The 105,072-nt window shown below is 39.3% G+C and overlaps 1 protein-coding gene across 1 annotated transcript; it reads left to right on the forward strand.

The window, feature by feature from the left end:
* The first annotated feature begins 31,215 nt into the window (after positions 1 to 31,215).
* Positions 31,216 to 97,903, forward strand: SOX17 (SRY-box transcription factor 17). The gene is made up of 3 exons (XM_081951721.1): positions 31,216 to 31,329; positions 95,275 to 95,851; positions 96,745 to 97,903. Exons 2-3 carry the CDS (start codon positions 95,554 to 95,556, stop codon positions 97,599 to 97,601), a joined length of 1,155 nt encoding a protein of 384 aa, XP_081807847.1. The 5' UTR covers positions 31,216 to 31,329; positions 95,275 to 95,553; the 3' UTR covers positions 97,602 to 97,903.
* Positions 97,904 to 105,072: the final 7,169 nt, after the last annotated feature.

Raw genomic sequence — 105,072 nt, forward strand, 5'->3', positions numbered from 1 at the left:
GAAATATTTTTTTATATATATAATTTACAAAATTATTGCAAAAAAATGAGGAAAAGGTGACTCATAAAAAAAAACCTGTGAAACTGAGCATCCAATTACTGTATGTTTTTCTCTTTCTCATGTTCACTTTACTGAGGAAACTATATCTAATCTCCGCAAAGCCACCATGTGCTGTGAAACATTCTGATGCTCTAGGATACTGTATAGTTTTTGCTGCTGCAATTTAATACAGCTATTCATCTCAAGCAGTTTAGACAGTGAAGACTGGTGTTTTTTTTCAAGTCAACCAAACACAATACTATACAATTTACAGGATGCAAATATCCCCAGGCACCTTGTACAATAACTTTTAAAAACAAAACAAAAAGCTCCCCACCCCCTCTAAAATAATACACATTGTAAAAACTGTACAGTAAACAAAGATAAAAACATTCAGATCTTAATAAGCTACAGTGATATTACAGAATGACAATCGTTTTTGAAGATAGCCTTCTCTAGAAGAGAAATGGATGGAGATTTCAGGTATTTCAACAGAGGACCTAATTTTGCAATCTTACACTGAGCAATTTAATTCCATAGTGCAGCAGAATTTTACAATCTCTAGGCTTCAAAAATTACTTACACAAGGCAGGTAGATGTTAGGAACAATGACAAATAGACCAGGCAATACTATGAGCATAAATACCACTGGCCTCGATACTTGCTTACAAAGCACCCTTTCTTACCCCTTTAAAAAAGTTCTCCGGGTATATGTAAATGTTCATTTTTAATTTCATGCACAATCCTTTTCTACAACAGAATAATGCTTAGTATTACTAAACTAAATATGTTTAGTATCCATTTGGACAAAGCAAGGACTACACGAGGATCCAGATTGATGGGGTCAATATGCTGACTCTGCAAACTGCTTAGAGAGAGCTGTAAAGCACCGTAAAGCGGTATATAAGTCAAAATGCTATTGCTATGGCTATATTACCCCTACAAGGTATTTTATTTCAGAAGACTTTATAAATGACACTGTAGATCAAATTACTTTTTCTTAATCATCATTGATTTTATTTTTTGTTGCAGTGTATCAGGAATGGAGCTGCAACTATAAAGCACGGAAAGTAACAGGGGGAAGAAAAACATTAATTGCCTTTCTTCCAAGGACCACCTAATCATCACCTCCCACACTCACAAATAAGCTTATTTGGAGCAGAATCTGAAATTACTTACCTGAACCTCTGAAACAATTATAAATTCAGTGCTCTAAGTGTCAATGTTGGTACCAGCTAAAACTAAAAGCCATAATCTTTTATTGCAGTGGCACCCAATCTTTTGGGCACCAGAGACCGGTTCCATGGAGAGAAGTTTCTCTGTGGACTGGAAGGTTTTACATGCTGCCTGCATTCGCTTGTTTGTGCGATGTTTCTGGCATGCTGTGGATCAGTGTCAGTCCCTAGACCAGAGGTTGGGGACCTCTGTTTCATTGTAAAGAGTTCCTTCTTTTCTTTTTTCTTTGGTGTGAAAAATCTGCAAGCTACACAGTATAGTGTATGTCAGGTTTTGTGTGATTCTTATGGTTTACATACTTTTAGTTAGTTAGTTATTAAATTTATATGCTGCCCGTCACACAGTTACATGTCTCTCGGTGGCTAACAACATAATAAAACAGTATTTAAAAAATTAAACAGTAAGCATAACATGAAATTAAGAATTAGCTAAGTTAGTGTTGTAGTCCACCGGTGTTCTGCAGAGCTGGCAGCAGAGTCGGACAGTGAGGAGGTTGGGGAGGAACATGGGCCAGTCCTGGAGTCTGGGGAAGGTTCGGATGAAGGCTATGCGTCAGAGGCAGAGGGTGGGGGCAGGACCATCTGGGAGTTATGTGCTGCCTCCGGAGCCTCCGGAGTCGGACATCAGCGAAGCAAAAGAACAGGGGGAGCCTGTTCCCAGTGTGCGTATGCGCAGAACTGCCAGAAGGCAAAAACAGTTAAGACCAAAGGAGTAAGGCTTGGAGGTGATTGGCCTGTTCCATAGGACATAAAGGAGGAGCAAAGGCATGTGAGCTGTAGCAGACTACTGCTAAAGGACTGTAGCAGACTACTGTTGGACTCTTTACAAACTATTTGTGACTCGTTACAGGCTGTGAATGAACATAATTCACACCCTTTGAAATAAAAAGAAAGGTTTTGGGACTAAGCATGTGCTTTTTACTCTATCAGGAAGCCTAGGTCAGAACAGTTAGCAGTAGCATACAATGGGGTGGGATCTTCTATTCAGTAGCCACTTTGTGGTGGGTATTAGATGCAGATGGGATTGTCACAATAGTCTGTTCAGTCATTTTCCTGAATGGAGAGCATGAAGCTAGATTTAAAAATGGGCAAGTCATGCTTATTTTGCCCATAACATCCAGTTCATCTTATCTGTGGCTTTCTTTGAGCTGCTACATTAACTCTGCACCAGTGGTGGGTTCCTACCGGTTTGGCCCAGTTCAATCGAACCGGTAGTGGTTTGGCGACCTGGGTCACTGGAACCGGCAGTGACCCAGGCCTGCCTCGCCCCCAAACTGGTTCCCTGGGCGGCGTCACTGGTGCCGCCATCTTGTTTTTCGGTTCTGCGCATGCTCAAAACAATTTTAATTGCACTGCACGTGGGCGTGCGCAAAGCGTGCACACAAGCGAACCGGCAGTAGTGCTTGCCGGAACCCACCCCTGCTCTGCACTTACCACTTTGTTCATACTGTATGAAGTAGATTGTGAATTGTCCTGTAAGCTGCCTTGAGTCACAATGCGGAAGTAGGCAGCAATATAAATTTTCTAAATAAAATAGATACATTTCCAAATAAGTTATGCTCATGTTCTGTATAGGCCTCTTTAAGATCTCTGGTTGAGAAAGGAGGAAGAGGCAGCATGTGGTTTTGTTGCTCTTTGTCTTTTACTCAGTTTTAAGCCCTCATATGGACAAGCAAAAACATAAACAGAGCTCATATTTAAGGGGGGAAATATTTGTTTCAATGTATAAGTATGAAGTGGCAGATAGAATTAACAGAACATTTCTCGTTGATTATGCAGGAATGCATGAGTCACTTGGCTACTCTTTGATCTTAATTCTAACAATTCGCACTTCTATTTATTTATCCAATTTAGGTGCTGCCTGACTTCAGCTGACTTACAGTATATGTGCTCCTATTATGCATAACATTGTGGGTAGATGGAGAAACATATCGGCTCAGAATTTCTCAAATTCCAAAAACTTCATTGTTTTGGACAAGAAAAGCAGAGAACATTTGTGGCAATGCACAATTGTTGGGATGGAGCTCATGTGTCATCAGAAATAAGGAAAAATATGCTTTTCAGCCTATTGATCATCATGTGTCCATGAAGACAATTATGTGGAAAAGAAATCAGGATTGCTCCACAGTCACATTTGCAACTGCTCATATAAAGATCTATATAAAGCATTTTATTTTAGCACTGTGCTGCATCAAAAAGGAGAGTATTTTGGTCCTTTAAAAAAGCTACTTTGGAATAGATTGTTTAAATCTGAACCATATCTAGCCAGACTAAAAATCTCAAAAACTACTACTGTTGGTCAGTGAAAAGATGATGTTCATTTTTAGCTTTATGATAGTGAACACAAGTTGATGTAGACATAATAGATGGGGTAGGGGGAGAGATCAAAACTGGATCTGTTATTAAAATCTCTTTAAAAAGCTCTTCCTGGTCCAATTCAGAACTAAATTGGTCTTCGATGAGCCTTAATCTTGTGTGGCTCTGTTTACAACATAGTTGCAGCAAAAGAAAAAGAAAAAAAAGCAAAAGTTGCATTTCATTTACTTTAGGGACCTCTGTCTTTTGCTCTCTCTTTCAGTCTCTGGCAGCATGTCAATTTCTATCTGTTGACGACAAAGCTCCTTCAATTGAAAACAATTTGTGGAAATTAATAAACATCTTTATTGAGAAAGGTCAGTGGCAAATCAGAACAATTAATCTCCCAGTTTTCAAGGACATATTAAAGATCAGCTCATGGAATTCACAAAGCTGCTCATCAACAATGATTTTGTGGATTGTTTCTGAAATCTATAGAGATTCTCACTCATCCAGGTCATGGTTGTCCCAAAGGTGCTGTTTCTGAAGTCTTTTGCCATTTTCAACTGCACCAGAACACATGGAATTGGCATGCAATTTTAGCAGTAGTCAGTTTCTGTTTGCTGATTGGACAGCTCTTTCCATTGAAAGCCCAGAATTCCTAGTCAACATGGTTAACACATTCCAATGGTTGAAAAACTTGAGAGCAACACTAAACCAAAGACAACATTGGAGCAGTGGACATTTAATGTCTTCATATAAAGACTTCTTATATTTTGACTGGGGCATGTAAATAAATGTAATATGGAAAGTGAGGAGAATAATGCAGAAGGCAACAAGACACTGGGTCAAAGTCCTTTCTCATTACTCAATGGGACAGAAGATGTTTTGGTTTCATTCCAGGAAAAGAAAGTTAACAAATGGATGATGCTTGGCCTGAATTAGTAAGAAATCTGGTATATAGTTCTTTAATCACATTTATAGCACAACTAGAATTTTGAAGCACTATATGGAATATAATTTGTGAGAAGTTGTAGGTGTAAGATATATCAGGGACATGATGAGAGCTGAAGGGTATATATTCACAGAAAAATATGGGAAGCAAAGGCATGAGACCAGCCTCAACGTGTACGTACGTACGTATATATTTATAGGATAAGAAGATATTCAAGAATCAGGCATGGATATTGTGTTCTTTTACCAGAGTTGTGTCTCATATCAGTTGCTTCACTTTTTGCAAGCTCATCCTAGCCCTATTACGATCCACACTGCTCTCATTAGGGTACAGTATTGCCTATCTTGATCAGAATTAGTAAGCTTCTTTTCCCATGATTTGGCCCTCGTTGTAACTTGAATCTGGTGAGAATGCACTTCAATAATATACAGTAGATACTTCTTAGCCAACGGGGATGGTATACCTACAGCTAAAACAAGAGCATAAAATAGAATTACCTGTAAATTAAATTACTTGTAAATTAAAAACCAGGCAGATAGTATATTTGGATGGCAAAGGATCAAGCTTAGTCAAGGAGAAAGAATTTTCTCTTCAGAAAAAGAGTAGTGTGTATTGAGGGATATGGCTCCAAAGGAAATTACTGTATGGCACCTATGCCTATTTCATCTTACATGATACAACTGTGAACAAAGAAATAGTTTTGCCCGCCTTAAAGACAAAGATAAAGTTCATTACATTGAACAAGAGTAGGGAATGTTACACAAGCAATTCTGAAACTTTTTATAGCAGTGTCCTGGGGCCAAATCTTGTAATAGTTCTATGGACAAGCAAGACTTTTAAAGGATACTCCATTCCATCTTCCATTTTCTCCTCCTTTTTCTGATAGCTGACAATGTTTTTTGACAATGCACTTGCTCAGTCTAAAATCAACTGTGGTTGGGTTGGATTGGTTCTGACTGGAGCAAATGTTTCTTAATTCCCATTATTGTAGTTATTTTGAAAACAATAGTATTCTCGAATAAGTTATGTATCATTAGCTACATTTTGATTATACAGTCAGCTTCTTATCTGTATTTTATTGTGCAAAAATTTCAAAATTTTATTATTGCTCCATGCTTCTGGAAATATCTAGAAATACAGTGTACAATTTTAAACACATATTCTGATCTCTGAGATAATAGAATAGCACACTGAAGCACACTGAAATAGGATGACCTGATTAGAATTATCAATATTTTCATTTTAAGTTTAAAAGCACTCCCAAAAATTTAAGCAATCATAGATACAAATATAATTATTATTCAACCATCCCCCTCTCCCAGACATACATACTTTCACATTGGAGAATTGGCTTGTGATGGAGATGGAAGAATTCAGGTGAACAGGATTATCTGATGGTTATTGCTTACCTTCCCTCTCTTGAGGGAATTAGTAATGACAGTAAATGCTGGAGTCTTTACTGAAGTTATAATTGTTGCAAAAAGAAAGAGTAAAGGTCAGAATTATTAGAAGTGTTCAAATAATGTTACATTATTTAAGATGAATGTGATTTCTCTAGAGGTTTTCATACTGATGATTAACCAAAGGTATGTGGAGGATGGAAATACCATTAATTAGAATCTATAACAGGTATCTGATTAAAATTATCTGATAATTTTCAATGATTAATTCCTTTACAGTGAAGATCGTGGAACGACACACAGTTAGGGATGAATGTTAACAATTAAAATATTAAGGTTACTGTAGCATCAGATTGAGATGTTTTTATGGGATTTTGTAGGATTCATACTGAAAATTTTAATTTACCCTATGTTCATGTGGATGTGTTTATAGTACCTGCGTAAATCCTCATTTAGAACCAGAATATTATGATGGCAATTGATTTATTACATTGTGTCGTAATAGTACTAGTATACTATGCTGGCATTAATCCCAAAAGATACATTGTGTTAACCAAGCACCAGATTATTTGTTCATTAGTTTTACAAGGATATTTATATCTCAATTTTCCAGTATTGAAACAATACACAGGATAGCTTCCAGCATATGAAAATAATGAAGAAAAGGTCAGCATTTTAAAAAAGTGGTATAAAAGTTGCCTGGAATAGAAGATTGGTATCCAGAAATAAATCCTGACAAGCAATCTCTTCTAAACATTCTTCAGATAAAGACTTAAGCTTCCTTCCAGCTTGGACAATTATAGAATTAGAAGTTCAACTTACCTGCATGGCATAATATTTGGAATTATGTGCTATATACACTTATCTAGATATAGAATTCAACTAAACCTTCCTCTGTGTGAGTGTATGTGTGTATATTTTATGTGTTGTGATTTTTTTGCCTTCTGCCCAGAGATCTTTCTGAAAGAGCAAAATGGAACTTCCCAAAGTGATGGATGAATAAATAAGAAAGCTTGGAATTTAGCTGTAGCACACAGACTGGGAAGGTAGCAGCTCAAGAAGATTATCATAGGAGAAAATATTTTATTTCTTTTTTAAAAATAGTAATATAGTGTCCAATTACAAAGGTTATAGGTTGTTGACAATCATGACATTTATAATATCAGCATCAAAACACCCCCAAGCGTCCCCCCCCCATAATATCACATCCATTATTTAGAAGTAGAAAACATATAACCAGAATTACCATTTTCTGTTAAATTTATTTCACAATCCTTATAGAGCTCAGGGAATAACAAGAAACTCCCATTTGGCTAATAAAAAAGCAAAGGATTCTAGCTAAGCTTGGAGGAAGAGAGACAGAATGACTCAAAAAGGGATGTTCCATCATTTTTAATCTTTTAAAATTAATCTTCCCATGACAGGCTTTTTAAAGTAAATTCTGCAGCTAAAACATGGCATTGTTAAATAATTAATCCATTCAGAATCCAGGAGGCATTCTAGCAGCTACCCAGAGTTATGAAGGAATTGGGCAGTCAATAAAATTCATTAATGAAAATGTATTAACTGTTGATGAGTTTTGGGGCCTTCCATAATGACCATCTAAAAAACCATAAGAGGACTTTGGTAGGGTTTTGTTCTCTGAGCTTGCTGCTAAGCTCCCAGATGCTTTGCTACCAAACTAGATAACATTTTCAGTGGGGTTTTGAGTGACATGTCTTGCACATCATTTTTCTTCTGTTTATCATAGGTCTTGTGTGGTGGTGTAGTCAGTTGGTTGTGTGACTGGTTGTTCACATGGTGAGGGGGGTGATCAGATCCACCATTGATTGGCCATTTGGGTGATCTGGTTTCTTATAGGTTTGTTCTGCCTCGGGCATTGTAGGCTTCCTCGGGGCATGCAGTTAACTCCACGCTTAGGAATCTCTTTCAGATCAAGTTTATGATCAGGCATTCTTAATAGCAAAACTTACAGTTCAATGTTAAGATACTCCTGACTTCCCATAATCTGTCCCATAACATGGTGTAAAAAGATGATGATTTCACTCCCATGCTGAGCGGAGATATAAAACACTACCATTGTCAGGCCTGTAGCTATGCTCCTTTTAGGATCTTTAGCCTGCCACACTTTCTATTATTTCATTATGCTGTTTCATTAGTGTAGTAGTTGGGAGGGGGTAATAGAAAGGAGTAGATTTGTTGAATGTGTTGTCATTCCTTTATAGAAGCCAAGGTCGTCTTTTGTCTCCGCACCTCTGCACCTGACCGGAACCAGCTGGGTGGAAAGATTGGACCATGTGATAGATTTATGGGTGTGGGGAAAAGATCATGAACTTTCAACTGGGTGGAATCCCAGGAGGTTTTCAGATTTGGGATTCCACAGATGTGCCAACATGTCTGTTTTATTAAATTGGAACTTTAAGGATAGCTCTGCCTTGGACTCTGATTTAATTCTGCATGATATTTGGAACGCTGACAATATCCCAAATCTCTTTTTAAAATAAATCACCAGCACCCCGGAGAGGGGCTGGGGAGGGGGGGTGTGCTGATTTCCAAACGCTGAACATATCAGTGTAAAATATCAGTGAACAATTAAGAGAAAAGAAGATAATGATGAATTGCTTCTCTGAAGTTTTTCCAAAGTGCAAAAGAATTTGAGTGGGAGGAAATTTTCATCTTTATAGCATCTGGGAAGATGCACGCACAGCCAAAGGGGAATGGCTAGAGGGGACTCCCAGACCAACTTCTTCAGCCAAAGTCAATCTCACCCCCCCTTCACTAGTGAAAGCTGCAATGGACTGGAAGACTGGAGTGGAGATAATTATTCCTTTCAACCAGCGATAAATGAAATGACCCATTACCCTGCAACTGAGTTGAAGACAGATTCCCTATCAAAATGGGAAGCTCAACCTAGCCAGCAAGAAGGGATTTGGCCAGCATCGTTCATTTGCCAGCCACCAGAAATTGGGCTGCAGCTTGTGAATGAAGCACCACCAAATTGGGCTTTCTTCCCAGCACATGGATGGCAGAGGTGCCACTGGGCAACATGGGAAAAGCCTCCAAGCCAGCAGAGGGGACCTTGGCCCATAAACCCCCCCTGCTAGCCATTAATGGTTGAATTGCAACCTATGAATCAAGCAACCCCAGGTCATGAATGGGAGAGATGTCAATGGGCACCTCAGCACCTCTCCCTTAGCAGATGGCACCATGGCAGATAACTGGGCAGTGGCCAAACCAGAGATTGACCACCCTACTGGTTCCAGTCTCACCTGCAATGCCCCAACAGATTCTTACCGGAGCTTCCTACAAAGAAGAGTTCTCAACAGTGGAAGAAGAGGTGAATGAGGGGATTACTGCAGGATGGGTAGCAGAACAATGTGTTGAGGCAGTTCCTAAGGTTAGAGATGCAACTAGGTTCAGTCCCTCGGGGAAGCCAATAAAATGCCAGCGTTGGTGTCAATTTGGCCACAGAGCGTCAGAGTGCTTGGCTCCAGCCCCAATATCACAAAAGTGTGCACCAACTGTCAGAGCGGTAAAGACAAGGCTCCAGAAGTTACCACAGAAGAGTCATCTGGGCCAACAACCTCCGGAAGAGGATCCCCAACCTAAGGTGACAAAGAGTCCTACCAAGAGGAAGGCCATGGAGGAGGGAAATGCTGAAGACGACCCAATGATTAGTGCACCCATCTGCCCCTTTATAATAAAATGCAACCTCCAAGTGCCAGAAATTGGAGTGGAAGGGGAAGTTGGGGCAATTGTGGACGCTGGCTGCACCTGATGCTTAATCAGCATGTCGATTGTGGAGCAACTAGGTATACGTACAAGACCCCTAAACCCTCCCATTCGGTTCGAGCAAGTGGATGGAACACTGATTGGAGGGGCCCCGGCCACTAAAATTACCGAGTTGATAAAGTTGATGATAGGCCACCACTATGAATTCCTCAGATTCATTGTAGAATCCTCCAAAAATGCAGGAATCAATTAAATTGGGGCTTGCATGGCTGGATAAGTGGGTGCCTACAATAAAGTGGGTGGACGGCATTAGAAAATTGCTTTGGGCTGCTACCACCGGTGGAGCCAAAAGGGCACCCAGGAATGATGGGACCCAACAGCCCAGACCATCCGGAACCTGCGGTACCTGCAGCAGACACCAAACCCCCAGGGATCCAACGAGTACCAAAAACTACTAGGACTTAGTGGGGATGTTCAGTGAGGAAGATTGCAACTATCTTTCCCCCCACTGGCCCACAGATTGTGCAATAGACTTCAAACCGGGGGCTAACTTACTGAAGCCGAAAATGTACTCCATGACCCACAAAGAGATGGTTGAATTGAGGAATTACATAGACATCAATTTGAAATGGAGCTTTATTGAACCAGCGAAGCCGAAAGTAGCAGCCCCAGTCCTCTTCAGAGAAAAGAAAGATGGTGGGGTTCATATCTGTGTTGATCTATGAGCCTTGAATGCGGTATGTGAAAAGAACACTTATCCCTTTCCCCTCATGAAAGATATGCTAAACCACTTGGCAAAAGGCAAGATGGACTTGAGAGAGGTGTATTACCGCATATGGATCAGAGAGGGAGATGAATGGAAGACCGCTTTTAACATGCCCCTTGGCAGTTTTCAGTACAAAGTCATGCCATTTGGGCTACAAGGAGCACCCACAGTCTTCATGCAGTACATACATGAGGTGCTACATGACCACCTGTACCGTGGAGTGCTTGTTTATCGAGATGACATCTTGATCTTTGCTGAAACCCTAGAGGAACACATGAAGCTGGTACGGCAAGCCCTGAAAAAACTTTTGGCTGACAAGCTATACGCAAAGTTGTCGAAGTGTGAGTTTCACAAGACCTCACTAGATTACTTGGGTTATCGCATCTCCAACTAGGGGATAGAAATGGATCCAGGAAAAGTGAAAGCTGTATTATATTGGAAACCTCCAAGTACTCGCAGACAACTACAAAGCTTCTTTGGATTTGCAAATTTCTACAGGCAGTTCATTCTGAAATTTGTGGAAATTGCCCTTCCATTGACTGAACTATTAAAAACGGGGCCTTCCCCAATGAAGCCAAAAGCAAACCAACCCCTGAAATGGATAATGGACTGTCAAAAAGCTTTTGAGAAATTAAAAGGCTCTTTGCCCAAGAGCCCATATTGCAACACTCCGACCCCAACCGACCATTCATAATCCAGACGGATGCCAGTAATGTAGCAATAACTGCAGTGCTATTACAAAAGAATAGAGAGGGCCACCTCTTGCCATGCACTTACATCTCCAAGAAACTTAGCACTACTGAAAGGAGGTGGGCCATTTGGGAGAAAGAGGCGTTTGCGATCAGGTGGAGCCTGCTCATGTGGAGACATCTCTTGGAAGGGGGGATATGCCGTTCGAGGTCTGGACAGATCATAAAAACCTTGAGGCTATCCACGCCCATCGAAGATTATCTCCCAAACAAGTTCACTGGGCACAATACTTCCAAAGGTTCAAATTCAATATTAAACACACCCCTGCAGGGAAGAACTTGTTGGCAGATGCTTTGTCAACAAAACTGGAGTATGACAGTAAGAAGGAAGAAGTTGTTCAACCCATCATTTCTTCCTCCCACCAACAGGTGGCCCAGGTCACCACCTGACGCCAAGATAAGATGATGACAGAGTTCAAAGCAGCACTCCTGGCAGACCCTTGGTTCAACAATAACAAGGATATCCTAACGATGAGCGGTGGTTTAGCCTGGAAGGGGTCCAAACTGTACATCCCTGCGGAGTTGAGGCTGGAAGTCCTACAATGAAGCCATGATGCAAAATTAGGCAGCCACTTTGGATTCCTAAAAACGCTCCACCTTGCCAGGCATCAATTTTGGTGGCCAAGGATGAAATTGGAGGTGGAAGATTATGTAAAAATCTGTGCTACTTGCACAACAATTAAAACATGACTGGGGAAGCCCCCTGGACTTCTAGAACAAGTGGCCAGCCCTAGCCGATCATAGGAAGAGATCACAACGGACTTCATCGTCGAACTCCCAGACAGCAGTGGAAATAGAGTAATCTGGACAGTTATTGATTTGTTTTCAAGCAGGCGCATTTCATTGCTTGCTCGGGGCTGCCGTCCGCAAAGAAATTAGTGAAAATGTTTGTGAAACACACTTATTGCCTGCACGAGATGCCCAAGAGGATCATTTCAGACCACAGAGTTCAGTTCACCACCAAGTTCTGGAGAGAATTCCTGAAATCCATCAGGTCCACACAAGGACTCAACTCAGTGTTTCATCCCAGCACGAACAGCACAGCAGAGAGGGCCAATGCGATGGTGGAACAATACATCCGGTGTTATGTGGGCTATCAGCAAGACAACTGGTCAGACTTGCTACCTTTTGCCAAAGTGGAATACAACAATGCGGTCCACAGCAGCACTGGATTAACTCCTTTCCAGATTACCAGTGGCATGGAATTTGTTCCCATGCCTGAGCTTCCTAGAGAATCTCCCTCCTCCATGTTCTGAATGAATGGATGGACACACTAAAGAAAGGATGGGAAAATACGAAGAAGGCTCTAGAAGATGTGGCAGAAGCCTACAAGAAGCAAGCTGATAAACATCGCTTGCTCCAACCCCCCTTTCGTGTGGGGGACAAAGTTTTTGTATCTACCAAATACATAAGATTCAGAATGCCTAGTAAGAAATTGGTCCAAAATTTCTAGATCCATTTCCAATAGAAAAGATAATTAACCCAGTTACAGTTCGACTTAGTCTACCCAGAATTCTAGGGAAAATTTACCCAGTATTTCATTGTAACTTGTTGAAACCAGTAATTGAGTCCAGCATAAGACCGTCCACCAAAGCTCCCCCTTCTCCTATAGTGGTAGAAGGGGAAACACATTATGAGGTGAAAAAAATATTAGACTCAAGGTTATATAGGGGTCGCTTACAGTATTTAGTGCATTGGAAAGGGTACCCTTTGTCTGAAGCCGCTTGGATGAAAAGTTGGGATCTAAAGGCAGGCAGGTTAACAAACCAATTCCATGAGAAGTTTCCCGATAAGCCAAAGGGTCCCCCTGGGGTGGGGTGGGAAGAGGTGGTTAATTTTTTTTATTATTGCTAACTTTGATGTTCTCTTTTCTTCTGAGGAGGGGCCGCCTGTCAGGCCTGTAGCTATGTTCCTTTTAGGATCTTTGGCCTGCCAAACTTTCTATTATTTCACTATGCTGTTTCATTAGTGTAGTAATTGGGAGGGGGGAATAGAAAGGAGTAGAGTTGATATTTGTAACTGACAACTATTCCAGTTCACAAAGGAATTCAAACTGACCGGCTATAAATTTTGCATATGGGCAAAATGCCCCAGTGGCCAGTCATAAATAGAGATGTGATCACATGTCATGGAACTACATTTCCCATAAGGCAGTCTATGCCTACATTTCCCATGAGATAGTTTCTTAAAGGAGACAGTTCTTAATTCCTACACTAGCTATGTATTGCTGGGGCAGCACAAGGTTCATATGCTGGTTCTGGTCAATGTATTTATTGATGGATCCATTTGTAGAGCGCAGGCTTCAATCAATTCATGCGCATGGTGAGTTTTTGGCATGGGCCATGACTTTGGTTTCATTCCAGTTGAACTGGTTTTGTTTGTTGTTGACGTGGCTCAATTTCAGGGACTTATAACAGGCCTTTTAATTTTAACAGTTTTAAGAGTTATTGATAGCTGAGTACCTTTTTCACAACAAGTTTCTAGAAGAATAATCACTTATAATCACAATAATAGCCACAACAATAAGAAAGTGGTCAAATAAAATCTATATCTGAATAAAGTTTGCACATGGAAATATGATTGCTATAAGTTTGGATATAGACACTATAAGATAAATAGAAACATAGAACAGCGTCTCATGTAGTGAAGATTATGACCAGCTTCATTTCTGCTTACCGGTATTTGATTTGTAATTCGATTCTAACTATTGTTGCTTTATTACTTTTATTTACTTACTTTTGTTAATGTGTAATGTCTGTGTGTCCAATATTCTAGATGGCATCAATATACTGTACCTCCTGCATTTCTCCTATGTAGCTGGCAAGATCATTTAAGAGGCTTCAGAACATTTAGACTATGACAGATGTTTTTGGGACATTATAACCTTAACCCTAACTCTTCAGCAGTAGCTTTTAAGATTCATGATTACTTGTCTCTTTTCAGTTCAAGTTCACAGTGATAAATCTTTTTTTTTTTACAAAGATAGGTGTGGTGTGCTGATAGCATTCATGATTAAGTGTTTTCCTGTGTCAAATATAGCCTGTCATATACCACAAAGAGACCCTTGATTTTTATACAAACTGATCTGGCTGCTAACAGGCTCTAAGATATTTTATAGTAATACTTAAAATAAATCTTGACACAGGAAAGAAAGTACAGAATTATTGTTTTAAGTGAACTGTGAGTGCTTATCTTCAAAGTGGCAGGGTTTCCATTGTATTTTGTAAAACTGTTCATTGCACTGGTTACAGAGGTTAGGTAGTATGTTAAGAGGCTGGAAATTCCCAACATATATTCCACGTACTGCAGCTGACTGTAAAATAAAAACTGGTGTACATACAAATTTTAAGAAATATTTTCTTTACATTTATTAATTTTTAGGACAATGTTACATGTACCAAAATTAGAATTCTTATAATTCATATTTGTTTTTTAACTGCAACCAAAATTTGTGGCTAAAACCGGGTTCAGTTGTGTTAGTGCAAACTAAGGCTGTATGCAAGGGGATTAATTTCTGAATAAACATGCAAAAGATTGTGCTGCAAATGCTACCAAGAAAAAGCAAGGTTTTGTGTTTGTGCTTAAAAAAAATTAAATACCCACAGTCGGATGGTATTTTTATGACTAATATTACAAAATAGTAAACAATCATATTAACAGAATTCTTAATCAGCTGGATGATTAAAATGGGCTGGAGTGATTGAGAAAATACTGCTTTGAAGAGCAAATCGCAAAGTCTGACCTTAGTAGTTTCAACTTGAAATTTAAATTTAAATTTTTTAAAGTGCTTACTTAAGCAGATTTAACTTTAAAAAGTGATCTGTCATCCGGAAGGTCATTCCTAATATCTTTTCTTTCCATGAAACTTTATCTCAGCAATAATTGCATCATTCACAATTACAATGTCTGAATTCCACAACTGAAAAGTGAGGATTCAGAATGGAAATACTAACAATTTGGTTAAGAGGGAAGCATATTTTGGATGAGTTATCAGTTTCATTTTTCTTTTATATTTTCATTTTCTCTTTTTAAAAATTGCAAAAACACCAGAGACCATATCATTATTGCTAAAAGTGTACACCTAAACCTTAAGGAGGTTAAAGTGGGATGTGATAGACTGATCAGATCCATTAGGTTTCTCAGTGCCAACTTTGTCTCTTTGAAGCTAAAAGAAGTGATGAGATTGTTCAAGCCTTTTGTGAAGGGTTAGGCAAACATCTTTGGTTGCTGTGCACTCCTTATTCATAGTGAGCCCACCTAAATTGTAGTTGTGAGTTAAGAGCAAAAAATAGTATAGGATCTCCTGCTTGAGTAGGGGGCTGGACTAGAAGACTGCCAAGGTCTCTTCCAACTCTGCTATTCTGTAATTACATCATTATTTAATTACAGCAGTCCTGAGTGAGAGATAATGGTTAAAGCAAATAAGACAAAAAAACCAAGATAGGAATCCAAAAACAACTACCATTTTGTCTGAACTAAGAGACAAGGCTATGGAAACAGCAGAGCCTATTTCAGCCAATAGAATGAGATTACTAGCCCAATCTTTGGTCTATGGATTTGGATTGAAAGCTACTTCAGTATGCTGAGTGTCAGTTAGGGATAGATTTGAAATATTCTCTCTGGGCTTTCAACTATTTAGCCAATCCTAAATAATCAAAACTGCATTTGTCTTCACTAGTTATGTCAGGAGCTGGAGTTTAGAAGGGTTTCCAAATCCAGCCCTGCTATCCTCAAGGAGTAAGCTTGGCTACAACCTGGCTGGAAACTTCGTGGAAAGCTCCAAACAATCAGTCATGTGCAAATTATTTTCAGCTTCTGTTAATTACCTGCTTGCTTTGTAAACTCCAAGGGAAATCATGAGAAGTAGGTGTTCCAGAGCCTTGCGGGGTCCTTACAAAGCTTCATCAGATTTAGGATTCCCCCTTAATACTACTCACCCCTAAAGAACCTGGTAGCAAATCCTCTCCCCTGATTCACTCATTACTTGAAACAATGTCTCAGCACAACTCCAGATTAGAAAATGGTAATTATACTGATAAATCCTTCACTAAGAAATGGTTTGAAGTTTTTTTAAATTTCAAAGGCATTGTTTGCAATCAGACCAGTATCATTTCCATTGTGCGCTTGTGTACCGTGGCTGATAATGATGTGAACACTAGGAAAATTACCCTCTTCTCAAAGCATCTACATTTTGAAATGTTTATCGTACAGCCCCTAGAGTCACATGCAACTTGGCAGGCTGCAATAAAACTCAAATCCTTTTGAAGCACTGATTAGGCTGGGGCTTAAATTTTGCTTTTATGGGGGATTTAGGCAAATTTTGCCACTGCTTCTGACTTCAACAAGGCTATGTGTGCCTCATTACTTGTTTTCCAACACTAGAACTCAGAATGACCATTAAAAGAAATGAAACACTCCCCAAAGCAATACGAAAATCCACTGACAGATCATGCCAAAGGGTATATAATATATATTTATAACAGTGGCATTTTTGTAGATTTATATCCACAAAATATAAATTCATTTGTATAAATATGAAAACCAAAATGTTAAGGCTATGACTAAATTTATCACAGTGAGCTACCCCCACTTTTTATTCCAGAATATTTTTTTATTTATTCCATAACATTCAAATGCTATATGAGTTTCACCCTAGGAAAGTTTATAAGGTTGCACGCATCCTTAATTCAGGCTAGATCATAAGAAGGCAGATTCTATAAAAATGTTAGGGAAAAAAATCCAGTAAGAACATTTTGAGAATTAGTAACATGAAGTTTTTCTTCAATAGATTTCTTCTAAAAATGGAAATTCTTTATTAAGGATGCTTCATTCCAGATTTTACATTAAATTGAACTCAGTGTTCCTAATAGTTCTTTCCAAACTAAGACAAAGAGGACCAAGGATTGGTAAAAACAACCAATTCTTATACTGTATATTGCTACACCATCCTCAGTTATAGACTATAAGCAATTTAATAAATCCTCCTAAAACATTTATGTTCAATATGAATTATATTATAAGCATTGTTAACTCTCCACATTAATAAATTTTCTCTACTGTTATGTTGATGTCTTAGAATAGCACCTGAACTGGGACTCCAGGTGAAAAATGGGAATTTAAAAAACATTTTTATCAATAGTTATATACAGAACCTAAGATGGAACAAATATAAATTTCCCATTTTGGAATTAGAAGCTTGTTTTTAATTAGAATCAGCGTGTTAATAGACAATCATGTATTTTCAATATTTTGAAATTAGCAATCTACAAATTAGCTCATAATTCTCAAGAGTTATTTTTGGTGTGGGTATAGTGTTTAGCTTAAGCAGGAGAAGGCAATGTCCATAATTCTTGTCACACTGCATCTAAATCAAATCACTACAGTTGTGGTATAGGGGAAGATAGCAAAACCAATGAGCTATATTTTCTTTTCTTTTTTGATAATATAAAGCCATCCTACTCAACTATGAGGCATTTGTAACTTACTATTTGGAGCCATTCAGGGCTACGAAACTGATTGGCATTTTAATGAAAGGTGCAGTGCAGCTTGGAATATTAATAATGATAGAAGTTTCATCAGAAAGCTCTGTGAAATGGAGTTTAAACAAAAAGAATTAGGCTACTTATCCCCACACTTTTCACAGCAAACACTGCAGTCTTACTTCTTATTTATTCAGACCACAGTTAATTTGAAGCACAGAGCCATCTCAGAACTAATTCTCTTTGAAGTGGTAAATCCCTGAGTCTTATGATTTTGGGGCCCCACAGGATTGAATGGTCCTCTATCCATACAAAACAAGTAAAAATCTCCACACAGAAGAAATCATTTTGAAGGCTCTCTGTTTACCTAAAATATTAGCTCTATCTTTAAACTTTTTTCCATGGAAAACCTTTTGCGGGGGGAGGGGGGGCACATGGCAATGATGCTGCTAGACACAGAAAGAGCTACTGTGTTATACCAAGTCTCCAAGATCGCTCTTCGGCTAGCACCTCTTGGGTTTGTCCAGATGTTTGCTGCAAAAATATGGACAGCTGACAAATGTCAGCAAAATATATAGAAAACATTAATTTTTTGTTGTTACCTTGAGGTTGTCCAGATGTTTACAACTCATATATGGTAGCTCTAGGCCAATTAGACTGCTCTGTGTCTGCACTTCTTTAATTGTATCATTACCATTAATGATCATAATTTATCCCAAATAATAAAGAACAAGTTGTGGAACTTTTAATATAAATCCCAAGACAAGTCACTTGACTACTCCAGAACCTGTCCATTTTTCCTCAGAATTTAAATGCTGCCTTAATTTTGGAAGTAGGATCAAAACAATTTAAAAGATGTTTGTTTTGTTCTCTCTCCAAGTTATTGTTGGCAAAGTGAACAAGACTAAAAGGGGGGGGGGAGCCCATAATTCTGCACCTCTTATGACTAAATCAAAATTATTTTGACATGTAAACTAGTGTATGAAACCCAAATTTGTAAACAACCCCTTTTCAGGCTGAACTGATGGTGATAAACCTCTTGAATTATTGTATGATGCTGGAAAGTCCTTTCAATTTGAAGTGCATTATTTTTGGCATTATTAATATAATGATAAGCTTAACATGTTTCCACTGAACACTCACAAGCAATAGCTCCTCCTAAATGTAATATATAAAAAATGCAAAAGAAAGCTACTTTAAGTCATTTTATTTGAACACTGGTACTTTGAGCATCAAATATTCAGTTAGCTAATTATATCTATCTTAATATATATATATATATATATATATATATATATATATATATATATATATATATATATATATATCCAAAATTTTGGTAATTTAATAATTTTAAATCTACAGAAATATGACAAATAGAGTTGTCATATTTATATTTATAGTTGTTATTATTATTAGTCTTCACTGACATTTATGCATCTACGTTCTAATTCCTTATCACACGCATCCCCTATTCTGTTAAAAAATAGTTTAATATTTCTGTTTGTAAATACATCTATAGATATATTATTTGGCAAATAAGGTATTAATTCTTCTAGAAGGTTTCCTATACACGGAACATTTCCAGTCTGCCTATTCAGTTAAGAATCTATACTTATTACATAGTCTGTCTGCATGGGTACACAGTTTTTTTAAGCTCGCTCACTTGTCTCTAGGAAACCTTGCCAAAGATAATGTTAATTGCCATTTAATTGTCCTAGGCCTAATTTTTATCCATGTCACAAAATTTATACATTACTATCCCATTTCATGCAAAGGAACTCACCTTTATACTTGCAGATGAAAAGCTGGTCTCTTCAGTGAGATATTAGCTATGTCAAATAAAAAACATAATCGGTGTTATGATTCCTCATTCTTCCAAGAAATCTTTCTACGTTAACTGAAAAAAATATATATCTGTTGATAGATTCTTTTTATTTCAGCATACCAAGCAACAGGCTTTTTCAAGTGGCTAATTAAATAGAATAACCGAAGTCCCAAAACATAAAAGTTTGAAATGTATTTAAATCTAAAAGCAGTCTTCCAAATTTGTAAAAACTGTTTAGAAGTCTGTCTCGTAAACTCATTTAGATTAATTATTCTGGGATTAAATAGAAGAGAAACCTTGGAAAAACTAGAAAGGTGGAGTTGAGAGTAGTTGGCTTCAATCCAGATGAACTGTCCGATCTCATTATTTCAGTCAGAGAGGACCCATTGCCAACCAAACCGAAGGACAGAAAGAATATCCAGGTCTGTACAGCAGACAGGGACACCAAAATGTGAAGGGGGTCTGAAACCCGGGTATTTAATGCACCATTCCCTGTTGCCATCACAATGAGGCATTGTTGGGTATAGAATCTGCAAAACAATGAGTCCTTGATAGGACATAATACCTATTCAGCTTCACACAACTTGGCCTTAAAAACATCCTTAGATCAAATTTACCTTTGCTGCACATAATCCAACAAAGTGATTGACTGCTTCTGTACACATTCATCTATTTTGTGTAGTTCACTGATGGGCTTACCTCTCCTCCTCTGGAAAAAAAATAGACTCAGCACTGACCTTAAGAAACAATGACTGTATAATTAACATCTATATCATTAATTAGCATGTAACACGAATGTTCCCTTAGCATAGTATGGAAGACTCAGTTATAAAGATATTTTTTTTAGAAAATGCAACTAGAGCATTCCTTAAGGCCAGCAGATTGAAGCATTGTTTCATATAAGCTTCCCCTAATCTACTATGTCCTCCAGATTTATTGTGATTGAAACCCAATTACCACCACCATGAACAAAGAAACTCCATGTCCAACATACTGGATGACGCCAGATTAGGGGGAAAATATTTTAACTGCTTCTTGGTAATGAAATTGGAAGAGTCCACACTGCCATCCGCTATATTCAAGAGAGAGCCCTATTAAAATCAAAGAGATTTATAGCTAAGAATATTAGAAGATTGTCCAAATAATATGCACAATAGTAGCATAATTTTATACATATCTGTCAAATCTCAAAAGCACAGCCATGTACTATAGCAACAGATTTAGTTGCATGAGCATACATATGCAGATTTGATTGAAAAAGCAAAAATAAACATTTATTTGAGCAACGTCCTGTCTCCTGCATACAAGCAGCTATTAATTCAACCTTTTGAATTAATAGGGTCTTTTATATGTCATTTATGATATTTGCACCATGTACTAAAATGGATTTGCAATATATATATATATATATATATATATATATATATATATATATATATATATATATATATATATATATATATATATATATATATATATATATATATATATATATAATCTTATTTTTGATTTAGTGCACACTAATGTGGTGTGTAAATAATGATTTAAGGGCTGATGTATTATGTAAATTCAGCCTTTTTTTCAATTAACCACAGTTAAGCAGACAAGGCTTACCACAAACAGAAGGCTGTGTCAAAGGTTGTCCTTGTACAGCATGTTAAAGGCAGATTAATGACCCAGCATGCTGTCTGAAGCTGGACCTTGGATCAAAATGTGGTTAAAACAGAGTAGCATTACCACACTTTACACCCAAGGTTTGTTGGGTAACCTGCCTAAATTGCTATTTCGTATATCCAAAGGATTTGCAAAAATTTAAGATAGAGAGATCAGGAGGAGAGTTACAGCTGTTGCTGAAATGGGACTTGCTTGAGCTGACTTGGTATTTCATTTGCATTTTCCTGCAGTAGATTTGCATAGATTTCAGAAGTATTTTTAAACTGTTTTTTTTAAAAGGAAAATGACATTCACCCAACTATTATAGAGTTGTCTAGTTACCATTGAAGATGCTGTTTCCAGGCTACCTAGAACTGGTTTCAGTTTTTTTAGAGGTTTGATACTGTTCTATCAGTAAGTGCCTAGTCATAAAAATGCCAGACTGGGATAAGTACATTGGAAACCAAATATACTACAGATAATAGTGCTGAGTGACATCCATTATAGCTTCTGCTGTGGCTTGGATATTAATTTGGAATCTACTGAAGCCTTTTTTCCCCCCGCCAACTACAAATCTGTTACATATCAAAGTCCACAATGTAGACTTTACTTTTTCATAGGCCTCTCCAGATTCCCCAGAAGACGGTTATTTGCCTAATCAATAGGTACAAAATGTTTTTCACACATGCTCTGGACTGTAATATGAGATTAATATTGGGATTAATATTAATAGGATGGTGGCGCAGCAGTACTTAGAATGCAGTATTGTAGGCTAATTCTGCTGACTGCCAGGAGTTTGATCCTGACCGACTGAAGGTTGACTCAGCCTTGTATCCTTCCAAGGTCAATAAAATGAGGACCCAGATTGTTGAGGACGATATGCTGACTCTTTGAATCACTTAGAGCAGTGATGCAAACCTTTTAGATATCGAGTGCACACATGCCCAAACTAAGAAGTGTGCATGTGAATGCACGTATGGGTAGGCATGAGCAAATGCATGCCTACATGCACACATGCGCAGCAGAGATCCAAAGGCCAGCTGGCTGGTCTCTGCATCCCAACATCGGCAGCACGGCATGGGGTAAAATATTTTTCTTTCATGAGGTTCTGTTTCGGTGTTTGCAAGGAAATAGAAACTCACGAAAGAAACACCACAGAGATCTGACCTGGGGCGACAGCATGCGTGCCAGCAGAGCAGGCTCTGCGTGCTACCTGTGGAATGTGTGCCATAGGTTCACCTTCACGGGCTTAGAGAGTGCTGTAAAGCACTATGAATTGGTACATAAGTGCTATTGCTATTAATGGAATAATCATATGGTAGATCCTGAGCTCTATCCATACAGACCAGCCTTGCCTATGTTGCACCTATCATTTTCTCTATGCTGCAGTTTGTTTGATACACGTGCATTAGTATAAGGTCTGATGAGTAAAAAAAATGTCTCATTCTTAGAATTCTCAGAGATTTATGTAAAATCATTGTTGTAAATCTCTTTCACTTGCCTGCTGTTCATAAGGGAGGTTGGCCTACACTGGGCAGACATCAAAAAGGCAGGTAGTTTAGTTGCCAATAATTTCTTAGGGAGGAGATAGGCTACATTATGCAGCCATGATCATAATAATTGCCTGCCTTAACTCAGGTTCATTTTAGTATTGTGCAAGAAGCTGATATAAAAAGGAACATATGTTTTTGTGGTTGCCTTGTTGATTTGCCTCTTAACACAAAGCATCTTAAAACTGGCTTTTGGACCATCTGCTTTTAGCAATGCTATTCTGTTAGAAAATACACCGAATTGTTCAAGGTTAAAAGGTAACACTTATTTTTATGCTCCCTAGACATTAGATTACCATTTGCTACCTATCAGTTGAAGCCTCTCTTGTGCGAAACATCCCTTACCTGATCTCTCCCCTGGGAACACTGTGTTCCAACTGATCATTCCTACTAGAAGGATGCTTTTGAACATAAAGGAAACATCTTGCTAAGTAACTTAAATATATTGTGTGAGAGAAAGTTTGCCCTGAATCATTTTAAAATTAGTTCTTAATCACAGCTGAAAGTTGAGGAGCCAAATTCCCAAAGTTCACTGTTGCAAAGGAGCCAGTATGTATCATGTCTGATTAGAAAACTAAGCTGCCATGTAAATATTGAGTATATTTACACAGTGGCATTTTAAGATGACGTCAATTCTTTTCCTTTCCAACCTAGTAAACTGCCGTGACTCAGTGCTGGTGCTAAACATTTAAAAGATTAAATCGAGGACACCAGAGTAATTGCTTTAACAGTTTCTTTAAGGATTTCCCAAGCAGAAGCATCATCTCCTGGGATTTCATGAAGTAAATAGGATATAAATAGGAACACAATTCACCCTCACTTTTAAAAGATTGTTTAAAAACAAATGGGTTGGAGATTTGTTCTGTTTAGGTTTTTTTAAAAACAGAACAAAGTAAGGACATAATAATATGGTCCACTCCTGGCATCTGATGGATCTACTGATCTACTAAACCATCTGGCTGAGGCCCTGGCAACTGCCTAGAACAGAGAGTCTTTCTGAGCTCTAGACATAATCACACTTATGCAGCCTCTTCAGGCACATCACTCTTGTTTCTCTGTGGTTCACGGAAGAGTTGACACAGTTGAAAAGGGTCAAGAGATACCTGGAGAGCCACTGGAGGAAAACAAAGGATGAACTTGACTGAACACGGGCTAAAGTCATTATTAAGGTTTACCTCATGGTGATGACTAGTGAAATGTCAATACCTCTCAGGTCTTATTGGTCCATAGAATGCTGCCCAGCGGGCCCTGTTTAGGGTCACCTGGACCCTCATTGGGAAGGATGATCAGGAGATCCATCTCCAGGATCACATGGAGGAATTTTCAAGGCATTTAGAAGATAAAAATTACTTAAATTCATTCGTAGTTGGATTTCAAGCATGGTACAGGTCCCAAGAAATGGATTTATCCAGTTATCTGCGACCATTTTGATTCTGCTGGACTTGAGAAAGTGGATAGGGTCATGTGGAGACTCTAGAAAGAGAACAGAGATAGCAACAAAGATGATTAGGGGACTGGAAGCTAAAACATATGAGGAACGGTTGCAGAAACTGGGTATGTCTAGTTTAAGGAAAAGAAGGACCAGGTTGACATAAGTGTTCCAATATCTTAGGCACTGCTACAAAGAAGAGGGGAATCAAGCTATTCTCCAAAGCATCTGGGGCAGGACAAAAAACAATGCATGGAAACTAATCAAGGAGAAAAGCAACCTAGAACTAAGGAGAAATTTTCTGACAGAATAATTAATCAGTGGAACAACTTGCCTCCAGAAGTTGTGAATGCTCCAACATTGGACGTTTTTAAGAAGAAATTGGATAATCATTTGTCTGAAGTGGTGTAGGTTTTCCTGCCTAGGCAGGGGGTTGGACTAGAAGACCTCCAAGGTCCCTTCCAATTCTGTTATTGTTATATGTAATGTAAATGCCACTCCCTGCGTATTAGGTTCATGCCTCTGCTGGCTGGTTAAGGCTGCCTGGGAGGTTTCAAATGGGTAGACCCATGCAGTGGTGAATTCATTCTTGTCATACAGGTATTTTTGATCCTTTTAAGGAGAAACTAGTTTCCCCTCTACTTAAGAAACTATTGCTGAATCCCTTCATGTTGGACAATTTTCATCTAGTCTAGAGGCATTGCAACTCCAGAGGAGCATGGAGGAAATGGATTATCTGGACCATTTTCAGTTAGGTTTTAGGCCTGGGTACAGGATTTTAGCTGGATTGGTCACACTCATGGATGATCTCTGGTGGGAGAAGTATGAAGATGGTGCTTCCATCCTTGCTCTCCTTGACTACTCAGTTTACATTAAGAACAAAATTTCAGCCACTTTTTAAAAATTGACTTTTCCCTTTCTCAAAAAGGTTATATTAATTGTTATTAATCCAATTGGCATAATTCTACTCACAATGTTTCTTTTTTGTTTATAGCAGGTCATTCAGGATCACAATCTTACTTCTTGATTAAGTTAAAGTGAGGAATCTTTTTCTTTCCCTTCAAATGTAATCAGGGCAAACCAGATTGTTTTTCTTTCTGATTGCACAAATTGCACTATATCATATTTATTTGAAACCATTGCTTATGAATATACTAAAATGCAACAAATTGGCTGGATTCACACAACACAGGAAGCCACTATGATTTAGGGCAGTGTGTAAACCCAACCATTTTATAACTTCCACCTCAATCTCTACTGTTTCTCCTTTGGCAGCCAAGTACTCCACTGTTGAAAATGATTATGTAACCTGGAATATTTTCATAGCTAAGGAGTTCATACATGCAGACTAGGCAAGTTCTTAACCAACCTGACCATATTTCCAGAGGATGGAAAGGACTAACAAAGGACTAGACTTTGGGCAAATCCCCATGCCCTGGAAGAGAGTGAAAAGTGGGTGTGTTTCCCTATCTACCCCCTGCCTGTCCAGTTTAGCCAACTTGGTGGTGAGCAGAGTAAAATGCTGTAAGGAAGGGGGAATTTAAATCAGTTTCCCACATCAGATGCTGTCCAGGGGTCTTTATTTTATGTTGTTTCACTTGATTCTTTGATTTAAAACAGTGTTCTTCAAAATTTTAAATTTTAAGATTTGGGGACTTCAACTTTCAGAGTTTCCCAGCCACCAGGGAGATTCCGTAGCCACCAGGGAAATTCTGCTGGCTGGCGACCTCTAGGAATTGAAATATGCACATCTTAAAGTTGTTAAGTTTAAAAACACTGATTGAGCGGATTATAAAATAGAAACAGACAACCAGAATACACAGCAATAACAACATTAAAATTAAACAAATGAAAAAAGAAAAACATAACTTATGGTCATACATAATCTGTTTATCCATGAATTATTGAATAAAGCACAATTTCATGTATTTAAAAATCAGGCTAAGTTGTAAACCATAGTTTACTTATTACAATTTGTACAATAAGGAAAGACTGTGCAGACTGCATTCTGCTTTAGCATGGTGTGCAGGCCCAATCTTGTCATTACTCAGTTGTTGCACATTGGGTATGCCAAAACCTGAATATGCATGCTCCCAGACTGTTTCCACCAGACACTCTAACAGGCATTAGTAGAAGATAGGATGGGTGCTGGAACTTGTTCACTTTTGTCATTTGAGGTCACAAAATTCATTGTTGTCACTGCACTGGATCCTGGGCCTCTAGCCCAGGTCACCCTACGGCTCATCTCATAGATGATAATAGCAAACCAAGTCACCCGTTTGCAGGAAGCAAGAGATATACCGTATTTTTTGGACTACAAGACACACTGGTGTATAAGACGCACCAAGATTTCGAAGAGGTAAGTAAGAAAAAAAAGTTTTTGTGCTCCCCAGCCCCCAGGGACATTCTGTAGGCTTCAGCAGGGCTGGGGGAAGGCAAAAATGCCCCCTTTTTGCAAAAAACAGGCAGACAATAGGCCATTTTTTTGCAAAAAATGAGGCATTTTTGCCTTCCCCCAGCCCCCAGGAGCATTCTGCAGGCTTCAGCAGGGCTGGGGGAAGGCAAAAATATCTCAGTTTTTGTGAAAAACGGCCCGTTTTTCACCTTTTTTTTCAAAAATGGGATGTGAGGGCAGGGCTTTGGGAGACCCAAAATGGCTGTATTCGGTGTATAAGATGCACCAACATTTCCATGCTCTTTAGGGGGAGGGGGAAGGTGCATCTTATACTCCGAAAAAGACCTCTAAATATTTTTATGTACAAGCAGTCCTGGACTTACCACAGCTCATTTAGTGACTGTTCAAAGTTACAATGAGACTGAAAAAGTGATTTATGACCATTTTTCACACTGATGACCATTGCAGCATCCCCATGGTCATGTGATCAAAATTTGAACTCTGGGCAGTTGCCTCCTATTTATGGTGATTGCAACATGCCGGGGTCATGTGATACCCTTTTGTGACCTTCTGACAAGCAAAGCTAATGGGGAAGTCAAATTCACTCAACAACAGTGTTACTAACTTAACAACTGCAAGGATTCACTTAACAACTGTGGCAAAAAAGGTGGTAAAGTGAGGCAAAAACAACTTTCTCACCACAGAAAGTTTGGGGTCAGTTGTTGTAAGCTGAAGACTACCTATAATTTGATGTTTCATTTCAGTAGTCTCCTTTCACATATTTAATACTACTGTAGCTGTGTGTAGAGTGCCTTTTCAGGAATGGTAATATTATTCAATGAATATGCCAGTTTCCTGTCTTCACTTTGCTGCTCCTAGATTCAGTCTAATAGAAAGCAGCTATGATAAGATTCAAGACATTTGAAAAACCCACTGAAACAGATTCTTATGCTCGGTGATTTTTTCACTGACGTAATGTGAAATGCTTGCCATCAAAGTTCACCGAAGTTAGCTGAGAGAGCTCTGTTTACTTCAAAGGGCCTTGGATCAGGGCCTCAGAGTACACTTTAAGAAAGCTCATAGAATTCTAGCCTGCTTAACCTGTTTATCTTTGATAAGATTTGTAAGAAATGCAAATAGAATACATTTACTCAGAGTGATCAGCAAAGCTTGATAGTGTAAAGCAAGTTCCAGTATACAGCATGTCCTAGAAACTCTGTTATATCTTAACAAGATATAAAACACCTCTCAAGAATGCTTGTTTAGGTTATCAGCTGCTTCTCTTTCAGTTCAGTGGCAGAAGAAAAGAGGCTTGTAGAAAAGAATATTAATAATGCAGTAGGTTGCTATTATTTTTACCTCACTCAATATTTATAAAGAAAAGAAAATATGTATAAAACTATATGTGGTATAATGAGGAAGGTATTGGACTGGCCCAGGTGAGATGCAAGTTCAAGTTAAGGAAAGGAGAAAGGAAAGATGAAGAAAGAGGGAAAAAGGAAGGGAAGGGAAAGGTTTGTAGAGATTCAATGATTGCAAAGCATTGAAAGATTTAAATACACTGAGTTAAGTGGACAAAGAGCTGAATCAAGTGACTTCATGAAAAATGTTGAAAAATTAATTCCAGCATTTTATATTTGCAGCAGAAATGTTCTGAATTCTGCTATGTTTATGCCTTTCCTGAATTCATATGCCACAAATTGAACTGCAAAAATATCAAGGCTAGTTAAATTAAAGGGTTAGTGTCATATTTTATGAAAAAAATCTCTACACTTTAGTTGTTTAAAGGACTTTTCAGTGCAGTATTCTACCCCAAGTTGTAAGTTAGCCTTGAGTAACAAAACAAAATAAAACAAACAAACAAAAAGATTAGTAATTTATTTTACTCCTAAACTATAGAAAATAGTTCCATGGGTAGCTTTATTTTCTTGACCTTTTAATTTAAATGGAAAAAACAGTTTGGTAGAGTTTTATTATTGTTGTTAACTGTTTTAACTGCCTTCAAAGAAAAGGGTAAGAAAAAAATTACAGATCTAGTGGTAATTTTACAAAGGTAAGAATATACACAAGCAATGTTGCAAGCTCTCTACTCCCTAGAACACCTACAACATGGAATTAATTTCTTTGCTGTTTGTCACATATTATGCTAAACCAGACTTAACTTTGATTTGTTGGTAAAACTATAATTTTGTCAGTTCTTCAAAATAGGTAAAGTCAAGAAGAAAAGGGACAATGGATTATTATTGTAAGGAAGAATAACAGAATTTGAATAGCTCACTAAGAGTTTTTTTCTGATCTACCAAATAAAATCAAAATGGGATCATTTTGAGTTCCTTTCTCACTTTCTCATTGCGGAATAATTTTTTCCTCTCCTTTAAGGGTTCATTGGTCCCTCTTTAAAGAGATCCATATTCTTTCACAAGTTTCCTGGATTTACAGCATGGTAGCCATAATGTGGTTTGTTGGGTATGGGCTTAGGTCTGGGTGAATCCAGTTAATTGTAGTTTTCAGTATATCATGGTTAAGTAAATCGTGGCACAATCTGGAAACCAAATATAAGTAAGGGAAGCAGTATTCTGATATTTTGGCAGTTAAACTAGAAAGGTCTGTGTCAACATATTTGTACCTCTACCTACTGCATTGGAGAAAAGAGTCCTATTATAAATGTCCATATTTCATGTTCTTCCTGAATCCTGAAATTAATGTCTAAAGTGCAAAGAAAGGGAAAATGAATAGAATTAACATCAGGAAGAAGCCGATATATGGCTCCCGATGAAATGTTCATATCTTCTGAGCTATTGTGTAGTTTATCTAATTTTCACAGCTATCTGATCAGGCCTGTTTATTTCATAGCTGAATTATTGCTGAAGTTTGAGAGGGCATTGCTGGAAACAATGGAGTGATTTAGCAACATTAGTAATTCATTTCCATGAAATGAAGCCCGGTTCATGAGATAGTTTTCCCTTGGCCTTGGAACTTTCTTCACTACCGTTTTAGTGTTATTTCTGAAGAGACAATCAATTATACAGTATATTGGTTTAAATGTGGATGTAGCTTCAAACTGTGGGCATTGTGCTGAGCATGCACACCTTCTGCTTTGACCACATCTATTTTGTGCCTTGCATTACTCACTTGCAGGCCTCCTGTACACACACACACACACACACACACACACACAACTTTCCAGAACACCAATGAACAGTTTTTAACTCAGAATCCACATTGGATTCGTATTTTTGTCCTTGGTAATTGCTCTCTTTTTTCAGTTTTGCACTTTCATAATCTCAGTGATGGTGAAAAAGACTCATGCTGTTCATCCTAAACTGTGTCTTATAGTTGCCTACAGAGAACTAAACTGAAATGCTTTCCTTTGAGTTGGTTGAAAAAAAAGAGTAGGGGAAGTTGAGGTGATCCCAGTGGTATATTAACCATTAAGCAGAATAAGCACGTCTTAGGGCACTAGGCCCAAAGTTGAGAAAGAAAAAAAAACACCAATGAAGATTTATACAGTATGTACAAAGGAGGGGGGCACCAAGATATGTAAGTGCTTAAGGCACCAGTGAGCTTTAATCCAGTGTTTTTCAACCTTTTTTGGGCAAAGGCACACTTGTTTCATGAAAAAAATCACGAGGCACACCACCATTAGAAAATGTTAAAAAATTTAACTCTGTGCCTATATTGACTATATTTTTAGTTTCAATAAACTCTGGCATTTGAAGCACGCAAGTCTTAAAGCTGTCAAGTTACAAGATCCTTGCATCCCTAACCCTTTAGGAAAAAAACCCCAAGGGGTCTTCAAACCTGACAGCTTGAAGACTTGTGGACTTCAACTCCCAGAATTCTGAAAATTGAAGTCCACCAAGGGCATCAATCATATTAGCCCAGGCAGGGATCTGCAAAATTGGCTCTTAAGACTGGTGGACTTCAACTCCCAGAATTCTGAGAGTTGAAGTCCACCAAGGGCATCAATCATATTAGCCCAGGCAAGGATCTGCAAAATTGGCTCGAAGACCTCCAAGGTCCCTTCCAACTCTGTTATTCTATAAGGTCGTTGCAAATTTGATGCAGGAGAAGTTTCTGACAAGTGGAGCCCCAAGAAGCGAGGAGGGAGAAAAAGAGACGGAGGCAAGGAGCTTCTCCCCCCCCCCCCGCAAAAATCTTATCAGGGAGCCGGGGGGCAGTAGCAAATTAGCTGATCACGCGGCCTGATCGGCTAATTTGCTACTGCCCGCCCGGCTCCCCGGTTAGATTTTTGCTGGGAGGAGGCGGGGGGGGGGGGGAAAGCTCCTTAGCCTCCGTTTCTTTTTCTGCCTCCTCTCTTCCCGTCCCCGTCTGGACCAATCACAGCCCGGACATCAGAAAAGTGGAATTTTTCAATTTTTCCCACGGCACACCAGGAACAGTGGTTGAAAAACACTGCTTTAATCCACCAGTGGGTGATCTTTTTATCTTTTCTTTTGTAGGCAAAGGGGGCATCTGAACTTAAGTGTTTTTGATACTTCTATAGTGGGCGTTCTGGTCCTAATCCCCTAAAAATAGAATGGAGATGATTCAGAGTTGTCTTTGCTGCCACTGGCCTTGTAGCCCTGAGAACATAGCCTGATAACAAATAGATGGCAGCTGTGGTCGTGCAACAACCACACAATCAATCAATAACCCTACTCAATGCTCAAAGGAAGCAAAACAAATTAGCCGCACTCTACTCCCAGTCATGTTCTTACTCGATAGACTGCAGAGTTCGGGTGCCTTTAAATGGACTCTGAAGCTAGCTAAGCTTCCAGGAACATTACTTTGGTCAGAAAAAGAAATTGCTGCATATGTGAGGTATCATTTTAAAAACTCTTCTTGTTCTGTACAATGTTGCTGAAAGCACAGTACTAGTAAATTGTTTTAATTACACATTATTTGAGAACAAAGTGTACTCCTTTGTGCCTGTGACTGGAAACTCTTTAGTAATAGTTTAAAGAAGTTGGCCTGTAACAGGGCTGCCAAATCAGCATCTGAAATAAGTCAGGGGAGGCGATCTGGAATGATTCTCATGGATCTATCTTTGATTGTTTTCCCCCCCCTCCCGATTCTGAACCAGAAATGGATTGCTTCCTTATATGTATATGTATATCCATATGCAATGAGACAAAATGTAGGGAAATGGAACAAACAGTGATATGCTCTAGTATATTTGTCACCTGGAGCAGATCACTTTTGTATGTTCCTCCTTTTCATTACTGAGACCTACTTTAATGTAATGCAGGAGTGTCCAAACTTGGGAACTTTAAGACTTGTGGACTTCAACTCCCAGAATTCCCCAGCCAGCATAGCTATGCTGGCTGGGGAATTCTGGGAGTTGAAGTCCACAAGTCTTAAAGTTCCCAAGTTTGGACACCCCTGATGTAGTGGTTAGGGTTTCATTTAGCCATCAAACTAGAAACCAGGAAACTGAGTTTTAATCTTGTCTAATCTATAAGGTTAAAAGGACATGATGGCTCAGTTGCTAAGACACTGAACTTATTGATCAGAAAGGTTGGCAGTTTGGCGGTTCGAATCCCTAGCACTACATAACGGAGTGAGCTCCCGTTATTTGTCCCAGCTTCTGTTTACCTAGAGGTTCAAAAGCATGTAAAAATGCAAGTAGAAAAATAGAGACTACCTTTGGTGGGAAAGTAACAGCGTTCTATGCACCTTTGGCATTTAGTCATGCCGGCCACATGATCACTGAGACATCTTCGGACAGCACTGGCTCTTTGGCTTTGAAACGGAGATGAGCACTGTTAAGTTGGAGATGAGCACTGTTAAGTTCGCTATTAACTGAAGAAGCGTGAGGCAGCTGAGGTAAGAGAACAGCTATTTTATTCAGTAGAAAAGCAACAACAAACAATGTACAGGGATTCAGCACCTCGCCCTGCTTGATAGCTATTTATACTAGAGCTGTCAAGCACGCCGACCAATAGGAATGCTTAGACAGCCCGCACTCAGCCAGTCGCGCTTTAGCCAATCAGGCACTGCTGAGGTGTTGCTGGCTGTCAGTCATAAGTTGAGGACTTGTGGCCAGTCGTAAGTCGAGGATTTTAGGACCGGTCGCAAGTCAAGGACTTAGCACTCCTTCCCCCCTAGCCAGGGCTCATGCGGAAACGAAGCGCATGCGTAATTGCTTAAATAGGCGGGCCGGTGTCGGACACACCCAGAATGCCTCAGTTGTAGCAGCACCATCGACAAGATAAGAAGTCCCTGTGGTAGCTCCTCCCTGAAGGGAGTGTAGCTCCAGGTGATGTCATCGAGGCCTACCCTCGGAGGCGGATCCAGCAGATTTCGTAAGTCTGGGCGTAGCGGCGTGATGGATGGAGGGGATGCCGGGAGGGGCTGCCGGAAGGCGGTGGCCGGGTAGGAGAGGCCTGATTGGGTGAAGGCCTCATGCGGAAGATTGATGGGAGGTGCAACGGCGGAGGGAGGTTGAACTTGGGCAGGCTGCCAGGAGGTGGTAGCTGGGTAGGAGAGGCCTGACTGAGTGAAGGCCTCATGCAGAAGTCCATGTAACAGTGGAACATCGGTTTGAAGTGGAACTTGGGCCTGCTACTGGATGGCAGTGGCCGGGCAGGAGAGGCCTGATTGTGAGAAGGCCTCAGGTGGAAGGTGGCACCTCAGTTGATCCATATGGCGCTGCCATTCGCTGCCATCTGGGAATCCAACCCTGTAAGAGCAGGGGCCAATTACAGTAGTGATGGTGGCAGGCACCCACTTCGGATCCCCAGAAAAGTTCCTAGCGTAAACTAGGTCCCTCTCCCTGAAAAGGCGGGGAGGGGCCCCCAGGTTGCAAGTCTGCTGCCCATTATAGAGTGGGTGCAGCCTATCCAGGGTGGTTCGCAGGCGGTGGCTCATCAGCAGCTTGGCAGGGCTTTTATTGGATAAAGGGCAAGAGGTGGAGTGCTAACCTAGGAGGTAAGCAGCCACCTTTGCCAGCCAGTCGTCCCAGTCCATTCTGCCCAATGCCTCTTTGGCCAAGCAGACAGCTCGTTCCGCATGGCCATTGCAAGCAGGATGGTATGGGGCGGTTGGAGCATGGCGGATCTCTTGCATAGTCAGAAACTCCTGGAAGGTTGCAGATGCAAATTGGGGGCCATTGTCGAACACGATAGCGTCCGGCAACCCGTGGGTTGCGAAGAGGCGCCGCAAGGCCCGCATGGTGCTTTCCGCTCTGGTAGAAGACATAAGAACAAGCTCCACCCAACGACCACCAGGAAGGTCTGCCCGTGGAAGGGACCCATGAAATCCAGGTGGATTCTAGACCAGGGGCCCCTAGGAATCTCCCAGTCCTGGGCAGGTAGAATGGGTGGAGCAGGGTGGGACATCTGGCAAGGGTAGCAATGGCCCACCCAAGATGCTATCTCCTCATCCATTCGGGGCCACCAGACATAGCTGCGAGCCAAAGCCTTCATGCGAGCTATGCCTGGGTGGTCCTTATGGAGCCGGTTGAGCACTGATGGCGGAGGGAAGGGGGAATGATGACCCGGTCACCCCAAAGTAAGCACCCACTGTGGATCCATCTGGCGGGTCTTAAAGGGGCGAAAACCCTCAGAGACCTTTCCCAATGGCCACTCTCTCTGGACCCAAGTGAAAACTTGGGAAAGGACGGGGTCAACTAGAGAGTGAGCCACCACATCAGAGGCTGTGAGCGGCAGGTCCAGGGATGCAATAGAGAGTACGACATGGAGGGAAGAGGGTGAGGATTAGCAGTAGGGAGGGGGCAGTGGCTGAGGGCATCAGCATGCTCTAGCTGCTTGCCCGGACAGTATTGCAGCATATAAGAATACCTGTGAGGAATTCCGTCCAGTGGGTCATCCTAGGAGAGAGAATGGGAGGGGTAGGATGGTCACTGGCCAGAAGCACAAGGAGAGGCTTGTGGTCAGTGAAGAGAGTAAAATGCCGTCCGTATAAGTAGTCATGAAACTTTAAAATCCCAGACACAGCAGCCAGAGCCTCCTTGTCAATCTGGCTGTAGTTCCTCTCAGCGGAGGAGAGTGTCCAGGAATAAAAAGCTATGGGGGCTTCTGAGCCACTGGGGAGTACATGGCTCAGAACCACCCCCAGACCAAAAGGGGAGGCATCACATGCCAACATCAGCGGCAGCTTGTCACTGTACTGTACTAAGACAGCCGCTGACGTAAGCGTGGCTTTGATAGCCGCGAACGCAGACGCCTCAAGGCTGCCACAGCACCAAGCCCTGGATCAGTCAAGCAACCAATGCAGCAGCTCGGCTAGTGATGCCTTATGAGGGAGAAAAGGCGCATAAACATTCAGAAGGCCAAGGAATGCCTGCAGCTCTGCCTTAGAGGCGGGCGTGGGGGCGTTCCGGATGGCAGCTACTTTGGAGGGGGTAGGGTGGATGCCCTGGGCATCTATTAAGAAACCCAGGAACTCCACCCTTGGCACAGCAAACAAACATTTGCTTGCTTTAATTTTAAGCCCGCGACCCTGAAACGCTCAAGGACCTTCCGAAGAACTTCAATGAGTCCTGAGCGACTGCGTGCAGCGATCAGGACGTCATTGAAGTAGGGTACTACGCCATGGAGCAAGCGCTTTGGAAGATCCCGGGGCAACAGATACGCCGAATTGAAGCCGGTTGCAGCGGAAAGCCCCTCGATGGGTGACGATGGTCATCCAGGGAAACCAACTCATCAATGAGGCAGGTCCTCTGGGGACGGTAGTTGGTAGCGGTGCATCTCAGCCGTTGATTGCTCAGAAAGCTCAGCGGCTCTAGCTAACTCCACTGCCTGCTGTAGGGTGATGTCAGCTCGGGCGAGCAATCTCCGCTTCAGGCAGAGATCGCGAACCCTGCAGATGAACTGCTCGACCAAGAAATCGTCGGGGTCAACGAATTCACATTGAATAGCCGCCGTTCAGAAAGACTGTAAGAATTGGCTTACAGTCTCAGGGTCTTTTTGTATGCACTGCCTGAAAGCGTACTGGTGGGCTATTCTAGATGGCGTTGGGGCGTAGTGGTTCCTCGGCTTGCTGATTAGAGTGTCCCAGTTGAGCTCGTACACGGCCAAAGGTGAAGCGAGAGCTCTGGCCATGTTAAACATCTCGGGACCGCATGAGCTTAAGAAAAAAACTGCATTTGCGGTCTGAAGGTAATTGGTGATTATTATTCGCAATGAGGAAACACTCAAAGCGCTCTAAGAAACCAGTGCATGACTTGCCAGCGGATCCGAAGGGTGCAAAGGGCGGCAGCGAAGCCATAGTTGCCGAGGAGTTGAGGTAAAAAAAAATTTGCTTGGTAGACGGAAAGGAAATTAATTGATTTTCCTTTCCTCTTAGCTGTTCAGGCTGGAACCTTCAGCATCCCATCCTCGTCACCAGTGTAAAGTTCACTATTAACTGAAGAGGTGTGAGGCAGCTGAGGTAAGAGAACAGCTATTTTATTCAGTAGAAAAACAACAACAAACTATGTACAGAGATTCAGCACCTCGCCCTGCTTGACAGCTATTTATACTAGAGATGTCAAGCAGGGCGACCAATAGGAATGCGTAGACAGCTCGCGTTCAGCCAGCCGCGCTTTAGCCAATCAGGCGCGGCTGAGCTGTTGCTGGCTGTCAGTCGTAAGTCAAAGACTTGCAGCCGGTTGTAAGTTGAGGACTTTAGGACTGGTCGCAAGTCGAAGACTTAGCAAGCACCACCATAGAGTTGGGAACGACTAACACATATGTGTGAAGGGGACCTTTACCTTTAATCTATAAGGTTAGTCGGGTGATCTTGAACCAATTTCTTTGCTCAGCCATAAGAAGCAGGAAATGGCAAACCATTTCTGAAAAACCTTGTCATGAAAACTGAAGGGGGCAATCAGTAGGAATCAGAACTGATTTGAAGACCCAATTATTTTCCTCCATCGCTGCTGCCCTATTGTCTCTGAAATAATTGATCGGTCTATAGGCAGTAGTGATCCAACTACTGACTTGGTATTAGCTTCCTTGTGTCTTTGACACACCCCTCTTACTGCATTGACCTAGGGCAAAACACCCTCTTGGTATAACACTAGGAATGAAATATAAAATTTCAGAGCCAAAAAAGGGAACATTTCACAGTGCTATAGTATTTTATTGGAATTCCTACTCATGACATAACAAGCAAAATGTTTGTTAATATAATTACTGTTAATGTGGCTATTCATGAAATGATATATAAAATGTTTGGGGTACAAATTTATAATTGTTGATAATGGCCCACATTTGTGAGCATTAGATAATACATTATTACTGGCAGTGGCAATTGGCAAGGTTGATTTTACAATGCAGTAATCTTTGAAAGTATTTATAAAAAATATTAACACTTTATTTTTATGTGTTGGAGTTTATCTTTCTTCTCTTCCCTAGATACTGATTTAGCAAAGAGCTCTCTCTCCCATCACTTTTTCTTCCAAATTCCACATACCCTGAGCTCAGTATTAAAAGAGTATTTCTAGTTAAGAATTAATAATTCCTTTAGTATTGTGACTTTCTATCTCCAGTTACTTTTGAATAGAATAGTTTATTTTGTACTACAGCAGTGAGGCAGGTGGGACAGAGTTTTTTGTCTTCCTGCAAAGCCTTATAGTAATTGGTCCAACACATCTGGAGGGACCAGGGTGGTGAAAAATCATGTAAATCATATGAGACAAAAAAGAGACCCTCTTCCTGCAACCTATTGTGTAAATACAGAGCTATCCTACCTTTATTCGCTCCCACTTGCAGGAAAATAGAGTGGTGAATAAGGCCTCATTTTAAATTTTTTCAACTCTATTTATAGTTTACTGAAAACGTTTTATGGTCCCAAAAGGAAAATACCATTCTGTCTTTGCATACAGTACTTGTAAGATTTTTAATCCACATATTAGTCATCTTTTTGGAAACTGACATGTCTATACATCACATTAAAATGTAGGCTATTTTACTTGTGAACAACTCATCCGTTTCCACATTAAATACACTACTATGAAATAAACACAATTACTATTTTTCTTACATCAAAAAAATCTATTCATTCCAATTAAATTTCCTTAGGAAATATACTAGGTAATGAGATTGACTCTTCTTTCTGATATAAAAGGGTACCATTTCAAGTTATTGACTTCATATTTTATGATTTCTCAAATTGAAGGACAAATAGATTATTGTTTTAAATTTTGGAAGATGTCTTGATATACTACAGGATTTTTTTCTTAACTAAGGATTAAATTAAGACTTACTTTAAATGATCTTATGTTTGAAATTGCCCAGATATTTTACTTTCTGTAAAATACCTGAATCACTGAGAAGGGTCTACTTCAGAGGTGGGCTGCTACGGGTTTGCCCAGGTTCGGGACAATCCGTAACTAACATTATGGCCAATTTGGAGAACCTCCAAATCTCACCCTTGGCTTACTCCCTCCCTTCCCACCACGCCCCTGCCACCCCACCATGCCCGTCCCAGGCGTCTCCACGTGGCCCATTTTGGATGCGAGGTAAGTGCAGGGCCTGGTGAAGACTAGGGGAGGGGGGAAAATGGGCCTTCTGGAAGACCTCTAGAGCCGGGGGGGGGAGGTGAAAATGGCCTCCCAGATGTGGTGAAGGAGGCCGACTAGGCCATACCTGCCATGGCCATGCTCACCCAGCAATCAAGCAGAAAACCTGTTGCTGAAATTTTTGAATCCTATCCCTGGTCTGCTTGCTTTGTCTTGGGGTACTTTCTCCACTGAAAGTAGTTTCTAGAACTAAGACTGTAAATTTACCTCACAGTTCATTCAATACTTTCATGATTTGTTGTTTATAAAGGATGAACTTTGCATTTTTGATAACATTTTCTGAGTTGCTTCAGCTTCATTGCTAAATGTGAAAGGAAAATTTATTGGTCCCAGTTGTTCCCCTTATTGCAATTCTAAAATAATAAAACATTAAAAGATACAATACCAAGTTTTTGAAGAAAAGCACCCCCTCAAAGATAGTCTTTGAGGCTTTTCTGCTATAAAATACTTTCACCCAATGCACCAAAGCCAAGGTCTGAAAAATCTTTGAAGAGACCTAACAGAGAGCTGAGGCATTAGAAATATGAGGAAAGTTATGTGTTCTTTAGAATAGCTTAACAATTATAAGGAAGACTAAATATAAGGGTAAGAAAGTGTGAATACTAGTATGCTGCAAGGGGTAGTTTGCATAATACATAACAGTAATTAAAGCTTCCACAGAATTTCCATCTGACAAATGCACCATTTTAAAAAGCTTTTCACATCGTTTAAAAAGAATTCCCATCAAAAGAAGCAGATGGTTGGGACTGTAATGTTTTTCTCATCTGAGATTATCAGGGACAAGGTTTAAATTGATGGAACCTGTTAAAATATTTAGATGTTTACTGGAAATCTTGCGGAATACTTGAGAAATTTGGGAGAGGCTCTTAGGCTCACGAGTGGTCTCCCAAGATATCCCACAATTGAATTGTCCCAAAGCAGGCAGTTCCTCCTAAACTTGCATCTAGAAAGCAACCAATTGTATGACATTATAGTCAGTAGTCCCTGGGGAGACTAATGGAAGGGGAAGAGGGAGTGAGGTGGGTAAAGGCTGAATCAGATTGAAGTATCCCTTTCTAGTTCCTTGTTGGCTGCAGCTGGGCCTCGCCTCACCCACTTCTTGCCTTTAAGTTGTCGGTAAGCCAGTGCCAAACGCTTCAGCCAAGGAGCTGTTGATGACATGTGAGCTCTATTCTTTCCAGATTGGCTTTCCTGCTTCGCTGTAGGAAAAATAAATGAAAGCTGTACCCCAACAAATATGACAGGAAAAATAACAATACTTGCATGGTGCTGATACCGGATCTGTGCTCTCTCAGCTTCTCTCTCCCTCCTCTCCTCCTTTCTAGCAAGTAAGAAAGGTGACATTTAAGGAGGACTATTTTCAAAAACAATCTAGAACTCACTAATTATTAAGTAAGGAATAAAACCATAGGAAAGCCTAGGAAAAGAGGTGGAGGAAGAGAAGTTGTTTACTAATCTGCTTCAAATGTCTTGATCTTCAGGCAGTGTTTCTACAATTTCACACAACCATCCAAAAGCGTGTACTAAAATAACCTGTTTCTACAACTTGGATAGTTGGCTGTAGTATCTTAGTTACTTCCATGTGGAATATTACATGCTATAAACCCATAAACAGTCCCATATTAACAGTTTGTAGAACTTTATCTTTCAGTGTTTGCAAGATTTTTTTTTCTTTGCTTTTGAAAAACGTTTTCATGTTTCTGTCTCATTTTTTTTTACTGACGTTCTTAGCCTTACTTCTGGACTTTTCTTTTAAACGTATTGCCTGCATAGTGCATTCTCCATATCATCTCTATCTCTCTGAGCTTAAACAACAAAACCCACAGGAAAGGAGTTTCCTGGGGTTGTCTTCATATGGGATTTAATTAATGCCTAAACAGCTGAGGACTCCTAGATTATGCATAAAAAACAGGACCTTCATTCTCCCGCACCCCCATTTGTAAATGCCAAAAATTTGGGTAAATGCCAACAATTCACCCATAGTCTTTCATTAGAACTGTCAGTATAAACTTTGACAAACTGTTTTAAAAATATTTCTTCCCATTCTGTTAATGCAGCAGAATGTGGTATCTCATAATCTTGTACAAGTGATTGGGTTAAATAAATAAGCAAGTTAGAGACAAACAGGGTTCCAAAAGTAATATTGCAGATTCTGAACCCGAAGGTGTTTTTAAAAGAATGTGTTAATGAACACAAAATAATGCCAATAATTAAAGTTCTGTTAAGCTATTTTACCTTAAGAACTTAAAAATGTTCTTAATGTTGGTTATGATTTGCAGACTTACCAAAGTTGTATGGTCACTTTTTCAATAGTCCAAGGATGCCATTTATGCAACACTGTATATATTCTTACTTTCCACAGACATACATGCACCCCTCTTGCAGGAATATGTTCATAAACCTAATGTTTCAAGTAAATGTGAAAATATTTCCATTAACTTCTTTATTAAACTTCATAAGCCAGGTAGTTATAGACCCAACTGATCTTAAAGAAAGACAGAAAACCTCACAGATCTGTTCAAAAGGAGACCCCAATAATTTCAGTATCACTCAATGGCCAGGTAGAGAAAACTTTTATGTTTTCTATTTTTTTGTCAGGCATATTGAAGTAATCTTAAATATATTTCTAACAATCTAATAATTGGGTTGCAATGACATTAGAAGAATCAGAGGTGAATGCGCTAACAATCTTCTTCACCATAGAGTACGGAAAAAAGGTTGTAAAGACACACAGGAAGAGAAGATACATCAAAAGAAAAGTGAAAGACAAGTACAGCATTGGTTATACTTTTATCTTACTTTTCTTTCATGATGGAATTCAAGATAACAAATGTAGAGTTGTGGAATGTGCTAATTAAATCAGAGGGTGTGGACCTGCCTCTTTTCTCTTCCATTCACCTTGTTAGTGTGGTAAATGTTAAGGGGCAATAAGAATTATAGAATTCTTATTATTTAATTATTATGAGAATTAAAGAGTTGAAGAAGCTTCTTGGATGAGAAGCAAAACATCTTCAAAGAAAAAAAAAACACAGTCTAGTTGCCTCTTGAAAAAGCACCTTTGGGACAACCATGACCTGGATGACTGAGAATCTCTATAGACATTTTTAGCTTTATACTTCGGGATTAATAAGAATTATATTTAGCAATATTAGGGGGCACACATTTCCAACCTCTGTAGCTAATTTTCATGTTTCAAATCCCTTCAGACTATCCAAGTGATTAATATAAGAACTTTAGTAAATAAAATTGAAACATTTATGTAAGTTATTTTCCACATTTTGTACAGAGATTCCTAGGCTGTCCTGAAGATTAAAAACTGATATCACAAATAACTTACATGCTACATTGATCCTTTAAGGACAATTGTTTCATATGTTAAACATGCCAAGAAATTAATTCATCTTTCATCATTGGTTGCCGTCAACCTATAGAGCAACTAGACAGTTTCTCTTGCCATACATGCTGTACAGCTTTGGATTTGTAGAGTTTCATCCTTCTGCAATAATAGTTGATCCTCACTGATTTTGAGATCCTTGTGTGTGCGACAAAGGCTGTATTTGTTTGCTGTTCCACAAAGTAAAGAGGAATTTTGGCACCTGATAGCCTTCTTTTAATTAGCTTTGATAAGTCTTGCCTTAAACAATGCTAGTTTAGATGTTTTATAAAGAAATGGCCAATCCCCCATTATTCCTAATCACAATTACATTGTATTGGAATGAAAGCATAGTAAAAGTTTTAGCAGTAGATTGAAAAACCCGGAGATGAAAGAAGAGACAAACAGGTGTTGTGGAACATGAAATGCTTCTTTGTAAATAGAGATGGAGTTTTTTTAGTTTTCACAAAGCTAATGTGAGATTCTAAGCAAAATAAGTTCTACATTGCTATCTGAAAATAAATACTATAAAATAAAATGCTTTGGCGGGGAGTCAGTAAACACTTAATTATAACAGTACAATTTTATGGCATAACAATGAAAATACTGTCACATTTATAATCTTGTGTATTTCATTTGCAAAATTCCATGAGCATTTTTAAATATTTCCAAAGTGTGGAATATATAAAATATATGTCTGTATAGTTTATGTGTGATGAATGGGAAGAATAAATAAAAATAAGAACAGTGTGAAAGTTCAGAAGTACTAAAAAGTATGATTTTGGATAGTACAGTTTGTACTCATCAGTAAATAAACAATGTAAGAAATTGATCAGAATGTTGAAAATTTGATTTACTAGTACAGAACTTGTAAGACATTGTGATAGTTCAAAAGCAGATCTGCAGATAAGCTGTTAAACCTTCCCATGGATTAAATGTGAGGTACAAAAAAGTGTGAGAAATCTTATACCTTAATCCATAGGTGGATTTAAATGCTGGGATTTAATTAGTTTCTCTTTTACATTTTATTTACTTGATCTCCATAGAGTATTATTGTCTTGGGTAACTAACTGCGTAAATGATGATGCATAGATATTGTTTAGACTATCCCTCCTATCCCCTGCCTTCATTTTAATCAAAATGCTGATGGAGATTATTCATTTTTGTTAGCTGCAGTGCATTGAATCTATTCATCAAGGATTTTGATCTCAAGAAACACATTGTTGTTGTTTGTTGTTGTTTGTTGTTTATTGGATTTATATGCCGCACTTCTCCCAAAGGACTCAGGGCGGCGTACAACATTAAAAAAAAAACACATATTACAAACGTTAAAAAGAAATTAGATAGAATATCCCAAAAACCCAATTAGTATGAACAATAACATTTTAAAAATTGGTTTAAAATTAACAATTAAATCAGGCATTTATTTTATTTTGTTCAGGCCAGGCCGGCTTGCTTGAAAAGCCATTTTTTTAGGGTGCGTCGGAAGGACTGGAGGTTGGGGGTTATGCGAAGCTCCAGGGGCAGCTCATTCCAGGCATCAGTCTCATAATGTTGCAGTATTTATATAAATAGGAGAGTCAGGAAAAACCTTAGATATGCACATATTACATTCGTGAAAATATATTTCAGAATACACAGTTTATCTGGGGTGCATTTCATAGGAGTTAAATGCATATAACCGTTCATTTCATGCAATGTCATTTTTGTATGATTCTTCCTATAGTTCTTTTCTGTCTATTATCATGTTACATTTTCATTCTGAGATAGCACTAGTTTTTCTAGAATGCCACCACTGATGGAATGGTTCATATTGGTTGTTGTATATCTGCTCTTGATTGTCTACTATGAAATAATTTACCTAACACAAATGTAACTTTAGAGAGACAAAATGCAACTTCATGAGATGAAAAACTCAGCTAACATAGCAAAATTAAACAATTACATACTTCTAAAGTTTCTATGGAATCCTTCTATTATTGGCCACAAGAGGTCAGGACCCTTAATAACAACAATGTTTCATCAATAGCTATCATTTGCAAAAGGGAAAGTTAGAGATGAACCAATAAGTAGCCGATGGAGGGGATATTGTTTGGATGATACTAGAATACTCTTTTTGGCAACTTTCATGGCCAGGCTTCCTAAAAGCAAAACATTGACATCAGAAAGGCTTCAAAGGAGACACTGAGCATCCCACCTTTCCATCATGCCCCCCAAAAGGACTGAATGCAGAACAAGGTCAGAAGTCTGGAGATATTCATGAACACGGAGGGTTGATGTGTCCTTGTGATTCTGTGGAACCAACTTTTCCTATCATCTCTAGCTAGATAAATACTTCAGCCCAGTAATTTCTTGCACACAAAGGACTTTCATTTATAAGAGCTTTACTATTCATTACCGTTGAAGGAGACACTTTGAATATTTACAGAACAATGCATTTGCACCATTTCCTAAGTGAAGTAAATATGGATGGCTAATCAAATGCAGCTCAGAGCACACTTTGGTTTCTGCACTAGAGTAACTGACTGGTTTCATGTTAATTTTACCACAGACTTTGGCTGAAATAATATCTCAGTAATAGGCACCTGATATTTACATGCTGCTTTAACAATAGTGTGCTTTGGCTCATTATATGGTTTTCCGGTTATCATGTAAAGCCGTCTCATTAAGGATATTATCTTTTATATACATGTATATACAACACTTCTTTTGTATACTTGTATACAGGTTACTAGTGTGCAAGTTCAGCATGTAGTTGCATCACTAAGTGGTAAGTCGAACTGTGTTGTGCTTTGAAGCTTAATTACACTGTGCAGGAGAATGGATCAAAGCAAATGTCTATATAGAGTGATCATTTCTCTCCAGCAGTGAGCTTCTCTTGGTCTGAGAAATTCCTGCCATGTACTTAAGGAGCAGTGCGCAGTTTACTAACCCTGCCCAAATAAGACACAGCTTCACATGTAAGTAAAACAAAGGAATTATCTCAGATGCAAGACATATATTTAGCAGTTTTAAACAATAAGTAATTTAGCTTTCAGGGATTTCCTTGTTTTCAGCAGTAATAATATGCAGCCAATTAAAATGTGTTCTTTTCCTGCCTTATTTTTAAAAGAATACGGAATGGTCTTCTTGTATACATGCATACATTAGGGAAAAGTTTCTTACAAACAGAAAGAAGCAACAAGTGACACCCAGTATCTGGCAGTAATAACTATATTACTCAACGGAAGCTATTTTCCAAACCAGAATATTGGTGTAGCATTTTTTTCCTGTATCTTTGTGTACTAAAACACCAAATAGCAATTTTATACACAAACACTCATTTATTCATTCCTGGTGTTGATATTTTGCCATTATGTTTGCAAGCCGCAATTAACAAGAGAATATGATAAAGCGGTCCCATTTCACCCTCACATTTTTGTTTAAAAAGCTGAAAATAAATGTGAGACTAACAAAGAAATGGCAACTAGAGTTATTCAATTCTGAAGATTCTCCTGTTTTCCATATATGTCCACAGCTCAACAGAAGACCAAGATCAATCAGAAACCAAGTGTCCCCATCCAAGTGATAACACACAAAGCCATTCATAAGTAGATTAAATTTAAGCCACAGATGAAAATGGTTAAAAATTTGCTATTCAAATTGAGACCAGTTACACCATGGTTTGATATATTAGAGTATCTGGGAAACATTTGAATGTTTAAGTGTACTTTTCATTTTCAGGAATGCTGGAGTATGCTTCAGAAGGTCTGCTCTAGCTTTAAAGCATAAAACCTGAATAAGCCTGTTATGTTATTGTTCCTGTCATGACTTTCATATATTATTTGATGGGTAGAGTCATCATTTTAAGGAAATTGTGCTGAGACCTTGCAGGTGCACTCATATCAAAGATATACATGTTGACTTGTTGATGAAAATTTTTCCTTCTTTGATGCACATGGTTGATGCTTTTTATATTAGTCATCAAATGGTGGATATTTTCTGGGATATTCACAGCTGTTGGGCATGTTTCCAAAAATGCACACTTCTCTACTGCTCTTTTCTTATTGATTAATCCTCTGGGAAGTAGTTTTCATTCCTTCTGCTCCTGATTCTGCTGATTGGCAGCTTCTGCTAGTGACAGAACAGGCTCTTGTTCTAAAAGAGAATTAATCATATGCCTTAAAATAAATCAAATAAATATATAAAGGATTGACGGTACTTGCTCATGTATCATCAGGGATCATGAATGTGGATGAATAATTGTTTAGCTTCAGAGAATTGTCAGATTTCTCCATATAGTAGGATTTTTAAGATGTCTACAACCACTGCCTTTCCAATTTTAATTCATTACAGATGGACATTCAATGAACTTGTGAAATAGAATTATTATACTGCTCCTTTAGAAGGATTGCTTAGCTATAGTATATTAAAACTGAATTGAAACAATACTTGTCAATCATAGGGAATGAAGAATGGGAGACTAATTATGCACAAAAAAATCCACATTAATCAGTGCTTAACCAAATGCACACATGGGAATGGAAAGCTCAGCATCCAGTTATCTCTCTCAGTGGCTTCACATCATGGGACCATATTGAGTGACTGATTGTAGCTTCACACTTGCTCATCAAAAGGAGCTTCACTCATCCCACTTTTTCCTAACCCTATGCATCCACCAAAGCAACTCTTAAACTTCAAACTCATCTTCCGGAGTAGCTGTGGTAGAGATGGACAGGGTGTAATCACTGTTTCCATTGGCAAGTGCCATTCTATCTCTAGAGATATTTGAAGAACCCAAATATAACCCTGCTGTTCCATTATAAGTTTTCTTATTCTTTCATGCAAAAATGTTATATCTCAAATGCCATGCTTCCATCATACTTTTGGAAAGTGTCATCTGTGACAAAGATGTTTTGTTCAGCGATCTGCTTCGTATTGAGGTTAAAGCAGGGGAGGGGGACAGGGGCACGCAGGTGGCTTGGGGAAATGTGCCATCGAAAGCTGCTCATTTTTAGCTATCGCATAATGGGAGCATTTTTGTATTAAATCCATTTCCTTCAATATGGTCAAGGTCAACTTGAATTGCTATAAACAAGGAGCTTTGCTTCCTAGAGCCGGCAGTGGCGAAGCGATGTTTTTGCGGCAGTCTTGGCAATGCCCACACAGGCAAAACAAGAAAACTGGAGAGGAGATACATTTTCAATGGGGACAGCTGTGCAGATTTTGACTCGTAACTCTGCTTATCTTTTAAAAAAATAGATTCAGTTGTTCTGCAGCCTGAATACAAGAACCTGTCCTGCTCCCATTACTTTGCAATCGTTCTTTCTGGCCTGATAGTACTTCCTTCCTGACCTCTCATGGCTTCCTGTTTCAAGCCTTATCACTACAAAAAACTTGCCACTGGGTTGGCTAGGCCAATTGGAATGCAGGATTTCTACAGTCCATAAATGGAAATCTGTTCTTTTTTACCCTTTTTTTTTAAAAAAAGAACCCTATCATCTTTGAGAGGTCAGTCAGTTCTTTTTTCCCAATACACTGATTCTTCTACAGATTCAGAATAAAATATCAGAGAAAAGCTGTATGCATTGGCAAAGTTGAATCGTTTGTTTATTTATTCAGTTTGTTTGAATATTAATTTTGTATGCTAATTTATACTACTTATATTCTCCTTTTGGAAAGTTAGGGAATGTGGACTCCCAATGTTAAAAAGCTAGGGAATGTTGAAATGATTAATATTGCTAGTAAGTATACTGAGTGTTTGAAAAGAAAGTTAATAGATAAACATGAATTCTGCTTTACCTGGTTTGCAAATACAAGTTCTGTGTAGCAGTATATTGAAATCAAATTGGTGAAATCAAAATTGATCGTTGGGACTACTTTAGCCTTACTTTCCACATCTTCTCTAGTTCCTCCTTTAAAGACCTGGTATCTCTCCAGCGTCTCATATTCCTTATTCCTGATGTTGTTGTCACTTGTCACCACAATATTTACTAATACCACTACTGTTTACTACTACCACAGTGTCTGATTGATTGACCAGTATCTGCCTGCCCGTTTTCTTCTGAAAGTCCCCCAAGATCTTAGCTTTGTTATTCTCCACCTTCTATGGAATCTCCCATCTGGACTCAGAAGGTCTGGTCCGTGTAGTGTGCAGGTATTCCTGTACACAATGCCAGCTACTTACCATGTTTCCCTGAAAATACGACATGTCCTGATAATAAGGCCATGCCACATTTTTGGGTGGGCAAAAATGTAAGCCCTCCCCTGAAAATAAGCCCCCTGGACAACCCCCCCTCCGGCCAGGCAGAGCACCACTCACTGACCTAGCGGTATCCCAAAGGTGCCAAGCCACAGGAACAGGGTGGTGGGATCAAAGGCTCACATTGCTTGGTGCCTTCGGGATTCTGCTAGGTCGGTGAGCAGTGCTGTGCCCAGCTGGAAAGGGGGGTTGCCGGGCGGTTGCTGTCTTGCGAGCAGGCTCCCGAAGAGCTGGGCACAGCCTCAGGGTTGAACGGCTGTGTTGCGCTGTTGCAGCAGCCGAGCGGCCGCCTGGCAAATACCCTTTCCAGCCGGGCATAGTGCCATTCACTGACCTAGGGGTATCGCCAAGCTGCATGAGCGGCTGTTCGCCGCCCTCCAGCTCCCATGGCTTGGCGCCTTTGGAATGCTCCTAGGTCAGTGAATGGGACTTTGCATGACTGGAGAGGGGGGTTGCGCAAGTGGCTCCCCACTCATGCACCTCCCAGCCTCATGATGCCCTTGTCTAACTCTCCCTGCAGAGCCAGGGCACCTCCGCAGCCGCCTGGCTTTTTCTGCAGCTTCCAACGCACGGAGGTAGAATGCCGAGTCTTCTGGAAGTTGTTACTCTGGGAATACACTCTATGGTTGTACGCTCTGGGAGTATGCTCTGCCAGCAGCCAGCCACAACCATAGAGCATACTCCCAGAGTGGCCACTGCCAGAAGATTCGGTAGGGAGAGCTGGGCCAGGGCATGGTGAGGTTGGGAGGCACACGAGCTGGGGACAGAACAAGCGCTCGTGCAGCCTCCCTTTCCAGCTGGGCAGAGCACCATGCACTGACCTAAGGGTATCCAGAATGCGCCAAGCCATGGGAGCTAGGGGGAGGGCAGAGCATCACGCGGCTTAGTACCTTTGGGATATCCCTGGGTCAGTTAGTGGCGCTCTGCCCGGCTGGAAAGGGGGGTTGCCAGGTGGCTGATCATGATATTGGTTACCTCATGGCTGGTACGTTGCGCTGCTGTGACAGCGCAACACAGCCATTTGGCCCTGAGGCTGTGTCTGGCTCTTCGGGCACCCGCTCGCAAGAAAGCAGCCACCTGGCAACCCCAAAACAATAAGCCCCCCCCAGTAATAAGGCCCAATCAATATTTTGGGGGTCAAAAGAAAATAAGAACCTGTCTTAGTTGACAAGCTACTACAAAGTATATGCTGTTCTTGCCTACATCTTATTTTAAGGGGAATCATGGTGAAGAAAAGGTTGAGAATAATTGGTTAACACATCGTAGTGGGGTGCAGATTGAAGTCCCACTGAAAATCTTTTCACTGTCCAAAAGCATAGAAAAAAACCCATACTGAATGAAATATCAAAGATTATTTCAAAATGTAAAAATGATCACTGACTGAATAAACACATTATGCTAGAACATGCTATGGTGTCTCTGGTTGCAGCTTTCATAAAAGTGCAAATAGGGTAAAAGTTCATATTCTTTTGCTTAGGGCACCAAGCTGATGTTGCTAAATGACTATTGTCTCAAGAATATTAATATTCCCTTCACATTGTGTTTACTTCTCTTTTTTAGCCTGATTGCCTGCTTGTGCCTGATAGTGGTTATGTTTGTATATGAGCACACGGTTATCTGATAGCAATTTAGAATGCAATGAGATAAGCACTGTTTAAAATGGGTTCAGGCCAAAATAGTATAACCTGGGATATAATTTTAGAAAGTCTCATCAACAACAGAAACAGTCCAATGTACTTCAGAAGAGGCCACTATACGATCGTCTCAGAGGAACGCTTAAGCCAGCAATTCATGTTGAATGTTAGAATGCATTGGCTAATCCTATTCAAGACTGGACAGTCCAAACATAAGGCGGAATGAGGCAGCTGCCTCTAAGGGAGAACATGTAATGAAGGTGTTGGAGAATAGAATTCTCATGAATGTATATCTCATGACTTGATCTTTCACCTGCAACTGTTGTAAGGTGTTGCTGACATCCCTTCAGTTCTAATATTTGAACTAAAATACATAAATATACAGTCTTTTTTCTTAAGCATGTTATGATCTCTGCCATCTCCTCCATTGTCCCTGCCTTTTGCCCTCAGGACTGAGGTCAATTCCCACCTTCTTGACCTTCCATAAGAGCCTCAAAACCTGACTCTACCAGTTGGCCTGGGGCTTTAATGGGGGAGCATCATATTGGAGGTGATTGATAGATTAATAAGAGAGCCCACCTCCACTCTGCTCATCCTACTTCTTCCTGCCCCATTTTTTAGTTAGATTTGATAATTTGTACTTTTATATTATTTTATTTCTACTATATACTTTGTATGGTTTTGTCCTTTTTAACACTGTAAGCTGCCCAGAGTTACCCTGATGTAAGATAGGTGGGAAATAAATTTACTAAAATAAAATAAATTATTATGATCTGTTCAGAACCACAGCTGCCAGTTCTCTATTTGGAGTTGGGCAACTCATACGCACTGAGTTCTTCCTAAGAACCTAGGACTGTGATGGTAAACCTATGGCACACTTGCCACAGGTGGTATGTGGCACCATTTCTTAGGGCATACGAGGCATTTACCTGTGGGCTCCAGCGCCCATGCGTGCGCTGGCCAACTGATTTCAGCCTTCATTTTTTTGACGTTTTTCGCCTTCCAGAGGCTTCCCTGAAGCCTCCAGAGGGCGAAAAACAATCCAACGTGCAAACTGGAAGTTTGGGAATGGGCTTCCGGTTTGTGCATTGGGCCATTTTTCTCCCTCCCGGAGGCTTCAAAAGGCTTCCCTGAAGCCTCCGGGGGGGGGGGGGGAATGGCCAGACAGGCAACCTGGAAATCAGAAAAGAGGCCATTTACGGCCTCTGGAGGGCCTGCAGAGGGGGGCAGGGGAGGCTGTTTTCACCCTCCCCAGGCTCCTAGAAAGCCTCTGGAACCTTGGGAGGGCATAAAACACCATGCCATCATATGCCAAAAGCAGGGGGAAGGTGTGGGGGTCGTGCATGCATGCACGGGGGTCACACGTGCATACACAGGGAAGGGCACACATGCGCATGACCCCCCCCCAATGCTCCCCCCAGCTTTTGGCATGCGATGGCAAAAAAGTTAGTCATCACTGACCTGGGACATTGTAGTCTGTGACTGTGCATGCTATATCTAAAGGAACTGGGGGTAGTGATGGTGGCAAGTAGTCCTCGATTTACAACAGTTCTTTTAGTGACTGTTCAAAGTCATAACAGAACTGAAAAAACTGACTTGTGATCATTTTTCACACTTACAAGTGGTGTTGCATCACCATGGTCATGTGATCAAAATTTGGCAGGTTGGCAACTGGTTCCTGTTTACGACAGTTGCAGTATCCTATCTTTTGTAACTTTCTGACAAGCAGAAACAATGGGGAAGCCAGATTCACTTAACAACTATGCTACTAACTTAACAACTGCAATGAGGCACTTAACAACTGTAGCAAGAAAGGTGGTTAAATGGGGGTAAACTCAATTAAAAAATGTCTCACTTAGCAAAAGAATTTTTGAGCTCTCAAGAGGCTTTCTTGGAAATCAGCTTGCTGGTGTCACCCCATGGTATGAGATGACAAATGAGAATTGAATGGGGAGAATGAAAAGAGAGATGCATTTGTAATTGTTTTGGCATGAAGCAATCTGTTATTACCAAACTCCTTAGGTAAGGCAAGTGAGTCAAAACATGAAACATGTTATGCAACAGTATCATCATGCAATCGACATGTCTTACATGTATACTTATGCCAAACACTGGATGCAAGTACATAAGAGTGACATCTGCATGATGACACACATGTTGTGATTTTGACATCACTGCACTTTGCTCCAAATCCTACTGTCCTTTTTAATTTGTAAGCCATGGTATATGATTTAGATTTTTGTTTGAACAAACCAATATAACTTCTTCAGCTAGTCTTGACAAGCCTTGGTGCAGCATTTGAATTCAGCGTTGTTGATTGGACAGTAGGAGGGGACCGCTTTAAAATGGTTACTGAATTAAAATTGGGAAATCCCCAAACTGCAAGACCCTTCTCCTCATTCACTAATTTTATCTTAGTATCACTAACCCCACCTTGGGGTTTGCTGGATAATCAGGATTGCCACCAGCATTGGTGTCAACAAAATTTGGTATAATAATGGTTGATCTTTTTTGTGAAAGAAGTGTGAGTTTGCCTTGAATTCCACACGCTTCTAGCCATATCTGAAAGGAAGAGATATGCATATCTTCCTCTGGAGAGTTCTTTGTGTAGTATATTTATGCTTTAAGGTCACTCCCATGGGATTCTAGCAAAGGTAATTTAGTCATGTGGATGAAAATGCAGAGAGAAAGTAGTACATTCTGAATAAACCTGAAATTAACTTACTGGTTATTATTCTTTATTGTGTGTGTTGGATTAGCACTTGCCCTTCCATTAAAAAGGGGGGATTAAAGACAACACCTTTTTGCTAAATGTCTACCAGTTACAATACAATACAATACAATACAATACAATACAATACAATACAATACAATACAATACAATACAATAGCAGAGTTGGAAGGACCTTGTAGGTCTTCTTGTCCAACTCCTTGCCTAGGCAGGAAACCCTATACCATTTCAGACAAATGGTTATCCAACATCTTCTTAAAGACTTCCAGTGTTGAGGCATTCACAACCTCTGGAGGCAAGCTGTTCCACTGATTAATTGTTCTCACTGTCAGGAAATTTCTCCTCAGTTCTAAGTTGTTTCTCTCCTTGATTAGTTTCCACCCATTGCTTCTTGTTTTACATGCAGGTGCCTTGGAGAATAGTTTGACTCCCTCTTCTTTGTGGCAACCCCTGAGATATTGGAACACTGCTATCATGTCTCCCCTAGTCCTTCTTTCCATCAGACTAGACATACCCAGTTCCTGCAACCATTCTTCATATGTTTTAGTCTCCGGTCCCCTAATCATCTTTGTTGCTCTTCTCTGCACTTTCTAGAATTTCCACATCTTTTTTTACCTCCCCTGCTTTTTCCTGATCTCGTACAAACAGTACTCAGTGTCAGAAATGGTAACAAACTTTTACCAGCTGTCAAAGAATCCTTTTGTCAACAAAAATCATTCAAAGTGAACCCACACTTGATCAACATTTATGTTACTTAAAATAATGCAATATACAATGCTTATGTTTTAACATTTGGGACTGTGTTAGGCCTGGGCTTTCAGGCCACAGAGCACTTACTGGTTTCCTTTGCTGTCTGATTTTCTTCTTCATTTCTTTTAAAATAACACACCGTCCTTCCAGAGTAAACAGTGAAGGGAAATAGACAAGTGGATACATCACCACAAAAATATTCAAAGAAGTGGACTGTTGAAATGAATAGAAGCCATGGCTGTTGTTTCATTCTGCTTCTTTCAGTAACCTCAATAAAGTTTATGGGTTTTTTTTAAGCCATATATAAACTAACGTATTTAATCAACAGCTCTGTGCCAAAAAATGTCCTAAACTAAAAACCATATGTTTTGTTTATGTCACCTATTTTTACAGCTTGAATCCAACTTCCTTATGCTTTATTGCACAAGAGCAAAGGCTGAAAATCCATCAGTCCTTGTGGTAAAGCCAACCATTCCCTTGCAGCTTGGCAATATCCTTAGAAGATAGAAGAGGTTTGGCTTTATTGTGGGGTCTAGATTAGAAGGAAAAAGCATTTGGAAGTGGCTCTAAAACAGCCTCCCCACCCCTTGCAATAAATATGCCCTTCACTACTACAGAATGTACATCACAACATTTAATATAGGACAGCATTTTGACACAGTCTTCCAAAAATAGAATTGGTGCTTTACTGCCTAATCTATAGTAGCTTTATTGCTGCAAGTTGCCCTCTGACGATCTTTTTCCATTTCCTTCTCTCCCCCACCCCCACCCGCCCCAACTCCACAGAAACAGAGAATTGATAGAAGGCTGTCTCCCTGTTGTCCCTCCAATAAAAATACTTATCTCCTATTGTCAAACAATTCTCACAAAAGATTTATGGAGAGTTGACAAACCTGTCAAAGTATCCAATCCTGGTGATTAGGCAGTGCTATGCCTACTCCACCAGGGCTGAGTGTACAGCTTCACCCAAGAAGTGGGCAGCTAAAGGGCCATTTCCCTGATTCATTTCTCCTACTAATCCCCAAGCCATAGCAGTCCAGGGACCTGTGCTAAGTCTGGTATGGTTGGCAAGAGAAGTAAGAGAGACAGCTTTTACACAACAGGAGACCCTTGATTCTCCCGGTGTTGCAGAATGGCCCTGATAACTACTACTCAGAAATTGGATGGGGAGGCAAACAAGCATCCTGAACCTAATCATGCACAACATGGTTCCTGCCAGAAAACATCATTTTAAAACTTGAAACAGGAAAAGATAAGTTCAGGCTGTTTTCTCAGTGGGTCAGCTCTGCCTTGAAGATGATATTATCTGTTTCTATCTTTGAAACACACTTTAGGTGTCTGTGGCTGCTACGCTGTGTAGAACAGCCCTTCAGAAAGAATAAGAGTTGGGTGGCAAATTTATCCAACTGGCATAAAATACTATTGGTCCTTCATTTTTTTTCAAACTCTACCAGCAATTAGTTACTATCAATTCTAACCTTTAGTTTAATCTTTCACTCCAACAGACATTTAGCTGAAATATTGCAGCCTCATGGCAATGCCTCTCATAATGCAATATGATATGTTTTGTAGTAGTTGATGCATTGGTTTCCCAATGCGTCAACAAGCATGATCCTTTTCATGGTCAATATGATGCTATAATGCATAATATCCATGCATTTTAAAAAGTAGTGTTAAATTAATTTAACAAATTATAGTGGGCAGATGGGAAAGACCTCACAATGCAAGAATTTTCTGTTCCAGAAAGTTGCTAAATAGTGATCTAAACATCTTTGTACAGTTGTATAAAGTAGTAAAGGAAGTAAGTCGTCTACACATTAATATGCTCCTTGATGTTCCTCTGAGAATGACCTTTATGTCTGTTACTTATTACACATAGCCTTCATAACTGAAGTTTTCATTTCCCTGTTTTGTTGGCAAATGCTGAGTTTGACATTTTGGCTCAGACGTTTGTTTATGTGTATACATTGTCTTCAAAATTGAGCAGAAAATGATCCCTGCTTGGCAGAGAATGACATCAGCATAAAAATCCCCCATTTACTTCTAAATGAAGAAACAGAATGTATAGACTATATTTCTTGAAGTAGCTGAGAGTAATTTCCCTTCCAATATTTATTTCGCTGATGAAAGGGTGAAACTGATTCTTAGTTTGGCTCTGCTGGCATCTATCATTATGATTTGAGTCTGTTTCCATTTGAAGTGTCACTGTAGCAGAAGTATCCAACTTTTTTTTTTGGAGCCAAGAATAGCAAATGTCTTTTAAGGGAAGTTCTAGGAGATGTACTTCAAAAAATGGGGCAGGAACAAAAGGACATTATTTGTTCTAATGTTATAAAATAACAACTTAATTCCATTCTAAATATAAACTGATTTTAATTTAATTTAATAAAATACACATAAGACCATTTTTCTTCTTCTATCGTATTGAATATTGTGACTCAAAAATAATAATATTTTTATTATTGCCAGAGGGAATGTTGATTTTTTGGGAGGGAAACAGAATTAGAATTAATACAGTGGGGGAGGCAGAAGCCTTCTTTAAAAAACACAGTTCTCTCCTGGAGGACAAAAATATGGGATGTAGTGAAAAAGGTAGTAATGTACAAGATATGAAGGAGGGAGGGGCTGTGGCTCCATCTGGGGACAGGGGGGAGGGAGCAATATTGAAAAGGCTCAGGTCACAAAAATAAATGCATTTGAAATATTATTGTAATTGTTGATATATTAGAAAGTGACAAAAATAGATGATTGAACACATGGTTGATATAATGTAGAACAAGATTCTGTTTTTGCTTATCTTTTATACGTTGTCTTTAACATGGTAAAAATTGTGAGATTTGGAGGGATTTCTACCACTAGCAAGGGAGCTGCCAAAATTTTTACCTTTCCCCATAAATGTTTAAAAACCAATAAAATTCTTTAAAATAATAATAATAATAATATTTTTCAGAGATCAGGGGGCAAACCCAAGGTTTTGAGACTCGTGACTCCATATCACTGGGCAAATACTATATACAGCATGTCTGATGCTCACTTTACAGAAATGGATCTGCATGAAAGGCACAAACATCCACTGTAACTCAGAGGGAACTAGCAGGAGAGATAAAATAATTGTATATATCAATTTTGACTCCCATACTACTTTATTGACTAGCATATGATTATTTTATATTATATTATGATAGCTATACTTCCAGGTTTTACCTGAAGAGTAGATAAAAGTGTCTTAAATAATTGATTGATTGATTATATACTATCACATAATTCTTGATTCTTATCACCTAGATAGATTTTCTCCATGGCAATCTGTGCTAACCTGGTCCTTCAGGCCTTTCAATGGTATACTCATCACCACTGTGGCAGAATCTATTCACCCTGCCATCCTCTTCTTCTCTTTCCCTTCTACAGATGATCATCGATTTAATATCATTTGCTTAATGATGGCTTGAATTAACAATGGCTTTGGAAAAGGTATTTTATAGTGTGTACGGCACTTTTGACCATCTCAAAACATGGCACCATCCCTTGCAGTCACGTGATTGCAATCTGGGTGCTTGGCAACCTGTTAACACTTACAAACAGTTGCCAAGTACCCTGCAGTCATGGGTTTGCTATTTGAAATCAATGGGGAGTTGGCAGAGAAGTTTGCAAGCTTCTGCCCCCTGCCAAGAAGATTCCCGCTCATCTCTTAGGGGTGACTGAATGAGCTGCTGGTTTTTTTAATGATCCGTTTCTTTCCATCTTCTCAGGAATTTCCTCCAAAACCAAAGTTTTTTGAAACAATCAATGTTTTCCATCCTATTTCTTCAACGTCCAATTTTTGCTTCCAAAGAGTGTCACAGGGAACAGCTTCCACATTTTTTTAAATCTTTGTAGATATAGACACAGCACAGAATCTGAATATTTTCTCCAAAGCCACCTGAAGGCTTTGGAGAAAATATTCAGATTCTGTGCTGTGTCTATATATATATACCTGACTACAGTGTTACTCTGCAGAATATTTCTTCACTACTTGTTTCTTTTCTGTTGATAGTTGATCCTGAAGGCAGAATATATCCACCACTAGGTACCTTCATTATCTGTTCTAACTCTGGTTTGTTCTACCTATTATCTATTAGTTTGATCTTCTTTATGTTTAATGTCAGTCCTATTTTTTCATTGTGCTTCTTGACTTTTATTATTTGGGCTTGTAGATGGCTTTGCATTTTTGGTATCAGGTTAGTATAATTGGCAGAGCACAAGGTATTTTCTTCCTCCAGCCTGAATTAAACTTGTATAAATTAGGCCTTAATAAGATTAAGATTATATTATCTCCATTTTCATTTCCAATCATATGATTTAAGATCCTTTGTTCACGAGGCCTTAAAGCAAATGTATGTATGTATGTATGTATGTATGTATGTATGTATGTATGTATGTATGACTTACTGTATCTAACAATTGAGATTTCTTTTCACAACTATCTTTAAAAGTAACAGATTTTTCTTTCAAACGCAGTATAATTTCTCTTTAAATTTGTAAACATGGCCATAAATTTGTATATGAGTAACCAGACTTTTGTAATCTGAATTTTCTTGCCTATTCTGCAATAATGATTACCACATACTGTACATTCCAAATGATTAGATGACCAGATATATTCCAAAGAAATATATAAACAAAGAGCTGGTTTTGATCATCAGTATTGATAGTTAATTTTGTTTATGAGAACATTGCATTTCATACTCTATATGGGAGATGGAAAACTGCCTTGGAGTAGAATTCCATTAACTTGTTCACATGCACAGTTCACAGGGATAGGTGTTATCAGGCTGATACTGTCTTATCAGAGAAACCTTTGCCCTTCTAAAAGGATGAAGGAGAAGACTTGGCTCCTCATCTATGTTCGTCTTGCAAGACAGTGCCTGCTCAGCCTTGCTGAAGACTGGGGCATTCTGTTTTGTTTTAGTGTTGTTCTGGATGCTGTTGTTAAGTTATGTTGATTAAATACTGGACAATGACAGGATGATGAGTATTATTTTATATTTTGACTAATAAGAAAAAGCAGGACAAGGTCAGTATTTACAACTGATGATCAAGGAGTTGCTGATACCACTTTATCTGAAATATAAAAATGAGAGGTGAAACTTGCATATCTTTTTGTACTGACTTATTCTGACCTGAAAGGTTATATAGCAGGAATGGAAAATTTTATTTCGGTGAAGAACATTTGACCTAAGGGAAGATCAGCGGTGGACATCATTGAGCATAGGTGGAATATAAGACTCTTTGTGCCATCATTCACATGTGTTACCTGTTCATTTCATGACATTAGCTTATTAGCTGTCTCAGCTATATTTTTAAAAAAAATCAGGTCTTTATTTATTTGTAGCTTTTAAAACTACTATTCTTTTATGTGGATTTATAAAACTAAATCCGTATTTTAGTTAAAAAAGCAAATTAAGTTAAAAAAAGCAAATTTAGTTAAAAAAGCAAATTAAAGCATAAAACCAGGGAGAAAATAATTAAAATATCCATTAAAATTGAGAAGAATTAATAACATTTTATCATTTGATATTTTAAAATAATAGCTGTTATTTTTGAAGGTATTTGCAACAAGGTTTAAAATACATAATAAGAGCCATTCACCCAGTTTAAATGGAAAAATATATATCTATATCATTCCAGTTAATTTAAGGACAACTTTTAGTTTGAATCCAGATCTGGAAAATACAAATGTGAGGAGATTCTTGAAAACATAAGAGGTTCATAAAAAGGTTTAAAAAGAGTAACTTCAGTACAAGGAGAGTAACATATAATGGGTTGTGAAAAAAAGCAAAAAATGTGCTGTACTATATATGCATTTCGGTATTGTTCAGTAAGATATCAGCAGCCAAATATAATACTGGATTAATTTACAGCTAATAAAACTACTGAATTTCCTTTTGGATAGTCAATGTTTCAGGGCTATTTCTTCTATCACTTAAAGGTGATGATTCACATGGAGCTTGGCTGTCTGTCAGGTTAAGATGAGTAAGATTCAATCAAATGGATAAGAGAAGTTCCCTCTTTTTTTAAAAAAAAGAGGGAACTTTTTTTTTAAAAAAAAGACTCTGCTTAATCCTTTTCATCAAAAACATTTATTTCCCAGATATCATTTGAACTTCCTGTCAAACCTCCCCTTATTTTCAAAGGGTAAAATAACAGTTCCGGAGTCTTGATTTAACCCATATCTTATCAGATGGAGACTGGATACAGATAAAATAAAGCTATATTAGCTGGAAAACCTAAGGTGTCTTGACATATTCTATAACCTTATGTTGCCCATGTTATCAGTGCTTGTAACGGAAGGGCATATTTTGCATAATAAATGCTCCATATTTAACCTCTGGCATTTTCAGTTGAAAAAGTCTATACTTTCCAATTGAGAAGAGTAAGATAGAGGTTCTTTCCATCAATTATTCATCATATATATGCTTGAATCAAGGGGTGGGCTCCAGCAGGCACTACTGCCAGTTTGCTTGTGTGCGGGCTTTGCGCGCATGCGCAGTGCAATTAAAATTGTTCTGTGCATGCACAAAACTGAAAAACAAGATGGTGCCACCGACTGGGCAACCAGTTTGGTGGTGTGGCAGGTTATTTATCTTGTTTACAAGTAGTCCTTGCTTGGGGATGTCCTTAAAGACCACACAAAGCTTTAACTGGTCCAGAATGCAGCAGTATGGCATATCTTAGTATGCTCAAGTGATACTCCTATATCACATACTGCACTGATATAACTATAAAGCCCTACATGGCATAGAGCTATGATGGCGAACCTATGGCACACGTGGCATGCAGAGTCATGTCTCCGGGCATGCGAGCCGTCGCCTGTTGCTCTTCTGGGTTATGGCCAGCAGCTGGTCTTCACACACATGGGACAGCTGGAAACTGGAAGAGCAGTTGCCCGGTGCGCATGCACGCTCCAGGAAGATGATATTCCAGTTTCCAGTGTACACATGCGCACTGGCCAGCTGGTTTTCACACATGCATGCATGCCAGAAACCGGAAGACCAGCTGGCTAATGCACACACCGGAAACCAGAAGATCATCTTTCCAGTACGGACATATGCACCAGGTGGGTGGTCTTTCGGCTTCTGGTATGCACATGCGCACTGGCCAGCTGGTCTTCATGCACACATGTGTGCCAGAAAGCAGAAGATCAGGTGGCCAGTGCACATGATGGAAACCGGAAGATCATCTTCTCGGTGTGTGCATGCACACTGGGCAGCTGCTCTTCTGGTTTCCGACACACACACACACACACACACACACACACACACACACACATGCACACACATGCACACACACTCCCGTTTCGGCACGCAGTATCAAAAAGGTTCATGAACACAGGGCTTCTTTACTCCCACAGCAGCAGTCCACGCAATTTGATTCAATGGGGTTGGCATGCTCTGGATTTCTCAGATCAAGCAGTGCCATCTAGCAGGACCCTGGAAGTTTGCCTTCTCTGCTGTGATACTTGCCATTTTGAATGAGGTTCCCTCTGACATCCAGGTGGACTTAAAGATTCTCTGTCTTAAAGCTCTGGGTCTTCTCCCAGGTTTTGGCTAGAGTAGGTTGAGCTCCTTACTCTGTATGTATGTTGCTTTTGGCTCTATAATGTATGTATTATTTATTTACTTGATTGTGTATTGCTGTTTGTTTTTATGCTGTGACCCTTTGGAGCCAGGCAATGCCCAAATTGAATAAATACATAAATAACAAAATTAAAGAAGCATAATAGTGACTTTTCAAACTATAGCAAAACATATTTTCTTTAATTTTAGGTTTATTTTTAAGAGGGCTATTCATTTCTAACAATGCCAATAAAGACTGTCCAGGAAAAGGAAGTTAGGTATAATATAGTATAGTTGTCTGCTGTATAGCTTTACTTCCCTGGCTGATAGAAAATATTGTGCATTCATTATGTACATAAACAAAAACAAAAAAAATTAGTGAAGCAATAATTTCCTGAAAGCTTCCTTGCTTTTTCTCTCTCCTGTTCTTTCTTTGATTGCATTTTCAAACTGTAGGAATAAACCCTTTCTAAGTTTCTGAAATGCTACTTGAAGGAATTCCAGCTGTTAGAAATGAAGGGCCAAATTTCTGCCTTGCATGAAATGTACTTGTGATAAATTGAGGTCTCTTTGACCGAATCAAAATCTACAGATTGATATTTCTTTTGTTGAACAGCTTCAATTTCATTAATTTTACAGACAGTAATTACAAGCTGAATTTATGGAGAACATAGAGAGAAATTAGTGAACCACATCTGAATGTCAACATGCTCAGCTTGCTGTGAGCTGCCCTTGAGCTTTTGGTGGGTGGTTGTTCTAGCATCTGGGAGTCTTAGTAACTCAGATTTAAAACATGGTGTGCCTTCCTATCATTTGGCCAGCCCTGATTAGTGGCCCATACTTTTTTATCCTCTTTCTTGGTGCCCATCATGTTTATGAGTTAGAGAAGACAAGAGAAATTACAAATCCTGCTTTTTAAATCTGATTCTTGTGTTTTTCAATACTACTGAAAAATAATTAAAAATTTGGCCCTTTTTCTATTAAGGGCCATATTTCTGCAATTCTGACTGAGATTAATTAAACAATTGTCCAACCAATTCAATTTTCTTTAGATATCCTATCCTGCTGTGCTGTTTAATTGGAATAGAAGCCAATCTTGTAGACAAATTTTAAACAAATTGATTCAGTATCAAATCTATTGGTGGGACCTTCCAGAGGTTGGTCATTGTAGAATTCGAAATCTGGTATTGTGTTAAACCATGGTTTGGTTAACCATAGATTATTGAATGTCACAATGATATGTTAAGTATTATTGAACAGTCACAAAATAGATTTACATAACATGTTAAGCTAACATATAAATCTGGTCCACGAATCAGTGGATCGCTAAATAATGACCTCAAATGTCCATGGCTTTTGACATACTCATTGATTTTGTTTGTGGAAAGGGAAGATAGCAGATTATGATTGCGTGAACCATAGAATGCTGTAACAGTCATAAATTCTGGTACTTGAATCATGGTTCCATGACTGCAAGGGCTCTGTGATGGCCAGAACTTTGGTCTTGAGTACCACTTGTTCAGCACCTTGTTAAGTTCATATTTCAGATTTAGAAGGCCTAGCCCTAGATTCTCTTAAAACAATCCAAGTGTGAATTTGCTAAATCTCTAACAAGTAAAAATATGCAATGGGCATATTTTTACAACATCTAAAATTGAACAGCCTTCTCTCAACAGAGGAAGAGATATGACAACATCTATCTCCAGTCTGCAACACAGTCCTTTCAACAGTTCCAAGAAGGCTCTACACCCATTTGTATTACTCAGGTGACCCTGACCACACAGATAAACTCCAGGTGGCCTCAACAACTCTCTAAAAGAAGGCAAATGACCAGCTGTCTGCAGGGAGTAAAAATCCTTCCATTCCCCACCATTCACCACAGCTTGAAGAAGCTTCTTGGATGAGAAGTGAAACATCTTCAAAGAAACAAAAAAGTCCAATTGCCTCTTAAAAGTACTTTTGGGACAACTATGACACTAATAACTGAGAATCTCCATAGACACTTCTATAAAGAGCTAAATCTTTGCATAATGGGTCAAAAAACAATAACCTGAGTCTGCTTTGACCGAAAAATCTGGATTGATTTTTGTTTGTTTTGATATTTTTTTAATGATCCATTTGTTTTTTAGCCATCCATTGAATTTTCAGGCATCTTCTCCAACACCAAAATTCAAAATGATCAAAACTTTTTCTATTCTGCTTTTTAGAGTGTCATGGGAAAAGTTATTGTTTTCATAATTCTGATCTGTATAGTTACACCATGCTTAATTTATCCATCATTGTATGAAAAAGCCACAATAGCTAGATTTCTATTCAAAACTATGTTATGTATAAGAGACAAATGCTGGGTTTATTCTTGTCATAATTGAAAATCAAAATAGACATGTCATTGCTTTGGTCAACTTGATCAGTTTAAGTAATACATCAATGTTTTCTAAAAATTCTGTATCCCAAGAGTCTTCCTGAATCTTGGCACATTTCATGCACTTAAACTTTCATGGTTCTCAGAAAAAGGCTGGCTAGAAAATCATGGGCATTGAAGCTCATGTACTATACCTGTGGAGTGCCTTGGATTGGGATGGCTATGTCCTCTTCTCTAGGATGCAAAAATGAATGTTGCTCAGAAGTGAAATAAACATGCCCAATTAAAATAGTAGTAAAATATAGGTACATTCTTATCTTAGTATAGACACATATAAGAAAATTCATCAAAACTTTGGGTTGCATTAAGTTAGAATCCCATAGCTTAATTAAAAATGATATTTTTCCCTGCATGGATTAGGGAAACATACTTACAAAAAGGTACAATGACCCCAAAATAGGATCCAACAGCATGAAAGGGTGCCATTCAGGATCAGGAAAAGCTTGAATGGCTCCTGCATAAAGCCAGCCGTTGCTCTAGATTGCTTGATTTCCGTACATTGTGGCATAGTTGTATATGTCAACAGACCAGTGGGTGTGAGCTGCCTTTCTACACTCATGATTTCACTGCACAATCAAGAATTTAGCAAAATACTAGAAGAAGTTGAAAAACTTACCTGCTAACTTCTTAATGGGAATGTACATGCTGCAAATTGTGCTACAAATAACTTTTTGGAAGGTGTATTTTTCTCTCTATATCAGAGGTGGTATTCAGCAGGTTCTGACCAGTTCTGGAGAACCGGTAGTGGAAATTTTGAGTAGTTTGGAGAAATACCACCTCTGACTGGCCCCGCCCCCATCTATTCTCTGCCTCTCTAGTCCCAGCTATCCGGAGGGAATGGGGATTTTGCAGTAATCTTCTTCTGGAGTGGGGTGGAAATGGATATTTTACAGTATCCTTCCCCTGCTACCAAGCCACGCCCACAGAACTGGTAGTAAAAAAAATTGAATCCCACTATATACTAGATAACCTAGAATGCAGGTAAATATTGCAAAATTACCAGTCTTTGACAGCAAAGTTATAAAACTGAGGGATTGGTGGAAAATTGATTATGAAACAAGTCATAGGGTCTTCTCATATCATACGTACAGTAGATAAAGTTTTTTTTTTCCATGCTAAGGTTTCATTCAGATTCCTTCCACCATTCTGTTAGCTTCTTTAAGTCATTTGTATTGGTATCAGAACAAACTTCTTTTAAAAGCAAACAGCATATTTAGAGAGAATTTTTGGGTTTCTAAGAGTTGACAATTATTTGATAGCACATAATCAAACAATCAATTCTAATCCAGGAAAACTGGGCCAAGGTTAGTCTTCATCTCAACTGGATCAATCTTCCCACTGCCTTTACCTCTTAAACTTGACAAAAATAAAACCCAAAATAAATATATCTTTATTTTGAAATGTAGTTGGGTTTCCAATGTAAGATAATTGTGAACAGAATTACAGTCTTGAAAGTAGTTGTATTTTATCCTTAAAAACCAAGAAAGGGTCATGTTCTTAAAACATGTGGACAGCTATTCTGTTTATAATTTCTGATAAAGCTTTTAAAATGCAATAGGATATGGTGGATTTATTTCAGAGAAAACAATAGGTATTTCTATTTCTGTGTCTTGACTTGCTGATATCTTTCGAATTGCTGGATGAAAGGACAGTGGATGACAGCGGCAGGCCAAATGTTTAAACTGGCTCTTTCTTCTCCAGTCTGATTTAGAACTGGAGGTGGGACACAACTGAGAATGCAAAAAAAAAAAAAAAAAAAACACCCACCAAAAAAAAAAAAAAACAGGTAGGAAAGAGTTCACCCTGCCCTGGCATTTGCCTCCTACATAACTTCCTCCTTGCTGGGAGACCAGATGAGGATAAATGATCACAGAAGGTGAAATGTGGGAGGGCCATGGATAAATGCCAGTTTGACACTGCTTTGATGTGTTCATTCTTAGGATCACCCAATAATCTAGTTTTTTTCAAATTGTGGATAGTAGACTACAAATATTTGAGAGTTTCCAGATGGAATTTCTTTTTACATCAGGTGTAAATTTATACTTTGGATTGTGATTATTGAGGTTAACTGCTTTGAAGTAACTATAAAGTCCCACATTTCAGTGAAATTAATTATGTGCCATAATTAAGGTTGATATAATTAGGGGACAGGGCAGAAGAAATACTAACTTGAAATGGTTTTATGTTTCTGGGTTGACAACCATTTAAAAAAGTTTCAAGGCTGTAATGCTTAGATTCAAGAACTTAAATCTAAAGTTCAAATACAATAAGAATATTAGTGAATTCTGAATTACAGGGCTTCTATTATGACACTTCTTTATTATATATGTGCCATAAGAAGTGAAGACAAGGGTTATTGAGGAAGAAGAAGAATATGGCTCATACTCGTCTTTTAAACATTGTTTGTGATTTTCAATATATTTCTTTAAATCCTCTTTTCAAAAGCACTTTAATTTTGTTGAGTTAGCTCACTGCCATTCCTTCATCAAGCAGCAGCTCTTTAAGCATAGGAATTTGGAGTATCATCTCTTCATGTCAAAGATCTACATATTGATTTTTATACCTCTCGATGGCATCACCTGAAAAATCTAAGGCCACAGCAGCCATTCTGTGTATCGATTCCAACCCCCTGTCGCCAGGTGAGTGTATATTTACCATGCTGGGTGTCTCATCCTACACCTGAGATACAGCACAGAAGTTTTCTTGAGGGGAAAGGGCACAGATGAAAGGATTCAGCTTGCTAATGATTAATATTAAGGCCAAACTAAAAGCAGATCAGCTTTCTTGGCATTCTTTCATCTCTTGGGTTTCCTGTCCCAATCTTTCCTACCCAGCTTCTAATTTGGGGCTAAAGTGGATGGAATCTGTAATTAATTCACTTTCCTTTTCTTCCTTTTTTAAAAAGCAAATATTGCCAACCCTTAATCTGGATCAGGATTATGACTCTGGCCAGGGACCTGGTGCCTACGGCTTGCATACGGCCTGACTTTCCCTACCCTACATTGTTCTAAACACTTAAAAATACTTTTTGTAATAAAATTAGAGAAGGAGATTTACATTATGAAAACATCAGGGAGGACAAAAGATGAAAGGCATTCAAATAATACTATAGCTCGGATTCAATATGTTTCCAAGAATGAATGGGTTTGAGAAAGAACTGTGGAGACCCAGATATGAATCTTAATGTATTGTGTACTCCAGCTCTTTGTAAGAAGGAAGTTATCTGTATTCTCCCTACAGTTTTCAGAATGTTTTATAATACCTCCCCAAAAAACCACGATAAAAATGTTCAAAAGAGCAAATTTGCAAAGACTCCATAGTTGTTAAATCATCTTTGTACTACTATTGAATTTAGTTATACTGTTATACACTACTTGTCAGCGTTCCAAACATCATCCAAAATTAAATCAGAGTTGAAGGCAGAGCTTTCCTCAAATTTCCAATTTATTAAGAGAGACATGTTGGTACATCTGTGGAAAACCCAAATCTGAAAGCTTTCTGGGGTTTCCACCCAGTTGAAAGCTCAAGATATTGCCCCCACACTCACAAGTCCATCACATGGTCTAATCTTCCACTGCCACGCTGGCAATTCCACCCATCTAGTTCCGGTCAGGCTCAGAGGTGCGGAGGCAAAAAATGACCTTGTTCTTCTAGAAAGGAATGTTTTATTTTGACAACACATTCTACAATTCTAATCCTTACTATTCCCCCTCCCAATTACCCCACTAATGAAACAGCATAGTAAAATAATAGAGTGTGTGGCAGGCCAAAGATCCTAAAAGGAATATGACTGCAGGCCTGACACTACTTATACCACACCTAAAGCAGTAGTATTATCAAAAAGTTTGGTATTTTGTGCAATTGGAGTCCATTCAGCTTTCCTCATAAACTCTGCCCCTATTCACACAATACAAGTAATTTAAAATGGTGCTGATTCCAGACTTAGCCATGTTCCAAAAATGTACAGAAGAATATAGAATTATCCTAGTTAAAGCAGCCATCTTGACTGAAAGCTCCATCACCTAGGCTGTGGATAATTCCTTCATTATTTGTATTGGATTTTTTAAATACATTTGGAATAAAAGAAAATCCATGGAAAGAAGGTAAGAATAAAGCCACAATTGAGACAATACAGCTGAAACAGCCCATTTCTGTAGGCTCTCTCTGGCCCAGGCATGTCCACCTATGGCCCATATGCTGCATGCAGTCCTGGATAGTTAGTAATGCAGCCCCACAAGATCATATAACCTTTTAATATTATTGATGGAGTCTTAAAAAGTCACCTAATTGGTTCCCGTCAGTTGATAAACCTGAAAGCTTGATAAATTTGGGGTGGGGTTGGGGAGAAAGGATGAAGAAATAGAAGTTGAGATAGCATGGTATACTTGGTTGATCAGTGACACACAGGTATTTTCTACTTAAAATCTTACCTGAAACCATACTGAATGTTCACCTAAACAAAGGTTTATGTCATTTAAATCTGTAAGAGAGAAAGAATCTTCTATCTGGCCCATGGACATGTCTGTCTGCCTGTCTTTCTTTCTTTCTTTCTTTCTTTCTTTCTTTCTTTCTTTCTTTCTTTCTTTCTGTCTGTCTATCTATCTATCTATCTATCATCTATCTCTTCTATTTCTTCATCCTTTCTCCCCCCCCCCCCCACCCCAAATTTATCAAGCTGTCTGTCAATTTTACCAACAAACAGAACTAGAACCAACTAGGTGACTTCTTAAGACTCCAAGAGCTTCTGATACATATTTTGTATTGAAGACAGGTTAGAAATACCATAGGAATTATAGTACTGATGAACTTCATAAGCAACTCATACATATAAAAATAATATTTAAACCTTTTTGCATCATGTTCTATCTCCCCCCCCCACACACAAACAGTATAACAGGTGGCCCGATCTTTTTTTTTTTGCCTGAGCGGTTTGCACTTCACTTGCTTTTGCAATGGTCAAGTTTTCTATTACGTTGCTTCTCATTGTGTGAGATCAGTCACTCTAAAGTGACACGGTAACCTTTTACTTCTCTCTTTTCATTAACTTTAAATAATTAGGATAATATATTTACATCTGGCATCTTGCATTCTCCAAACAACTGTTAGAGTAAAAGGAAAATGTGGCAATTCTGTCTTTCCCTTCTAAAGAATTTTCTATGATATGAATGTAATGGAAAAGGTCCTTGGTGGACGCTAAAAGATTACAAACCCAAAGTGCCAACTTGGGAGGTGTTGTTCCCCTTCTAAAAATTCAGTAAATGTAGCCCAGAGATTGCACACTGAACTTTTGAGATCAGCATTCTTTATGTTATTTTTGAGAATGCTTGTCATTGGATTAAAGAAGTTTTAGCTTTGTGTTTTAGTTGATTGATTAATGAATAGAATTAGCCCTCAGTTGGTGGGACTACCTCCATTTCCTAACCTTCGTAGATTGCCATGGCCAGGGAAAGGGTGTTTCCTTATCTTTCTTTTGCTTATCTTCCTTCCTCTGCTCTTAATGCCCTTAGTGGGAGGGAATTAACTGTGCTAACTCCAGGGCATGCAAGATTGAAGTGGGGGATAATGTCAGGAGGAAGAAAGATCCCTAAAACATCCACCTCTCCCAATTTTCTCCACTGTTGATCTGCAAATGGGATATTAGTGTGTTTAGAGACTTCTATTGGTATCTTGGGAGGATTCCAGCAATGTAAGTTTCGCATGGACAATAGACGCAGAACGATTTAGCTGGTCTTTGGCTGAGGTTTAGGATTCTAAGGAAAATGAATTATTTTAGAAAAAAATTGTTTATGTTGATGTTTAGAACATTATACAGCAGTTAGGTGTACAAATGTACACCAAAAGCCCATTGGAAGAAGATGGCTTCAACTACTCAGTTGAAGCTAGCAAGGGGAGAGCTTCTTCTATTTTGGGAGCCAGGTATTCATAAGGGATTGAGGATATACCTCAAAATGTTTTTAATTTCAGATCTGGCTTATTAAATGACTAAATGTCGTAGGCAACCTTTTGTAGGAAAACACGAATGTGTGCAGCCTTTAAAAATGCAGCAGTTGCTAGTTAGCAATTTCAGGAGTCATTCCAGTTATTTTTGTTCTTGACCTCTTTCCTTCTCCTGTTCCTCTTATCCGGTTGTTGCCCTTATTGAAGAATTCTGGGGTCAAGTGGCATCTTCTGCTGCCCATGGCAAAGTGAGATCAAGGACCCAAAATTTCCATTTTTTTAACTTACTTGAAACTATGTGAATGCAAAACAACAAAGACTAAAAAGAAAACTGCTTTGTAAACATTTTCAGATATCCTAAAAGAGGTTGCTTACTTACTGATGGGGCAGGCGGGAGCGGGGTGGGGGGGGAACTAACTAAAAAGAAAGTGAGAAGTTCATAAATTAACTTAGGTGTGCACCTAACAATGAGGCCCTTGAATATTATGGAAAAGCCTCTCCCCCTCAACTCCACCACTCCCCAGGGTGGTTTTCCTGCCAAGTTCCCTGACATAGTCCCAACATTCACAATGCAGATTGAACAGTGATAAAGTGTGTAGGTCACGGTCATGAGTAACTCTGTGCACCCTGTCACATGAATGCCTACGTTCTCCCTTAATAGCTATTGTTTGTTTTTCAGTGTTGACACAAATAATTGAAATGTTGTGTCTTGTTACCAATTCTCTGCAGAAATTACCATTTCCTTACCCTGAGTGGGCAAATATTTGCATGGATAGTCCAATGGATCAGTGTACAGGGAGATACGTGATCAATTATCAGGCTACCGAAGCCCATAATGTGACACTTATTCCCACAACCAGTTTCATTCAATATAATTGGCCATTGGACATTTCAAGGTAATGCCAATAAGTTGTATAGATCTGTCATCTGGATTCAACTCTTTGCACTTTCCTGTGGGCTGTATAGAAGACCAATTGTTGATGATGGGCCATATACAGATAAGAATGTACATGTGCAATTACAAATTTACACATAAATTTGAACAAGATTTCCACAAATGTAATGTTTTCATATCTCTTGGCACAGAAACAAATGTGCCTTTTTTTGTCACAAATCACTTTGCACATATACATAATCGTGATATGTATTTTTTATTTTTTTTATTTTTAGGTTTATCTCTATTATAAATATAATTTCTCCAGTAATAAATGGAGCAGCTAGATATTGATTATGATTGGAATATAAACATAAACATTTCATTCCATGCAAAAATTAGGGGAAGTTTGGAAAAGACTTCTTACTAAGGAACATGTTTCTGTACTAAAACCAGAAACTGTTGTACTCTTTCTGTGCAAAACCTGTATGCAAGACATTCTTTCAGTTTCAATGCTGATTATTTTTAAATACCATTGAAAAGTCTTGTGGCTAATGAGTTTATCTGATATGAGTTCTTATAGATTGTTCTTATAATTGTCATGTCAAATAAGACTGTTTACGTGCCAATTTTTACACATTTTACACATTTGTTGGACTATTTTGTTGCCATAATTTTGAATGGGCAGAGAAGGAGTTGTTGGGGGAGCACAGAACAACCTATTCTGTAGGGTTTCCTGCATAGGCAGGGGGTTGGATTAGAAGACCTCCAAGGTCTCTTCCAACTCTGTTATTCTAACCTACGTAGTCCTCGATGCTTCAAGTCATTTAATCAAATGCATGTGTAAATTTCTGGGTCACAATTCAGAAATTTTAATGTAGTCTTTATCTCACCTATTTCAAGAGCAGTCTTTATTTCATCTATAACCAGTTAAAAGGAACATTGTGTTTCCACCATGAATATAGAATAAGGTAAAATTTTCAAGTTGATAGTGAATGGATGGACAGAAATAATGCATCTGCAAATAATCCACTTTTGGAATATCATTCCCTTGGGATTTAGATTGCCCCCATTCTTCTGATCTTTAGAAAGCCTGAACACTTGGCTTTGTCATCCTGCCTTTCAGTCAAGCAGTAGCGTTGAGTCTTGGCAATGGCTATATTAAATGGATATATCATTTATATTCAGCAACTGATTGTTATTTATTGAATTTTTAATAATAGTTTTAGGAAAGTGGTATGCTGTTATGGGTTTTTTTTAGGGGGGGGGTGTTTCTGCTTTTGTTTTAATACTAATTTCAATAAGTCTCCAATCATACCCAAATATTGCATGTAAGATATTGCATAATATGATGTAATAAGCAATAAATATATTAACAAAATGGAAACCCAACTGGTGGATTTCCAACTGTAACTTGGAATTGCTTCTGCTCTCAGATCTTTATTGGGTTCATACACAGGTGTAGTGTACATTGCTGTCGTTCAGTGGAAAAATCTCAGTTTAGCAAAGTTTCCTTTGATCTAATTCTTTTAAATCATATTTATACGTTTGGTGTGAAATCATGAAATTAGTCCTGCTAAGAAATGTGATTTCAGTAGCTCAGTCCTTTGCTCACAAAGAAAAGGCATCACACACACACACACACACACACACGCATACACCCAACAACTTGGCCATTGGAATTCAGTACAAAATGGCCACATTAAGGCAGTGCAATTTTGCTTCTTTCCCCTGCAGATAGAAGATGGGCATAAAGGCAGTTCTTCTTCTCTACCTCTAAAAACCTACTTTGGTGGTGGTGGTGGTGGTAGAATGTCTGAATGTCTATGATGCTGTTGATTAAGAGTATGAGTTGTCCATCTCTGTAATAAAGCAAGGGAATTACTTTAATAAACACCTCAAATTGGTAGTTGTTGCCATCTGTTCACCTGGTCATGCATAGAATTTCACAGAATAAGCCTGGGGAATGTCACCATGCCTCCTGAAGTTTTTTGTTTATGGTTGTTTGCAGTTGCATGTTGAAAGTCAATCAATCAACTTGGCAATGCTACACATGAATAGTCTGATGCATGATTGTTGCCCAACTCAGAGTGATTTCTAGCAGTTTTTACATGGCAGCTCTTGCCAGCTCACACTTTCTGCAGCTCATTGGAAGTGGAAGTATCCAACGGAAGAGGAAGTAGATAGCTATTTTAGCAATAGCACTTAGATTTATATACCGCTTCATAGTGCTTTACAGCCCTCTCTAAGCGGTTTACAGAGTCAGTATATTGCCCCCAACAATCTGGATCCTCATTTTACCCACCTTGGAAGGATGGAAGGCTGAGTCAATCTTGAGCCTGGTGAGATTCGAGCTGCCAAATTGCTGGCAGAAGTAGCCTGCAGTACTGCACTCTAACCACTGCACCACCACGACTCTCTGTTTTCTGTTCTATAACAAAAATTTTCTGTTATTTCTGGTATATTTATGTTGCCATATTGTATATGTTTCCATATTGATCCCTTGTTTTTTCCAAAGGACAATGATACAGGGTGTGATGCTGGCTTCCTAGGAGGAGGGGGTGGGAATAGGCCCATAGAGCAGAGGTGGAGAACAATGCCCCTTTATGACTTGTGAAACTTCAACTCCCAGAATTCCTATGGCTGGCTCAAGAATTCTGGAAGTTAAAGTCCACAAGTCATAAAGGGGCCATTAGTTCCCTACACCTGCGTAGAGGCTATCACTCAGTCTAGCCAATGTGTACAACTATTAGCCAATATGCAATATCTTCCCTCTATGGGATGAACATTTCTGAGAAGATGATGGAATATCACTTACCTGGGGATGGATGGCTTAAGGCAGGGGTGTCAAACTCAAGGCCCATGGGCCTGATGTGGTCCGTAGGATGTTTAGATTTGTCCCGCAGGGCCACTCTGGAAACAGCGAAGGACCGGTCCACGGTTTATCTGCCAGCAAAAATGGAGTGTGTGAGGGCTGCACACGGGCCTCCTGGACTCCATTTTCAGCTATGACGGCTTCCTGCAGCCCTCTGCCAGTGAAAATGGAGCCATGTGGTCCTCTTGGGCTCCATTTTTGTTGGCACAGTTGCAGCTGAAAACGGACCCTTTGAGGGCCGTGATGGCTCTTATGAGTTCTATTTTTGCTGACAGGAAAACAAACTACTAGCAAAAGTGGCATTTGATCACACGAGTGATGTCAAACTGCCCCCCACTCAAGGTCAAACACAACCCTGAAGCAGCACTCAATGAAATCGAGGTTGTTACCCCTGGCTTAAGGGGACCCCTTCTGCCTTTTAGCCTTGTTAATTTCTAAACTTTGATTTTTGACTTTTAATTGGATTCAATTAACAACTGTTACTAACTTAACTGCAGTGATTCATTTAACAACTGTGACGAGGGGTTGTAACATGAGTCAAAACTCATTTAACAACTGTCTCACTTAGCAACAAAAAATTTGGACTCAATTGTGGACGTCAATCAAGGACAAACCCTACTATAGGTTGTCCTCACTTAAGAATCCTATTTGCAAATGGAATCTCTGTTTCCTAAGCAAAGAGATTATTGGGCAAAGCATAACATGCTGCCCACTTAGCAACAACAGTTCTGGTAGTCACAGTTGCAATCATTATGTAAGGTTCTCACACTTCTCTTGCCCTGCAATGCTCATCTCCATTTCATATTTCCCATCTACCTATTTCCACTCCATCTCTGTCCTTTTGGCTTCCCTGCACTCTGCCATTGTGTTTTCCCAATGCCCCCCGCTGATCTTCTCCATTTCCTTCCACTGCTGCTCAGGCAGCTATTAGCCCTTTGCAATTATTTTGTGATTTAGTGTGAGGCTTCCCCAAGACTGTGGGAAGGCCCATTGAGGCCTCCACAATGCCTCAAGCCTGAGGCTTCATGAGAATACCCAGCAGAAAGGCCCAGCAGCTTCATTGGCCAAGTGTACCACATCAGGAGTGGCAGGAAGAAGATGGTGAAAGGCAGGAGTAGGAGGCAGCAGGAATAGGTAGCAACATACTCCATGGTGACCAAAAGGGCAGAGATGAAGAAAGAGGAAGAGATAGACAGGTGGGAGGAACTGAAGTGTACCAGAAGTAGGTTCCTATTGGTTCGGACCAATTTGTCAGAACCGGTAGTGGTTTGGCGGCCTGAGTCGCTGAAACCAGCAGTGACCCAAGCTTGCCACACCCCCAAACCAGTTCTCCTATGGTGCCACCATCTTGAATTTCAGTTCTGTGCATGCGCAGAACAATTTTCATTGCACAAATTTAATTTTTTCCTTTTTTTACGTTTTGAGCATGCACAGACCTATTTTTGTGTAAATGTGCACATGCATGGAGCACGCAACTGGCGTTCACATGAACGAAGCGAGCGGGCATGCACAAAATGTTTGCATGCACTGAATTGGCAGTAATGCTGGGAGCAACCCATGCTTGAAGTGCACATTATGGTCATAAATCTGGATGCTCTATCAAGTACCCAAATTTTGATTATGTGATAGCAGTGGTGTTGCAACAGCCATAACTTTAAGGACTGTTTGTAACTACCATGTGTTTGGTGCCATCTTATCTTTGAATGGTTACTGAACGAGTAGTTATTAAGCTAGGACTACCTGTGCAACTGAAAGACCAAAACGATAGCAATTTCTGTTAAGTGTTCCAGGTAGTAATTGGATGTTGAAAAACTGCCTGACATCTGTTAGAACATCCAGGACTGACTTAAGTGGATCAGTAATTTGACCTGTTCTATTCACGTCTGCAGTATTTTGAAAGCGAAGGCTGTTATGTGCCATTAAATCGTAATCCCCCCCCCATGAGTTGGACATTAGATGTGTAATCTGATAAATAATCAAATGAAATCCCTTGCTTCATTTGGCAGCATTGATTTCCCCCCCAAAAAAAGAATGTTTCACCTAGTGCCAGCAGGGAAGGATTGTTTGCTGCCAGTAAGAGAAAGGCACAATGTGACAGATCTCTGCAGGAATTTCTCCAAGGAGCCTTCCCTCGCAGATATCTTGTTTTCTCTTGTGTGACTTTATCCCAGGGCAAATGCTGCAAAGGCCAGCAGTGGCAGGAACCTGGAGGTAACTCCGACTGGGGTGGGGGAGCAGCAGCTTTCCTAAAGACAAAGCCATGAAGTCTGGAGCTGTAGCCAGATTTCCTTTGCAAGGTGAGGTGTGGCCAGCTCTTTGTGGGGAGCTGCTGGAGAAGGATCCACACCCTCCCCCAGACTGGAGAGCCTAAGGCTGGCCATAGGCCAAGCAGCCAGACGCCAGCCTCTGGGCTCTCGGCACTGGGAGAGGTCGCTCGTCCTGGTTATACAATGGCATTATCTCAGACTAACCACTGCTGCAGAAAGTCTCAATGTTTCCTGTCCTTGGGGTAGCAGCACAAACTGTCCGTTTTCCTGCCCATTTTCTTACACATTCACCACCACTTGGTCGCCAGGCGAGCTGAGCAAACGTCTACAGTTCCTTTCTCTCTTGGGATTTGCAGCCTAGGCAAACTGCAATTCTGGATATTTTTATCCTCTTCTGTCATGACTGACATGGCTCTGAGTCATACGAGAAGAGGGAGTAGGCTCCCACTGTAGATGGTTTAATATCAAAGCTGCTGGAATAAATGTTTTCCATTTCACATTTGGTTTAGTTTCATTCTACAGGATATTCTGATATCAGGAAAAAGTTATTTGATATTTCTTTGAATGCACAAAAGTTGCTATTTACTATGCTTCTTTTTGAACATACGGATCATCATATTTGTGCCATAAGAAGACTTTGACTACCACTTTTTGGTGTGTGTGTGTGTGTGTGTGTGTGTGTGTTTGTATATATATTCATGTGTGTGTGTATTCAGGTCCATACAAGGAGGCGGAGAGAGATAATAAAATACTTTCAAGCTATTTAGTCTACAAATGCTAATCTCTAACTTCATGGATTACTACTTCCTTCAAAAGAAATCCAAAACCACTTTATAATAAATATGGATTATTTATAGTTATTGCATTGTTACTTTTTATTGAGTATCTCTTTTTCAAATATTTACATTATGAATGTTTTTTCCAATTCTTCACCACTGAAATATGCTTAATCATTCCAAGTATTCTGCTTAGTAATAGTTGCTCCCGTTCATGCTAAGATGACAACGATGATTTTATTACACATTAAAGTGGACATTACCACTAAGAGGCAAGGAAAAATAAACAAAACTAGTCCCCAAACTAATGTTTTAATGAATTTATTCTTTTCATTGGAATGAGAAATATTAGGAAATTGTGTTACTGGACTTCAGAACTGAAGTCTATGGAGATTCTCAGTCATCCAAGTCATGGTTGTCCCAAAGGTGCTTTTTTTCAAGAGGCAACTGGACTTTTTTGTTTTTCTTTGAAGACGTTTTGCTTCTCATCCAAGAAGCTGGATGACAAACTAAATGTCTTCAAAGAAAAACAAGAAAGTCCAGTTTGCCTCTTGAAAAAAAAAAAAACCTTTGAGTTTAGAAGTGATGATTGTAGGAGACTTCAGGAGATGCATTTGAACATTCTACCCCATTCTAGAAGTTTCCAAGAGCATAAAAAGAAATCTGTTCAGTCATGGACTGGGTCATTTATAGCCATTAGGTCTAGTAATTACCAATACTCAACCTGGTTGGTTCAAAAGTGATTGACTTCTAGAAATCAATTGGAAACATTGTGGTAGGGCCTCTTCAGTACTAGCACTCCTTTTTCTGAGGGTTTTCATCATAAATTGTTCGGCTGGAGCAGGTTTAGAGCAAATCATCAAGTTTAAAAAGTAGCTTTATTTGTTGTAAATATACTGCAGAGGTTTTTTTAAGACATTTTGCTGAATTTTCAGTTTAAACAAAACTTTGTAGCAGGAGCTATAGAAATTAAGTTATAAATAGATGATCTGGCCCAATCTGATGTAATGACCAGTGAAACATCTTCAGAAAGACTCCAATCAAAAAGAGGATATTTTGAATACTTTTATGATTCCAATACATTGACAATTTTTCTAGGAAAATCTTTCAGATGAACTATTGTCTTACATGCTATATGTGTTTTAGCTTGGAAGTAATTTCTTAGGATTCTCATTTAATTCAATCGGGGTTTGCTTTCAAATGAATGGATAAATTAATGCAGGATTATAATCTTAAAGTATTGTGTTAATATATTGTTCTAATCAAACAGAACTTGATTAGTGCTGCTTAGCCTTTTTCACTGTGCTAATGGCTGGATAAATATGAGGATTTTCCTAAAATGACCAGCATACTTTCAAGGTGCATATGTTCTTCCATTCATGAATTAAAGCTTAATTAGAGGTAACTTACTTCAGGAGATAGACACACACACACACACACACACACACACACACACACACACAAATGACTTTTTTGCCTGACCCATTTTACTGCCTGAGCTGAAACCACAAATTAAAACCCATTTCCACTGCCCTTTTATTATCTGCCCAACTTATACACAGAAAACCTCATATTTTCCTCCTCCCTGATGGTGAAATGCAAATAAATAATCAAATTGTATTTCTTTTATAATGACAGCAACCTAGTTACTTCCCCAATCTGCTAGAGTCCAGCCTATAGTTTAGGATAAGTGATCATAATAATGTTTCTCCCCAAAAATAATTACTGTAGGACACCTTAGGTTAGAATTGAAATATATATTGAACACATTCAAAGTGATTGAAATAAATATTGTAAAATAGTGCCATTAATCTTGAAGAATCTGTCTGCATTTATTGTTTGAATACTAAGATAAGATAGTAAAAGCTCATACAATCCGTCAAGCAATATTTATGGCTTTATTTTGTTGTTGTAAAGCACCCAGAGTTGCCTTGCAATGAGATGGGTGGCAAACAAATTAAATAAACAAATAAAATAAATAAATGAATGAAAAAGGAAGAAAGAAAAAAAGAAGGAAGAAAGGAAAGAAAGAAAGAAAGAAAGAAAGAAAGAAAAAGAAAGAAAGAAAGAAAGAAAGAAAGAAAGAGAAAGACAGACAAGACAGACAAGAAAATTATTATCCATTTTTATTTGCAAAAGAACAGGTGTATATATTTTGAGTTATGCTTGTGTATTCGTGTCATATATACATTCCCCCCACACAAATGTAGATAAACATAAGAGAATCATTCCATATAACATCTTTTGTTTTGGAAGTCTAACTGCAAGCTGAACAGACACAACAAAATGTCTGTGTTTTCCTGGAAACCAAATGACATTCTATTATAGTAAATATGGAAAGATACTGACAGGTAAGAATTTTTTTTCTTCCTTTTACATAGTAATTAACTTGAACATTTTTCCATGTATTTGTTTAATTTCAAAAAAAGTGCAAAATTCTGATCAACATCCTAGAATTGTCAGAAAAATAAAACAATTCTTTAATATAACTGATGGCAAGTGAACAATGGACTTTTTAAGGGGAACTAACTTTGGCAATTTTATTTTCATTTCCTTTGACTAATTTGTTCTCCTGCTCAAATGCAAAACATTCCTTTGGAATTGTGTAAAGCAGGTGAGTAGCAAAAACTTCCACAGTATCTTTTGCCTTTATTAAGGCAGATGCTCCAAAACAAATACCTAATTTTCTGTTGTCGGAAGTCTTTCTGACTGTTTTTGATACATTCCATTGCTGGATAAGAACATGTCTGCTCAAACAATTAATTGTTTTATATGGTGTTGACTGGCTGGATCTGCTTGCAGGTCTTTGCCAAGAATTTTGCCCAAAAGACCAGATAGGTCATATAGTTCTTCCTAACTTTACAATCCAAGTTTTGTCTCATTATTTTGTACAAGAATCTATCAGACAAATAATGACTTACTTTTTCCTTCAGTCTGTCATAGTCCTTTGTAACAACTGGGATAATTTGTGGCCTTGACAATATGTACTATTGTTATTAGTATGATGTCTCTGCATTTCAATGGACCAAATTTGTCTTAGTTTTAGTTTTCCAAATAACAACCTTCCTGTATTTCATGGCTAGTCACTATCCCAGTGAACTTGTGACCCTAGGAAGATAGTCTATTATTATTTCTACTATTACCATTACTTTTTTTCCTGCCTATTGAGCAAGGGACAAGATACGAACCTCTCTTCATTTTCAACAAAAGATTCCTTAATTCTTTTTTTGCTTCCAGCTGTGAAAATATGCTTCTGTTAATTCTCTCAATAATTTTAATTCTAATATCTGTTTCTTATAGTCTTCAGTTTTATGTAATATATTTTGCCTAGAAATGAAATAAGTTGACAGTATACAATTCTGGTATATCGTAGTTCCCAGGCTCATTAAAGTTGCTTTCTGGTGGGAGACTTGATTTCATCTGTTTCAGTCTCTCACTGTAATGTCACAGCTAATGACAATCAAATTGGTATCCATTCTCCCATCTTCTGAATGTGTGATGCTGAAGATACTAGATGTGTTGGGTCTGAGTTTCAGAGATATTTCCCTACCCACATAGAGAAATAGAATGACCAAAGGCAGGCCAAAAAAATCAGTGGAAGCAATAATGACTTCCAATTTCCTGCCTGATTTCCCATTGAGTTTCCTTGTGTGAATCTGGAAGGAGTATTGGAAGCCTTGCCTTGCCTTGCCTTGCCTTGCCTTGCCTTGCCTTGCCTTGCCTTGCCTTGCTTTGCTTTGCTTTGCTTTGCTTTGCTTTGCTTTGCTTTGCTTTGCTTTGCTTTGCTTTGCTTTGCTTTGCTTTGCCTTGCCTTGCCTTGCCTTGCCTTGCCTTGCCTTGCCTTGCCTTGCCTTGCCTTGCCTTGCCTTGCCTTGCCTTGCCTTGCCTTGCCTTGCTTTGCCTCGCCTCGCCATGCCTTGTCTTGCCTTGCCTTGCCTCGCCTTGCCTTGCCTCGCCTTGCCTCCCTTCACCTCCCTTCTCTGCTTCTTCTCTGGTGGGGGAGGGAGCAAGGGACTGCAAGATTGGCAGGGAAGCTGCGATGGAATGTTGAAAATGAAGATCACATAGCCACAATTGCAACCCAGCAATACAACTGCAGCTGGTAACACTGCAGCAGCCAAAACCTGGTTCAAAAATTATTATCCTAGAATGTATGGTTTCACCTAGTTGTTGGTCTTAAAAGCAAGAGTTTTAGTAGCATATACATTCTATACTCAAAATTAAATTATGCAATTATTAAGTCTCTTTTTATTTTGATAGATTATTCTTTATTTTGGCTAAAGTCTGAAGAACAAAAACCCCAAGAATTATTTTGTATTATGGCTATACTAATAGCCATGTATGTAGTAATACTACTACATAGTACCCCAGTATTTGTATTCTCAGCTTTAATAGTTTTGATTACCATGTTCTGACTTTACAAATAGAATCGTACAATTATAGAGTCTATATAGCACCATTCAGTCCAAGCTCTTGTTAAATGCAGGAATCCAAACTCAGAATCAATAGTTGCTTGGCCTTCACTTGAACACATCAAAAAAATGAGGAAACATAATCTCTTGGATAAGTAGTTCCACAGTCTAAATGTTATTACTATTAGAAAATCTTTTTCTAACATTCAGTTATCATTTACCCTCCTATATTGAATTACAAGAAGGCAGATCTATTATTCTGTTTCTTATTCTCTGGATTATACAGAACTGGTCCTCAGCTTCTATGTGATATTCTTCCATGTATTTAAAGGATTCTATCAAATAGTTTCTTAATCTTCTCAAAGTTGGACATTCTCAATTCTCTTAGTCTCTGTTGAACTATTGTACAGTAATTCAAGGTGCCTGATGATCCTCATTCACCTTCGCTGATTCTGTTCTAGTTTGTCTGAGTCATGACAAGGACTAGATATCAAATTATGCCAAAGGATATCAATATTTTTCCTTAAGTGACAGTTCAATTGCATATAATTCCCTTTAAAAGAGAAGTTTACCAGAGTAATGGAAAATTGACAGTTCAAAATTTTTACTTTCTCCTGGCAAATGCCTTTCCATTTCAATCATGGAATTTATTACCGAAGTTCATAACTCATTCAAACTAATTCTTTTTTCTTGGGAAAGGCTTGGAAACTCATAATATTTGTTCTACCTTAAAGATTTTTGATGTCTTTAGGGAGTCCCTTGAACCATTTGTTAGAAAGCATGATCCAGTAAGAAAGCATCCAGATTAACTTCTTCCTGAAAGTTTCAGTTCTGTACTTAGTTTCAAAACTATACCCACAATCCTCTTGTAAAAATTCTCTGTGGCCTAGGAAACACACATTTCAGAAAAAGGTTCTTCTATCAAGAATCACCCTCTTTTCACCTGAATTCACCCATTTTTGTGTGATCTTTGCAAAACCTAATTCTATTCTCTCTTTTGCTTCTCTTTTTTATTTTGTTTTAAGAACACAATTACATCTTAGATATCTATCAGAAGGATATTTGTTGTTTATTAACAACTGTATTTAATAGAAGTGATATATAGCCATCATAAATGACCCCTACATATCTTCTACAGTAATTTTTCTGCTCTCATTTTTGAAGCTATCTAAACCGGTGGCCTTAACTATGTATTATTTAGTGAATTACTATACATGTTTAAATTATAGGTCGTACTGTACACATATACACTGTACATATTTTAATTCTATGTCATACAAAGAAATATTATATTGATTAGTCCTGAATCTGTCATTGTATTTTATTGGAAAAGCCCAGGCCCTAGTATTAACAGAAAGTATTAACAGAAAGAAAACTTCACAGTTTAACTTCATTTCTTCCCCATATGCTACATAGGATTGTTGTTGTTGTTGTTGTTGTTGTTTTCCCAATCAAAGATATCTATATACAGCTTCCCTTTGCTTGAAGGCTATTCCACTCATTCCCAAATCTTTCCCACTCAATATGACTGTCTTCTCTCAGTAACTTGGAACGTGCCTTTTGGGTGGGTGGGTGGGTGGGTGGGCATTAATAAACTCTTTATCTAGGAAAGCTCTGATCTCAGCTCTCTGCTATCACGAGATTAGGGATCTCTACTATCAAGAATAAAATGCCTCATGAGTCAGCACAGTTGTGAAAACCGCATAAAAACAAAATGCTTCATTTGGTTGAATTACATTTGGAACAAGTCAGAAACTACCTTATTTTCGGTAGGAAGAAAGCACTATTAACCTCTGGTAACCAACAATCAGAGTCTCATAACACCATGCCAGATTAATACATTTTATTAAAAACAATAAAATAAAATCTGTCAGTCTGAAAAGGTACTACCAGACTCATTTGGATTCATAAATTCTGTCATTTTCAGATTGCATCTGAAAACATTTGTGAAGCAATAAATTATCAAGAGTTTTAAAATAAATCTATTCTAAACATACTTCACGCTCAGTTTTTGACATTCAGTATCTCTCCAGTTTTATCTTTTTTTGGTCACAGTATTTGCTTGTTGATACTCAACCACTGATAAAAGCAGTGGTCATGTAGCCACCCTTGTGACATTTTAACCTAGGTTCAAAGCATCCTTCACAGTGCAAGTGCTCTGAGGGAAGCTTTGAAGTTCTGCTTCTGATCCACTTCATAATTTGCTATTGTCTTTGCTGTTTGCTTTGGTGAGTTCTGTTTACAAGAATATGAAGATAGGGCAGAATAATTGAAGCATAGTCTTTCTTTAAATCTTGCAGCAGATGATTACTTGGGAACACCATGTTCTTAAGCAAAAACTCCTAAACCAGTCTATATACGAACATTCCATATATTTTTACTTGTGTGTATTGAACATGTTCAAAGTGGGAGCTTTGGGTTAGAACTTAACATGGGAATCAAGCTTGAATAATATTGTTTTTGAGCTTACCGTCTGCGAAAACAGTTAAAATTCATCTTATTTGTTTTTGTATCCTCATCCACAACCCAGTTAAGCAACAGGTAAGTTCCTCTAATGATGGTGCAGTCCAGAGGTGGTATTCAGCAGGTGCTAACCAGTTCTGGAGAACTGGTAGCGGAAATTTTGAGTAGTCCGGAGAACAGGTAAATAACACCTCTGATTGGCCCCATCCCCATCTATTCTCAAGTCGAGTCCCAGCTGATCAGGAGGAAATGGGGATTTTGCAGTAACCTTCCCCTGGAATGGGGAGGGAATGGAGATTTTACAATATCCTTCCCCTGCCATGCCCACCAAGCCATGCCACGCCCACCAAGCCACGCCCACAGAACCGGTAGTAAAAAAAAATGAATCCCACCACTGATGCAGTTTCAGCACTGGGCTACAGAGAATGCTAAATTCTTTTAATCCCACAAACACTGCTACGGCCTCCTGATGCTGTTTTTTCTTCGAATGGGAAGATGAGGTCCAGCTTTGTCAATGCCATTCTAAAAATGGCAGCGTATTGCTGCCTTGTGTTTCAAAAGGTGTTCCCATTTGTGGGAAGTGGTTACAGAAGGTGATTTCTAGTAGTGCAGACCACAGGAGTTTGAAAGCCCACTGAGGTGTATTGCTATGAAGCTTTTAAGTGGTTTAATTTAATCTTTTGTTTTAAATATCTCATCGTACATAGATTGCCCCTCAAACTGCCTCCATATTTTTTCTTTTCTTCCTTTCTCTTTTTTTCTCTCTCTTTCTCTTTCAACCTTTTTTTTTTTACAAAACAATGGATGCATGTTCACACATGCATGGAGCATATGAATGGGGAAATGATACCAATTGATTTTATTTCATCGTCAGTTAATGGGAAGTTTGAAAAGATAAGAAGTGACTGATACAGTAATTCTCTGCCTCTCATAGTTACAAACCTGACTGTGCTTTTAGCCACTTAAAATTTAAACAGATCTGAATGGTCCAAATTGCCTGGATTAATCTAGGAGATATTTTAAAGGAGTGAGAAGCAGAAGATATTTTTTAAAAATAAAATAAAAAGATTCAATTTTTCTGAAATCTTCAATGAAATAACCTAGAAAACTGGGAATTACCAGCAACCATTTAACAGCGAGAGACACTTTTCTCATGGTGTCGATGTTGTTTCTTCTTTAGTATAGGTCAAGGTAGCAAAATAAACTCTAAAATTTAAACAAAAAGTGTGATTTCAATTATGCTGAATCCAATAAACATGAACAGGTTTACAACACAACAACTTCTGTTGGGGGTCAGTCAGTTTATTTAAACAATCTGTGGACCCTAACAAAACACAATATTATTTTAAAATCCAAAATTATATAACTGAATTATATAAGCATAAGCCTCAATATCCTTATACGAATTAACACCAACTTGCTTTCTTACCCTAACAGCACCATTTAGGAATTTTGCCACTGTTAAAGTTCCTTTAGGCATTTGATTACCGAGAACATAACATTAACATCACATTACTCTGGGTGTCAAAGGAAAGGTGTTAAAATTCAATATTAATTTAGTATTATATCTGCTATAAAAGCAGCATCTGTGTATTTGTGCGTGTGCATAGATCAATATCTGCAAGATGGCAGATGCAGCATCACAATCCACGGCCCAATTTTTAAAAAGATGTGTGTGATGTCCATTCATATACAAAATGGATAGGGATTGGACTGTGATGCTGCATCTGCTATTTTGCATATTTTGACCCCAAAGGAGCTAAGCCAAATGATTTCCCATCTGAGATGTTATGTGGAGGACAAAAAGAAATTAGCCCCTTTGAAAGAGTGTGTCCCTTTAATAACCAGGATATAGTGTCAATAGAACATATCCTTTGCTACCAAAATTCTATATTTAAAGGGTAATAGCCTTAAATTAAATCATTACATTTTAAATAAAAATGTTGGTATGTTTACCCAAAATTTACCATACATGTTTGGTATCTATAAATTATATCTGCTAAGTTTAATTGTATCTATGGATGTATGTGTTAATTTCTCTGTGTTGAACAAAAATGGCATAGATAGATACTTTTACCGTGTTGAGAAAATAGCTGAACAAGAACTTTTAGCAAACATCTCTAGGGATTGCCTTGCACCAAGATCCTGGGTGTAGTAACATTCCTGTAGTGACATGATAGAGAAAGTATGCACAGTAAAAATAACAGCTATACAGCTACCGGTAGTTTCAGGGATATTGTATTTTTGTTATTTATTTTAGTTTATTTTAGTTAAAATGTATGTTTCACTTGGAAAGGGTCCCAGGTTAAATTCTTATCCTTTCTAGATATGGTTAGGAAAGGATCTAGTAATTAACTACTCCTACTATGACTGGGTCACTATAAAAACAGATTAGGATGTTTACAGCATACCTTTTAAGTGGAAACAAATTAAGGAAAATATTTGGCAAATTGCTTGAAATCTAGTTCTTCTCCCATTAAGAATTATCTCTAAAATAAGATACCATAGAGCTGAAAGTGTAGACAAGTGCTTTGCACATTTGCTACCAGTCAAAGTAGCCAATTAACAGGCTAGAGACATGGAAGTTGCCTTCATCTATGATCTGGCATGTGTGCTATTTTTGAACACACATTTAGCACTGTTCTGAAAAAGCAATGTATCCATATTCAAAATTAATCTAGCATACGTCACAAGAATGAAGGATGCTTCTGCATGTAAATGATAAAGAAAAGAACAAATCCTCACAATTCATCCCAGGATGAAAGGTATTCCATTTGTACCCTTTTTATTTGTATTTCAATATATAAGCCAATGTCTATCACAGCTTATTATGAAGTATCAGATACCCACAAGTCTATCTGGCCCTCAAAACACACACAAAGTCCCTGTTTTCTTATCTCTCACCTTCTCCCTTTCAGATCCACCATAAATCATATCTAGGTTGATGATATGATGCAGGTAATGCTATATCCAAATATATTGGGACTCATTTTTTCCAGAGAATAAGGAAGATGGCTTTGTCAGAGATATGCAGGAACCATTGCCTAGGCAAAAGAGGTTGGAAGGTTAAGATAACACTTGGAAGTCGCTCAGGTAGATACTTCCCTTAATTACTTCAAGTATAAGGAGGAGACACGCACAGCCAGACTCTCGGGATTCTGTTACTATAGCCAATCTAAGTAAAAGGTGTTTCATTCTTCCCGTTGATTTTTTGCTTTGGTCCATCTAGTGAGGCTGACAGTTTTTAAAAATAAATTTATTAGGTAGTAAATTTTAATAAAATGGATATATTTAGTAAATGTGCATGGGATTGCATAGGGAATTGGTGAAAATATTAGCATATTTATATATTTTTGTTGTTAGTTGCAAAGTCGTGTCCGACCCATCGCGACCCCATGGACAACATTCCTCCAGGCCTTTCTGTCCTCTACCATCTTCTGGAGTCCACTTAAGCTCATGCCTATTGCATTGGTGACTCCATCCAGCCACCTTGTTCTCTATCGTCCTTTTCTTCTTTTGCCCTCAATCTTTCCCAGCATTAGGCTCTTCTCCAGTGAGTCTTTCATATATTTAGCCTTAATATATTCTTCCAGAATTTCCATCCTACTTTAGTAATTTAAAGAAAGAGTTCAGCTGTCACTAGTAATAATTCTGGGCACTAATTTTCCATAGGAAGTCTGTGATTCACTAAATTTTATTGCGTTCCTGATGTTTCCCTTGCTAACCTAACAACTTATTGTTATCTACAGGATCACAATATAGGGGAATTAGTACAAGGAACAACAATTTCAAAGAGAAAGTTTGGTTAGTGGTTAAGGCATTAGGTTGGACACCAGGAGCTTTAGACACTAGTCCTGCTTTAGACACGAAGCCAGCTAGGTGATTTTGGGCCACACTCTCTCAGCCCTAGGAAGGAGACAATGACAAACCACTTCTGAAATCTTGCCAAGAAAACTGAAGGCAATCTTCAGGAGCCAGCACTGGTTTGAAGGCAAAACACACACCTCTGTAGAAACCTCAGATGGTGAGACAGATGAACTCAGCATAATAGAGTAGCCATATTACAGTTTTAACTGAGAGTGGGAGGCCATCAATATCCAAAAACAGCCTTATTTTAAACCCCCATGGAGAAAAACTGTATTTGATAAGATTCATATGCAAGATATTCTGATAAATATCCATAAACAATGTTTGCCTACCTCTACACCTATCCTGCTTTAAAATATGAGCCCGGTGACAACCAGTCATTTTAATAGTCCAAAGTTCACAAGTTTTGTACTTATAAATATTGTGCTGTTCCCTTGATTAGTCAGAACAATATGTACAGCAAAGAGACTGGGAGGGATATATATTGATTCTAGCTTAAAATATAACTTTGAATATTTTGGAATAATTATTTCTTAGTAGGCAGTATTCCAGCTGGTACCAATGCATGGGATATATTACAGACATTTGTTTTAATTTAGAAAGAATATTCACTTTGATGGATCAATAAAAAACTTTGAAAATTCTTAAAAATTAAGGGTTCTAACTGATTTTACTTGGAAAAACTCAAAGCAATTTTAAAAGTTCCTCAAGTCATAAACAATCTTGCTAACCATTACCCATTTCAAAACTCAGAAAAACCACCCCCATCATTACACCTAATCATTCCATTAAATTAAACCTGCATGATCATAACATTAAATAAAAGCTCAAATAAATGTGAAAGTCTTAATCTGGAGGTTCAAATTCTGCCAGCCCATCACTGAAAATATTGTCTCCTTTGGTTTCTTCAAAAAATTAGATGGGGTAGTTGAAAATGTCTGTAGACAGAAAATGAGAAGGAGTAAACATTTAAAATTGGACCACATTCATCTTTCTTTAGGGAATTGCAGAATTCCTAATATAGAGTGGCTTGTATACTTTTCAGTTTATCATGACTTACTCTATATCATTTTTGCAATTCTTTTACATTTATATTTATTTAAACTGCTTTCCATATCAAGAAGATTTAAAAACAAATGTGTTATATGCTGTGGTTATATGTTGTATACTACATGTTATCTTTTGTATTATGCGGATATTTTTTTTTCCACAGAAAAATTGAGAATGAAAGAGAGCATTTCTATGATTTGGTTAAAAAAATATAGGGGAAGAGTTGTTCTCCAATGTATGCCTCAGTTGAGTCTAGATGTAGGAACCATACTGCTTTTGCATTGAATCATTTCAGATGAGTATTACTGAACTGGGGACTACTTAACATTTTGATGACATAGTTGCCTCTTTCCAAAAAGAAAGAAAAAAGAAGGATGTAGTATGGGTGTTTAAAATAGCGTATCAATCAATGAGGGCAGCATTTAAAAATGAATAGAAAATATTTAAAAAGTAAATAGTCCAATATATTGTCTGAAATGAGAGGAGCAATGTCTTTCCTACTATCCTTTCTCAAATGTATTTTGTTTCTTCTTTTAGATGGTGGCTCCAAGAAATAGCACTTGTCTGATTCTCATCCCTTAAACAAACAACTTTCAAAGGGAATTAAGGAATGATACCGCAAGAGGTAGCATGGAGATTTTGCAACTCCACAATCAAGACAAGTCAGGCAACCGTAGAATATCAATATAATCCTGTTATGTAGTCTGATTAGACACAAGGACCTACCTTCAGTGATAAGGGAGCCTTCTAAAAGGTGGGGATTTATACTTTAAAAGAGTGACGCTGAGCTTGTTGATCAGAAAAGTCGGCACTTTGGCGGTTTGAATCCCTAGCACCACGTAATGAAGTGAGCTCCCATTACTTGCCCCAGCTTCTGCCAACCTAGCAGTTCGAAAGCATGTAAAAATGCAAGTAGAAAAATAGGAACCACCTTTGGTGGGAAGGTAACAGTGTTCTGTGCACCTTCAGCATTTAGTCATGCCGGGCACATGTCTTTGGACAGCACTGGCTCTTCAGCTTAGAAATGGAGATCAGCACCATCCCCTAGAGTCGGGAACGACTAGCATATATCTGCGAGGGGAACCTTTATCTTTTTTATGTATTTTTGCTGTTGCCAGGTTAAATATTTTTTACAGATAAATAAGCTCCTTTTCCTTTCCTTTCCTTTCCTTTCCCTTCCCTTTCCTTCCCTCCCTCCCCCCCTCCTTCCTTCCTTCCTTTTTTCTTTCCTCCAGAATGTAAAAGATACAATCCTGAAAAATAGGCAATCTGGCAGTCATTTCTGTCTTTGCTGAGAAGAGAAGCTCAGCTCATTGAGGTTTTCAACTTTTCTTTAAGTAAAATTGCTTTATAAAAACAATACATTTGAAAATACCAAAAAGCAATCAAAGGCTTTGCACAAGGCATTTTGCATACACATTTTGGCACAGTTTGAAATGATGAGGAAACATCATTCTTCAAAAGCCAATCATCAAACAAACAGAATGGGACAAATACTGAAAAGATAGAAATTCGCCAAAAGTATACTCCTCTTCAATTTTTATGAGAATAAAACACAAGCCATTTATTAAAAATGTAAATAGCTAATTAGACTTATGTAATTTATCTTATACAATCTGTGGAGAGAAGCAAAAAGGGGTCTTTTGACTCATAATGGGGGGGGGGAGAGAAGGCATTGCACTGACACTATTGCATTTGGTGGAGTTTTCAAAGGTGAGCTGGAGTGACCCAATAGCGCAGCGTTTGCCAGTCATTATCCTATGTGTATTGCATTCCCTCTGACTCATCGCCAACCAGTGTTGTCTTGATGTGTTAATGTGCCTGCAATGATAAGAAAAGTGACTATTTTCCTTTTCTGGGTTTGGTGCTCTCTTCTTTAGGCACATCACTAGTGATTGCTTAAGGAAGACATCCAGCACCAGCTCATTGCAGCAGGAATGGGAAATCTAAGTTCAGGGCTTTGTCTCACTTTAGGCTGGTTTGCCTGCTCTTCTTCCTTTAATCCATTTGGGCATCTCCTATGTTAAAGTAATACAGAGAAATAAGCGCTTGGGAAGACAGCAGGGCAAGATAACCCCAGAGAAAAGAGACACAAATCCTGTCAGGATTGTGTATCAAGGTAAATCACAAAACTGTTGGGCAGTTAATGATGTTATTTCAAGGCAAGGAGGTGGATGGACATGAGTGAACCTGAGAAGCACAAGCAAACTGTCAATTTAGCAAAATGAAAACAAATCCCAGGTTAACGTCTTCATTATTTTCTGGACATTGCAGTAAGACAGGGGTGTCCAAACTTGGGAACTTTAAGACTTGTGGACTTCAACTCCCAGAATTCCCCAGCCAGCATGGCTGGCTGGGGAATTCTGGGAGTTGAAGTCCACAAGTCTTAAAGTTCCCAAGTTTGGACACCCTTGCAGTAAGACAATGCAGGGCTGTTGTATCTAAAAGTAAAATCTGACTGTCAACCCCATTTCATAATAAATTTAAAGCAGAAATGGCTGTAATATGTTCCCTTTCTTCCCAAAAGAAATGAAATCATATGTCCTTTCCTCTTCCCCTTATAACATGATAGAAGTCTTCTCTCATTTCTGCCTAGTCTTATTGGAAGGAAACTTGGACAAAAATTGGTGTCTAAAGATGGAGGGGAGATGGGGGAAGAGAAGGCAGGAAACAAAAAGATAAAGGAGAGAGAACAAGTGCCGAAAGATATTTAGCTTGATTGAAAGCCAATAGTAGTTTGACTTATTTCTGTATGGAAAAAAATGCACAACTCTTTCTTTCCTTGGAAATCAAGGGAAATGGGCCACAAAGTACTATTGTCGGATTGAACTAGATCCAATATGTTATCAGTAAAGGAAGGAAAGGAAATAAATGGATTAGCGGTTGGTCCTAAACCCATTCGATTTGCAAAACTCCACTGATTACATTTAAATATAGCTTCAAAGGAGGGCTTGCAAAGAGCCACAGGGCCAAATGACCTGAAATCCTCTTTTCAAATGTAGGTGTTGGAGAAAGGCGCTCTGGAAACCTAAGCGAAGCGCCCCGAAGTCATAAGGAAAGAAATACAGCACTGTTGAGAGAAACGACGTTGAAAACCTCACGTAGCCTAGAACATCATTGAAGGAAGCTGCGAAGCTCTTTGCAACCACGGCCTAAATGTCACTTCTGCAGAAACAATAGCGGCAATGCTGCAGTTGTAAAACAGACTTGGGCTCAGTAGAAGAGGAAGACCTTTTTTATTTTTACATTTCGAAAAACGCAGAGTACAACACTCGGACCGAATACAGTTCAAGAGACCCAGAGACATTTTCGAGTCTGGAAAAAAAGGAGAAATGTTTTAGGGCTAAAGTTAAGGGAAGGGCGGGATTCACAACACCCCTTCCCTGCTTAGGTGACTGGATCCCTTTGGTCCATTCACGCTTTAATCCGCCACTGGATCCAGACATAGTTGTTGTCTCCGCTATTTCCGCTTTCCAGGTGGGTGTCCAAGAAGCGACTCAAGGACAGGTGCGGGAAAGGCAAGCCTCGCCCATCAGTAGAAGGGCGCTGGGGCCAAGCAGAAAGCTCTCCCCGAGGAAGGGACTCTTATTGCATCTAATAGGATATATTTTTGGAACAAGCTTCACGCAAATCATTGTCGCGTAGCTTGCGCACAAAGCCAATTCTGTATAGGGCAGCGCCCAAGAGGACAATTAGTCGACGACATTTTCCAATAGGAAAATTTCAGACCATTCTACTCCTCTCTCCTCCAGATCTATTTGCCTTAAGGTTAGCCCTTCTATCCGGTGTAACGCATGTGTGCGAGTGTGTGGGATGGTGGTGCAGATTCAAAACGCTGGCGTAAGGTGTGCGTGCGTAATTTTAACTCTCTCCTACTTAAAATTCCCCGGGGAGGGGGGAAGTGAGGGCGAAGCTAAGTCTGCAAAGGCGCCCACAAACAATAGGAGCGTGTCTGCATCTCTGCGCCCTGCGCCGCTGAATTCTGCCTGTGTGTGTGTGTGTTTGTGTGTTGTGTGTGTTTGTGTCCTCGCGCGCGTCGGTCTCCAGAGATCTGGGCGCCTCCACCCACTGCCCCCCCTCCCTGGAGCCCTCCCTCTTTTTTCTCTCGCTTGTCTTGAGAACTAGCGGCGGCTCTCAGGAAGCGTGCCGGATGTTTGCTGCGCTTCATGTGGCATTTGTGGCCGCCTCTGATAACGCTGCCGAGAGAACCGCATTCCGTCCGTCCCGTCCCCCCCTCCTTAAACCCCCACGCCGCGCTTGGAAAAGCGGTTGGAAGGGAAAAGAAAAAAGAAAAGGCAGAAAAGGCACCGTCTGCTCGGGTTCTCGCCTCTCCCCAGTTCCAACCCGCCACCTGAGAAGCGGGATTTCGGTGTGAAAAGGCCAAGGCCGCTTCGAATTCGAAGGCTTTCGGAGGAGGAGGAGGGGACAGAGCGGATCCTGTTAATGCTATCTTGATGCTCGCCTCGAACCGATAACTTTCGAGGGTTGTTGGTTTTTTAAATGCTCGAACTGAACCTATGGACACGATTCCGACTCGAGGTTATTATAATCCCGCCGATCTCAATTAAATACCCCAGTCTGGCCGCGGAATTCTTTCCACAGGGAAGGCGGCCGGCCAGGAGGCTTTAGGGGAGAGGAAAGAAAAGGTTACACGGTCCCTTCTTTAGTTAGAATAGACAAAGTAGAGTAAAACATATATACGAAGAACGGTTGCAGGGATTGGGTGTGGCTAGTCTAGAGAAAAGAAGGACTAGGGATGACATGATAGCAATATTCCAATATTTTAGGGCCCCGCCACAAAGATGAAGAGGTCAATTTATTTACCAAGCATCAGAAGGCAAGACAAGAAATAATGGATGGAAACTAATCAAGGAGAGAAGCAACGTGGAGTTAAGGAGACACTTCCTAACAGTGAGGATAACTAACCAGTGGAACAGTTTGCCTTCAGAAGTTGTTGGTGCTTCATCACTGGGGTTTTTAAAGAAAAGACTGGGCAGCCACCTGTCTGAAATGGTATAGACTAGAGTCTCCTGCTTGAGCAGGGGCTGGACTAGAAGACCTCCAAAGTTCCTTCCAGCTTTAGACATTGATTAATAGACAGACAGACAAAAGTATTAGCTAACAATATTTCGTTAGGTAGCTCTTGCACATATGGGTCGGAGATGCATTGGACTTACGTCATGATCTATTTCAACTAATTATCATTGCTTTCTGTTAAATAACAAAGCCTGGGGTTGTCAATAAAGTTTTGATAGTTCTGATTTCAAATTTACACGAGACATCCATCCTGGGATCATTGGGTTAGTCCCCGGAGCAGCGAGGTAAAAATGGCAAAATAGCGCAAAATCGAAACCCCGAATTTTTTTTCTTTACTTGTGTGGCAAGCATGAATCACGTAAAAAGAAAAAGAAAGAAAAACGGGTTTCTATTGTACTGTCCACGGATGCTATCTTGACTTTTTTGACTCCCATTTCTTGCTCCCAATGGTCGTTATTAAGTCTCCCCCATAAATAAGTTCACTCTCTTGCTAAATGTCTACGGAGCTAAATAAGCTTCTTGGATGAGAAGCGAAACGTTTTCAAGGAAAAACTCATGAAAGTCCGGTTGCCTTTTCGGAAAAACACCTTTGTGCGACTCTCACATGCCAGTTTATTCAAGATGCAGAGCACTGAAACGTTAGAAGCAAATTACCACCGTGATTTTATAGGACCGACTTGTCCGAGGGTCGCGCCTAGTGCCAAAGACGCCGATTCTCGGTTTAGAGTTCCTGCCCGAATTGCAAAGCCCAAATAAACGCAAACGCCGCGTTTACTGGACGCCCTATGCTGCTCCTTAGAATAAAATACAGGTGTAGAGCTACATAGAGGGGATGACTTGACAAGCGAAAGTCACAGGTTTCGCTTTCAGGTCTTGAAGGGAGGGTCAGAAGAGCCTCTCTGAAGCCAGACCGGCTTGGAATAAAGTCCCTTTGCGGCGCTAACATCCCTGAAGTAAAAAATTAGCGCGCTGTGGGTAAGCACCCCCTCCCCTCTCCGGTAGTCTTCATCAGAAACGAGAAGGGAGCGTGAGAACGCAGCTCTTGGGTGAAACCTGAACACAGACCAGTCTGAATCGCGGCTTTTCTGTGGAAAGTTGTGATTGGGGCTGATCTCTTAGCAATTCGGGCGCAATCGCCAGTGTCAGATTGGCGCGGTCGGGCCACTTCCTCCGTAACTGCTGCGGGAGTCGTAGCTCCTTGCAAACGGTTCTGCTCTTCCTCCCTGGGGCAGCTGCAATAAGCTTTCCCGTGATCGGAGGGGCCGGAAGGGTTCCGACGAGGGAAGATTTCAAGGACGCTTCGCACTATTGAAGAGGCAGCAAAGGAAGGGAGACGGAGATGGCGGGGAAAGCCTTCGTTTTCAACACCGTCATTTCACTTTTATGGTTTGAAGGGAAACTTGAAGCCAAGGAGAGGGAGTGGGGATATAATCGTTCAGAAAAGGAAGATCTCAGCATCAATCTATTTGCACAGGGGTTCAGTTAGAGCAGCACACACATTACAGTGAACATTTTGCAAAATAAAAAAATGTACAATATAAGGCATTTTTAGATTCAGGTTTTTAGTTCATTCACTTTATATCCCTGGTTTCAGAGTCATTTGAGGATTGTAGCCATGTTCTAGCGAAGCTAATCCACGTCCCACAGCAGCAAAGGTGAATTTGGAGTTAAGATTAGGATTACAACTTCCTGTGGACCACAAAGAATAATATTCTATAGGAACCCAATTTACATCAAGGAAACAGAATCAAATGCCAGCAAAACAAACAAACAAAAAACAAACAAACAAAAAAAAACCAACATCTGAAGCTACCTGTTCCTATGATATTAGTATGAACTCAAGTCCCAAAGTGCATTCTGATATATCTTTATCTGTGAATAAATTGCACTGGGGCTACCCTATTAAATATGTTTAGAAATGCAACCTTCTGTTGCTAGCTAAAGTAAGTAGACGACGAATATACATGCCTGTAAATGTTATGATGTAAATCAAAGTAAATTCTTCAGTAATATCATAATGAAATTCAAACATTGGGTGCACATAAGTAATACACAAGGTTCACAATATAACTACTTTAATAGAACTTTCTAATGTAAAATGCACTGCTAAAGCTGAAATCACTTGGAAGAACATAGACGTTGTATCAGTTACTTCCGGTTGTTTAAAGTATTTTCACTTTTTTCGACATCAGATTTACTATATCCGGACAAGGTTAAAGTCAGTTCCAACAGCTTGTCCAGGGTATGTTATGAGTAAATGCATGTCCTAAAACCTCTTTCACTTCGTGTGTTAATTGAGACAAGGCATCACGCCATCTTTCTCCTTTGGACTTGCTTCATCCTAGAACGAATTCCTGTGCTGGAATAATCAGAGTTAATAACAATTAAAGAAGCAAACAGATTAAATCAAGACTTTTACAAATGGAATAATTACCATAGCAAATTAGTTTAACGGTAATTGCCATGTTTATAGAATGAGAATATTCCAAAATGTGAATATTCATAGTAACAACGTACAAATTATTACACACGACCGCAATATTTATAAAGAAAGCAATATTTAAAAAGTAATTAGTCCAGTCCATAAGCCAGTTCTTAAAATAGTATTGCTTATATGGTATTTGTTAGAACATATCCTGTCTAGGAAACGCGGTCCAACAGACGGGAAACGGTCGAAAGAGGTCGAAAGTGCTTACTCTTCCCTCCGTGCACGTAGAAGCAAACTATCCAACACAAACAAACAAACATATTTTCACAGATAAACCTTTCATTTCCCCCTTTTCTTTTGTCAGCTCTAATAAGTCATTTTCGAGTCTCTTACTTACTTGAAAGTAGATCCCATTGAGCTCAATGGAATTTACTTCCACGTAGACTCAGGTCATGGAAAAATCCACTCCTCGGTGAAAAAGGTTATTTCTGGCTCAATCCCATACAGGTGAATTGCAGATAAAACTGGTCCTCTCCTCGCCCGCTCAGACTCTCTGGCCACACCCACGCCGTCCGATTGGCTGTTGCTCAGTTTAAACGGAGCCCCGCGGTGACAGCCGCCAGCTACTCAAGGACTGTGGGAGCTCTGGGCTTGCATCAGAAGCGCTTCCAACCTTTATTTGCAGTGAACGGCGAGGCGCACGAACCACTGACTCGCTTCTCTGCTCGCCTTCTGGAGGCACCGAGAGGGGCCCGACACTGGCCGGGCCGGTGGAGCTCTGTGGAAATGAGCAGCCCCGATGCTGGATACGCCAGTAGCGACGACCAGGCGCAAGGACGGTCCTCTCTCCCTCCCCTCATGATGCAGTGTCAGTGGGCAGAATCGCTCAGCCCCTTAACGGATGGCAAAAGCAAAGGCGAAGCGACGCCCGATCAAGTACAGCAGGGAGCCTCGGGCCGGGCCAAAGGGGAGGCCCGCATTCGTCGCCCCATGAACGCTTTCATGGTGTGGGCCAAGGATGAACGCAAGCGGCTAGCGCAGCAGAACCCGGATCTGCACAACGCGGAGCTTAGCAAGATGCTGGGTAAGTCCAATAGGCGTCGGCGGAGCGGGGGATCGCTGGGAAAGGGCGCTGAGAAATACTGCGCAGTATTACTTTTCTTAAGTGCCATCCAAATATTGCGCAGTATTACTTTTCTATGTGACGGCCCGCCGAGGAATAATCCGTTTTCGGAAATGAGACTACGGGAACTCTTGTAAAGAAACGAAAGCAGCAGGCTCTGACCCAGTAGACTCGTTTGTGATTTTTACAGAGCGTTGCGCAATCCGACGCTACTCCAGAGGACTCTAATCCCCTGAATCGACGGTGGTTCTAACTGCAAGCTTTTAGGGAAACTCCTAAAAGTCTTCTGGAAATTGGCTCACTCTCCCTAAGATTCGAGATTCATTGCCCCGCAGCTCCTTAATAGAAGGGACGGGCCATTCGAAGAACCAGAATGAAAGAATCTTAACTCCAGCTGCACCCGGCCATTGCTGGTCACTGCTCTTCTAAGGGCGCAATGACAATCGGGTGACGGTGTACTTTAGTTACTGCCGCAAACTGAAATATAGATCAGGAAAGTTTCTATAAGCAACGACGCCTTGCGATTATTGGCTTTTCTTGGGTATTGGCCCTCCTTGCTTGGGTTTTTGCGTACTTTCCACATACCGCGGCCGCAGCTGGGCGGGATCTAGAGGGGACCTAATTCTAGAGGAAAACAGCACGAGTCGCGATCACTTCCTCAGTAGAGGAAGAGGCCACCAGTTTTAACCACTAGTTATCTAGTCGTGCCATAAACCAAAGGCGGGTCTGGGGGAAAAGTGACTCCCAGCCAAAAGCAGTGAACTGGACTCTCCCACCACCACGAGCCCAGCCACAGCTTGGCCTCAAGTTTCCGCTTACTCGCCTAAACTTCGATTTCTCCTTTGCCTTGACAGGACAGTCGTGGCGGGCGCTGACTCAGGAGGAGAAGCGCCCCTTCGTAGAGGAGGCGGAGCGGCTGCGGCTGCAGCATATGCGGGACCACCCCCACTACAAGTATCGGCCGCGGCGGAGGAAGCAAGTCAAGCGCCTCAAACGCAACGACGGCGCAGTGGACAGCGGGAGCGGCTTCCTCCCAGTTCAGCATCACCAGTTGGGCCTGCCCGGAGAGGCGGGAAATGGAGGCAGCTGCGAGGGGCTCGGCCTTTCGTACGCAGAGCAGCCGAATTACGCCGGCGGGAGCTTCCATTACCGAGACTGCGCGCCGCTCCCGCTGTCGGCTTTGGGCACCCATTTCGGGAACTACAGCTTGCCTACGCCGGAGCCCGAATCCCAAGGGGGCGCCTGCGCAGAACCTGTCTTCTTCCCGCCACCCCACCCGGAGGAAGGCGGCTGCCTGCTGGGCCCCTACGGCTACCCGACGCCGCCTGGCTCCGAGTATCCGTGCAACGGCGTCCCTGCCGGCGGCCACGGTAACAATAGCGGTAGTCCCAGTGTCGGCGTCAGTCTTTTCCGTAGTCGCTTCCCGGTGCCCTTGGCCTACCCTTCCTCGCCCGCCCCGGACCACGCGCAGCAGCAGCAGCAGCAACCCCGTCGCCGGGCGGAGGCCCCCGCGGGGCTCGAGCAGCTGCCCCCGCACGACGTGGACTTGCTGGCAGATGTGGACCGCGCCGAGTTTGAGCAGTACCTGCCCTTCGCCTGCCGCCCGGGCGACCTGGGGCTCCCCTATGCGAGCCACGAAGGCCCGGAGGCTAACGCCGCTGCCTATTACTGTGCGGCCGCGGGCGGGGCCGGAACGTATCCCGAGTTGTGAGTCTCAACGTCTCCAGGCGGGTGAGGGCGGGGCAGGTGGACCCCGCTAATGCTATTTATTGTAATTTATTGACTGCGCTTCCATTAGGCCATTTGTAGAAATGGAAAGAGAGGAAGGAGATGCCGAGTTTCTGAACACCGGCACGTCCTCGAGGCTTGTTCTTGCAGGAGGCTCACTTTCGGGGGAATACAGGCATATCTTGCCTTGTTCAGGTTTTGTACAGAATGGGTTGGGCTTGGACTAAAAGACCCCGATTAAAATTTCACTTGGAACAGCTTGGTAATAAAAACCAACAACAACAAAACACACAAAAAAACCTTCAGGTAGTTTTTACACCAAAGTGTTGTGGAGTTGTGTCATTCTTCGGAGACTTCCTTACCTCAGAAAACAACATCCCATGAATGGTTGAATCGCCCCCCCCCCACTAACTTTGCACACAAAACTTTACAATCTCGCTTTGCACATCACAATGCTATATTGTCATAGAATCCAAGTCAATCACGTGGGTCTTAATGTGGCTGGGTAATCTTGAAACTAGAGGTCCTAGCTGAGCTCCTGGGATGGCTTCCCCATAAAGGAGATCCCACAACATCTGTCCTGGTTTCCCTGGGCCAGTGTGCTTGTGAGAGGCCGATTACATGGGCGGAACCAGGAGGTATATTCCATAATACTCCAGTGTGAAGTGAGACCTGGCAAACTCTGTAGGGATTCTCAACTTAATAGTTTTCAACCCTTTGGCCTCATTCTCTTACCCAGAAAGCATTCCAAGCAGTAAATACTGAAAGGATCCCAAAGATAATCAGACGAGAAAACATGAACGCTTTTGCCTGGCTTAGATCTAGTGTTTGAACATGCTTCGTTCCAGTAAGTGTCACCTACTGATAGTAGGTGTTGGGAAAGTTAGTTTAAATAGTCACCTTCCCTCACAATCCGATCCCTAGGATATTCTCCAATGGTTCATAGCCTGCCAAAGTCTTCTTAGCCTTAGAAGGTATGTTTTATATCTGACGTATGCCTATCATTAGTATTAATTTGAGCAAATTAAATGGACATAATGTTCTGTTTCCCAGTTCTATTCCAAGAAATAGAATTTGTATACCTTGTTCCCTTAAAAAAAGTCTTTGACTTCAGTATCTAAAGAGATTGTAATCCTGAGTCGTTTAGGATTGCAGTAAATGGGTGCAAGATCAGTGTTTGACCACTGCACTACTGTTTGGCTCTCACCTTAATAAGCTGAACTGTTCAGACTTAATATCATCAATTTAGGACTACCAAATCCAAGGATCAGCAAAAATTGGGATAGCAGCCAAGAAAAAAACTGGTGTCTTGATATTTTGCAGCTCTAATCAGGTAATGAATTGTTACAATTGTTGCGAAAAACCCCAAATCCCTATGTGCCAAAAATTTTAAAAGATTATCACACAAAAAAATATGGAGGGGCCAAGATGTAGAAAATCTTGTTGCCCTCTTAGGTAGGGCATTACCCTAGAGTATGGTCAACTGAACCAAATGAAACAAAATTCTCAATGCTGTTGAGAATTTGCTTAGATAGTATCCTTCAGAAGAAAACAAGCAAACCGAGCCATCCTAAATTGATAGCAGTCATTAAAAAACTGGATTGTATGTCAGAGGAAGGGATGGACAGGAGGCTTTTATATTGATATCCTCTTATTTTATACCTATTGGCAGCAGCACTATAGTACATACTTGCTATTAAAAGTACAGAATTTTTCTGATTTTGGTCCATATCTGTATCCCTTTATAAAAAGAGTACGAACATGATACATATTTCCTTTTCTTCCTTTCATCGTAGAAAACAAAAGGCAGGTAGAATGTATTGTGATGGATATGGGTTGGAGTCTACCTTGTAGCAAACACATAAATCCTGGTAACACAATCCCTCAAAGAGCAAGACTGAGATTCTACAATATTTTTGTAGTAATGTGGATATGCAGATAAGTGATTTCCCATCTCATTGCCTGTAACCTGTACTCAGGAGTATGTTCCATTGATCAGGATTTAAATTTTATAATAAACATGATTAACTTTTTCAATTCCAAGTGTCTTTGTCTTTTATTTTAGTATTTGAAAAAGCTCTTATCAGTTCCATTTTATGCATATTTCCCCCCAGGAGGTCTGAAGATTTGATATTCCATCTCAAATCCCCCCCTCTTCCACTCCCTCTCTCACTCCCTCTCTGAATTTAAATCCTGATCTTTTGAATCTAAATTGAAGAATTAGTTGGGTTCAAATATTATATTAAGCAAAAAGTTAAAATATTCCCAAATAAATCACTCTAAGGCTTAATATCCCAGAACATATTGTTTCATTAGGCTGTACTGTATACGGCAAGGGCAGTCTTGTATATGGAAATAAAACACGTAGCTTATTGTTTATTCAAACCTTTTTGGGAATCACATCTTCAGCAGAGTTCAGATATGCTTCCAATTAAAGGAAAGTACCTTTGTTAACCAGAAACTAAAATTATTTTTAAAGATTCCCTCTTTGCTAGTTGAGTTGGTCACTTTCGCACAGACTTCTGGAAAAGGTGAAAGTGCCATAAAATTTACACACCATCATGGCTTGTGTTGGATTAAACAGGAAAAGCTAGTTATTTTCCAGAACAAGGAAGATCTTTATAAATCTGCTTTAAACATGGGAACAAAGCAAATCCCAGTCAAGGGAATATATGGGGATGATGTAAACTGTAAATGTATACATTTGAATGGAATCATACTGGCTGTGTTTTACTTCTCACCCAGTTCTGTGTTGGTTTAATGGGAAGAAAATCCCTGTTAAGGTCAATGTGCTGGGATGGCCTGCTGTGTTATGCAATTGGAGTGCATGCTTCCTCAGCAGCAGAATCTGAGGCCTGTCCCAGAGAAGGCTGGATAAGATGCAGCCATATTATCTCATCCTGTTACCTTCTATTACAGCAGTGTGTTTTTTTTTTCTAAAGAAATTCACATGGTGTGAATTTTAGAGCAAGCCTGGCTTGAAAACAATTCAATAAAACCTAAATTTTCAGTCATAGAAGCAGAACTTTTCTAAATCTGTCCACAGATTTACTTACTTATAAACATATGAATTCTCTATATTTCAACCTCTAATTTAAATCACTTAAAATTTCAATTTTCTTAAATACTCACAGACCTTTTCTAGATCTGGACTCCAAAATCCAGATGCCCACTAGAGGGCTGGAAAGTACTAAGAAAATGCTTTGCTGCCATGTGCTCACCATCCAGGGAGTTGCAATTCTGGTCTCAATATATCACAGGCATCTGTTTCCTTTTTCAGTGAATGCATGCTCTATGAGAAGAGCAAAAAAAACCATACTTGTTGGTAACCTTAGCATGTTGGTAGATCTATCACTCCAATAGATACATTAACTATGGTACCATACTTATTGAAATCATTCTGTCCACTAGAATTAACATTCAGCTATCTTCTGGCTTTTGCTTCTTGAACAGATTAAAGCAGAAATAGGCATTTCAGATACTTTGGACTACATATCCATGATATAATGTTCATTAGACATGCTCTCAAGCTTTATGGATGTTGTAGTCTAAACCAGCTAGAGCAGATCTATCAAACTTGCAGCCCGCAGGCTGGATGCGTCACATGCTGGCCACACCCACGCCCAGTTTAGTGAAGGGGGCAAAAGTTATGATATGTCACATGACACCACACATTTGACACCCCTGAGCTAGAAGATGTCCAGTTGCCTGCCTTCTTTAAAGTATGGCCATAAAAATGGAAATGCAAGAGACAAAACACTCTAAAATTGTCACAGAACATTACAAGGTAATGGAATGCTCTTGATTCCAATTGGCCTGCTTGCCAAACTGATGCCACTGAGTATGCTTAATTCTCATTCATGTCTTACATAGGTACCAAACTCTTATGTGAGAATGGTGTCAATTTGCTACATAAATGATTTTAAGGAATTAAGATGGAGACTCTACCACAAAGTAATATATTCCTGATATTAAATGGTCAAAAGCCAAAAAGGAGACTGCCCCAAATAAGTAAACAGGAAGGTACTAGCTGTTAAAGTCTTCTCTCCCTTCTTCTGTTCCATCATTTTCATTCTATTGAATAGAAAAAACTAGGGAGAAGCAGTCCCACAAATAACTCCATGCTACAGGTGAGAAGGAGTGCCTTGAATTTCACTTGGAAGCACCAGTCAGTTTGTGGAACAGAACTATAACTTGAGGTGGTATTCATGACTGTGCCCATGTTGCTGCATTTCCCAGTTGCAGATTCCAGATAGTGAGGGCAGTCTCGTGCCGTGTAGTACAGTAATCCTCTCAGGAGATGACATTGGTGTGAGTGACATGAGCAGTGTCTCATGGTCCAGAAAAGGATTAGGGAAATGAAGGCGAGTAAACTCAAAGGTGCTTTTTCAAGAGACAACTGGACTTTCTGGCTGTTTTTTTTTTAAAAAAACTTTTGCTTTTCTGAAGTTTCCTGGATGAGAAGCAAAACATCTTCAAAGAAAAACCAGAAAGTCCAGTTGCGGCTTGAAAAAGCACCTTTGGGATAACCATGACCATCTGGATGACTGAGAATCTCCATAGAAGAAAAGTAAAGTTGTATAAAACCCACTCAGCCATGGCTGTTCCTTCTCTTCAAATAGGAACTATGAGTCCAGAAAGACCACCAGATGATGCATATATTCTGTTTGGAGTAGCACAACCCCATCTAGAACCAAAGATATATTAATAGATCCAGGAATTATTAAACCCAGAGCCATTCAGATTTGGTAGGGTAGAGCTGAAGCCTGTTCTTCCCAGCACTTGTTTAAGGAGCAAAGTGGATAGCTTAAGTTTTGTATAAACATAAGGTACTAAATATATGTCTTTAAAATGCCTCTTAAATTCAGTCTAAAAAACAAACCAGTTGTTAAAAGGCAACCATTTTTTTTCCTACTACAAAATGAGACTAATCCTATTAATACACACTTACACATTTTTGTTCTTTAAGCCAAGTAAGTGGATCTTAACCTAATTGGTGAGAAAGTCTTTCTCAATAATTATGTGCTGTGTTTTTATAACAAGGATCTCTATAATTAATGTCTTAACTATCCAGTTAGTTATCTTAGCATGTTATGTTTTTAGTTCTAATTGCCTTGTAAATTGTTTCCTTGCAATAGTGGGTAATGTTGAACAACTTAGGTATTGGGACATGTTGCATTGGAAATGATATATATAATACAACCACAAATATATATGTTCATCTCTATAATAAGGTAATTATGTTTGCTTAGAATCAATCAGACATTTTGATAATATTTTTGTTTTAGGAAAAAAATAGCATATGCAAGGAGGAGGAGGAGAAAAGTGGTGGTTGATATTTCTTCTTGTAGAGAAATAGAATGGAGTTTGTACCTTTGAACAGAGAAATGAATGCTCAAAAACTCAACAAAAAGACTCACCCAAACAAAATAAAATCAATTTTTTTAAAATTCAATGAATATTAGTGTATGTTTTACCATGACAACAGGACCTTTGAAGGACTGTAGTTAGAAAAAAAAGTTATGGCAACTATATTAGCTATGTAGTTTATGGACAGTCAAGGATTTTCTACTGTTGACTATGTAATATTGTAATCTAATGTTGATGTTAAAAAAAAGTAACTGTTCTTCTGTTCTCATAGATAATAGGATATTATGTAAATGAAAGAATGTTTGTATCCGTGGCATAAACATTCTAATATCATCTTCTAAAAAAGAATAATATTCTTACCAGGCCATAGAAATACAAATAATAATTTCCTGTGAGTAATTTAGGGTATTGAAAATCCTGAATACAGAGTGATTTTATTTTCTTCCTTGAAGTTATTTTCTAAATACTGGATGTGTTTAATGGGATTTTGATCAGCCTGTTTTCGATTTGAAAGCTACTGGTACTTGGTAAATGGGTAAGTAACCTTTTGAAAGAATGAGTGAAAATAATAAGGGAGTTCGTGCTAAAATGGAATAGTGCAGTGCTATATAGATCATTATAGTCTTCTCTGTGAAAGTTGTTCACAGGAGAATCAAACAGGAAATGATTTCTCTATTTTTGTTTGGCTGTGCCTTTCTACTAGCATCTGCAGAACCCCTATGGAAACAGAATTCTGAATGAAATGAATCATTGGCTAGGCCAATGTTACTCTTCCTATATCTTTTTTTAAATTCAGCAATGTTCTTATGAACATCCTACACCTCTTATCAGAGGTTTTGGCTCCTGAACTGAATTTAACTCTTTATCTCTTGTGATTTCTTACTTTTATTTATTATTTTGTATAGAACAAAATAGAACATTCATGTTTGTCTCATATTTTGTTTTCCCTACTTCATCCTCTATTCCTCCTGCTTAATACGAGAAGCAATACAGTACCATTAATATAATAACACTTAAATGTACTTCAACAGAATTACTACAGTTTTTAGCCTTGGATACAGGTGAAACATTGTAAGATTGCAGATACTTTTAGATAGGTAGCCAACTCTTGTAATTATTAAGGTCTGAGGCAAGAAACTGGGAGACTGTGAGTCCTAGTTTTGTCTTAGGCCAGCTGAGTGACCGTGGGACAGTCATTATCTTTCAGCCTTAAGGAACAGGCAATATCATTTTCAAAACCTTGCCAAGAAAAATGACAAGAACTATTCCAGGTTGCCAGGAGTATAAGAAACTGACAACAAAGCATCAAACAAAACAAAAGAAGATTCCTCCCACTCAAAAAAAAAATCAAAACAAAAAACTCATGAGAAACAAACTTCAACCAAATCACTGTATCCAGTAATTTGTGCCACCATCTTTTAAATTATCCTAAAGTTATTGGTTGTTACATTATTAGATTTGCAATGTAAGAGCCTAACAATATGCAAGAAAATAAAGTATCTTTAAAAATATATCATTAAACAAATTGTAAAACAGCACAAAGTGAATAATAAGAATAATAGTTGCTATCCATCAAGACTAATAATCCATTACAGAACTTTAGACTGTTCCAGTGTTTCATTTCTTTAATCCCGTATTGGCTAATCTTGATTTAACAGGTGTAAATTGAAGAAACAGAGAAGTTGTTGATAGTTCAGAGCTTGATTGGCTCAGGGGCTAAAGCACTTAAGGAAGCTTATGAGGATTGTGGTTTTTTTTTTTTGAAGGGTGGGGGAATAGTTTACTAATTAGCAGAGGTCAGGTTAATCCAACCTCAGGTTATAATTATTGACCATTAAAGTTTTAAAATGTAAAGCAGGATGAGCCATGGGGCAAATACCATACTCAATGCGCGCGCGCACACACACACACAGAATGATTAAAATTCAGCACATCATGGCTACATGATAACATAAATAATTGGTCCTGCTGATATTTTGGGTTTTTCTGAAATTAAAAATAAGTTTAGTTTTTATTCCAAATGAATATCCTGTTTGATTATATAAATAAAGTGCTGTTAATTCCACAAGAGCTATAATTTTGTG

Source organism: Natrix helvetica (genome assembly GCF_964273705.1).
Source record: "Natrix helvetica genome assembly, chromosome: 4".
NCBI lineage: Eukaryota > Metazoa > Chordata > Lepidosauria > Squamata > Natricidae > Natrix > Natrix helvetica.

What these genes read in the sequence shown, in the direction of transcription:
- SOX17 (XM_081951721.1), top strand. Translation starts at nt 95,554, where the DNA reads ATGAGCAGCCCCGATGCTGGATACGCCAGTAGCGACGACCAGGCGCAA. An exon ending in GGAGCTTAGCAAGATGCTGG is followed by an intron (nt 95,852 to 96,744) that starts GTAAGTCCAATA and finishes TTGCCTTGACAG; the next exon opens with GACAGTCGTGGCGGGCGCTG.